General features: G+C 39.8%; 1 protein-coding gene across 1 annotated transcript; it reads left to right on the top strand.

The window, feature by feature from the left end:
* The first annotated feature begins 27,462 nt into the window (after positions 1–27,462).
* pcdh1a (protocadherin 1a) lies at positions 27,463–143,054 on the top strand. Its single transcript, XM_074672610.1, has 5 exons — positions 27,463–28,142; positions 36,486–37,300; positions 38,142–40,328; positions 111,455–111,674; positions 138,818–143,054. The coding sequence occupies exons 2-5, from the start codon at positions 36,506–36,508 to the stop codon at positions 139,189–139,191; spliced, it is 3,576 nt and encodes a 1,191-aa protein (XP_074528711.1). The 5' UTR covers positions 27,463–28,142; positions 36,486–36,505; the 3' UTR covers positions 139,192–143,054.
* Positions 143,055–144,179: the final 1,125 nt, after the last annotated feature.

The following is a 144,179-nucleotide window of genomic DNA, read 5'->3' as shown; positions in this document are numbered from 1 at the left end:
CTGGTAAGCCCAGCTAAGATTAGCATCTGGAAAGCTTTTAAGAGATGTTCTGTCAATTTGACCACTACAAGTAGAGCTCATCGATGCCTAGCACAGCTTGCCAGTAGCCATACAAGATATTTTTTACATGTCACATGTCTTTCGATGTGATTCATAAGAAAGCGTGAGTCACTAAAACATCCATCCATCCATCCATTTTCATAACCACTTACTGTGTGCAGGGTTGCGGGTGGCTGGAGCCTATCCCAGCTGTCATTGGGCGAGAGGCGGGATACACCCTGGACTGGTCGCCAGCCAATTGCAGGGCTGACACATAGAGACAGACAACCATTCACACTCACACCTAGGGACAATGTAGAGTGTTCAATGATGAGCATGTTTTTCTGTGGGAGGAAGCCGGAGTACCCGGAGAGAACCCACGCATGCACAGGTAGAACATGCAGACTCCACACAGAAAGGCCCACCAGCCAAGCTGGGAATCGAACCGATGACCTTCTTGCTGGCTGCAGCGCTACCCGTTGCACCACCATGCAGCCCGCCACTAAAACATTTGTAGAGAAACATTGTGCTCATTGCATTCAGAAAGCAAGTGTTAAGACACTCAGCAGCTTTGTCCACAAACTGAGTTACTCAGATCAACAATCAGAACACACTCCAAAGATATTCTGCTTGATATAAATTTTTGTTTGATTCCTAAAGTTAAGCCTGAAGAAGTAGCCTTTCCTAATCTTCCTCTTGTTTTATTTTTATTTATTCATTTATTTTTAAATTTTACAAGTGCTCCAAACAGCTAACCTCCTTTAAATCAATGAACACATCATGTCAGCTAAAGTCTGAGCCCTATCTTAAGTATTTTGAATTCCTGACCCTGCCGTCACACATTCATGCTGTCACAATGCACTTCTCACTTTTTCCACTTAAGTGATCCTATAGCAGCACAATAGATACCAGAGATCATCTGTTCAGGTCAAAGAGTGCTAAATGATGTTGTAACACATCTGACAAAGACTGCTTGTTGTGTTATACAGTATACAAAGAGTATGTTTGCCACCATTCACATTTGATTTGCTCTCATGAATGACACTAGCCTTGAAAACTTGGTCCCGCTAAAGTGAAAACTTTACACAAAACACTGACACAACTCTGTATCTGCAGCAAGAATTTTCTAAAAGGATTATGCAAAACCTCTGTGAATAAAAGCCCAATAGACACTTACTGAAATGCACCATTGTACCAGTTGTATCAAGGCCTCCACCTCCTCAATTTTACTAAAGTGATGCATAAATACACCACTGCAAAGGGTGCTGACATGATGGACTGGTGCCATCAGCTGGAGCCAGAGTCTGTGCAGTAAAAAGCTACAGTATTTCTGTACATCTCACATACCCACAAAATATCAAACACCTCGCAGGTAGACGTTGTTCATAGCTTAACAGAGCCTTGTATCTGTTAAAATTGAACTCTTGCTGTTGTATGACTCACCATTTGTGTTACATTTTGTGATGCTTTCTCTAAGATTCACCCTTTTCACTTCAAATCCAGGGTCTTATAACGCCACAGGTGCCACATTTGTCAACACAGCTGTCAATCATGGCATTAAACCCATTTAACTGCATTAAATGACTCAATCCATGTCACACCATTGCAAAAACAGTTGGGAAAGCCTCTAAACTTTCGGCTTCACTTTTAAGGAGCTGCCATCCTGTCTGTTCTTTCAAACAATCTTTGAACCCAACCACCAGGAACGCTTCTGGTAAGCCCCGTTTCCACCAAGAGGTTCACCTTGGTGCTTCTTGGTACGGTGCACATTTTGTGGCATTTCCACTGACTAATACCAGGACAGATCCCTAAATAACTGAGATGAGCTGTCCCACTTTTAGGGACCCTTCCTTTGGGGTGTCAGACATACTGACCTGACCCCAGAAGGGGCAGTTTGTTCATTGGTCTAAAGAACCATCACTTACTGTGCCACAGCAGCTGTATTTCTCCGTCTCTGAAACAACGCTTGGGCTTTGTAACAAAGAGCCACATTGCAATCACAAAGAAGGAGAATTGCTGGATGTCTTCCATTGTTGCTCTTTGTTTACCGTGTTGCTTTTTTCTTCTTTGTTGGATTTATTAGCAGGGTACACTGTGTTGTGCTGCTATGGCATTGTGCTATTACAAAACCAAGAGGGGGCACAGTTGGCTGTAGAAACCCAAACAGGATCAGGATTTACTGAACCTGCGCCAAACCAGAATGATCCAAACCGGACTGCTTGGTGAAAACAGGGCTTTATATGCCAAAATGGCTAAAATAACTCACCAAACAACCACACAAGTTCTCTGTGTCTCCCACAAAATGTCAACTCTTAAAGAAATATCCTGCTCTCTTGTTACATCTGGGCTTCTATATGTATGCGTCAGTGTCTGTGTCTGCCTCAAGCCCACTCCCCTGCCTGTGTATTGATCTTTCGGTTGAATAAGAAAGCGTGGTTACCTCAGCCAATCACAGCACGCCCAGTGCACAAGTGACTTTGCATGTTGATTAGCAAGTGGAAGAAGCTATCCCAAGCAGCTACAATTGTGGATGTAGCACGGAGAAGTAAAAACACAGGCTGTGGGTGTGTGCTGCCACTGGCACTGAGCCAAGGAGGAGGAGCCTAGTTTGAATGTTGTGTTTACCAACAAGTAACAAAAACCTACCTTTAAACAAATTTTAAAAAGGTTGGACTCTGTTCACATAAAATCACCCTCTGGTCTCTATAATATGGTACTTTCCCTTGTTCAATGTCTTTTTTGTGACCCACTGACCCAATCTTATCTAATGCCCGTGCTGCAAAAAAAAAAAAAACACATTTACAAAGAATAAGGACTATTTGATGTCAAAAACCCCACAATCTGCATACACTTTGATAATATCATTTTTGTAGAGACTTCTCTTTAGTGGCAAAAGTATGTTCACAGTGACACTATTCACAGCAGTTCATAGTTTTGCTTCAGTTAGTACAGCCAGCTTCCTCCAGATGGACCATGCTGATTGTGGTCTACTTTACATAATACTGTACACATAATAGTAATTTTTAACTGCCTTTTTAAGTTTTATTCTTTACTGAGTAGGCTGGTACAGAGAGATAATGTTTTCTTTTTTTGCTTCATTTCCATACATAATGTATCCAAGAGAGTAAGGCTTACCAGGGACTGTGAATAGTAATATAAAGGTATGCCCTACTTGCACATGCAAAGGCAGGACTGGCCTGTCTTAAAACAAAGTGCACAATGGTGACTGAGTCACTTCTCAAAGAATGCTTGGAGAAAGATTAATGCTTCAAACAAACCCATTTAAAGCAGTGAAGCAGCAGTTTGCTCCCTGTGTGATATAAGCTTACTCTGGGGTATTTTCTATAGATAAGAGTCCATCCTCTGCCTCGGTGCATGATGCACTTCAGTTGAACTAGTCTAATTGAGCGTGTAAAATCTTAAATCAAAAGAAGTGACAAAATAGCTTTGCTTATTTACAGTGTAGCTTCAGACATCAGGATAATGATTGAGTCCAAGTCTGAGTCTGAGGTTTTGAACTTTGATCAAACCCATACAAACTGAGTGCCATGTGTAGACTCCAAGAACTACTGTGCTAGATTTCACTTAGCCAGCAAGTTATTGAAGTTATAAATTAACACACATTACTTGAAAGAAAAAAAAGTCTCCCTCTTTAAATGGATAGTCTATATTTTATTAATTTATTTCACGTCACGTTGGCAAGTATTCCTCTAGGAAAAGCAGAAGCCCAGTACGTAAAATGAAAGAAATCCCAACGGAAAGTCTAATTAAAATTTGGAGGCCAGATGTTTTGCCTTCTCTCTTTTCCCTGAAGTATTCTATTGGCTGCCTCCAGCCTCTGTATTTTTCAAGAAGCTATTTGGATGCACAATAAAGCAAGAAAAATTTCTTTCATTTCCAGCCAGTGGACAGTCTTATATAGATGTCATTTGCTGAATGTTTTTCATTCAAATGCCCTATGGACCACATGGGTACACACTGTTAAAGGCCTTCTCTTGTATTGTTTCTTTTTGCTTTATTACCAGCATCATCAACACAGGAATTGTGTCTCTTCTTTTAAATATCTGCCATATTGGCTCCTTTTGAGGAGAGGAAAACAATAACTTCTTTAAATGCTATAGCTATTAGTGACACAAGATAGCGCACCAAGGCTTTTGTTCATTGAGCTTTGGGATTTAGGGATAGCTGAAGCTATTAAATTTCACCTTTTTGTAATCATAAAGGTGTAATCATGCTTAACACATTAAAGTGGGGGACTTATTGAGCTTTTCTTCCATTTTATAAAGCACAGTGAGACTTAGCAGATGGTAGATTTAATATCACCTAAGGTACACTTATCAGCCTTCTATTAGTCTCCATGGTCCTCAGATGTGTTCATAAAATAGTTCCTGCTTAAGACTCTGAACATTAAGTCAAATGATAATACCTGCACAAAAACACCCACATAACTTCCACGTATTCCTACAAAGAGACGAACTTGCAGATTATTTTTTTGATATAAAAGTTGAAATAAACTGATAGAAAAGACAATGCAGGAATGGGAAAACGACGACCAAAGCCATCACGGGGCAATGTGAAAGGAGTAAGAGCCAAACACGCAAAGATATACACATACATGCGGATGTACATATTTTTGTTATGATAGATAATCATAATGTTCAGTTCAATGTTGGTATAACACAAACTCCAGTTTTGAAATACACTATATTTTTTTCTACCACAGGTTCTGCCCTGAGGTAGAGCTCCACCGTAAAGAAATAACAACAAACACAATAAAATACAATCCCTGACCCTAAAGATATATATTGTGGACAAAAAAAATCAAGATACTTTATAAAAAAAACCACAGAAGCCAATACAGAATCACAATAAACAATAGCCTCAAAAATCCCCACGGCATCTCATCACCGCCTCTTAAACAAGACAATAGCAGAGGCTTTACCAAGATGGTATTTGTTGAAAGGTTATTGTATTGCATTAGATTGTGTTATTGTGTCCAGCCCTTGTAAATAATTTCTCTGTTTTGCTTGAGGTTCATGCCATAAATCAGCCCTGCATGTTTCTACAAAATTATAGCCTGCAACAAGCAGAATAAACGCATTAAGAAAAACACAGTGTAGTTATTATACACCATTAGACTTCAATGGCCTGTTTCTTTCCCTCCAAATTTATCTGAAATTACACAGGAAACAAAACTCAGCACAGTGAGCCTTTACCCAAGACTTGGGAGGTCAAATGGCATCGACAATTACTGCAGATTCGTCTTCCATGGCCTCATAAGACTTGTGTTTTATAGTCTCACCAGGTCGGATGGATGAAAAACTGTAGGCGTACACCTCTTGAACTCTAGTCTATATATTCAGAATAAAGAGCAAATAATGATTACTTACTGAAATCCCTTGCACTGGGCCCTGTCTAGACATACTAGAGCAATACATGCTTAGAATTGAAAAAGACAGCAAATACAACTGATTTTGTATCAGCAAGGACAGGAGTGTTGTGGAATGGGTCAAAGTGGAGAGCCCGGGTGAAATGATAAGAAAAATGCAATGTACCAAGTGTTCTTTAAGTGTTGATATGCTTCTTCAATGAAGATAATAGCTGTAGATATCTTTTCTGTGGGTATGTGGAATATTATGGGGTGTATTCTTCTTGAAATTAGGGTTATCAACCTTAAACAGTTTGACTGGCTGTGACTGGCTGTTCTGGTGTCAGTAGCTGCATTGTGTAGTCAGTTTGTTGCATGTTTAACACACCAGTTTTCCCTCACGTATAACATGATTAGATTTATATTTGTTCTTCCTTTGCCAGAAAACTTACAGAGTCTCTTGATGCTTTGGGAACAGCTTAAGACTCATTCATTTACACTAGCCTTTGACCATCTGTTGTAGTTGTGTACAGCTGTAGGCTTTGAGCTTGTTTGCTTTTTAATGCTTTTCAGTGGAGTTTTACTCTTTCTCTTTCAATACTGTTCATTTACTTTAAGAACAGTTCCCCATCTAATTTATTGAAATTTATACCACTTCTGTTATCTGGTGTTACTTTGTTAATGGAGCAACACCTGCAAACTAGTTCAGACAGGCAACTCGAGCTGCACTACTTTCACATCTAGGCGCTACCCAAGTAGCTGCCTGTTGCAGCAGCTCTCTCGTCTTTGTCCGTTTCTTATAATTTTTTTGTCTCTTTTTCGTCATCTTTGTATTTGGAGTGGATCATCACTTTGTATGGTTCATTGTCGGTCACGGACACCAAACTTTTTGTGGCTTTGGCGATATTTTTTACTACTTTTCTCCTGTGTTTGTCTGGAGATCCTACATGTAACCATGGCTGCATTGTTTACATGCAAAATTAGCTGTTAGCAGCCTGTAGCATGTCAATGCTAACTAGTGTAGGGCTTGATGATTTCCCTCGAGCTGAGGAGGAGGAGGTGAGGACGACGTGCTGGTTCTCGGATGTAAGCTGGGAGGTGACGACGTGGACCTGTCCTTCCATCCATTGTTGTTGGGAACGTGGGATCTAGCCCCAGGGGATGGACGAGCTAGCTGTGCTAACCCAGCAGCATTGTGCTGTTCACAGATGTGGCTGACGGAGCTGACATCGGACGCCGGCGCCACATTGGAGGAGCTTCGCCTGCTGTGAGCAGACAGGATCCAGGAGACAGAGACTGAACAGACTGCTGGGGAGGCTCAGTCCTGGACCTTGTGGAGGTGGTGACTGGCTGGGCTGGAGAGTGGTGGACGAGTGGTGGACGGGATGTCGTCATCTAATTTCTTATGGACTTTTTTGCACTTTCTATACTCTTTCTTACTTTTGTTTTCTTAAATGCTGCGGTGACTCCTGAATTTCCCCTCGGGGATAAATAAAGTATTTTCTATTCTATTCTATTCTATTCTATTCTATTCTATTCTATTCTATTCTATTCTATTCTATTCTATTCTATTTGCCTGCATTATTCTCACAATCCCTGACCAATTAGCTAGCATGCTAAAGCTGTGGGATTTCTGGTCTGCCTCTGCTTTGCCACTGCTGCTGCCCAGCACCAGTACTGAGCTCAAGCTTTTAGCCCCACCGCCTCAATAGCACCTGCAGGCTCCGTCTACTATGATATTAGAGCATCACTCTTTCATTTCAGTCAAAGTAAATCTGTGAGCAGTGATGAGGCTTGGACCAGAGATGTGCTGTTGTTGTGCTGCTGATATACGGTTTTGATAAATACAGAGTGAGTTCACGGGCTGAAATGACTCCAAGCCCTCAATACCCTTACTTCCTCACTGCTTTTTTGTTTCTAACTTCTTTCTCTCTAACTTTCTGACCCACTTACTTTGTTTCTTGCATTATTTTTCACCCACTAGCTCGTATTCATTGTCTTTACATGACGTCACATATGGACCAGCCCCGCCCGAGGGCAAAAAAAGGCATCCTACCGCTACACACCATGGGAAATCACCAGACAGCCGCTGCCAAATAGTGTTTAAAAGCTTAAAAAAATAACCCTGACAGTTGTTGTTCAGTTGGATACACTAGCTGCTGAGGAGACAAGATCTTGTTGCTGACAGGATTCTCTGAGGAAAGAAAATCCTGTGAGGAGGAGATTGTGGATAAATGTCCCAGAGTAGAAGTAAACACTGAGTATTTTAACTGCCGTTTACTTAGTTAAAGCAATACTCCTTCTGAGATGGTTTGGGCCTATGGGCCAAGATAAACAACTTCATGGGTTACTGGTAGCAAACATAATGCTAGCATGGTAATAATGCCACTTTATTTTTTTTTACAATTACACTTTTATTATGGTAATAAAGCAGTCTTGGCTAAAGAGAAGGCAAACAGTTAACTTTTAGGAGCAGTAGAAGGTTTTATCTAACTGAATCAATAGTATCACCCACCTTAATTGTGATGAGAATAATTTCTTTCCCTTCTCAAACAGCAGCATTGTTGACCCAGCCAGTTCAAAAATGCAGACAGCTGTCTGTACTTCTACAGGCTTTCAACCTGGCAGTGGTGTAATGGAAACACTTCATGTTAAAGGTCCCATATTGTGCAAAAAACACTTTATTAAGTCTCAGTGAAATTTGTGGGTCTTTGGCTTTTTCCAGCCCACAAAATGTGATATTTAATGACAAAACCTGTACTTAGTAATGCTTGTGAATAATCCTGACCTAAAATGGGCTTTTGGATTTTGGGGATTTGCGATGTCAGGAATTCCCTTTTTTGACCAATCAGGAGCAAGTCAGACCTGATTGGTACACCGGAGCAGATACCCCTGTACCCCATCCCTGCCCACTTCCCTCCCCACTGCTGGAGAGCCGGAGAGGAGAATGCCAAAGTTGAAAAGCCATCACTGCTCTGTTTTTGGCTGTGAACAGCCACATAGTTCTATGCACAAGCTTCCCATCTCAGAAGAAGACAAGACTGAGTGGCTAAAGTTAATTTATCAAGGAAATGTGCCAACTACACTCAGTAAAACTGTGCATATGTGTCCTAGTCACTTCACAGCCGACGGTTTCCCAACTTTGGATAGTACAACAGAGGGCTAGCGAATAGACTGGTCCTGAATCCAGGCGCATTACCAACCATCCGCCAACAAACCTCAGACCCTGGAAATGTGAGTATTTTAAATGCTGTGTGCTGTGGAGCAGATGTAAGAGCTTTTCCTCAGTGTCCCTCCTGTCTCTGTGTTAGCTTCAGGATGCTAACTTTAGCTGTGGTTAGCCTGTTGTTTTAGTCTGTAATGTTACAGTAAATGAGCTTCGCTGTTTTCTAATCATTGTGCGCTCAGAGCTCGTGGCACCGCTCTCAGTGACGCGGAAGAGCGGGGCGGTATCAGCGGTGGCTCATTTACATATGAAGGTCACGCCCACTAAATCAGAGCGTTCTGAACAGAGGGGCTATGAGAGCCTGGAAACAATGCTGCTGTGCTTGATTTATTGGCTTTTTGGACCAAAACATGTTACTACCATTTCAGACATCAATGATCCATATTAAACAGCAGAACAGGAGCATAATATGGGACCTTTAAGCAATATGGAAACTCTACAAGCATGAAATTCTTTTTATCTTTGTCTCTGTTGTTGTCAGGTAACATCAGTTTGCCTCATTCTGAAGAGATGGAGTCTACTGAGTGGATTGTTCACTGAAGACTTTAGTTTTGCTTTACTTTTGACCCTTCAGGCTTCCACGCTGGTATCATGGGCTATCTATCAACTCACTAACTGACTTACTTTCCTCCAGATATACTTTCCTTCTTCTCGACTCATCCGTCCTTGTATGGGATGTTGACATATGGCCATGTTAATTAGAATCCTGACAGGATGAGCAGTAACACTGAGAGTCAAGGAACTCAAATTTGATAAACCACCTGCTGATTGCACATTGCACTTTCTCGTTCATGGTAAGGTTAGACGGGGTGAACAGGACTTCTGCAGAATGGCTTATTTTGACATTTCTTGTCCTCATTCAGCTCTCCTTCTCCAAGCTCTATAGTGCACACTTTTATACACAAAGAAAGCAAATGCCGGAGCTTTTCACACTTTGCTATTATCACTGCTGTTAAAGGTCCAAATTACCCTGTAGACATGTTCCTACCAGCCTTGCTGCTTTTGCTTTGATTGTGGGAAAATATGGATGAGGCCCAGCAGCCCTTCAGGCTTCTTTTGTATCTGTGCTGGGTAAAAGTGATTATTTCTTGACTCTCAACACCAGAATCTTGCAAAACCTTACATTTTTGCCACAGTGTCAACAGGCAGGGGTAAAATGATCCCTTTTGAGGATTGACTTTATAAAAGAATCACATTGGCTTGAGGCTTTGGCCAGTCAGAATCAAGTATTCTACACAGCGAGGTAACACACTTTTTTAATTCATTACTTTCCTACCAGTTATACTTTTATTTTGTTACTTTGTGTGGTACTGATTTCTTACTTTCTTTAGAGCACATATTGCAGGTTAAATGCAACTGTTAAGAAATTGATAGGAAAATAACTTACAAAGAATATCCCGAAAGAAATTCCTAAACTCATAAACCACATAGTCTTCTGGAGACGTTTTAGTAAAGTTTTTAGTACCTGCATGTTAGAAATGATTTTTGAAAGGAGTCTTGCTGCTCCTACATCTGTTTAATGCCAATAAACATAGATCCAACTGTAACTCCTGTCAATGAAGAGGAAGAAAATCTCTATTCCTACACATATGATGGTCCTCAGGGTTATAATTATGAGCCTGTTAGGAAAGATGGGACCAGTGGAGTTGTGAGGAGAAGTGAGGGAGCGCTGTTAGCTAGTGATATGTAGCCTAAAGCTGTGTTCACATCAACATATTTAAGGTTTGAAATCAGATACACAGACTAAATAAATAAGTAGTATTTGTATTCACTTATTATAAAGCAACGCGCTTTGAGACGTCATAATAAAGCCCATAGAGAGAAAGACAGAGAGGTCTATCAGAGGTCTATCCACTGATCTAGAGTCAGAAAACCAAGACTTAGCTACACTGCTCAGCTTATGTTTCCGTCGGGTTGAATCTCTGGCAATCCTTGTTTACGTCTGCCATCGGGAGCCCGGCTAGGGGCTGCTGCTCCCGGTGAAGCTGATGTTATCTAACGGGACAGCAGGTGCATCAGTCACACCAGGACCTGGCTCTGGTATCCCATCCTGAACTTCATCCATAGACTCTATGAAATAGATTCCATCGTATCAATCTTCCTGTTGAAAAATGGGCACCATGGACGAGTGTTTTTTTTGTGACCGATGCAGAAATAAAGTCCCATCTTGTCAGCTGCGCAAAAGCTAACTCACCGAGTCTGAAAAAGTTAACTTGTTCGGTTAAAGAGTATTTTTGCATCCATCCATCCAAACACATTTCAGTCATCTTAATAAATGGTCAAATTGAATGATACTTTGGCAGAAACACAATAAACACAACCTGAAATGCCTGATTTCACTTATGACAACCTGTTATTCACATTGGCTCAAAGCGGAGTAAAGGAACGCGAGTCCCTTTTGAGATGTCAAATGATGCAATGATGAAAAAAAAGCATTCTAAACAGCTGTACTGCAAACAGCCACTTCTTCCTCCATATTTGTGCCTTTTTTTGTTGAATAACTTACAAAATCAATGATTCACTTATTATACTGTCATTATCAGGCAATGTTAATTGTAAATCTACAAAAAGCATTCCCTGATAATGACAGTTGAATAGTTGCCTCTAATCACTTACCTACCTGGATAACATAAATGTATGAACCTTATCACCTTACCTGCTCATCTATATACTCATTTGTTTATCTATGTACCCACCTGCTAGCCTGAATGGTCTATAGCTGAGACCCGATACGTCATGTATCTTGTTTTATAGTTTGATATGTTACTAAAGAATATCCCTGTATTCTCTCTTGCTTTTTTGTTTTCACTGCAGTCCATGAACCCATTGACAATACCTGTGGGACTGTCATGAAAAAAAGGAGTTCATTCAAATTCAGAGTAAAGAGCTATATAGGTTACCTGCCAGGTCAAGATCAAGTTCTTTTCAGACCTGAAAGAAAAGACGAGTGTGGGTGAGCCTCAGCAAATCCTCATATTCTTTATTCTCACTCCAGACAATATCCGCAGCAAGCAAAGGCAATTAGAGGATGTAGCATTTTTAAAACCAATGAATCGGTGATGAACAGGTCATCTTCATTCACTGGAGGTGCAGGTCTGTTCCTAAAGAAAACACTACATCTATGGCTGTCTCCCTGCATGCCACAGGCTCTGTGTGACAGGCTGACTGACAGTGATTGCAAACAAATAGAAACACAGATGCTGCCATATTTTTTTTGTTCTGCATCCAAATGGGAAACATATTTTTAGCTATTGACTCATATGTTTTGCAAATATGGTGTTCATTTATTCTGCGATAATTTGAAAATGATAAAGAAAATGTGATTTCCTGTTGTAGCTTTCGCCAACATTTTTCAGCCCACAGAATTAGATTTTGATCATTATTAAACTTGTGGAAATGAAGGCCCATTTTAGCAACATGTAATAATGAAAATAACAATACAGATAATACAAAGGCAACTTTTCTATTCACTGGAATTGTTCCTCTTATAGCCATGTCTCTCAGAGTCAAGTTTTACATGGAAAAATACATCATACTACATCTAACTTCAACACGTCATTACATTTAGAATAGAATAGAATAGAATAGAATAGAATAGAATAGAATAGAATAGAACGTTGTCATTGTAACAAGTACAACAAAATTGAAGTCACAGCAGCAATCCAGAAAACAAAAGTAAGAAAGTGTATAGAAAGTGCAAAAGGTCCATAAGAAAATAGATGATGACAGCTTGTCCATCATTCTCCAGTTCAGCCAGCCTCCACCTCCACAGGGTCCAGGACTGAGCTTCTTCAGTCATGCTCCATCTCTGTCTCCTAGATCCTGTCTGCTCACAGCAGGTGAAGTTCTTCCAATGTGCCGTTGGTGTCTGGTGTTAGCTTGCGTTAGCCATGTCTGTGAGTAGCATGATACCACTCTGCCCTCTGGTATTCCCTCTGTTGCTGGGTTAGCATGGCTAGCTTGTCCATCTTATTGGAGACAAATCTTATAATGGATGGAAGGACAGATCCATGTCGTCACTTCTTAGCTCACACCTGAGAACCAGCACGTTGTCCTCACCTCCTTCTTCTCACCTTGTGGGAAGACATCAGGCCTTATACCAGTTAGCATTGACATGCTACAGGCTAATAACAGCTGAGTTCACATGTAAACAATGCAGCCATGGTTACATGTAGGATCTCCAGACAAACACAGGAGAAAAAGTAGTAAAAATATCACTGAAGTCACAAAAAGTTTGGTGTCCATGACCAACAAATGAGCCATATAGAGTAATGATCCACTCCAAATACAAAGATTACGAAAAAGAGACGAAAAAATTACAAGAAACAGACAAAGAAGAGAGAGAGTCGCTACAAAAGGCAGCCATAGCCAACAGGGCGGCGCCTAGCAACCAATTTAAAGCATTGCATTTTATTTCATGTCAGTATGTGCTGAATCCTTTATTATTCAAAGCAAATATCACATCATAAATCCGTCCCCTGAATCTTAAACGTGGAGTATAGACACTTTATTCTAGTAAGAGGGAACAAATTTGCACCAGGTCATGGAAGTGAACTTATTGAGTTCACTCAGTCTTTCGCTGCAAACATCTGAGCCGTTTGAAACTTGAGCTACAGCTGAGTTTTGTAACATACGTGATAAAACTAAATAACAAGAGCACTTCAAGGCTTCATAGCAAATAACACTCAGGTTTTATGATCAACAGAATCATGTAAAGATGAAGCATGAAGTAGAAAGAGTCTTATTTTCTCAAATCTGGCTGAAAACTCTGACCCTTAAGCAGGTTCTAAAAAATCAGATAAAAAAATTCTGGCTATTAATTAAATATTAATAAAAAAGCTCAAAAGATTTCACAGTCTAAAAATAGCTGACTCCCAACCTTTTAACTCTGTTTTGGCTTTACTTTGTGTCTGTTGCCTGGCTCTTGGTCTTATTCCTCATTTTGGCTGCACCAGCATGAGCAAACAACACTTGAAACAACATATCTCTTCTTCATGCCTCCTAAGATATACGTTCTCATTCAATAATTTAAGAACCCTGCAGTATCCTTGTGAAAATCTATAACCAAGTGTATAGCAGAGTAGGCTACTCATGTTAAATCTATGCATGTGGAAAACTGTTATTTTCTTCAAAAAGTGAAGAACTAAATTAAATTGAAACCTTTCTTCTGCAATTAGAGTCAGTCTGTAATCAGCAGAATGGTTTGGCACAATACTCTGCAAATCAAAAAAAATGAGAAAGTTCATAAAATGACAAAAAATAACTTGATCTACAATTCAATTAGTTTGTCCCAGATTCAGGCTGAAAACTAGATGAATGCCACCATTTGCTAATCCTTCCAAATCTATAGAATTTATTTATGACTTTGTACATAATTTAATCTTTTTAAAAAGCAAGACCAAAATGCTAAGTAGCTTAATTTGCTCTCTTTCTCCATCCCTCCCGCTCCTTCCTTCCCTCCTCTCTCCGTCTTTACATGATGCCGGGTTGTGCAGCTGTGCTGTGCGGCAAATGACTGCAGGAGTGTTTAAAGCTCAGTGTTTCAGTATAAGAAATGTTATTGTTCCTGCTACAGCGTGCCTGGCTGTCAGGATCATGTGAATATAATCCCAACCCAGTGGCAAACATAAACAAAAAGAGGGAGAGGAAAAAGAAGGAAATGCAAACTACTGAAGCTCCTGGCATGTTTAAACACACGGCAACACCCCAGCCCTTAAAGCGCAGATGTATTCAATGCCTATGCACAGAGGCAGAAGTAAATGCACTGAATATGATAAGACTGCTTAAGTATGAAACAGTGACATGTTTACATGAAGGTAACAGGATTACTTACCCCGACGGTGCATTACATGTGTCAGAGTGTTGGAATATTTAAACATAAAATGCACTCTACATGGGAAGGTTTTAATGATGTTCAAGGAAGAATTTTCAACAAATGTGTTGACAAACCAGTAAATACTGTGTATTAGAGAATTTGATAAATCCAACTTTGATTTTAAAACAGCTCATGAAAAGATTGGGGGTTTTGAATTATTGATTTCACAAAAAAATAATTAATTTGATCCCTAGAAAATGTAAAAAGCCGTTTTGCTGACTATTTTAGACTAATGAATGATTGAAGGCCTGGGTTGGAGTTGGTAACTGATTTGAAATAGTATCACACATAAAGTGATGCCTCTTGATGATTTACACAGTAAAATGAGATCATCAGCATCAAGTCTGATGACTACTTTACTCTGAACTCTAATGCCTGTGTTTGGATGGGTCTGACTGTCCCAACAGTTTTTTTTTGGTTTGATTGTTTTTTTTTCTTTCTTTCCTCACTCTGAAGTTGATGTAAAGTTGAGAAATCTGTTGCTAGTGCTGCATTGAAAAGTGCGTTAGCAAGCAGGAGGTTTTTTTTTTTTCTTCTACAAATTTCTTTTAGCCTTGCAAACCAGAAAAGTAAAAGCTGTATGGAAAATGGATTAAAGAATGGATTTCTTTTGCACTCACAGCTGATTCTGGGACAAAAACATGTTTTCTGTTTGAGAAACTTTACAACCAGGGCTTTGTTTGGTTAAAGAGCAAAACGGCTATGAACAGGACTTATTATTCATATCAATATGTAACTGCCTCCCAGCTCTGCAAAGATAAATCAGTTTAGACCAGGCAGTAACTTTCACTCCTAAAGTATGAAGCCAAAATTTCTGCAGAAACCCTGTAAACCACATACACACCCATTCAAAAATTCTGATCTTAACAGCAAAAATAAATGTGTTGACAGCCTGCTTCAGTTAACAGTTTTGGTCTGATTGGCTCATTCCTTCATAAACACACTCTGTATTATTGGTGATTGTTTTTTTTTTGTTTTTTTTAATTTATCAAAGACGCGTAAGGCCTGCCTCAATGGGCTTCAAAGTTTGGAGTCTACATCCATGGCCTATGATGTAAACTTGACAATGTTTATGCTATGTGGACGCTAGTTTGGACACTGGAGCTTAAAATGTAAAAACAGGAAAATAAAAAAAATATTGTAGAACCACTCTATCTGATCATGTTTTGTCAGCTACCTGAAGTTATGAAATAAGTTTACCATCAGTAAAACTTACTAATATTTTACCGTCACTAATTTTACAGAGGGCTGCACGGTAGCACAGCGGTTAGCACTGCAGCCTCACGGCAAGGAGGACATCGATTCGATTCCCAGGCCGGTAGGCTCCAGCCACCCACAACCCTGAACAGGATAAGGGAATAATAAAATGAATGAAGGAATAATTTTACAGATCAAAAAAATCAATAGATGACCTCATCACTTCATTCTGACAAAGTTGCTTCGAAAAAATGAAATTGGTGTCAATAAGAAGTTCCATATGTTTTTATTTATTTGCTTCCACCATAAATGTCTTCTTTTGCTATAGATCCACATCTTTACAGCAGTGGGTGATGGTGCTCATGGGAATGCAGTTTTCACCTTGAACAAAAAACACTGACTTAAATCAAAGGGGTCCCCAGAAACAACTAGACCTTTAAGAGGCAAATTAGTCCTGAGGCTACTTGAGAAGCTTTCATCCCAATTTGTTGGCATATTACAATCAAAAAATAATTGTCTGATCTTTGTCTCATAACAATCTGTCACAGCTCCTGTTGCTTGTTTTTAGTTCATTTTTGAAGCGAGGAAAGACTTATTTCCAAATCCTACCAGGTTTTTCTCCCCCCAAATCCAGATATTGCATTCTCTTCAAGAGGGAGGAGTGAAGCACATCCTCCCACCTCTTAATGCTCTCTGCTTGCTGGAAAGCCCATTCTGTTAATTAACCAAACCACATGGGGCCAAACATAAGTCCAAATGCTCTCTGTTGTTTTGATTTCAGTTCACCGTATACTCTCTCAGTGAATAAGAGCCGGGAACAGAGACTGAACATAACGCATGTGTGCACACCTGTAAGTGTGTAAACCATATGGGGAATTAAGGGTCCGACCCTATGGAGGAAGAATAAATGTGGTGCATATAAGTCTAGCTTAACCTCTGACCATAAGCACCCATATCTTCCCACTCATGTTGCCACCTTTACTCACCGTCTCTTTCTTCGTCTTCTCCTTTTTTTTCATGCATCAGTACGTGTCTTACAGCTAAACCCACCACCTGCCTCACGCATGATATCCTTAGAGGTAAAAAAAAAAAAAAAAAGATAAACAAGTGTGCATGAGGTGAAGTGATAACTGAATTGGCAGCTGCTGGTGGAAATATTAGCGGGTAAATTGTTCAGCCTTTGTAACTGCCAATCAGGAACACACACACACACACACACGCACAGCACCACCCACGCTCCCACCTCAGACTCATACACATAAACACATGCACACACACAGAGCTAAATCATGACAGGAATGATGGTGAGTTGCTCATGTGGCGCTGACAGCTTTATAAACACATCGCTTTTAAATCTCCTCAGATGCCAGTGCCATTAGGAAATCAGTTGTCCATTAACACATTTCAGTCGTTACATCATGTCAACCCTCAGAGAGTGATGTTTCTTTTATTTTCTGTTTCTTCTTGACACAAAAAAACTGGTTGAAACTGTTTTTAATATAAGGTTAGGAAAATTTACATCTTAAGGTAGACTGGAATAGGTCCTATTGCAGACATGATGTAATTTATGTTTTGTCTGCAGTGGCACAGAGACTTCTACAATGATATATGAACATGCTCATTAAGAAGATTAACAAAGCTGAGGCTGTTTTTCACACATTATACTGTAAATAACCCCTTACTTTCAGCCCCCCTCACCAAGCAGGAGCTCATGTTGAGTGATAAATTAGTGATTCTAAAATAAAATCCATTTGCAAAGCTGAGAAAAGATTACGCATGATTATGAAGTTGCATAAATTGTGCAGAGTATGGAACTAAAGCTGAAATTAGTCATGTAGCTTACTGAGACTGGGCAGGGTATGAAGACAGTTGTTTTTATGATCAGACTGTTACTGTTGATAAAATCTTGAGGAGTACTAATAAATCATCACGGCAATTAAGTCAAGAAATTAAAATGGGCTTGATAAATGAAATGTATCCCTCTGAATGCAAGAACAGTTTTGCAGAAGTGGTACCTGCTTGATTTTGTCTGAAACACGCCTACAGCCCTGTTGGATCAACTGTACAAAGCCTCTATAGGCCAAGATGAGATTGATTTGAATAAGATTCACAGTTTTTCAGATCTTCACATACACAACTGTGAATAGGCAGGCCAAATGGATCAGTTATCTTTTAGGAGAATTTTATATTTTAAAGGATGCAGTTATATTTTCAATGAGACATGGGACCTCATTCTTAGAAAAGACTCGAGGCATTTATAAAATGAAATATGGTTAAAGAGTAATGCATTTGTCAACGACTTTGGCTTCATTACTACCACATGTCCTTTGGTGAATCCTCTTTTTATACAACTTTAAAATACACATAAAGCTCCCAATGTGCTCTGTCAGTAAGATCTTGTACTGTATGAGTATTCCATTGATTTTAAGTCTTAAAGATTTAAAGATTGATTTAAGGATTTAAAGATATTTAAAGCCCTGAATCTACTGGCATTCAATCCTGCTTCCAGTTTTGGGGCCTTTGCCGGCCTATGCAGTCCCACTTACAACAGTTCAGTCCTTAGAAAGAAAGATCAGTAACTGGGCCTTGACTGAAGAGTTCATGGTGGCATGCACCAGAGGATCCCTAAAGTACACGGACTCAGGGACTGCAAGGTGCCATCAGTCAGTGTTGAGGTGAAGACAGAAAGGAAATGGAGGGCAGAGAAGGCGTTGGAGGTTGCAGAGTCACGTCTGAGGCAAAAGGCATTGGTCAGCAGCCTGGCTACTAGCAGAGCAGGATTGAGTTACTTCCCAAAGACCCAGTTTTGCAAGGAGAGACACCATCTACTCCAGGAAGAGGTTTAGAGCATATGTTGAAGAAGATTGAGTCAGTAGGCCAGCAAGGGGCATTGATGAGGCAGGAGAGTGGTCTAACATCATGCAGGCAGACTTACACTATGTCCAGCTCCTTGTGCAAGCAGTGTTTAATGCCCTGTCCAGCCCAGAAAACCTCAACGTCTGGAGAAAGAGCGAGTCACTTTCATGTCTTCTTTGCTCTGGAAGAAGCTCTTTAGATCATGTCCTCAGTGGCTGCCCAAAAGCTCTGGCAGATGGTTGCTATCATTGGCGCTATGATCACCTGTGCTTAAGGAAGTTGATGAGAGCATTGCCTCTGTCACCTTTTTCAGAGCTGGAGAGATACCCTGGGTGCGGTGAACAACAACAACAGGCCTCCTCCACACAGCCTCAGCCTCTACATCACTCCAGCCAGACATGGTCATTACTTCCGAGGCTTCAAACATCTGATCATACTGGAACTGACAGTGCTTGGGAAGAGTGCACTGAGAAAGCCAACCAACGGTAGCATGCTCAGTAATAGGAGGTGTTGGAGATGTGCAGGAAGAGAGGCTGAATCTGAGCCTTCTTTCAGTGCTCATGTTCATTTTATCTGTACTTCTGCAAGTTTCTGTAAAGCTTGGTGACACAGGCAGAAAAGAGTAGTGCCACCAGAAACCATAGGGGCAGTGTTGCTGTTACTACTTGATATGTAGCTCTATTGAGATACAAAGAAGAAATGATACTTTGAACTTGAACTTTTGCAATAGCCTCACTGATCACCGTCTCACACAATGCTGCCTCCGTTTTCATCTTTTACGCAAGCAGTACATTAGCAATGCCTCCTCCGCAGTTGCCATATTTGTTAACCTATACATCCCGCTGGATGTACAGGTTAACAGCAATACCAACACAAAAGGAAGCATGGAAGTATGTGAGCAGTGACTGTAACATTGTTTGAAAAGGTTTTTTCTGTGTTAAGGGAGTATAAATGGACCTTGAGAAGGGGGCCATTCAATTCTCAACTGAAGCTGCATAGAAAGTCACAAAGTGGCTTTGGCTTAAAATGCCCGATTCATGGGTTGCTACTGGGTCACAAGTTGAGGCCCGACCAACCCTGGCTGGGTCCCCTGGGTGAGGGTGTCTGATGTTGACACATCTGATGTCACCAAGTCACATCAGTGATGATGCCTTGCAGTGCATCCATTGGATGTTTGTAGCGTAGCTTAACTATGAATAGATTCACAAATGCATTGATTCTTATGTTGCCTGATATCAGTGTTGGTTGGAAAGGGTAAATGGTTCTCAGTAGCCAAAATTTCTTTATTTGGAGAATGAAGTTTAACATTTGGAAACAGTTCACCAAATTCACCACATGCACAAGTAAAAAAAAAAGGCAAACAATAATTAGAAAAAGAATACAATGTTTTAGAAATCTAAGACAGCTGCATGTAAGGCAAGTGCTCCCTGAAAACATTATCTATAATTGTAAATTCAAAAACACCCAAATTCTGCAAATGCAGACATGACGACAGGAGATCATTAGATGAGCTCAGTGTCATGAGCTTTTTCTTCAGCAGTAACCTCTGGTCTTAAAATATGAAGCCTTTGAGGAAGTGTTAAAAAACAGCGGTTCATTGAGGGTCCACTGGAGGCTGGCTGCAGAAGCACTAAACCAAGCCAAAAAAAAAAAAAAAAAAAGTTGAGTTGGTGTGTATGACTGTGGTAATATCTAGACCACCATTTCTCTTTTGCATTTATGCTTTAGAGTCAGAAACTTTTAAGACATAATATTCCATATGCAATGATGAAATGTACATTAACATGTATAAATTGTGTCCAAGTATGCTGATCTCTTGCCTTCAATATTCTAGTACAAGCCTCTTTCATTATATATCGTCTGTGAGCGGAAAAGTTCAGAAATCACAAAGTTTCCTTTACGCCTCACTGCTCTTTCTCTCCCCCAGTTGACCCATCTGTAAGTGCTCCTGCTCTACAAGTGGATGTGCTAGAAAATCGGACGCCAACATATTCCTCAACTTTGTGTGTGTGTGTCTGCCAAAGAAAGAGCAAAGACAGGGTACATCAGGTAAAGGATGCTTTCCTCTGTGGCCCTGGGATGAAATATTCAGGACTCTATTTTTATTATGGTGACATTTAAAAAGTAAATCCAAAGAAAATCACACAAGGCAGGGAAATACTGCTGTGCAGGTACACGGCTCACATGTTGTTGCATGTTTAGCCATGTCCGGTGATGTCACATTCAGCCCCTGCTGTGAAATTACTGATGAAGATGCGCTTTAAGGTCCAGCATCCTTGAACATTTGCACCTATAGCAGGTAAGAGAGCTGCAGATTCCTTCCTACTTGTCATTCAGATTGAATTGGCTCTTCAAAGTGTTCAAACTTTTCCTGCAGTTCCCTTTAACTGTTTTCTTCCTCATTTTTCTTCCTTTAGATGTTTCCCCATTTGTGTTATATATGTGTGTATGTGTCTCTGGCTGTCTGATGTAGTATCTGTGTCTCTCTTTTTCTCCATACATCCTCCTGTGGAAGTGTCTGTACGTACAGGGGGGAGTAAAGGTGCTCCAGGTGTGGTATGTGATAAGAGAATAGATGTAAATGTATACAGATCACATTCACAAGCTGTGCTCTTGTGTTGCCGCAATAGCAAATAAACTGTGAGCTCAGAATTATAACATTGTGTCTGCCTGCTGAGTGTTCAAGCAAAGTGAACTTCAAAGTCCCCGGCATCAGTTGGCATAAACGGAGGTGTGTCTCTAAAAACAGGTTGTGTTGAGGAAAAAACTTGCCAAACATTTAATTGATGCATGCAGAGTGTGTTTCTACAAATCTGTCTCATCAGAGCATGAGGCTTAAATGTTCAAGGCTCTGGCCACAGACAGCAGTCTGGACAAATTCTGCATGTTGGGCAGACCCTTTTGGGGAATTTGGGAGAGTTCTCGGGTATTCTCGGCTTTTTGTTCTGATGCACTGATTACCCCTGCCTTGTCTCGGTTTTACCTCCCTCATATTCAAATATAGCCACCAGGAAAGGTGAGAGGGAATCAAACAGACCTGTGCTCTTTATTGAAGACATTAAATAGAGCGGTATTTCAACCCACACTCAGATATTACAGGAAAAGATAAAAACTCTGGGAAATTCTGTTTTTGCCTCTGTTAGGTTTCAGCAGGTAGCTCAGAGAGGCTGCAGAAACTATCACATCCCTTTTCTTGAGGACTACATTTTTTATTACAATACATCTTCTGATTACACTGGGCACTGTTTAAGATCAGCTGTTTGGGCTGGGAAGAATCAAAGCTAGCTCAAACAAAAAATAAATATAATTTGATTGTTTTTATTTTCCGAAGAGGCTACCAGCTTGTGTTGTATGTTGTTCAAAGACAAAAGATAAAATCAATCATACTCACTGTGTTCTGTTTCATGACAATGGCCCCAGAAAGATGTGGCAAGCTGAGCTGCCTATAATGAAAATTCAATGAGCACCACTGGCACAATCCTACATTTAGTGCATTTGCAGGGATTTTTTCCCCCCTTTGTAATGATGCTGTGAAACATTGCCTAATAAGACAGCAAGACCCTGAACAGCACTGTTGTCAGGGAAGTAAAGGCTTACCAAAAAACCTATCCATGTCAGTCTGGGGAGCCTTTACAGTAGCTTTGCATGATTGCAGCTCAAAAAACTTCTACTTCTACCGGCATCCATAAAAAAAATTCCTGATTTCAGCATTTCTCACCCTCAGCCTGAAACACTCATTTTTGGCTGCTTTTTCCAGTGACATAAAGTTTGACACAGCTTGTGGTTGTTACTTCTAACACAGCTTTGTAGTCATGAAAGCGACCAGCCTCAGACCTCATGCCTTCGCAGAAAACGTTGAATTCTAGCTGTTAGCTCCTCACTGCAGCTACGAGCAGTTTGCTATTGTTCCATTACCCACTGTTCTCATGTTACTTTCAGCTTGTGGTTCCAAGTCTTCATAGATGGTCTTTAAAGATGAATCAGCCCCATGTTTCTTACATGGTTGAGATGCAAAACCAGCTCATTCTGGCTTTTGTTTACCAAAAGAGTCATCAGTGAAGTGACAAGAACAACCTGCCATGTTGAGGCTGTTGTCCAGAAAACCGAAGAACTTCCCACTGTTTACTGATGCCTTCATCTTATGGAAAGGGAAATAGCTGTGGTTTTACTTTTCAAACAAAGAGTTCCCACAAGGCCCTTCCTATAGACCAGGAGTAGGCAACCATGACTCATGCCACTTTAAAATACACTCATGCCCAAAGTGCCAATACTTACTTCCGTCATAAAATCTTCAGCAGTCCATTGGAAATTCTCCTTTATTTATTCCCCGTCAGTAAATGCTACACAGTGAGAAAGGGTATACCTTCCCTCTGTTCCCTCTGTTGCCTGGTTTTTAACAGAAATTTTTGATTGTGATGCTCTGTTTAGCATACTATGCTAACCTTGTTTTCGTGTTTGGTCCCCATCATAGCAGCACAATTGATGTCCGACATACCACACTTTCACAGCGAAGGGTGCTTATTGCCCGATCTCTGTCAATCTCTTTCAATAAATCCAAACTCCCTTGTCCAACTATGTTGGAAAGAAAGACTGGAACTGGAACTTGGTTTGCTTGCCATGATAACATCACTAAATGAATGCGATTGGGAGCTAACAGACTGACCTCCCAAGAGATTTGTGGAGACACACTTGCAAGTCACAGTCATGCACTTGTAACTTCATGGTTCCAATTTATTATTTAACGTTATTTGTTAAATTTATACATAAGATAATTTATAATGTGCTCATTTTCTTGAGAAGTGTTAAATAGAACACAATACAATATTTTTTATTATTATTTATTTGTTTATTTTGTCCTCCCCTTCATTGTAATTATTCCCTGCGTGCCAACCATAGACTGTATATGGAGTGGACAGCGTGGCTCCGCCATTTACCATTGTATGGTTTTGAAGCCAAAATGACCCCATCACAGGCGCCGCCATTGGTAGCAGTTTGCAGCCAGAGTCTGCGCAGTAGAGATGATGAGGGATTCTGGGAGAATCTGAGTGGAGCTGGGTGACAAAAATACTAATATTTTTTTTTCTTTTGAGAGTCTAATCACTTCTTGACTCTACCTCCCGACATATTTTACAATCCCCGAAAAAAATACATGAGAGTGGCATCTGTCAATCATCGTTAAATGTTACGTAAAACCTCATTTTTAACCTCTTAAAACTAATGAAAACTAAACTTTTCAGTAAAAGGAGGACTTGAATACAAGGCAATCACATGATATCTTCATATCACCACAACAATAGGACGTGAGAAACATTTCTCCGGGGTGTATTAATTTTTTAAAGTTTGACCACAGCCCATCTGGAACGACTGGAAAGCCGAAATTTTTAACCTATACTGCAGCCACTAGGGGGAGCAGTTTTTGTGGAGACCTCACTTCAAGCCGAGCAAGCAGATGTCCATTTTTTTTACAGTCTATGGTGCCAACAGAAATAGCCTCACGTGCCAGTTATGGCACCGGTGCCCTAGGTTGCCTACCTCTGCTATAGACTGTACTGTAAAATCATCAATGCACACAAATAAGGATCAGCATGAGGCGTTTCTTTTAAGTTATATTCTTATTCACAGAAGTATCCTCTTACCGTCAACATTTACTGCATTTTAACACTCTTGTCATGGACACTTACATTAATCTTTGTCATGGCTTTTTATGATGGTTAACATGAACTGCTGCTGTGACAGTCATGCATGGATAGGACAAACCTCATCCATGGAAACAGGCTTTCTGAAGGATAGTGAAAGCTTTACGATGAATCAAAATGTAGCATACATATGTAGGATGAGATTATTTATTTCATGGCTGTGATAAATACTTCTTATTGGTTCGTGCTCCAAAGAGAAGGATTACTATTTCTCAACAGCACACCACTGCTAAGGATGCAGGACTAACTGTGGCTATAATCTTCTGAAAAATGTCTTGGTAATTTGAAGTTTCGTCTACAGTGGTAAAAAAGAAGGGACTTAAACAAAAACTTTAAAGAAATCTACAAAACTATTCATATATAGATGATGCATGAGGCAAACAATGGAACACAGTTTGATACACAATGGTGTTTAAGGACTGCCAAATGGAAAAGAAAATGTCAGATTTTCTTTCAAGGTAAAAAAAAAAAACTCAACCAGACGTTTCTCTGAGTCATTCAGCTCTGTTCACCTTGCTTTACCTCAACACTGATTGAGTCATTGGGTTTAATGTGATAACAGCTAAGTTCACTCACTATAGAAAGGCTACAGAGTTGACTTTTATGAAGAATGCAGCTGAAACTTCAGTGTTAAAGACTGTTTTCAACGAAAGAACATAACCATGTTTAAATCCATAAAACAGTTTCTAAATTAACATTAGGAGGAACCGTATCGATTCACTGAGTAACTAATTGGTGAATAAGTAGGATAATGTGTCGTTGCACTCTGTTATAGCGAAGAAATCCCTTCAGGTGAAAAAAAAAACCTCCTTTCCACATCAGAGTTCATTACATCAACCTGCTCGTATGATCCATTATGTAAATTACTATTTTATAACACTACAGTTTGCATTTAGTGAGAATAATTTAAATTAGCTTAAGCAACAGAAGCTCCTTTATGTTTTTGGAGAATTTCTTGTTACCATACTTTCTGCTCATTTTGACCACAGTTAGTGAGATAATTTGTCATTTTAAGACAGTTATTTTACATTTTTCATGTGATGAGTTGTACTTCCATCATGCTGTTCATTGCCTGTAGTCCGGACTCACCCACATATTAGGGTTGGTGTATAAACTTTAAAGTTATTAAAAATGTAAAGCTAGTGGTGTTCTGACATTTTCCTTTCCCTTTGAAACACAAATGTAAATTGTGACTGACTGTTTAGTTTAAAAGAACGAAAACGCTATGAAACCAAAGAGGCCCAGATGAAGCTCAGTTTATGTAGTGTAGGATCACGGGGTCTGTGAGTAAAATGTGCCAACCATAGACTGTATTAAACATGGATATAGCCTCCGCGACATCACCCGTCTGTTCCTGACACTTGAAATGAAGCCAATCCGCGGATGCAGAGACATTTGTTATGTGAGTTTCATTTTGAATAGCTACAGGGCGCTCGTCAATCACATGACCTGAGCTGTGTCTCTGATTGGACAATCAAATAATCCTAATGACTTCTAAACCGAGTTAGAAAAAATTAATTCACTGTACAGTGTGTCGATAATGAAATCAGCATTTTAGACCCAAGCTGTTTTTTGAACCAGGCTGTAAATGTGATTTTTAATGCTGTAAAAGTCAGTTTTTATGGCTGGTTGTGTACGTGACTTCTGGTCTTTCTGCAGCCAGCCTCAAGCGGATTCTTGATGAACAGTAACTTTTTGCACTTCTGCATAAGCGTCATTTTTACTAACCAGATGTTGCCCCCCTGGTGCCAACATGATTTGATGTGTGGCTAACATTAGCAGAGCTTGCACTAACTTGTATCAGGATGATACCCATGTCTGTTTCTTAGCTAAAGAGCTAAGAAACAGACAAAAACAAAAACAAAAAATAATTGTTGTCAGGTGGGACAGGCTCCAGCCACCCACGACCCTGAACAGGTTAAGCTGTTCAGAAAATGAATAAATTAATGAATAATTGTTGTCACTCACATCAAAATGAGACTTTAAAAAGTAGGGAAAAGGGCCTCAGCTGGTCTGGTAGGACTCAAACTTCCTCAGGTTCCTGTTTCTGAAGATTTATAATCTTTTTGATATCCATATTAATGTAAACCTCCCCTTCTCTAACGTGTTCTCACTGCTGGCTCTCAACCTATGGGCCACCTGTGAAATACTTAAACGTTATTAGTATGGCTGCCGAAGAGCAGCATCGCGCTACGTGGGCGGGAGCTCTAATATGATTGGCTCAGGGACACTGTGAGCCTGAGTGGCAGCCCTTAATGGGAGCCCTGGAGAGGTAACCCAACAGCTGTGTGTTTGCAGCTAATGAGAGATGGGGGAGGAGTAAAGGATCACTGACTGGAAACACTCTGATAAACTCTCGCCTCAGAATGGCTGGGGAAGATAGCAAATCAAGTTTTCTCCCGAGGACATTGCTTTAGGCTCCCCCCCACCCTCCTTTGTGACAAACCCCGTTTTTGACTCGTTGCTCCTGGTCTATTGCCTGTGTTTTGCAGTTATGATCACTGGCGTCGGTGTTTGGGAAGAAAGGGAGAGAATAAGTGTGGCGTGGGATGGATTTCACTCCCTGCTGAGCTGTGCTGATTTATAGCCCTGAGCAAAAGTGTTGTTTCTTTTAATTACACTGCTGCAGTTTTAACAGATGATGTCAGACAACACTACTTTAATTCCAATGTACACCAACAGCAAAATGCTTTTTTTCTCCCTTGTGCAATTGATAGCCATTGTCTCTACTGGCAAGAAACCAACATTGTAATGTGCTTCTCTCCTACATCAAGCAATGTTAACAGTCAATACTGCTAATTTCCTTAGCAGATGTAGAGGACTGTGTTCCTTTCCGTCCCTTATTATATCCGCCTGAGGGTGGCGCCAAATGAATAAATTGTGGCCAGCCTGCTTCCATTTTAGGCCATTCATTTTGCTACATGGAATGCATATCAACAAGTAAACTGTCAGAGAAGGCTACCTGTTACACCAAATGTAGACATTTCGCGCAATTATTGCTTTTGACACCAGCTGGAGCACCGATTGTTCTGGGAGACGAATGGCAGGAGTGCACCCACGCAGACTCTTTTATTTTGTAAGGTGCATTTCCCCCAGTTGAGGTGACCCACTTTGATGAGATCTCCTTAAACTGTAGGAATAAGTCAATTTCCTGGTAGGCAGCCCGGGCATAATGCGATGCAGAGTGTGAAGTTGCTGTGTGCTGTATGCGGTGGATGGGAGCCCCACCTCCTCCCACGCTCTGATGAGTAGAGAAAGAGAGGGAGAGAGAAGAGGAGAAGAGAGGAGAGGGGAGCAACTAAACCTGCCCACAGTGTCTCACCACTTGCTCTCTGGAAATGCTTCAGATGAGCTCCTTGTTTTAGGACCGCTTCGCTTTCTCGTCTCACCTCACAAAAATGACATTAGTGTTGCTGTTTGTCAGACACCCTGCGCGTCTTTAGAGTACGCTCTCGGCTGCACTTAAACCAAAGGAAAGCGCTCGAGAAACTTGGACCGAAGGGATGCGCCAACGAGTGCACATCTTGGCAGGGATCAGTTATTGAGGATTGGAAATGGCTCAGAGGAGGCTATCCCCACGGCTTGAGACTGTTGTGTCTTAAAATAATCTTGCTCAAACCGCTCCGAACTTCATTTTCCACGGACAAGAAAATCTGTTTCTGTTCTTTAAGATTCCAGGACCACGGTGGACAGAGTATCCTGCATTTGAACGCGGAAAGTTCTCAATATTGTGAATGGATTTTGTGGCTGTTGAAGTTATTTCGATGCGAGCTCTGTGGCGGAGGTTTGAGGGTTAGACACCTGCCTCTGGGATCACCGGTGGACACATCAGCTGCGGACGGATAGGCTACGCGTTAAGCGCGAATTGAGAAGTCTCTGGATCAGGTAATGCAATTATTACAGAAATAACCAAGAAAGTTGATAGAATTGCTCGGCATCTCTGGAATGAACAGACTTTCTTCTGTATTTATCACTCACTTGTATGAAGTGGTGTCGGATAACGCAGGCCGTATTGCAAATAGGCTGTTTATACAACAAGTTGTCTGCGGTGCACTTTCTAATCTCAAAGCCGATAAAGCAGCGCCTCGGTGTTACAGGTTGATCAGACACGGGGGTAACAGTGTAGAGATGTCAGCCGCTGTAATGATCCACTGCATGATTAATAAGACGATGCACTGCAATTAAAGCACATCCGAGCGGACTTGAAATCCACAGCCTCCGCACAGTGAGTGATGGTATTCAGTCATTAAGCCTACATATCATTGCGCTTCACATATAACGCCAGCGCATACGCTTCAATCTGATGTGTACTGTCGATCGGCTAATTGCGTTTTATTACACCATTATGATTCTGTGAAGCAGGGAATGTGATCCATTTGGAGGCTATCATCACTCTCTCGCCATTTCTTCTGTAAGAGCTGCAAACATCGTAATTGCCTCTATAAGTGAAGCTTTATTTGAAGCTGTTTACTCACCAGTAACAGTTTTTTTTATCCCAAATAATCCTGACGTGCAGCCTGATATAATCACAACTAATCGATAGTTTCCCTAAAGAGAGATTCGTACATTTAATTGGAGCCAAGGAAGAGGAAAGGGAAAATGTTTGAAAGGCGCATCCGCACGGGTAATCTCTCCTGCTCTCCAGTGTGAGTCTAGGGTGTTGTTTCTCGCCACTCAAGCGACCACCAGGCACATTTTAATAGTCTGCTCCACATAGTGATGTCGGTCCAAGTTCCCACACATACTGCAGGCCCAGGCCTGGAACTCTAGCTGTACCCCTTATCTGACAGTGTCTGTAAGACACAAAACTGATGAAAGTAATGATTTAAGTAACACCATCAATCAGATATTTTTTTTAAGAAGAGAGTTAAGAAAAAGCAGAATACAATAGTCCTGCATGCGTTTGTTCTAAAAAAGTAGATCAATCCCTTTTACACAGCTGTAAGTTCAGCTACCCTCATGTAAAATGATAAAACAAGTCACAGTTATCAGAGCTGCATCAATTTATCACTAAAAGTGGTTATGGTTCCAGGGTGAACTTTCTTCAAGTCTTTTTATCTCCTCTGCCCGCTGAGCATTGAAATTAAGTAATGTGTAATTTAACATTGATTTAAACCTACAAGAATGAGCCTGGTCTTTTAAAATCAGCAGGAAAAACTCCCTCTCTGTAAGTAAAAGTAACAAAACTTTAGTTTAAGTCGCATGCATACCAACAGGGAATGTAGAATAAATGACCTGTCAGCGTGCTCATCTCTCCCTTTTAACTCCCAGGCAATGTGTGAGTGTGGCCTCTTTGATCTCAGCACATTTAATGGGATTTTGTGTGGCAGAAGTGACCCCTCCGTTAGTGTTTTTGTGTGTAGCAGCATACACGAATAGCCAAATGAAACTCCCATGCCCTTTCCAGCTGTTTCCAACCAAAGGCCAATGCTTTCTCATTACCAGTGGCCAGGGTTTACGGTCACTAGAGAAACATTTGGTGGTGATATCCATCGTGGATCAGCTGTAAGGAGACCTAAGCCGTGATAGTAGCCGTCATAAATCATGCTGGTGAGAGGGTAATGGATTTTACCTGTTATACTAGCCAAAGGCGCACAGTCAGCCAATACATCAAATCACATCGGTTGAGAAAATCATTAAATCACCCGTTATCTTTCTTCACTCTGGCAAAGCAGTGCACTGAACGTCTTCTAGTGGAAATTCATGAGCTTGATTTGTAGCGAGTAACAGGTGGTATTCCAGGTTCTGCTTTCATCTGCATCATAATCTCCTCTTCAGCTACTGCAAAGTAATCATCCAGCTGAAGTCTTGAGGATAAACAGGACTCTGTGTTAAAACCAATTAGTACAGAATAATGTCTTTTATTCTGATTCTGTAATGATTTGTTTTCCCCGACACAGCTCTGACCCTTTGACACACCAGTAATTCACAATTATGCCTCTGTTGATCCCCCCCCTGCTCGAGTCATCTCTGCTGGTCCTGGTGAGCGGCCAACTTAAAGAGCAAGTGTCACCCAGTGTGTTGACTCAGTGGGTCTGTCTCTATGGTAACCAGGACAGCCTTACATGCTTAGAAAAGCAATTATAGTGCCCTTAATTCTTTACATACCTTTACCTAATGTATGATGACAACACTGGTATGCATGCTGCCACACAGGCCTTCATGATTGTCACTTTCTGTGGTAGGAGTCAAATATCTGCTGTGGCTTTTATTGGGATTTTTGAAATATCTTTAAATATCTTTGTAACAAAATTTTACAGTTAAAAATGTCAAACTAGTTACGGTTTACTTCCTTTTTTAAAAAATATAATTAGATATTTCATCTTATTCCTCATCTTTTCCACCTCATCTTTTCCACCTCATCAGTTAAAATATCAGTAATTCATACAATATCAAACCATGTCTTAAACAGTTCACTTGAGATGGATCAAATGTATATATTAAACTCAACTCCTACATTTACATTCCTGAAACAAATTTTACAATTCCTTTGGTGCTTAATATTTATAAGCAATAAGTAATGTAGCAAAAAATGTGAGATAAAGAGTGTGAGGATTTGCTGCACGAGGGCCTGTCTCCAGTGGCAGCACCCATAATCCCAGTTTTAGAGAGCATGTTTCGCTATGAAAATGTTGCTATGCTGCAGTTGTTACACAGCTTTTCATTTTCCTTAATAGTGGCATTATGTCTGTTTTTATATATGTTGTGTGCTTATAAGTTGCCTTTCTTTAACATATTTTTTTATCAAGAACTCATGGTGGAGGAAAGTAATGAAAATTGTGCAGACAGGTTTCCTCTATGCTAGATTTACATGAGGACATTGTGTGCTAAAAAAAAAAAAACAGTGTTACCACTGTTCCTCTAGATTTTTCACTAGTGTTGCTGACAAAGATGATGTTTGAAGCCCCCCCCCCCTCTTTTTTTTGTAAGAGAAATTATGCTGGTCAGTGTGATGATGTGATGGCACAAAAAAGTGTGGCTGTGGAAACAGGCCCTTAGACTTTGTAAAAGTGATGGATCACCATTGTGACTGTTCCCACGGATTGTTTCTGTAGCCTTGAGTTTGTTTTTTGGAGCCCAGAAGGGACTTTAGTTTGACTTAAGATACTTTTTTCTACTACTAAGGTAGCAACTTGTTAATTAGAGGTACCAGCTGCTAAAACATACTGTGCTTTATCTGTGTTTTACTCCAAATTCCTCAGTAGCTACCAAAATTTATTTTATAAGAGATTGCTATAAGAGAATAACCTAAAACTGAAAAAAACTGCAGGGTCCTGTAGGCCATAAAAAGGGCGTTCTGCAGTGGCTCTGCTCTTGAGACCAAAAAAATATGTCCACTTCTAACGTGCAGTCTAGCATTTGGCTGGTTTTTGTACAAGTGTGGTTCCACTTTTACAGAGGTCATTATCATGACTTGGTTCAGCCTGCCCGGCCTCATTAAGACAGGAAGCTGTACTCCTCTTGGGTATGAGACAGACTGGGAACACTTTGCCACAGTGGGGTCAGCAATTGAAGACGTGTAAAAGTTAAAATCTTTTCTTGAAGGTTGGAGCCAGCTGGGTGGTGCACTGTGTGAGGGCTCCAGGTGAGACTCAATCAGAGCTTGCGGTTTGACTGATGTTGAGCTGCCAGTGAAGTCTTTCACCTTCTCCTTAGTGAGAAGCAGCAGCAGCAGCACTGGCACTGAGCCTTTGGGGAGCGGTGGAGGGATAGAGGATTGCAGGCGGTTGCTAGGAGGAATTTGGGATTTTGCTGTCATTCAAAATGGCATTGGAGGAAGTGGGGTAGATCCACAAGGTAAAGGAGAGATCAGAGAGAAGGGGGGAGGGAGCCACAATGGGAAGAAACATCCCCTTATTTCAGCATCCACTGGTGAAGTCTTGTTTCTTTCCCTTTTGAAGTTCTTGCAACTATTCCAATATTCTGATTGTGAATGCAGCTTTTTTTTTTGCTTCGTCCTCTTTAGCATATTTTGCTTCCAAAACAACAAAACACTTCTATTTTTCTTTAATTATTTAAGCAACATGGTTTAAACAAACACAAATTTATCCCTTCACTTCTCACAAGATTTCTACATCTGTTGTGAGGAAGAGCATAGAAGGTGTTTGACAATTCCACAGCCCTGAATGTCAATCACAACACTTCTACATTTCAGTGAAACTTCAACATAAGTGACAGCAGACTCTCAGGTGACACGGTGGGCGGGGGAGAGAATCACTTTGTCTCCTCTCGTCGAGTGGCTCTTATCTATAGAGGTCATTGTAGGGTGACGGGGTATGCTTGGGTGAGCTTCTCCTGCAGGTTGGGGACTCTGCCGACTGATGGCCACACTGAGAATGAGTCATGAAACACTGACCCCTGGGTCTGTTCATGTACTTAGACTTGGGTTCTGTCCAGGCAGTTCTCTGGCCATGCAGACGGCTTTATCCGTGGTGATCCCAGGGTCTTAAAATCCTTTTTTTGGGCTGTGTTCTGCCTTGGCTGCATCATCATTTATTTTTTTTCAAATTTAAACGGCTTCACTAGGGTTTAAACAAATAACAAACCCCAACAGGCAGTTTGAGACTGTCTTTGAAAGTCCACCTCCATACTGTGGTGCAGGCTGCCTTCAGTATTTTTCGATGCTGGAACCATCTGGACCATTGGATGATCACAGCGTGAGGCTACGGGCTGAACGCTGCTTCACCAGTAGAGTTAAAGTTGTCTCCTCACTAAGTCAGCGGATGCCTTGATTGTGTTTGGAAAGATATGTCTTAAGAACATTTGTTGCTTCAGAGCGCCTCCTTAAGTATCTGGCTCAGTGTGTTTGCTGAATTGTGTGTTTGTGCAGCCTGCTTTTTGCAGCATACAGTGCTTAAGGGAATTACAGTGTGAACCCTTCAGGCCTTGCAGAGCCTTAATAGCTCTGCGTAAAGTACAGTTTATACAACACTCATACAAGTAGAAGTGCAGAGGGGGTCAGCCAAACATTAGCCAGTTCTCAGTCTTCATGTGGTGCAGATACCCCAAAGTAGCTCTGTGATATTTTAGTAATGAAGGGTAATCGCTGCACAAATGAGAATAAAAGGCCTGCAGTAATTCTCTTTGTTAAACACGACCGTGCTCCCACAGTTCCTCTGCGTAGACTGGGTTAGCTTTCATAGCCATGAGCAAGGTTCTGACTTTCTCAAAGATTCTGGTGCTTCGATTACTGATAGTTTGTGAATCTTTCCCTCGTGTTGGCATTTTCTGGAATTCAAGAAATCATGCACTGAAAAATTAAAAGCATCTAAATATTTGATAGAAGAGTGGCTGGTCAGAAATGTAGTACAACAGACACATTTTAACACACTTGAAGGACTAACTTCTTGTTCCTCTCTTTGATTTAGTGCTGAGTTATGTATCCCGATCTGCCTGAATCAGCTTGAAGTCTTGTGGGTCTATCACACCATCTGGGATGGCAGATGATGACCAACTTTTTTCAGATAAAAAGTGCTGAGATGGGGGAAATGTCACTCCTATTTGTGATCAGCAGTTCTAATTTGTCCGTTTTGTTGCTCAGGTAGTGAACTTATGTAAGGGATCGAGTAGTCAAGTGGTGAAAAATCTCAGCTCAAGTCCCCCTTTGCCACCACCTACGATTGCTCCAAGATGAGGGAAAAATAGGTCTGTGCCAAGCTTTTGATGAAATATTTGTGGAATAGCTGAGAAATGTGAGATAAAAACACAAAGGCATGGTGTCAATAGTATTCAGCCGATAAGAGATTCTCCCTGACTGATGGCAAAACGCGTATTTCACAAACAACATGAATTTTAATGTAAAAGCAAACAAAGAAAAAAAGAGCACTGATCCGCTGTGGCTGTCAGGCACGGTGCCATCTGGAAGACAGGCATGAGGCCAACTGGAAGACATTAAGTCATGAGTGTCATCAACCATAACAATCATGTCACTATCAAAGCACGCCTATTCATTCTGCGAGTGGCTGTAATGGTAGGGGGACAGTTATAGAGAAAGAAAACACAGTGAAATTAATTATGGTTTTTATTTGTAAAGAAACATCCTCAAACTTGATTTCAACAAAAGATCAAAGAAAGCATGTGCAACTATCCAGGAGGCACGTTGCATTTTGTCATTAAAATCTGGACCTGTTTGTCCTTAAAGATGTCACTTCAAACAAGAGGGCATCATTGATATTAATTGTATTTAAAAAAATCCAGTTTACATAATGACAGAAGTAAATATTTAATTTAACAGTGTTTTTTTTTTTTTTTTACAAGTAGTTTGTAATTCAAGCAGGGACACAATTTGATAAATGCGCCATTAGATTTGGAGCGACCTTTACTTCATAATTACATTTGAAATAACAGCGTTCAGCTGTAGATACATAAAAAGTGTGTTCAGAGTGCAGCTGGTGATTATGTTTTTACTCCTGTCTGCCTCTTTTTTTTCTGTACACATGAACACACAGAGAGCACGCTGGCTGTTCACGCCACATTGACTAAAGGCTTCCCCTGCAAATGTAAAAAGGGACACATCGATAACTGAGCAATTAGTGCATCAATAACCTGCACTTCCAATTTTAATGTATTCAAAAGGAATTGGATTTTTCATTGGATTTCTGTATATTTGTGCTTCCCTGTCTAGTGTAATATACATTTCCTTTGCTCCTCTCTATAACATTGTTCTATGTGAGGAGACGCAGAATCGACTGATGGAGTTTAGAGTAAAACTGTTTGCTCATGCACGTGTATGTTTTAGTCTTTTCCCCAAATAAACAAACTAAGATTGCTGTGATCCATTTTTTAATCCCCTTTGCAAAACTTAAGGGACTGGCCTTCAAAAATCCTTTCTTTCAGATTACACATTACTACCACTACATATGTAGAGCAGAAATGTTATTCAGAGGCTCCTATAATGCATCACGATTCAGGTCCCAATTTTGCTGAGACGTGACTCATTTTTCCTCATTTGGCTGACACCTTATCTGTTAGGAAAAAAAAAGGTAGATTCAGGGCCAGAAGCTATCAGTGTATTGGATTGGTTCATCACTTATACACCTACTTAGCATAATAGGCTCTGTACACAACAGTCATTGAAAGCACTCATTGAAATTAGCACCACATGATTAGTTTGTAGACACACGCACAAAAGTGGCGAAATGTTGCAAAATCACCAAGTTTTCCAGAGCGCTGGACCTTGATACTTAACCTCAATGTCTGCTCCAATTTCAATTACCAACAGATTTCAACACAGACACATGCAGAGGAAATAATTACAGTATAAAGTCATCATAGCGTGAAAAAACTGAGTTCATTTTTTTTTTTGCTAGAGGGAATGCAGATCAAAGAAGACACTAAAATAATGGTTCATAATTACAGAGTTGAAAGGTTCAGAATCAAACATAATGATTACAGTGTTTGAGCTAGCCAGTAGCAATGAAGCGTGGGTAGAAATATTGCATTGTTGCAAGCTGCATGGGATGATAATTGGAGAGTTGCGTAATCTGCATGAGAGGAGAAAGCCTTGTAACCTCATTGGTTCTCTCATTGGAAGCTGTTTGTCTGAAAGGGCCTCTCTCATAACGACTTAATCGACAGATTAAATTTTGTGGGTTAGTAAAGACATCATCTCTGGATGTATCTGATACCTCAGGTCACTTTTAGGCTATGTTGCTGCTTCTTAGTGTCCCCGAGTGTAATACTAAAATAATGAGTCTCTTAGGCTGTGCTGAATCTGATTCTGAATTACATTTTTATTTGATAGCTCAGCCAAAAGAGGGTCATATTTAAGCTTAGAAGACACAATTTCTTTTTCTTATATTAATGTCTACATAGAAGATGTAAAGCTGAGCCATTCATTAAAGCTATCAAAGCTCTAGGACAGAAAAGATACATCTTTGGATTCTGTTACAGTTTATGAAAATGCATTTTTCCCTTTTTCTTTTGTTGTCTAATTGATAGTTTGCTTCTAGGCCTGAAACTTATTGGCAGAAACAGTTTTTTTATTTTTATTTTTTACAAATATTAAGTAATAAAAGAGAAAACCAAATCTCCGTTTTCATCCATTTGACAAAGGGTATCACTATGATTTGAAAGCATATTTGATGCTAGTGATTTCCTTTTATAGCGACAGTTACATAATTCGTGGCTATTTTGGTACAGCTACTGGGCATTTTATAGCTACATCTCTGCATTTGAGTTTCAAAGGAAAACTAGATTTTGACACTGAAATCCTTTGTCATTTTTCAGGCAGACCTTCTGATGACCCAATGGAACAGAGTTTACCTGTAGTGCTGTTTTGGGTCCTGGTGCTGCACTGTGGCTCTGCTGAGGGCAGCATCCTGTATCGGGTCCAGGAGGAGCAGCCTCCAAACACCCTCATTGGGAGCCTGGCAGCAGATCAGGGACTCCCAGATTCTGGTCATCTCTACAAGCTGGAAGTGGGTTCACCTTACCTTCGTGTGGATGGAAAGACTGGAGACATTTTCACCACAGAAGTCCCCATTGACAGGGAGACCCTGAGGGACTGTCGAACCCTGGCTAAGGGTAAGCCCTGCTACCTGGAGTTTGAAGTATCAGTGACAGACCTGATTCAAAACCAGAGCCCTCGACTCATCGAAGGACGAATTGAAGTACAGGACATCAATGACAACACTCCACAGTTCCTCGCTAATGTGCTCACCATCTCTGTCCCTGAAAACACCATCATGGGGGCACTGTTCTCCATCCCTCTTGCCATAGACAGGGACTCAGACAGGAATGGTGTGGCAGATTATGCCCTGACAGCAGGACCAGATGCTGCAACCCTTTTTGGCTTACAGGTGGCTGACGACAGGGGGGGAAAGCTACCGCAGCTCATCGTCCTGGGTAACTTAGATCGTGAGTTAAAGGATTCGTATGATCTCACAATCAAGGTGGTGGATGGAGGAAACCCTCAGCGCTACAGCAGTGCTTTGCTGAGGGTGGTCGTCACTGACGCCAATGACAACGCTCCAAAGTTTGAAAAGTCTACATATGAGGCTGAAGTGTCTGAGAACAGTCCAGTGGGGCACTCTGTGTTACAGGTAAGTTTTGATTTAATTCAAATGTCATGTGGTTTACTTTCTTTTAGAGGTTGTTTAAAATAAAATAGTCACTCAACCTATCGAGATTTTTGAAGCAAATTTTTAAATGCATCGTCTTTTCTAAGTTTTCACAAATCAAAAAAAAAGTTACCATCTGGTACATCAAGTTGATTTAGCAAAAATATTCATGGCATAATGTTTTTATCCCGCGTATTCAGTCTCAGTATGCAAATGAAAGATACATATTTTTAGTCTGATGTTGAGCTTTAAAATATTTACAGACTCTTACAGCTGTGAATGTGAAAAATGTTATTTCTAAAACACAGCTCTCTTGAAACCAAGACCACATTCATTTTTCAGAACAGTAGAAATACAAACAATGCTTGTGCAATTCATTAAGCTGCTTGTTACTTTTGTTTTGTTGTTAGACTTGCACAAACAGAGTCAGATATAGCATTGAAACAGTGCAGGAGCCAGATACATTGTGTAGTATTTTCAGCACATACAGCTGGGAAATAGCTACAACTATCATGAGGGACATATTTTACCATATGTTTTCATGTGAGCCTATTCTGTAGCCCATTTTTCTGCAATGAAAGAGAGGGTAGAAAGAGAAATAAAAAGGCCATTGATACAACCATCAAAAGCAAAGAGAAAGGGCAAAAAAAGCTGTTCTCTTTGCTTTGCTTTGAAGTGATCAGACAGCTGATATGATTCATTTATTCATAAAATGACCAATGGTTATAGGAGAAAATCAAGCCTGTATTGGTTGCCTTTAGTTGAAGCCAAAAATTGTTGCACATAATTGACGCCTTTAACCACAGATTTCTTTTTATTGTAGGTCAGAGCAAATGACTCCGACATGGGTCCCAATGGGGAAATTGAGTACACCCTTCACCAAGCTGTGGACCCAGTACCAAGACTCTTGCGGATCGATCGCTCCACTGGCACCATATATGTCAAAGGATCACTGGACAGGGAGGAAATCAATAGCTTGTCTTTCTATGTGGTGGCAAGGGATAAGGGTCCTCAACCTAAAAGCTCCAAGGCTTTCGTAACCATTGAGGTGACTGACCAAAACGACAATGCACCAGCTGTGGAGATTCGTGGGATTGGCCTCGTGACACACAGCGAAGGAGTTGCTAACATCTCCGAGGACATGCCAGTCGGGACGGCTGTTGCTTTGGTGCAAGTGTCTGATAAGGATGAGGGCGAGAATGCTGTGGTCACTTGCGTAGTCGCGGGCGATGTGCCCTTTCAACTCCGTCCTGCCAGTGACTCGTCCAGTGACAACAAGAGAAAATATTTCCTACAGACCACTACTCCTCTTGACTATGAAAGGGTTAGGGATTACCGGGTGGAGATTGTGGCTGTGGATTCTGGAAATCCAGCTCTCTCTAGTACAAACTCTTTAAAAGTTCAGGTGACTGATGTGAACGATAACTCTCCAGTATTCTCCCCGACGCTATTTGAGGTAGATTTTGCTGAAGAAAACCAACCAGGTGAAAAGGTCTTGGATGTTTTAGCTTCAGATGCTGACAGTGGCACCAATGCAGAACTCCTGTATAATATTGTGGCAGACTCATCAATCAAAGGTCTGTTTGAGATCGACCCAAATACAGGGGAAGTAAGAGCCAGAAGCCCCCTTGACCGTGAGCACAAAGAACGCTATGAGTTTCGTGTCACAGCAGCAGACAAAGGGTCCCCAGTTCATAAAGGAACAGCAACAGTTGTTATAAAAGTCCTTGATCGCAATGACAATGACCCCAAGTTCATGCTCAGTGGCTACAGCTTTTCAGTCCTGGAAAACATGCCTCCCCTCAGTCCAGTTGGTATGGTGACTGTTCTTGACGTCGACAAAGGTGAGAATGCTCGCGTACATCTCTCAGTGGAACCCGACGGCGGCAAGTTTGTTGTTCAAAATGGCACAGGCACCATTCTGTCAAGCATCTCGTTTGATAGGGAGAAAGAAAGCAGCTACACTTTCCGTCTCAAAGCAGTGGATGCAGGAGAGCCTCCTAGGTCATCATATGTTGGCGTAACCATCAATGTGCTTGATGAAAATGACAACGACCCCGTGGTCACCAAGCCCTCCAATTCCTCCTACAAACGTTTGTCACCTCTAGCTTCCCCTGATAGCCATGTTGAGATAGTGGAAGCTGAAGACCTGGACAGTGGGCCCAATGCAGAGCTGGTATTCAGTATTGCTGGTGGGAACCCTTACCAATTATTCCGCATCTCTCCATCCAGTGGGGAGATCACTCTGGCTAAGGAAATGACCCGAAAACACGGTGGACTACATCGCTTAGTAGTAAGGGTCAGTGACAGGGGGAAGCCTGCACGTCATGCCACTGCCCTGGTTCATATTTATGTCAATGAAACCATTTCAAATGTCAGCTTAGTGGAAGCACTAGTTGGACACAGTCTTTACACCCCACTGGACAGGGACATAGCTGGTGATCCAGATAATGGATTTGCTGCACAGCGTAGTAACATTTTGTTTGGGAGCCTTGCAGGAGTGGCAGGTGTTGTCATGTTGATCTTGGTTGTGGTGTTTATTCGACACCGCATCCAGAGAGAAACAAAGAGTGGATACCAAGCTGGCAAGAAAGAAACAAAGGACTTGTATGCGCCCAAACAGGCACCAAAGAATGCCAAAGGCAAAAGAGGGAGAAAAGGGAAACCCCAAAAATCTCCTAAACCGCTCGGAGAAGAGGAAGAGGTCAGTCTTCAAAAGAGCCTTAAGTTCAATCTGGATGGAGTCAACGATAGCCCCAGGATACACCTGCCCTTAACATATTCACCAGGAAGTCCTGATATAGGCAGGCACTATCGCTCCAACTCCCCCTTACCCTCTATCCAGCTGCAGGCTCAGTCTCCCTCAGCCTCTCAGAAGCATCAGGCTGTTCAGGACCTCCCTGCTGCCAACACCTTTGTAGGAACAGGGGGAGACGACAATTCCACCGGCTCAGACCAGTACTCAGATTACAGCTACAAGACCAGCCAACCCAAGTACAACAACAAACAGGTAAGGCCTGTTTTAAAACACCTTTTCTGCCCAGAGGGTCAGACAGGGGAGTGGATGGTTGCTGAGTCTGATTGTTTGAGGTTAGGAAAGTTAGATAATAAGAAGGCACTGTCATGGGTGAACTCTTTTTTTCCATTCAAGATCAGGTCAGAAATGATCAGGATGTAGTCAGTAAAACATTACATTGGATTGTTTTTTGAAACTTTATGGAGGTGCTATGATCTATTTATAGGACTATAGCTTGACGAACTGCTACCACCGAACTTTGGTATCATTGCTCCATCGTCTAGACCAGAAATATCTACTTCAGAAATAACGTGCAGATTTTTCATTACTTTGATTCTCATGGCTTTTTTTAAACCAGATGAAATGCACAGTAAAATTTCAGTTTTCCTAAGTTTTTGACCACATGAAGGACTTCAACTTGGTGTTGGGATAACATACAACATGTAACATAATAACGATTAACTTTTTTCCTACAATTACTGCGTCCTTATTATTTGATTTGCTCTTGTGAAACTTCTCTGGAGGGTGAAATTGGATACACCAAAGCAAGATGTTCAAAAAATGATTAACCCCAAGACTGCATTCAAGTGTTGCAGTCCCAGAAAACTTTGACAGCGCTTCATATTTGTTTATTTTATGTCAGGCCAGCGGGGGAGTTGAGCAGGGAAGGTCCATTTCTCAGTGACTCACTCCTGCTCCTCTGCCTGACCTCTGGTGCACTGATCTCCGCAGGTCACTTGCTCTTATCTCTCTGCTCCTTATGCTCTTATCTCCTCTTATCTGTACAACATTTGGCAAGGCTCGAATCGCCATGGAAACAGAAATATTAATAGACTCAGAAGGGATTATGAATGGAAAAATTGTAGAGTCTGGGGGATAGAAAGCTTGTGTGTCTCTAGGTTTCTGTGTCATCTGCGAGTGTGTCTCGGACTAGACAAGCGTGGAAGCGTATGTATGTGTGTGTGTGTGTGTGTGTGTTCAGAAAGGATCAGGCAATTTGCTATTATCTTCACATGGTGTAACATCCTGTATCATAATAAACGAACAAACAAAAAATATGATTATGATTAAGAATGCATAGTTTATACAAATATATCTTCCTAGATTTTATTCTGCACGTAGAAAAATATTTATATTTGTGACATAAAAACAGTGTCACAGGACAAATATATAGCATATTTTGAGATGGGGGTATTTTTTCCCAAGCAAAAGTGTGTATGTGTGGTTGTCAACTTACCATGGCTGATATTTCTCAATACCTTTGATTTTACTGAGTGATAACTGATGTATTTGTGATTCAAACAAACAATGAAAAGCTTTAACAATGTTGTATTGATGTTACTACGGAGATGTAAAAAAAGAAAAACAATTTATTATTTTTTTAGTGGACATATTTGACATTAATGCATACAATTTATATCATCCATGATGAGCTGACACTGGCTTTAAAGATGTTTCTGCATATCAGATGTGGTGTCAGACATACAAAACAGTCTGCCGCTCTCTCAGGCTTTGCAGTTTGCTACATGGAAAAAAAAAGAACAAAAAATTAGCAAAAATAGAAATGGAAAATATGCCACTGACTTCTGAACATGTGTAGGTGACACATTTTCTGTGGAGATATCATCAGAGCCACTATCACAGTTGGCTGGTTGGTAGTTTCAGCAGATGCTAGTTGACAGCTGAGGTGATCACAAGCCTTTGTGGGTGGAGTCACGTTTGAGAACAGTCACCACTGTCTCCTTGATGGACAACATAAGGGACCGAAATGACTGCAAGCCACAGGGTGTGTCTGGGTAGTCGTGTGTAGTGCCAATCTCTGAGCTTGTGTGCACATTTGCTGCTAAGTGAAAGAGTGTTAATTGTAACTGCAGCACAGATGTAAGCTCTCAGACGTTGACGGTGTTTGCATATCCTCAATATGAAATGCGTATGAGACGTGACTCAAGTGATTGACAGACTGTGTAAAAACATTGACAGGTGTTGAAACTCATGTGACATACCTCAGCAGATGTTGTCTCATGTATGGCATCCCCTCTCACATCAGGAAGAACAGATTGACCAAAATATATAATTAAAGTAAGTGCCAAGTGATGCGACAGATGTAGACTGGTGCCCTGTTTAATTAACTCTACTACACCCAACAATGGCTTTTTATTGAGGACTTGGTCAGGCGTCAAGGTCTGTACTTAGCTTCTTGATATTATGTCTGAAAGTTATTGCTTATATGTGAACAGAATATGAACACAGGATGAGATAATGACTCTGAGTAAGCCTTTTTTGAAAGATTGAACCACAAACAGTTCAGCTCTATATCTAAATGCAGCAGTATGATTCTTTTCCCAGACTCCCTTAGGGTTTAATCAGAAGTCTTTCAATGACGAACAGCCGTATATTAATGGATGAGCAAATTTTCAACAGTGTAAAACATTGACCTGGGTGCTTTTTGAAATATGTCTTCTGTATTATGTTGTATTAGGTCTTTGGCTTTGACAGCACAGAGTGGACATTTAGACATTGATATTGAGATCTTTATAAAACATGAAGATATTTTTTCCCCAGTCCTGACTTTGGTGTTGGACTTATTTCTTGGACCATTGATTCTCAAAGTATTAGCTGGGAGATAGTGCAGATGGGCCATGAGAGGTCCCAAGAGAGTCTAATGTATGGCCTTCCCAGGCTGTTTAGCATTTTATAATGTCCTTGGACTCTGTGTTCAGACCATGTTGACAATCAAAAGAGCTAGAACCAGACGTTTTAGAGCGAGCACTGTGAATTCACACATGCATATTCTGCACAGCTGACGATTAATCCTTCTACAGCTACCACAGAAGTCACCTTTCTACGCCTCTTTAGGATTATAGTTGAAGTTTGGGTATTTTTCCTGTCATTAGTCAAAATAAGGAGAGGAATTTTCTTGCAGCTTTTGTTAAACAAACCTGACAGCCTGTTGGCTTCGATGGCTTCCATGCTTTTTACTGTTGGCTGCTATGCAGGGACATGTCCAGACCTTTAGACTGAGGTGGTACAATTAGGACACTGACATAAGTAGGGGTGGCCAGGGTGTGTCATATACACATTATTAACTGCATTATTAACTGTCTGCCTCTTTAACTTCACCCTCTATTTTGACAGCAGTCATCAAAGTGTTGTATAGATAGTATATTAGGTGTGTGGTTTTGAGAGAAAAATGTGCCATATTTTAAAGTGCACTAGTCAGTCTAATAAACTTGAAGTAAAACATTTTGAAGCCTAAAAACCAGAAAAATAAATGCTTCCGTGTATGGGGGTGTAATAGTATTGTCACAAATGGCCATGACTTCAGATAAACACATAATTGATTGATTGATTGATTGATTGATTGATTGATTGATTGATTGATTGAAAATGTTTATTTTGAAAAATATAAAAGAAAATTATGGGAAAGAAAAAATCATCCAACTGAAGTTAGAACATAGAAACTTTGCAATTTGCAAACAATGTAAGAAGTAAACAAAAACAAATTGTTAAATCACCAATCTAAATTCTTTTACATTTTTATAAAGGAGCGTAATGAAGTAAAACTTGTGTGTGTATATATATGTATGTGAGTGTGTGTGTGTAAACATAAATTAATATATATTAATATAATTTAATATAATATGATATAACATCACTAACAATCAAAATCTCAGACTTTTCTGCCATCACACCATGATTATCAAGTCCCATCTTCAACCCTAAACTTTTTGAGAATTCAATCCTTATTTATACTTTTTTTTTTGAATGGCAAATGTTAAGGCACTGTTTAAGCTCTGCAGACAGGCTGTCCTAAAGTAACATAAATAATATAACCAACACTTTAGCTGCGTGAAATACCGTCACGCCTCCTAAATACATTGACAACATTTATGAGCAAGTATCATTTATATGTTTATGCAAAACAAACTAAACAAGATTGGAAATCACCCATTAAAGAGGCATGATGGGTAAACATGGATTTACATGTTTCCACACACTGACTGTAGGCGGTCTGCAGCCTGCTATAGATATTTATTGAACCCTTTAACATTTAGCCCTTCCCATATGTATGTGCCCTGAGCAGAGAGAGCATGGTCCCCACAGGCTCATCAGAGCAACACACACATACACACACACACATAGAAAGACAGAGATCCGCTCATTAGTCCTCCCTGTACATGTATTGGTTGAGTTGTGACATATCCTCTGTAAAATAGACCTTGTAATGCTGCTGTGTCAAACACTTTTAAGAGCATCTGTTTGTGTTGATGCTGTTTGGTACCATGTTGGTTTTGATCGTTTTGATACACTCTCATTAACGGCAATGCTGCTCTTCACGCTGCTTACTTGCTGCTGTGAGAATAGCAGCACTGATGGGAAATAATTCAAAATGTGTGTTGAGGGTTTGGGACAAATTTATGAAATATACAGCTGATGAAGCCATCATACAGTGCAGAGGGACGTCAAGCTGCTGAGAGCAAAGGTTTTTGTTTGTATGTGCTACAAGGGCAACTGAAGGGAAGCTCTGTGAACTAAAAAACAACTTAGATAAAATGAAGGATAAATATTTTTAGTGGCAAGATAATATAAGCTCCATATTATGGTTATTTTTACACATATTTTGAAAAAAGAATCATCCCCCTGAGTTTGAGTTGGCCCCAGAATATATTTGTCCTTTGAAGTGGAGCAGTATTCCTAAATTTGGAAAGGCTGTTCTGGTCAATTAAACAGAAATTTCACATCAGACTAGCCGACGAGTCTTAAGGTAAGAAAATGCTCAGAGAACAGTAAAGGCAAAGCACAGTTGTGTGAAGCTTTTTTAAGTGCTGTAACAGTTCATCACATTCACAAGATACATTAATATAAGGCCATGAAATGTGGGGAGGCCAGGAAGGACATGAGACAAATCCTGACAGAAGGAGGATTCAATCCTACAACTAGTGTGAAGAAGACTTTAGCTTCTGTACATGGGGAGCCTGCATCCTGAAAGGTGTTGCCTTTTGGGCCATGCCCACAGTCTCCCACAAAATGCAGCTATCTAAGTAAGACTGAACACATTCCAATTAAAAAACTAAACTACCAACCACTGCTTTACAAGATGAACAGCAGAGCCGAGGCTTACATTCAAAGATCGCAGAACAAGGATGTGTTATTGCCTGTTAACGACAACTGCCGATGCTCATTTAGTGGTGCTTTCTCAGGGCAGAAACAGTATCCAAGCAAGTGTTTGTCTTATTTGAGTACAAATTGCTATTAGAATAAATAAAATTCACATTCAACTGACATGTCCAGAAAAAAAACATCTCATTTCATGTTATCAAGACTAAGAATATGCCTAAATTGCTTGCCCGTAAAGAGTAAATCTTCGGTTAAGAAGGTAAGTATTGGTTTCTTAAATTAAGACATTTTTCCCAATTCAAGAAACTTGATGAGTGAATTATTATTATTATCCCACAGTGGCAGATTTTTTAAACTTTTCTTCTTTTAGTGTCTTGCAATGAGACATCTTTCTGGTTCTGTTGTGTGGCTCGTACTGTGTCGCAAAAATACATTTTTAACTCTTTATTTTTATAAGACATAAAAATTTGCTTAGTATTCAGTTTTTGAAGTGTTTTCTTCAGTGAAATTAGGAAGACCTGACATTTGTTCATTATTTAACCTCTTTTAACTTTGTTTTTGCACACTGAGATAGCTTACATTGCATCACCTCACAATAAGGTATCAATGAGTGAGATATGAATTTTCAAGAAGCACCATCCATCAGCTTCCCCCAGTTAGTAATGGGTGGCAGATTTTATTTAATTTTTAACTTCAAAACCATCCCTTCTGCTTAGTGGAGTCTTTAGTGTAGAACAGCTGCTTGGCTTAGTTGCCATGGGTAATTAGCATTTTGGTAAACTTGCCTTGCCAAACAGTAGGAGGAGTTTATTTATCTTCTCAGCACACCCTTGACATTACAAGCACTTTGTATGGAACAACAATCACACACACACAGCTTACCTCAGGCCAGTGTGCCTTCTTGCTGAACAGTTTATTTGTCTAATTGTGTACATCCATAGTCCTGACACATGCAAATGTAAATGCACTTTAAAAGGGTGATTCTTAGCAAGATGGGGCACAAGGATTATTCATTCAGGAATCCACAAGGTCCATGTAGCCCTTATGGACAAATTTGTTTGCACATGTGAACTTGAACTTGAAATAGGAGGCTACTTGAGTACATTTGTACAATGATCCTTAATCTACACTGTTGAACAATAGAGCCAGCCATCCAATGTAGCACACATTAATTACCTCTGCCAAGGACTTTATGTTTTTTGGGAGAGTTTTCCTGTTTGTCTGTATACAACATAACCCAAAAAGTGACAAACAGGTCTAGATGAAATTTTCAGGAAATGTTCAAAATGGGATAAGAAAGAGGAGATTCAATTTTGGAGGTGATCTGGATCACCATCTGGATCCAGGACTTTTTTATAGGATTCTTTATCATTATGAGATAGGGCCGTTTACTCCATACGTGTATATAACTCCACGATAAATGGTCGGATTGCTTTGCAAAACAATACAAGACAAGGTCACCATAATTTCTGACAGATATAAAAGTATGATCCAGATCCTGGCAATATTCTGGATACTAAGATCCAGAATATGAAATATGTACTGGGTCATCATCATTTTCAACCCTGTCAGGTAACAAATTATGGTACAAACCTGCAACTAACACCAAATTGTAGCAGACAGTCTGCTGAAAGGGAGTATAACATTAAAGTAGGACTTAAGTGTTGCATGACAATCACAATATGCTTGGCGGAGGTCTGCGCTCTCTGAGTGCTTTTCTAGTTAATGAATGTACCACTGCCTTAATATCTTATGTTAAAGATGTTAACAACCTCTCAACCCTAAATAATGTATATTGTATACTGCATATACCCATTAAATTATTTTTAATTTATTCATCATATAATATATATTTTTTCTAGTTGTATTTACACCTTTAAATGCTCGCCTAGAGAAACCCCCGAGGCTGTAGAGCACAATGTGAAGAAAGTGTATCCTCAGATAATGGCTTGTTGAGGGTGCCAAAACCCAAACAGATGTTCTCGATGTCCTAATTTGATCACTGCATTATCTGAGCATGTGCCAGCTATATGCACAAAGCAATACTTGTTCCTGCTCTCGACTCAAGTTCTGCTACCGATTCAGAAACATTTTGATCTTCTCCCAAGACTCTGTAGAGAATTTTCCAGCACTCTAATTGATTTAGATTAACCCACTTTGGCTCAGAATTCCTGAAATGCTGTTTCTGGGAAGTAGCATATTGCAACAGACATTTAGCCTCTAAATACAGTTGAAGGCAGTTGGGCAAAAATACTCATTCCCTTCAAGAAATTCCAAGTAAATCCTTTTCTCTGAAATGTGTGTTCCAAAAAGCAACACAAGATGAACCATAAAGTGATAGGAATAGACTCAGACATCCAAAACTCTCAACCACAGTTGTAACCAGAGCTTGTCATGTACTGTATGTGTCTAGAACCAATGAAATTCAGAACCATGGACAGTGCTTTTTTTCTTGCCAACTGCTCCAAAGCCCCTGTGCAGATGGGGTTTGGTTGCAGAACAAGAGGAGGGGAAGATGATAGCTCTGTGTGAGGCTGATAAAGACATGTCCTCTGTCTTTCCGAGAACCACACACCAATTACACATTTAAAATGCCAATTTAAAAGATTGCTGTGATTTACTGTGGGAAGGAAAAGCCCACCCTCATGTCAAAAGTAAGAAAGAGCCATCCTCTGCACAATTTCTCTAAAGAAAAGCTATTTATATTGCAAAACAAAGCCTTAACAAGTACTCATTCAAGTACACTTTACATGTACCATCAACAAGCTCAACATGTTATTACACCAGATCCAAATGACTAGGATGCACTCTGTGCATGACAGGGTGCTGTAGCTTTCCTGTGCTGAACAGAAGTCTTTACGATTGCTTTCATACTGCTTGCACCTGTTTGGGTAATATTTTAATTAAAGGAGGGACTTTGGGAATTTTCCTCAGGGTCTTGGCATGTTACACTGCTCTCAGGTGTATGTCACAGTTTTGTTATTGAGCCTTGGCAAGAATTAACCCAGAGCAAAGAACAGATATTTTTCAACTAAGATGTCAGTGCTAATACTCTGTTAACGTATTATTTGAAGCATGTTGTGCAATGACAGTTATACAACGGGTAATTCAGTAGGGTTTGGGAAAGGCTCTTAATAGTTGTTGACTCATGGTTCTGAACTGTTCTAATGACAATATAACACATTCAGATGAACAAATCATTAGGTCGCTCTCATGCTACCATTTCCTCATTTAAATGACGTGTTACCAAGTGGGGACAGAGAGGCATGTTAGTACGTGTGAGTTATTTGTTCAAATTGCGTTCACATGACAGTCGTGTTAGATCGAGTTTATATTCACAATGCAAGATTAATATTTCACAAGTTGCCACGCTTTATAGTGTAATCTACAAATATCAGGTTATCTGTGTGTTCTAAATAGGAGAGGTGGAGGTTTCTGCACCTCAACAACAGTTTTCTTTGTAGGTTTGAGCCCCCCCCCCATTGTCACCTTTGAATGTGTGATATTGCATGTTGGTTGCTCGAGAAACCAGTGAGTCACATTAGCCATTAAAGCTGATAATTGGCCCTTTTGGGTCCAGGAACTGTCACCCTTTTTCACACCTCGCATAATGAGAATCAGGCACTTTAACCAAGCTATGTGAGTGATATAGCATACTGCAAAATCAGTCTTTTACAGCAATCATGACTACTTGAAAGGCTGTAAATTCATCCTTTAGATGTATTCACGCTATTAAAAAGCTTTATTTATCACAGATGTATGAGTGTTGTTCCCCTGTGGGGTGCTTGTTCATCTCCAGTTCTTTCTGCGGTTACCTAAAGCCGCTCCAGTGGATTGTTAAAGCAGGGAAAGGAGTAGAGTGAGTCACTGCGAGTCTTAATTAACCTGCTTCTTTGTTAAGCAGGGCCCACACTTTGTGAACTTTAGGCATCCCTTTGAGCACAGATTAGCCCAATTTAGCCCAATGCTGCTGTTTGAACTTAGCAGAGGTGTATTACAGACGAAGCCGGAGGCAAAATTTCGATTGTTTTACAAGACCATGACGCATACTTCTCTCTTGCGGCTCCTCAAGACCAGTGAAACTAGGAAATCATTGAAAATATGCCATCTGCATGTCAGTGAATAGAAAGCAAGGGACACAGCTGACTTATTCTTTTCCTATCTTTTCCCATCTCAGTTTCCAATCTTCCTTTCAGTATTATTCAAAACAGCACAGTACACAGACATCCACACGCACACAGACACCCACACACACTCGACTCTTTGTGCATCACATATTTGCCCAGGCTGATTACCCAGAAAAAGAAGGCTTGAAGTAAAATGAGGTAAAAAGCATTGTAGAGGCTGGAATAATTCACTTGAGCCGTACTGCATGTTTTACTTACTGTGTTATAGCTAAAAAGAATGATTCAATACATTGCTCAGTATACTGCAGTGTGTTGCGAAACCCTGCATATTGTGAAGTCACTATTACTGCTGCTATTTCAAATCTTTACTACTTTCCCTAATGCTGACCCATAATAACCTCTGCTTGTCTGATTTCCAGACTTCTAGGAAAAGTGGCCTCGGTCATGAGGCAGTATTGACAGATGCTTAGTACGTTCTCTCAATTAAACTATATTAACCCAAAGAATCGCTGGTAGTACAGTTATAAAACTGAAATTCCTAGAAAACAACTGTTTTCAGTATATGTGATATATATACACACACACACCCACCCACACACTCTTACTTAAATCAGCGGGTGACGCTACAGCCTCTGGTTGTTGCTTTCATTGTGCTCTTTTATCTATTTCTAAAGTTTTTTTCTTCTTCTTCTGCATTTAAACATATTTAAATGGATCTGAAAATTAGCATTTCGTATAATTTCACACCAGGAAAAGTTTATTCACAAGGTGGTTCACAGTCATAGCTACTTTCAAAACACAAACCAGGAAGCCTGTGCGGGAAAAATTGTTATTTTCAGCTTCGATAGAGGGCTTTGCTTCTTGACGTAGGAACAAACACTGAGGGGGCTGTTTTAAGAGCAGAAGCCAGTAATGAATGTATGGCACTTTGATCCAGTCTTGATGGAGCCTAGGCATGGCTGGATCAAACGTAGTCATGAAGATGACAGGAGCAGATTCTCTCTGGAGGAAGCGTTATAGTGGGTTTCACTTCATTTTAATTGGGAATCTTGAACTATTGGTAAAGACATATAACATTAGAAATCACATGGTGGACTTGCTCGTTAGTGACATCTTCTTTTCTCGAGCCATTCATAGCTATTGCAGGGTATGTGATGACAGTCATTGCATGTGACACTAAAGGTTGCATCCAAATGCAGACACCAAGGATAGACCTTTAAGGTTGCTCAATTTCTCATCTTCCTTTTATGGGGTTTTTGGCTTAGCTTGAGCCATAGTTTGGCTTTATCTTAATGTCAACATTTAGGTAACAAACTAAAGAGGCTGAACTCCAGTGCAGATATTATGGACTCAGTAGTTTGAGTGCATGGTGTATTTTCATTTTCTCAAACTAAAAAGATGAATGTTGAGTGTGCATGTGCAGGTGCCAGATCATACCATCACAATCCAACAGATACTTAGAGCTAGACCCAAATGCAGACAGCATGCAATAGCCTTGCAGAGTGCTTTATTAATACCTACTTCTTTACCCTCAGTCCAAGGTTAACAATGGCTCTGTTTGGTTGGACCAGAATGTCAAAATCATGATAACTGAAACTAAATACTGGACCCAAACTCAGGCTGTCCTCTTGCTGCATGTAGTTCCTTTTCCCTATTCCTACAGGGTCTGCCTGTTTCACAATTTTGCAACATCATTTTGTCAGAATGTAGGTAACTGACACAGAGCTGGACCCCAATGCAGACACCAATTTACCCACACTGAAGCTGAGCCTGCGGATAGACACAGTGGATAGACATGGTAAAATTGGCAGACAGGCAGGAAATCAACAACCACTAGTCAGGCATACAGATACTGTAACAGACAAACAGGCAAAATGAGAAACTCCTGGACTGAGGGTAACAATACCTGACAGTCAGCTCCCCTTCTTCAAATAGTGGGACTAATTGCTGATGAGGAGCAGCTCGGTGGACAGGTGATAGTGTTAGCCGATCTACACTGAAGGGAAACAGTAGGCAGGGAAGGAGTGACAGGATCGAGGGGAAATGTTAGATACACTGAGACATGAGAGGTAGTGTCTGAATGTGAACCTGGAGGAGAGGAAAGAGCAGGAGATGAGGCAGGGAGCACAGTGCAGGATGTAAGTCTGTGTGTAGCCAGGCCAGGGTTGCAGACAGAATTTAGAATAAGATACAAGATATGTTCAGCTTAAGGTAAAGAACTATCTTACAGGTCATTTGGCAACATATGCTGGGCTGAATATTTGACAAAGTGTAACTTCAGTGAAACCTCAGAGGAATTGAAAACAAAATGTTTACATGGCTTGTCACAGCAATTATAAAGTTAGAGCCAAGGAGAGGATGTTTAATTCTGTACACACCCGTTATGTTACTCTTTTATGATGTTAGTGTTTGACTTGTTTTCCTTCCCATTAGAACACAAAGCCAAAGACTCCAGAGCATTTGCTGTCTTTTTCTGCTGAAACATTGCCATTAAATATTGTGTGCTTATAATTTCATTTTGTTTAGGTTGGCTGAACACAAAGTCTTAACTGGCAACTTTCCCTCGAGACAATAATTAAGTTAAAGCACAATAAAACATTCTTCATTCTCACTGCAATGATTTGGCTTATCCTAAAACAGAGACATATTCATAGAAAGTTTTACATGAGATGCACACATTCATAAATCACAAAGCGGTATGTAAACAACATTACATACTGATATAATTCATCATGCCAAGTCACTGCTGTTACATGTAGGGATACCGGGCAGACTACAAGCTCTCCTCGTAACAATATCAGACACCAGGTGAATATTCTGCAGGAAAAAAAAAATGGTCTCATGCAAGTGCAGCTTTCAGAATGATGAATGCCTTGTAGTCACCTATCTCAAGTCCAGCTAAACTATGCAGTCTTCGAATACAGTGTTGTTAACATTTCAGATTCAACCCCTGTTTTCTAACAGATAGTGTTTATTTTGTATAAGCGCTGCAGGTTGCTGAATGATAACGACAGGTGTGTATCTGTTACCTACAACAAGACCGTCTAACAACAGACATGAGTAGAAAAAAACAAAACCCTTAAGTATTTTGACTATTTTTTATCATTTGTTATTATTTGAGCTCCAATACCTTTAACTCTGTCTTCCTTCCTTCCTTCTTTTTAGCTTTCTCACATTTTTAAAACAGCCTCATTAATTCAGCTCATATGCCCTGGAGAGGAATTATATATATATATATATATATATATATATATATATATATATATATATATATATATATATATATATATATATATATATATATATATATATATATATATATATATATATATATATATATATATATATTTTTTTTTTTTTTTTTTTTCTGCATCACTGAGTGTGGACTCACAACATCGAGACTGGTGTCTACCCAAAACAAAGAGGACACTGGTATAGTAGGAAATAATTGCACATCCAACTAAATTAAATTTTAGGGATGCTATGTACAACTTTTAAATACAAAAATAAAAATAGGAATACTACAACTTTGTGCCATTTATGATATTTTTACTCTGTTTGTGGCAGTAGTCTTCTGTTGAGACTTTGGATGAAAGTGAAGTTGTCTTCAAAATATCCTTTAATTATCTTGTGCTGTTTCAACAAGCCTGTTATCTACCCTCAACAATCAACAGTAATTTACAGCGCCATTTATTAAGAATAACAAAGACATCTCCGTTGTTAATTTTCAGCTCCTTCAGTTCTGCCTTTAATTTGAAAGGTTTCCCTGACCTGTGTGTTGGAACAGATGCCATAGCTGCAGCAGCCAAACTTGTGCAACTTCATTACCGACAGGCAGGCGTCTTATTAGACATTCAGCTCATCGACAGAAATAGCGAGCCAACATAATAACACCAGGCACAGCAGTGAGAACTAATATCATCCAAAACCTAGATGTTTTATATATTTCTTTTTTGCGAACGCACCACTGCTCTTGGAAGAGGGATTGTCATCTCAAAATAATGAGTAAAAAGGGTAAAAGAATTTTGAATTGTGGAAGCCTAATAGTGTGTGTGTGTGTGTGTGTGTGTGTGTGTGTGTGTGTGTGTGTGTGTGTGTGTGTGTGTGTGTGTGTGTGTGTGTGTGTGTGTGTGTGTGTGTGTGTGTGTGTGCAAAACATTGAAATATTTCCTTCTCTGGTTCTACCTCATATACACAAGAGACACAACGTACGGGGACCAATGTCGAAAGCAATGACGAAATCCAAGCTAATGAAATGAACTCAACGAAAACAGACTTATTTTAACACTTCAATTTTACTGATCTGATAACTTCCCTGCACAGGTATAGCAGGCTACTGCCTCTAATCCTTCAACTCCACCCCTCCATATCGTCTTCGGTTTGTGTGTCTGCTTCTAGCTATTAAAAAACGGAGCTCGGCTGGTAGAGATTGGGGCCAAAAATATTCACATAACATCCCCAGACATCCTTTGAAGTATCTTGCCAGGGTGGAGAGGGTGTGTGTTACCTTGAGTTACAGTAGACAGAGACGGATGTCAGCTGTGCGATCTGGCTCTGCACAGTATAAAAGATGGCATAGCTCAATAATCAAGGCTTATGCGGAAACACTAGGTGCACAGACTGCCTGCTATACTCAGCACATTTACTATTTCTTGGCATCCAGCGTGTTGCCCTCTGATGTTGTCTTGTTTCATGTTGACTTAAAGATAAGAGTGCCTAAATATCAGAATACAGACTGATTATTTCGAGGCCAATCAATGTCCAAACCAGGAAGCCCAGAGTTTTTCTATTTTTTAAACTCTTGTGATAAAATGTCTAATGCTTTTTGATGTAAGTGACGCTCATTAGCATGCAAATGTCTGGTTTAATACCAGCAGACCAATTTAAGTGCCAGACTTACTGGTGGGTTCTGGGTAGTTAAGGAGAGGAGATTAAAATTTGACTTAATATGTAGTCTGAATCCGTGTAGTAGGATTTCTAGCCATCAATTAACATAAGTAGGGGGCTAGTACTTCTAGTAGTTCTAAATATAAAAAAAATTCCCAAAAAGACTGAATATTTTAAAATGTGTTCAAAAATATGCCTTGTCTCGTCTTTTCATATTGTGCTCTGGTAGGATATGCAGTACCTCTTATTTTATTACCTTCACCAGGAGCAAGGCTTGAGGGGATCATGCAAATGGCTCTTTATGTGATCAGTGAGAGTTTCTGTCTTTCCACAGCCAAACCTTCATAGACCAATAACCTCAATTTTCTCAGCGGACAATGGATGCTGTATGGCCTCTTGCAATTACAGTGATTCACTGTTTTTTGAAGCACTCTTTTTACTGGCTGATTAGCTGTCACTAATGTAATCCATGGTCACTGGGGCAACTCTTAATAACTTAACATAGTACAAAACCCTAGATGGTGCAACAGCTTACCTACATGAAGCCAAAACTTTTAGATTGTCCCTGTTGACTGGCTTTAGTAAAGGTCTCAAAGCCTGCTATTCCTAAATCATTATTTCGAACAGAAAATGGAAATAAATATCCACTTAACTTTGTTTTCCATTGTTGTTAGCTGTTATTTCCTTTTCCTTTTTATAATTTTCTTAAAGTAATAAAATGTTGAAAGTAGACACCATGATTATTGACGTCTGTTGTGTGCGGGACCTAGTATTAAAGAACCAGTGATCAAGCTTACAACACTCACACAAGAATCAATTAACTTCCTGTAGCCTATATCAGCCTAAAAATGTACTTGGATGTAGACTGTGCCAGTCAAAGTGATGGTTGCTGTATAATCTGTGAGCTGATTGGTAGAAAGTGTGTGATGTCATGCCTTTACTCCACCTACGTGAAATGTCATTGCCCATTAAGGAGTGTTTTGGTTTCACTTAGATGGAGGCACATTGTCTGTAGTAATAGACAGTCAACAGACTTGAGTGGTTGTTCACTCATTGGCTGTTACCATTACCGGCTCCTTGTCCATTTTGTCTTGTAGTATTTAGCTAAGTAACTATTATCTTGTGTTATTTCCTACAGTCTAGATCCCTGCTTGTGTTATACGTTCTCTCTGCTGTTCCTCTCTTTGGACAAAATCATCATTGGTATCCACCAATCCACCGTTTTTCTCTACACAAGTTAACAACTCTTTACAAATATAAGCAGAATGACCGCCCTTTCCACAAGAGTAAGTGAAAGAGAAAATGTTTTACCAACTACCCTCTTGGTGGAAATTAATCTTTCAAAGGCAAGTGTACTGTACCCTTCCTGAAGGTGTTGGACCAAAGGTTGAAATTAGATTAATTCTATAATGCCTACACTTGAGAAGATAATACACTGTAAGATAATACATACCATTACCCATTGGTTGACATTGTGTCAAAGGCTAGACTTCCATGTAGTGTGTTAGAGGGTTTTAGACACCCATGCTCCATAATGCTTTACTGTTAGTGGCTCTTTACTTCCTTTTCTCTTATGTTGAGAGCAGCTGATGGCGTTAACTGTGATGCATAAAAAGCACGTTGTAGATGTACATTTCTCTAATAGGAAGCAGGAAATGGAGTTCCAGGAGGACCCTCTGTTTGAGTGTGCATAGGTTCCCACACTGGAGATGGTAATCTGGCAAACCAAAAAAACATTAAGTCACATTGAAAAAAGACTGATCTCTTCAGTTTTTACGAGGGGGGTGAAAGGTAAGCAGGGTGCTTGTCCCATATGCCCTGGGACACACCTGGCTGGGAACTGCTCTCCACAGAGTGCACTTTTCTAGTTTTATTAACAAAATCTAATCAATTTTGACTGGAGTTACCAAAGTGGCACAAATTGGAAAAACAGATTTTATTACTAGAAAATAAAAGTTGGAGATGAGGAATAACACGCTTTGGTTAGCAGATAATATTTAGAGATTACCCACTTCTGGATCACAGAGGCTGTATTGATCAAGAATGTAAAAGCCTCTAACTAGAGAAGTGATCAACATGGTGAGGGCAACAGAGACAGCAGGGAGGCAAATGACTGCAATTAGCTGCCTCGCTCTAATGAGAAAACCGTTCTTTGAACCAGGACATGAGGATTGATTTCATTTGCTTCACACTCTCAGATTGACTGATTGGAGTTGTCCCCTTGAGATCAGTCGGCCCATCTTTAATGCTACGGGACCGACAGGTAATGGGCTGAAACCTTCTGCAAGAGGTAGAGAACATTCAGTATGTAGAGCACAATATAAGCATTTTCCCCACCTTTGGTGCATTTTCACTTAGTTTCCTGTTAAAAGCTTAAATCTGCAACTTTCCTCATCTTTTTTTTTCTGCAGGAGCAAGAGTATCAAATCCACTTATCCCATCCAAATCCTTTTGAATTCCAAATCGAATCTCATTAAGTTCCGCTTTCATCTTTTGCAGGTAACTCAAATTATAAATAACTCCAGCTCAAAATTTCACTTTAGACCTGTTATGGCCTGTTATTTGGTGGGAAGTGAGTTTTAAGTGGTAGCTGCTAAATTAATCAACATTAGCATTAATTAAGCTAGCCTGATTAACTCCCACAACCTGTTGCTGCAACCTGAAAATGAAATGAGCAGCGAATGATTGGATAGGTTGATTGGTATTGATTGTAATGATATGCCAGTGGAATAACTAAAAGCCACTGGCTTTAGCACCAGATTTTTAACAAACCACTTGATCAGAGTTAAGGAAATCTTACTTCAGAGCTGTGGGGTTAATGAGCTTGAAGTATTGATTTAAAATACTGTGCCTGTTAGTATTACCTGCATGATTTCAACAGCAGCCTGCACTACCAAAGTATTAAGCAGAGATACAGCATTCAGTAGAAGATAAGATACTATCAGTGTTTGTTGAAAACAAGAGATGAGGTCAAAATATGAGCTCAAAGACATCGTCTTATAAAGATGTGTGGTTTCAGCGGTAGATTTAATTTGCCCCAACACCTCTGGACCAATATTCATAACAGTTAATGGCACTTTTGATTAATACTGCATCATGCGTCATGTCAGCTTTAATGTACTCAATATGCATAAAACATTTTTTATAACGTAATAATGTATTGATTTAAAGGCAGAACAGCCTGTGACGAAAGAGTGTCTCTGATAAATGGCAACTGTAGTTGAACTTTCTGTGCAGCTAGCCGCGGCTGCCAACCATGAGCCCTCTTGATGTCATCAAAATGCCCAGCAGTGCTGACTTGCTCTTTGATGTAGAGGGAAAATAATTAAAGTGATGCTAGTGATCTATATACGTATTAAAAAGTGATGGTCTCTCCCTATCGATCAAGTCTGATGAAACGGCTGATGAAAAGCCAGAGGTTCACAATGATCTGCTCTCATTTTTTTCCCTTCGTCTTGTATGCCGTCTGTGAGGTGGCACACGGTCACATCCTGTCTTTTATGTAAAAAATAAAATAAAATAAAATGAGTAACTCCTTTAGGTAAAGCTGTGTGGAGGCTCAGCTCCCCTGATGGCATTGCCTTTAGCCGAGATATTATATCACCACATATCCCAGCCTCCTTACCTTCTGCCAGGCAGATTAGTGCTTTTATCAATAAGCAGCTTAGCACCAAAGTGTCCCTCAATAATATGCCATGGTATTTTTTTTCCTCTTGCTGCTTTAACTCCTGGGCTTCTTTTCCATGTCTTTTGCTCTAACACATTCACACAACCTCCCATTTTCCTGTTCCCACCCCCGAAATTCTCCTCTTTCTTTAACTCAGGGTGTCAACCTTTGACTTAGGGAAACAGGGATATATGTAAAATGTATTCTTTTCTTCAGGTCACATTAGGAACCTAGACAGGGCCCAGGAGGACCTGAAAGCAGCATCCCCATCAGACACACAACCCCATTAGAAGCCTGCAGAGCACCATAAAATCCATTAAGGTCCATTAGGGAAGTGCTCTGGCCCGGAGACACCTTTAAGGCCAGTCAGCCACAAAGGTGCACAGTTACAGATGGTGTGAAACTTATTTTATTTGTCTTCAAACACTATGTTTCCTTTCAGATATTTATTCAACACTATGTGCATCATTTTACAACCAAGCTGTGCTTCATGAAAGGCCTCTTTGACACATGATTTTGTGATGGTGTCAAAAAAAGTGAACTGCATTGTAGTATCGTATTTCAGAAGTCACTTAAATTTTTTGAGAAATATAGCTCCAGCTGTTTTAGCTCAACACTGGTGACATAATTTTTCTCATTAGCGAACCATTGCACACGATGCAAACGACCACAGTGGATATGAATTAGCATAAGCGTTATTGAGCTAAAACAGATCCCAGCTGAGATTTCTCCCAGGCTTTTGTAACCGCCTGAACACGCTTTGCAGTAAATGGCAGCTCTTTCAACCTCCTTCGATTTCAACAATTGGATACAACTGAGAGGTTTCAGCACTCTGCTTCTCATCTGATCAGAGCTCACATTATTACGTTTGATGAGCCTGACCCAAATCTGGCAGAGGAAGAAGCATTTTTCACAGTGGGTTGGAAAATCCAAATCCTAGACCAAGTCAAAGGTGAAGCCATAATTTTGGCCTTAAATTGCTGTTTCGGATGCGTCACTTTGGGGAAAAAGCAGCCACTTGTTCTTTTTTTTCAGAGATTGTTATGACGTCAGCAGCTTCAACTCTATGGATACACTTTAAAGCGTTACATTGTCTCACAACTTTTGTCCCATTAAATAATCTGATTTTGTAAAACTGCCCAATGACTGGTTTCTTAATTAGCTTCAGGACTTTTCATGTTTGACAAAACTGTTTTGGAGGTTATGATAATTTTTATATCTTTTTTGCTTCTTCTTCTTTTTTTTGTCTGAACAGCAGGTGGTGGGGAACTCATTAATTCATTTTTTCCCTGCAGTCTTACTCACAAGTACATGCTTTTTTGTTGTTGTTTTTATTTTGTAGTCATTGCTGAAGGAGCTGATGATAGATTAAGAGCAGGAAAGTCAATGTGGTCTGACAGTATAACTGGCTATTGTACATTTGAATCTATTCTTTCTTTAGTTTTCTGCTTGACCACAGCAGAAAAAAATATATTACACAGAATAGATTTTTATAATCTGTCTCAATGTTTTCAGTTAAGGGTCTGAGGCAAAGAAACCTTTTAAAATTCTATAATATGAGAAAGTATACCCTGGTATGTAAATGAGCACTTTAATTTAAACGCAGTTGAGAAATGGTAATGGAGCTCCAAAGGAAGGAAACCACTTGAAACGCATCGCCGTAGGAGTTGTATGCTGATCCTTTTTCTGTTATTTAACAAGTGGTATTGCTCTTTTTACTCCACAGCTATTTCTTTCTGTTTATCACATACTTCTTTTCACACCAGTAATGTCTCACAGTGTCATTTCCACATGAACACTCAAAGTCGTGAACACTTAATTGCAAGAATATTATACTTGAAAGAAATTATAGTGATTGAAATGTTACAAATGTGTTACATTTCCGTCATTCACAAGGGCTATATGGTGTGTATTTTGTAACTTGTACTTCACAGCCAGTTGGCCGAGAGCTTGCTGGTGTGAGAGAAAAATCAACAATTATGTGGTCCAAGTCCAAGTGCCTCAGAAGTTGCAGTGAGATATTATAAAAAAGCTCTGTTAAAATAGTGTTGACAGACTTTTACCAAATCTAATCCTAAAATATGAGCCTCAAGAAGATTTCAAAAATGCACTGTTAATGAACAACCATGTGGTGTTTGTAATGCAACCACACTATTTACATTCCTGATTAAAGACCTCACAGCTCTTCTGCTCTTTCCCTGAATGGAGAACAGACAAAGGAAGAAGAGGAAACTGTCGAAGGGAAACAATCTCATTAATTTTGACGTGCGCAACATTTGCAACACGAATCCAAAGGTTACATCAAAATTTCACACAAAGGTTTTACTTTATTAGTGAAGCAGCCAAGAGTTCCATTACCATTCATGACATTGTAAGACAATTAGGATTACTTGAATATTTCATTAAACTGCTGAAGGTTTTGACACATCCAACACTCATGACAGCTATTAGGCAATCAGACCCTGTTCATTTTACACCCAGATACAACTGTAAGCACCTTCAATCTTCTTAAATAAGTTGTTACCATTTTTTAACTTGTAAGACCTGCCTGAGCAGCTGCTGTGAGCATGCTAACAGGCTGCAGCTTGTCACCTGTGAAATCCTCAAAGGAATAAATGGTTATTTTAGGTTGTTTTTATATTTGCAGTTTTCCCAAGAATTAGAAGAAAAGATTAGTGTCAGCTCTGTGCGCCCATAGCAGAGGAAGCTTCATGATGTGTTATGCTAGCTTAGCCCTGGTAGCAGGGGAGACAGCCCATAGCTCCATACAGGCAGTCTTGTTTACACATTGTCACTGTGTGCAAAAATAAAAAAAAAAGATGTGGTTTTTGCAGCACTTAGCTTGGAAAAGATAAAGAGCTCTTTTTTACACAACAACAACAGAGCTTGGTGATCACTACATCAGAATTAGGGCTTCATATTATAGCTGACTTTAAGGTTTAAAGATTTGCTGGCTAGCTAAGAAGATGTAGAAAAAAACCACACATCACTGAGTGCACCACAAAAGATTCATTATAACAAAACTCTGAATGAATTGAATACTGTTTTAACTAATTTAAAAAATCAGTTAATAATAATAATAATAATAATAATAATAATAATAATAATAATAATAATAATAATAATAATAATAATAATAATAACAATAATAATAATAATCAAAACAAGTTTGCATCTGAAATCACATTATTTGAGTCAGAATACAGTCAATGCTTGAGTCTGAGGCTACGTCAAGTCACTTATTTAAAAAATTAGGACAAGAGAATGACTTGAAATGAACATCACACTGTATTGATTCAGACCTTAAGTGATGTGAAACAAGGTAATAAATCACTCAGGAAGTAGCGTTATTTTACCATCTGTATCTATTTGTGTAAATTTCTTCTTTAACCAGTGCAGTCTCCTCCTGCTGGCTGGTAAAAATAATGCATGGTATCGTGCGCTTTCATGTTAGACTGTTTCCTTAAACAACACTAAAAAAACCCCTAAAACTTACCAGGTATATTATTCCAATCTCTCATTCAAAAAGTCTTGTTAGTCTTAATTAATTGAAATAAAATGAAACACAATGCATTAATGCAATAAGAACAAAGTGCATTTTAAGTTTGCTAAATCAGGAAATTTCTACATTAAGAAACACAAGACTTATTTAAAAAAAAACAAAAGTAAATCTCATTATTCCATTGGCAGATTCTTTTTCACTCATTGCAAGCAGTTAGGGCTTTATTTTTGGCTTTCACATTTCAAAGTAAGACATATTTCTGGACTTGTCAGGTTAACGTGGATTGTATTAAATCCGATAAGACACTTTTCACTATAAATAACACTAATACAGTGCATTGAAGAGATTACAACCTCTTTAACTATCTCAAGTCAAATCACAACACCCACAGTGCTGATAATGCAAAGAGAGTACAGTTATGTTGACATCACTAAATCTATATAGATAAACTAGGGATGTGTCTGTTCAATAAACTGAATGTTTAAACCCTTCCAGTGAAGCACCAGGATTACTGGACGTTTATGCAGATAATTAATATTTTAATTCATGTAGGCCGTCTTCCCACTCAAGCAGAGAAGCTAGAGTGGGAACCGGTAGCACTTTCTAAAACCATGCCAGTGGCTGTCTCTACATGCAGTCGATATTAGGGTTAAGGTCAGTGTTCCAGTTTCTGAGACATTCAGAATAACCTGTTTACATGTGTAAGCAAACAGGGTTATTCCTCTTTACATGGTATCCCCCATCAGAACAGTGACGCACGGAGGACACCATGACGCAATGTACGTCATTTCTCCTTCTTTGTACTGTATCCATAGCAACAGCAGCTACAACAACAGCAGCAGAAGCACGGCAGACTTCCTGTATTAGAAAAGCCAAGATTCCTTGTCAACAGAACATGCACAGAACACAAATTAATGTTCCTTTCGTTGGGAATATACCGATAGTCGAATACATGAAAAGGAGTGACTCAGGGATGATTTTCAGGTTTTTATAAACCAGAATATGAGCATATCCCATTTTTTACAAAGGGTTATTGGTGTTTACATGGCTGCAGGCAACCGGGTTATTGCTAATGTTTTGAATATGAAAGGGTTTATGACTGCATATAAACGTAGCCAGTGTCTCGGCTTAACCTTGTTTACTGTGAACTTCCAGCCAAACGGATTTGGGGTTGTGCTAGATGTGGATTTCACTGAATGAAAACATTTCTAAAGTTGATTTACCAGCACACTGTGGGTCACCTAAAGACTTTATTCCCAGATGATAAAAGTTCTCGAAACTGTCAGTTCTTAAGTTTCATTTTCATTAGTTAGTTGCTGTTTAAAACAAGGTTTCACGTCAACAATGGTTGATAGCTGCTGTTCTTTTTTTCGGGAATGGTAAAATAGGTAGGAAGTCCCAAGAAGAGATTAGATTCTCAAAAGAAAAAAACATTATTTCTCTCTCCTTGCTCCACTGAGATTCTATTTAAGTCCCTTGTAGTCTCTACTGCACAGACTCTGGCTACACAATGGCAGTGCCTCTGGCGGTGGTATCTTGTCTTCAAAACTGTACAGTAACAAAGAGGTGCTGTCCTTTCTACTAACAGTCAATGGTCCTAACTAGTTCATGAAAAGTTGCAGGAGTAGGCCTCAAACACCAAGGTCTGCCCATAGCTTCGCCCCTGACAGGCTTTCAGAGGGCTGGCCAATCAGAGGGAAGGGGGTTTGTGGCGCGAGGAGCCTCAAAGAGGAGGCTATTCATTTTGAGCTGTCAATCCTAAAGCTGTAACAGAGGTAGAAAAAAGGGACATAATAAAGCCTAAACGATAGAACAGTACTCCGTCTCTAAATTTGATCCTCTGAATTGCTTTTTGCTTTTTTGTTACGTTGTTCTCCCTTAAGTCATGTCACACATGAAAAAGTGCCACACATTTCAGCTGCAGTGAAAAGGGGATCAACATTTTTTTTATTTTCAATAGCAATTAAAAAGTCTGTTGTTGTTTGTTTTAAAGTGTGTTTAATTTTATATGCTCAATTTTGACTGTGTTCTGAGAGATAATTTACTGTTGACTTGTTGACTAGTTGGTATTTAAATTTCTGTTTTACCACTTTTGAAATGAGTTGCTCAGGAACGTCCCTATTACAAAAAAATAAAAAATAAAAATAGAAAAAATCTAAAAATGATGCATGGCATCAAAAATTCAATCTCCTCTCACAGGCATCAACCACAGAACTGCTATGTACAGCTGTGGTGATTTAAACAGACATTTGGTCTTTTATATTTGGTGAAATATTTATTACACAGATTTTCTTTTTTGGGTGTGAATAAAAGCTAAATAGAGATGAGTCATCCATCATGCTGTGGATCTCAGTGTAACTTTGTGGATGACTGATGAAAAGAAATCAAACAAACAAATAAAGTAAATGAGGAGATGAAAAGGAATTTATCCTCCAGCTGTCATAAGGCAAAAACGGCCGGAAGGAAACAGTTCCAGTCGAAGAGAAATGCACAAAGGGCATGGAGAAAAGGGAATACTGTTCCATATGATTCGGAATCTGAATCGCTTGTCAGATAACTGCATGTGCAGCAGAAGCACCTCGCTGTTATGTGCAGTAATTGCAGACTTACCTACAAACCACAGACAATTCAGGTTAATTACACCTGGTGGAGGAGCGCAGACACATTACCCACCAGGGACTGAACATGCATTATGATTGCCAACTACATGCTGCTTCCTGAGCCAAAGAAAGTCTTTCTTTACCTCCAACTGAGCGATTTTTACTGAGAGAGCAGCACCACAGTACTCATTACGGGGGCTCAGGTTGGGGGAGACACTCACAGCCTATAAAAGTTGTAGAAATTTTGCCTGTGATGCATCCAGGAGTGCTATATCAGCATGTTGCCTGCACTTCATTGCAGGAGGTGCATACAGAGAAGAAAGAGAGGGTCGTGGTCAAACTGAGCTGAAAGCAGCTGTTCTGTATTTGTTAGATATTCTGTTTAAATCAAACATTCATCTTCTATTAAGACTGTGAGCTCCGCAAAAGACTACAATAGCACACAAGCCTCATTACATATTAATCTCGCTTCTGAGTGAAATGCTAATACTCAGACATGCCTTTGGAAAGATGATTTTACTCCAGGCTATAAGTTGCAGCAGTTACCATCAAATACATTGGCTTAAGCTCAGTGAGCATGTCCATGCAGGCAGACATCACTGTGTGTGTATGCAGCAGGCACCCTAGCATGAGGTTGCGTCCTCATCTCCGGCGATTGGAGCGAGGGCAGGTGCTGGCAGAGGTTGGAGGATAGATGGTGATGGGTGGTTGGCTTAAGAACGGGAAGGATTGGGGGGCAGGGTTGTGGGCCAGATCTCGTCCTTGCAGTTATGAAGGAGAAACAAACTGATCTGACAGTGACAAATGAAGCATCTCTCCTCTTTCCAACTGCCAGTTTTCCTCCTTGCAAACTCCTTTTTGCTACCTCAGTTTCTCCTCCTGTTCCCACAGCATTTTCTTTTCAACCCCTATCTTCTTCATTTTCACCTACCAAGCTCTTTTTCAGCCTCTGTTTCCCCTTTCTTACTTTTTTTTGCTTTACTTTTGTTCTCCCCGTGATGCTTCTTCTCTACTCTGCCTCCCACTATTGCCTTCTTCTGTTCTCTTTTTGCTCTGCTGCCTTAGAAGAATTTGAGGTTGTTTTTCTTTCTTTTTTAACCTCTGAAGTGGTCCTGTTGCATTCTATTATGTAGCAGTTTTTGTTAGTTATTTATTATATCCCATAGATTGGCTGATCCCAGCACATAATAATGACTTTCTGTCTCTGATGTCAACCATGTGCCTAACATGGCATTTAAATATTATAAATGGCCTTCTATGTCAGAAAATTGTATCGCTTTAGAGTTGGATTGTCATAGTTGGATGCCATTAAAGCAGGAGACACTGAAGTAGCACCAAGTATGAAGGCATAGCTCAGCAGTGATTATTGTTGAGGTTTAATGACTGCCTTGCCCCTGTAATAGACCTTCTGGGGTGTTGAAATGAGATGCCAAGCAGAGAAGACAATTAATTGCTTGGCTTCCTTTTGTTCCCACCCCCATCCCCCTGTGTATTGGACCAAAACTTGATAAGATAAAGGCTTTGGGGCCACCCTAATACCTTGAGAGACTTGTCTGACTATCTGGCATTTATTGTCTGTGGGAGCACTGTTTGCGTTAACTTTTGTTTGTGTTTGACACACAGCAGGAATCTCTTAATGCTCTGCAGGTGTACTCTTAATCAATAACAAGCAGAGAAATGCAGAAATAAAACACATCGGGTATTGATTGTATACCTCATGTGAAGTTGGGGATTGATTTCTTACATCCCTGACTTATAGATATGTGTATTGAGCCACTGCACAGCTTGCTATCTTTACATAGACAGACTGATGGACAGACTGACAGAAATATTGATTGTAGATATCAGATTTTGTGTGTTTGCTCCAATATAATACGACAGCTTGGTTTGTGAGTCTTTGAGCTTTTTCTCTTCAGCCCCCAACAAAAATTCTGTTCTGATTATTAATGTAGAGAGCAGACGACTCGAGAGTAGAAATGAATGCATTGTGCATGCTCAGTCTTCTTTAATACATGAACTCCAGTGCCAGGTTACTAATGTATGGACGCTTGAATTGCAAGCAGCCTTTTAGGAGATTCTGTCTATATCTAAAAATGCACAAACAAAGTTTTGACTTGCATCGTTTCCCTTGGTTTTGCAGAAATTCAGCAAGTGGTATTCGAGTTCTTTTCCGTTCTGCTTGGAGGGATTGATAAATACTGGAGTTCCCCCCTTGGGCTAATCAGTTTAATCTTAAAAATGCCCAAACTGAGCCATGTCATGCATAATTCCCTCAAGTTTTGTTAAAAGTTGATCAGTATCAAGACATCTTCAAAACCATGAGAACAAACACCATTAATTATGAGTCTCTCTTAAAGGCAAGCTTACATGCACATTACACTGGCTCCACAGCTATGACTGGGATGTTTTTAGTACTGCAGCTCACCTCGAACTCCTGCCTTTTCTTTTTTTTCTTTGTGTTTCAGCTGAGATACGGTTTTCTTTTTCATGATTAGTCTTAACTAAAAGCAATTTTATTCCACAGAGTTGCTGCAAACACCAGGACCATACACACCGTTAAATGGCAGGGTAAACATGTCCTGTGAAAGCAAGAAAAAAAAAGCAGCAACCACAGTACACACTCTTGTTTATGAGCATTAAAAATGCATTGGCGTTCTAAATCATTATAATGCAAATTCTGAGTCTGTTAAGCAGCAGTACACTGCAAGCATTAGATGAGTGCAAATCCATCAGGCAGGGCTAAAAAATACTGCGTGCTGAATGTAATTGGAATAACAAATAGTAGGCTATATTATTCAACATATGGTCAATACCATACAGATTGGAGTGCAGGGGGAAAAAAGCTAAATGTGCATGTTTGCCACACCATTTCCTTTAGGCAGGCACAATATGCTGTGCTTTTAAAAGAACGGCTCACTACAGCTTATGGAAGTGTGAAAATTAATACAATCTGAAATATTCGCTGTCAATCAGTCAGAGGAAAGGATTAATAGCAAATAAGGCAGTTCTTTTTGACAATGCCAATATTTTCTGTACATATTTATCCCCTATTTGCATATTTCACTCCAGAAAAATCCTGCAAACACCATTGATTTAACAATCTGATTCCTGTCTCCTCTCCTTCTCTGCTAAGTGTCAGTACAAACACAGCACTCAGAGTGAGGACTAAAGCATTGCAGTGTGGAATTTCAGCTCTCAACATAATGACTCTCAGAGGCTGCCGCGGCGGCTCATACAGGGAAGGATTGTTTCTGGTTTGCAGTCATATGAAATGTCATCTGGAATTTGACAAGATATGAAGAAGCAATCCCCTCTGAGAGCTCCACTGAACCGCACATTTTCTTATATTGTTCTCTTGTTCTAATCAAGCCCTCACGGCTGACCCATGTCATTGTGTGATAAAACTAATTATTTGCCACAAGAATTATTGTGGGCTCTGCTGTCTGGAGGTCAGAATAACTGGCAGCCTTCTTATACTATTAAACTGATTATACTGTGTCTCCGGCCAACAGTCTGCACACTGTTGTAACAGGGTTGATATCACACAGCCAAGCATATGTCCTGCTTGTTTTTTTTTTTAGTCAGCCTTACATAGCCATTGTAAAATATCAAGACATTTTTTGTGTATCTGTGTCCTCCCTTCTGCTGTGTTTATTATTGTTTACTGGACACAAAGAATTAACAAGATATAATAATAGGCTTGCTACAAAACAGTCAACCCACTTAACCCATAACAGCTTGTGACGTCATTCTGTTTGCTGCTGAGAGCTCAGATTTATCATGTTGTGTATTTAAGAACTCATCATTTTACCTCATATATTTTAAATCTTGCTATTTTTGAACCATGATTTCTACTGCTTTAAACGCTCCTGTCTCAGTTTTCTCTCATTTCAGGGTATATTTGTTAATGATGTCATTACTTCTTGTTGCATGCAGTGTGATGCGTGGGGTGTAGTCACACTTACAGCAGGGGGGACCTGCACAGTCTGGCTGTGGAAAGTTGTTTGCATAATCCTTGCTTTTTGAAAGCAAACACGTTAGACAACAGAATAACTTAAGAAATCTACATATACTTTGACTCTTGCAGATTTTTAAATTGAGTTTTTGAATTTGTGTGTTGTATAAAAGCACTACTTTGCACTCTCCCCTTAAAAATTAGTAGTTCAATTTTAATTTTAGTTAACTTGAATAGTGGTATTTTGTTCCTTTCAAATCAGGGACTGTTTTGGATTATTAGCATTGTTATTATTGTTATTATTTTTTTATTTATTCATTTGGCAAAACAGGATAACAGAAGCCTGAGTCAACACAATTTCAGATTTTTCTTCTTAAAAATGAAAGATTGTGGCTTTTATAGCCTTTTTGTAAGGTTGTATCATTATTATTGTTATAACAATAATAAAATTAATAAAATTAATAATAATAATAATAATAATAATAATAATAATAATAATAATAATACTAATAATAATAATAATAATAATAATTATTATTATTATTATTATTATTATTATTATTATTATTATTAAGATAATACATTTTTATATAGAGCACTTTTCAGAAACTCAAAGACGCTTTACAAGGTAAACAAAGTTAAAAACAGACACAAATATACAAAATAATGAAATAACAGTAAAATACATGTATAGAAAAAGAAAATGAGACAAAAACAGTTAAAAGGTTCCAAGAAAAGGCAAGGTCAGGACTGGGCTTTGTTAGTTTAGGTTAAAAGCTTTGCGGAATAGGTGGGTTTTGTTTCGTTTGAAGCCGGTGAGGTCAGCAGTGTCATGGAGTTGTTGTGGGAGTGAGTTCCAAACGGAGGGGGCAGCGACAGAGAAGGCTCATGTAATAATATAATAATCGACCCATAGGTTACCACAACAATGTCATCAACATGAGTACAGTGAGTATGAGGAAAGTGAATAATTGAATAATATTTATATGTTAAGAGACAATTTAAGAGTCAAATCTGTTTTTTTTTTTAAATTAATTTAATTAATTTGATTAGAATCTGTGAGTAAAGAATATTTTTAATTATGCATCTGTGCATAGTCTTAGCTTTTCTTGCCTGCGTTGTACATAAAGTACATAATTTGAAGCTAAAAGAAATATCAGTAATCAGTGTTCGTGTTGCAGAGTAACAGGGTATTACTGGTCATTGGTATTGGCTTACAAAAATCAATATTGTTCATTCCTTCTTGTTAGTCACGAATAAAAAAAGGGAAACTGTGTGAAGATACATATGCTATCAAAAATTTACACAGGCTCTTTGACCCATTTCAGGCTTTTAAGAGTTGATAAAAACATTGGCATGGTGAAAAAATCTACTCACCTGTAAAATGAAATATAATAAAATACAGTACAATAGAAAAAAAAACAACACAATTTTATTTTTCTTCCAGTTAGCGCAGATTTGCTCACATCTAGCTGGTCTTTTGATGCTGGTCTCTTCTGAGCACTCACTGAGGTCCTGCAGTATGAATATGGCTCTAAAGAATAGACAAAGAATCAAATAAAATTCTCTTTTGTGTACAAATAAATGTATTATAGATAGAGTCTGTTTTTTTAAATTAGATGGTCAGTCTTTGAAAGGAAGGGGTCTGCAGTTTCCATTTTTTTCTCTTTAAAATTTTATCATTCTCTTTGTTCCTTCAAGTTTGCAACAAAAAGCTCAACCCAAGAGATGGCAAGCAACTATAATTATGAAAATGTCTTTAATATGTTCAAGGAAAAGAGCTCTGATCTAGTTGTTGTATCATTAAATTCATGGTTAACTCCCTGTTTAATGGAAGCTCTGGGCAGATTTCATATGTTTGAAGATTTTAGTGCACATCTGTAGTGGAGGAATCTCAGCCTTCTTTTGCCCTGCACATTGATATTTTCATGGCTGCACAAATTAAGCTTGAGGGCATCCTACAGTAGGACAATCGTCCAGCTTCCACTTCAGCTCTAACAATAAGCATCCACTGCAGCTGCGGTCACTGTTGCGCACTGAAAGATATTTTTATGAATCCTTCAGTTATAATCAAAGAAATGTGCCCCTTATGTTGCCGAGTTGATATTCTCCTCACACTTAAAGCTCTTGTTTGTAACCTTCTGTCTGCCTGTGTGAACATGTGCGTCTGTCAAATGGGATGCACAGTAAGCACACTGTTTCTGTTTTTAACATCACAACTCCAGCAGTGTATTCAAATCTGAAGTTAAACGGAGACTCACCAGGAGAAAGAACTTCTAACAAAGAGCAGCCTGCTGCAGCAGCAGTTCTCTGCTCCCTTTATAATGTAGTGCAAAAAAGTGTCTTTAAGCTCAGCATCCAGGACGCAAATGGAGCTGAATCTCTTAGCACAAATCTGGCGAGGTTTTAAAACTGGATAAAGTGTCAACACAATCAGTAAATTAATTGCATTTAATCATTCTTGCTCATTAAATTCTGAATTATTCGGAGAAAAAATGCTGTTAACAAGCTTTGTCGCATAGCAAATGTATTGTACTCAACCATTTCTTTATTTTGAAACTACTTTCAAACTTTGATTTTTTTTTCACAGCTTGAACAACATACTTTCGAGATCATCTCACCCTAAACTCCGCCTGGAGCAGCATTTACGGTCTGTTTTGCATAGGCGAACACAAAGGTGCCTAAGAGCCCTTAAGGAAAGAATAGATATCTGGAGAGATGGAGACTGGAACATAATTGATGGGCTTTTACTTAAATATGCATAATCCTTACACCTCGACAGACCAAACAATTACTGTATATATTCTTAATGGACTGCTGTCCAATAATGAGTCCTCATTGTTAAAAGTGCTTCATCATTCTTGGAGACATTTCCGTGGCATTACACTGGGGTAAGTTCAAGTTACAGTTTAATTAACTGACCCATTAATCAGGAGGAAAAGGCTTCAGCCCCAAAAGGCTATTTCCCCTTTATGTAGGTGTCACATCAGTGTGAAGATGCTAAAGTAGGGTAGACTGAACCCATTACATGATCGTTTTTACACACATATGAGATTTTTAATGAAGTACAACTGAGAAAGGATGATGCACTATGTGTGGGAGCAGATTTAAGATTTACCACCGTTTCAAGCACAAACAGATATCTTTAATTGTCAGACTCAACTTCACATCCTTTTGTAACCATAAATTAATAGTCCTTTGTTAATCAGGAGCCATTGTGCAGGCAAGAATGTAGATGGAGTAGGGACAAAAACATACAGATTTTAGCAGTTTTTGGTGTGCAGCACTAACTTAGATGGATTGGATTAGGATAAATCACTTTAATAATTATTAATTGGGTTTTTGAGAGCTGCTCTGATGTTGCTAAAACTAAGCTCAATAATTTGGGCTCATTTATCCCCTTGAAAGCACTACTCCCTGACTTGACATAATGTTAGTTTGCAGAAGGAGTCACAGTCTGAACCACCTCTGTACGCTGTTTCCTTATAAAACATGCAGTACCAGGAGTGCACAGGGTATACAACAGTCAGAATGTGCTGCCAGGGGCAGATGATGCGTCTTTTTAACTTGAACTCACATTTCTGGACATGCTGAAAGCTGGCAGTCACCTTTCTTTTCATGTGGTGACACACTTGTATGTGGGACGACGGAATCTGAGGAGGTAGAGGAGGTCAGTAACTTGAAAGCAACAGCATTGCATTTTTTGTGTGTGGGTGAATGTAATGTAAAGAAAAGCATTGTGGGTTACTCTCGGGGTAAAGGTGTCGAACACAAAGAAATACAGCCCCTGTGCTGTTTCTTATTTGGGGTTTTCAGTATCTTTGAAATAGCAGAGGGATGCTTGCAAAAATGAATAGCATTTATTTTTGTTTTCTATCTCCACACACTATAAAGACTTCAGCTACTGATGTGAAAACATCAAAAGGATGTTGTATTGTACCCATTTTTTTAATCTTAAAAAGAAACAGAGTAGCAACATTTAGATGTTCCTAATTTGAGTGATCTCAAAGCTGTAAGTCTAAAATGACAATTTAAACTTCTAAAAATTAAAAATCTCATTTAAACACAACAATAACAACAAGTGAGCAGTTGGATCAAAGCACAAAGAATTACTTTTAGCAAGCATAAGTTGTATATGATGGATCATAGGTAAGGATTTTGGATTGGCCAGGCGGATGTCAAGGGGGACTGGGGCTAAATCTGGTGAAGCACCATTTTAAAACATCTTTTTGTGAAGTCTCAAAACTTTTGGGTTAACACTGAAAATTTTATGTAAAAAATTGATCGACATGCTTGGCTACTTTTTCAATATGAATACCATGCATTTCCCATTCATGTTTAAGGTTTAAATGCTTTTTGTTACATAAAACAGTCGTACCGTTAATTTTCAAAACCTTGTTTTTTATTTATTTATATATTTATTTATTTATTTTTTACTTTTTTATCCAACCAGATTGGTCCCATTGAGATAAGAAGAAATCTCTTTTTCAAGGAAGACCAGGCCCAGACAGTAAGCAAAAACACTAAGTTACAGACTGAAAACAGGCAAATAGCCATACACAGTCAACGAAACACAATTTTCAAAATTTCTAATACATCCAGGGAAGTGATGCTTTGGATTTTTTTCTTTTATGAAAAAAAAACAAAAATAAAGAAAATAAGAGAAAATCACTATGTCAAGTAGGAGATGCTTAGGGTACTTCCCACATGCTAAAGACTTGGTCACTGGGGATACCTCTCTTCCTAGATAGTAGCAACGAGGGTACCTAAACATGGTACCTTTTAGTTTTACATGAATTGGTACCCGGTACTTTTGATAGAATTTATGAGTCAGTACCCATAAAAGTACATAATTCTGTACCCATCCCTAGAAGCAACCCACTGGGATAGGAGCCAGTGGGTGCAGTCAAATTTTGGAATAAGCTATTTGTCCATCTCTGAAAATGATACTGTATCAAACAAACCAAAAATCCCTTAAGACTTTTGTTGCTTGTCATTCCCCCTTCTCCCCTTTTCTCCCTTTATGTCTGTCAGATAAAGACAACTGTCAGAGAAACAAATTAAAAATAAATGTGATGCTTCAGGCTCTGGATCAATTGAAACTTGATAGGAAAATTGTGTCTCACCTCTGGATGGCCAGTGACACTTCTCCACTGTGCTGCTCTTCTTGTGCAAACATAGTTAAAACATTTTTCTCTATTGATCCCCGAGCAAAGACAAGTCCCACAGTACTAAAGAAAGTTAGCAGAGAATGAAATAAGAAATGTTCATATGCCATAGAGGAAACAGGCAAAGAAAAGCTTGAAATTAAACACGGTAACATGAGCCCCTGTGTGATTAGTGACAATAGTGCTCTTACTTAAGTTGGATGGTTTTAAAGTGAGCAGTAGTTATACTGAAACTGAAGGTATCACCGTTCAACAGGTGTTGGGTAACACTTCCTCATGAGGTGCAGTTTCACCACCTTGATGATTACAAACAGCTACTGAGAGTTTCCATTACCACTGGGTAAACACAGGCTTTTCTTCTCTTCATGCAGCTTCAATTATTTGCTTTCTGGCTAGTGCTGAAAAAAAAAGATCCGCGATAACTTGTTTTGTATAGGTGATACACTCCATGTCAGGAATACACTCAGCTTGGTATCTGACAGAACCTCTTTCTATCCCCTCTTGGTTGTGTGCTTCCTTTGACTATTCCCACCTTGTTAACTGTGAAGCAGACAGTCTGCAGAGATGGATAAGCTTCAATTCAATATATCACAAACCTGAACATTTCGGGGTCTATTTGAGAAAGCCCCAACTCTGGAATATGTTAGAAGGAGTCTGTGCATTCAGTGGTGTTCCTGTATGTGCTTGATAAGCATATGTCTTAAATCAATGAGCTGTGAGTGTGTGATAAGCCTTTCATTTGACTACAGCCCTCCATAAATCCTGCTTCTTTGATCTGGTGTACTCTCTGTATTTAACACTGTTTTTGATCCTGACTGTGTGTAAATTTCTTTAAGCTTATGGATTTTTGTTTGTAGCAGAGAGCTGAGTTACTCATATATGTGTGGGACCTCGCGTTATAAAGGAAAGGAGTTAGTCTGTGTGAGTTTCATTTGTCTAAAAACAGAGAATTTTAACCTTGTTTATTTTAGGCATTGGACTTTTCTGTTTGTGCTCTGTGAAACACCTATGAGGCATCAGGAGTGATTCATCTTTAATTGAAGAAAATTCCCCACCTTTAGCCTTGCCCTCGGCTCAACATTATAAACTGTGTATTTTATTCTCTCACAGGCAAAAAAAAGAGGTACCATTAGTAATCCCTGCAGTTATTAACTGGAACACTGGTTACAGCGCTATAACACACTGATCAGTGGACATAATCCTCTTTATTACATGCCCACTTACTCAAGAAATCAATATTTGTCACAAAGTTTGTACTTGTAAATGATGGTATTGATCCAATAAGGATTACATTTCTTCTACCAAAGTAAAAGTTCCAGGGACACTATGGATGAAGCTGCTTCCATGTCGTTGTTAACTCTGTTGCTTTCTCAAAATGAGCCAAATTGGCTCTTTTAACTATGATTATATTAAAAGTTTCCGCTGATGATTAATTAAGATAAAGTGAATGGGTGCACATGAGTCAGTGCTGTACCTGATTGAGTTTTCTACCTCACTCTTAAAGCCCTAACTTCTTTTTTTTCAGTCTTTAAACACCTCTGTACCCCACACTGTGTGCTGTTTAGTGACTACAGCATGTGCTTCCTGCAGTTTTGTTAATTCCTACACCTCTTTGTATCTTGTAACCTGTCTGACTTTTGCTCTGCTGTTTTGTCTCTTTTCTTTGTTCTTCCACAGTAAACAGAGTTAAATGCACCAGAGTTCTTACTATAAATTAATATTATATGAGTGTTACTCCTCCTGAACTTGTGATCGGAGCAGCATAACTTGCCCATCATAGAGAAACGTGAATCCTTAAAATCGACCAATCAGAGTAGAGAGTACAGCACTGTCTTGTGATGAGTGTTTTTATCTTGGTGTTTACAGGTGTGCAGGATGTCTAGTTGTGATTTTGAGGTTAGTTAATGAAATTTGGTTTCACAGTTCACATGAAATGTCTGTTAAAAGCCTTGTGATAGCAGGAGCACAGCATGTCTCAAGATGCCATCAGGGTATGTATTTGATTATAGCCATTTGCAATTAGCTTGATTCTGTGAATTTGTGCATACATCTCTCCAGCTGTGAGCTTGTTTGTGCCTTTTAGCTTGTCTGCCTCACTGTCAGAAACAGTCATTGACTCAGAAACAATTACCCTTATGACTTGAATATAATTCAATTAATTTCCTTCATTTCACAAGTAATAACGCATAACAGAGTTCGTTTCCATGTTCCTATGAAAGACATAAGGATTCCACAAGAGAATGAGCGTCGCCGTTGGCTTCAATTTTTCTGCTTTCTTGGAGACACAGTTACCACGAGAGTCCTTAATCTTCTCCACTCATTTGAGATGATTTATGAGTTTGCATAGGGGCCCTCAGTTTGTTTGTCAAAATGTCCAGAGAAGACTAGGATAGCAAAATAAGCCCACTCTGAGTCTTTGTGTTTGTCTGTCTTCTCTCCTTTCGAGTGTTTTTATGCTGCCACTCACAATAGGGATGATTGAATATGTTGGGAAACAGGATGTGAGTCACACATTCGGTTTACATCTGACATGCATTTAATAATATGTCACAGCCCCACTGCAGACAACTTGACACCTCTAATTCTCATCTTGATGACATTTGCTGTTATGTGAAAGATCTCATACCACCAGAGTCTATGAAAATGATTCAAGTCAGGGCTTTGTGACAGTTTTTGATGCAATGCACAAAATCCATCTGCTTAGTTTTCTCTGTCCTTATGTTCCCTGGAATCTGCCTCCTTATCAAAATGGTCCTTTGATACGTCGTTTCCTCTAGGATGAGATAAAAAAAGACTGGTCATGTCAGTTTCATGCCCTCAAGTTTTTACAATTCTCCGTGTTGTAATAAATCCTGCAAGAGATTTTGGTCTTAATTGTCCCCCTGCCTTGAGTATTTTAGGACTTTTCCTTTAATAATTAAAGCTTTCTTTAATGTTTTGAGCAGTTAGGTCAAGGCTAATATGATACCCAGGGCTTACAGAGGTGCAGTTTTTCACAGGAATATTCGGATCAAGACAGAATTAGCTCAAATATGATCACCCATTGTCTTACGGCTACGTGGGTTTGAAATCTGTTTGACATTTTGAGAGATACTTGAGCCAATCAGGGCTCATATGTGACTCCCATTTTTAGATATGGCAATATGCTGTTGCAGCCAGAGTGTCTCCTATAAACTTTGCCTTTGCAGTATTATTTTACAACAGTTAGTTCTGACAGAGTAATTTGGTTGGACAAGGGCTGTCCATGGTTGGTGATAGGGGGTACAACAGCTCTGTGACTTTTAACTGTACGCTTCATTCTGCTTCAGGTGTTCTGTATATAGTTAATTAACTTCATATAATTAACATGACAACAAAATTTGTTCCTCAGAATTGATTAAGCTGAGGCCACCAAAGCTTTACTGGTTGCACAATAAATTGAACACAATGTTACATTTGCATAAAAAAGTAGCTAATCTGCTGCAGCATGTGGTCATAGAGCGAGAGGTCTGGGGAGTGTTTATTTTTCTGATGGCTTCAGGCATTGGTTGTTAGTGTAGGCATGTGGAAGGGCAGAAAACTCCAAGACTAGTGCAATACCACCAAATAGAGGTGTAAAAAAAATACAGGGTGTTCCTGACTAAACCAACATTTTTTTTACATAGTGTCAACAGGCATAGATTTTCGGGCTCTGTATGCCTTTAATTAGAGAGGGCAAGACAGTGGGTAGAGCAAAAAAACAGGGTGAGGGTGGGGACAAGGGATGGGTACCTTTCAGATTTGAAATGATACAGCGCTGGGTGTTTATGTGCAAGTAATATATATTAATTTTAATGAAAACATTCTCAAAGTTTTTTCATTTTCACACAATGCTGTGTTCATGTCCAGCATGGGAAATCGCCATAGACTGTATAAAACATGGACATAACCTCCACAAGGTCACCCGTCTGTTACTGAAATCGTGAAATGAAGCCAATCCACGAATGCAGCCACATGAGCTATGACGCCGGCTGTGAGTTTTTCTCCAAGCAGCTACAGGGCGCCCGCCGGTCACATGACCTGAGCTGTGCCTCTGACTGGAAAATCAAACAATCCTAATAACTTCTAAACTGCAGAGATATATAAAAAAATTCACTCACGGTACAGTGTGTGCCAATACTTAAATCAGCGTTTTTTTTTTAACCAGGCTGTAAATCTGCTTTTTAACACTGTACAAGTCTGATTTTAAAGCTGGGTGTGTACGTGACTTCCGTTTTTTCTGCAGCCAGCCTCAAGTGGAATCTCAACAAACAGCGACTTTTAGCACTTCCGCATAGGCTTCATTTTTTTTACCAACCGCATGTTGTCCCTTGGAAATCGCCTACGCTTCCACTCCTTCACAGTCACAAGGATGCGTTTTGGTGCCTAAACATTGTACATTTACAAGAAACGACACTTGGTACTACTGATGGAATTCACTCAGTACCTACGAAAGTAACTTACTTGGTACCCATACCTCGTGGGGATTGACATGTTTGTAATGTTTGAAAACAAGGCAACCTGCCCAATGACTCATCTCATGGGGCAGGCGACCTCACAACTAGGCCATACTGTGCCCCTCCTCACCCACCTAACAGCCTGTTTTGACAAATCAGAATCCATTATTTAACAAAGCCTTATTACCAACAAAAAACAAGATAACTTAAAATATCATTGCCTATTGCTGTTGCAGCAGCCTCATTCGAAAGCAAGTCGCTGAATCCAATGTAAGCCCGACTCTGTACATTCCTCTCATCACTGGCTAAATCACCACTGATTTGGCCAATACAGAACAACAGGAGCACCTAGGGTTTTATCCAACTCAATAATACATGTGTTGTTTTATTTAAAAGTAAGACATTGTGCTACCTTTTTTTTTTTTCAATCTTAATGAAAGAGTTTTAATGTTTAAATACTAGCTATTGTTTGGGTTGGGGTGGAAAGTCAAGGTAGATGCAGAACAGAAAATTAAAATCACAAACCACTGTAAAAGACTGTTTAATAATAAAACCTGAACAGTTTTGTGCCTTAATTCAATATGCTTTGCAAGAGGTAGGGACACCACGATACTGGTGTTGCTCATTTACCTCAAAAACATGATAAGTTGAAGTGATTAGTTTCTTTAGTTCATGTTATTTGACACTGGCATGTTACTTCCAAACAAACAGGTCAGACTACATTTAGACCTGTAGTTAGCTGTCAGATGTCTTCAGCTGATGACACGCAGTGTTTTTTGAGTCATTAGGACTAACGAGCAAATGTCACAACACATCAGTTTTTGGTCCGTCTCACTCTGACTCAGTTCGGCAGCCTAGTGGGGAAGCGTCTCTTTCTTAGAATTGATGTCAACACTTTCATTTGCTGAGTCCTGAGTGCCTGCTCTATCAACACACTTTGTGGGGACAAAGAGATATAATCTAACTAAGCTTCTCTCTGAGTACAAATTAATTGTATTTGCATGATTGATCAAATCTAAGTGCTTTTTGGATTAAAAGTGCCACGGTTAAATCTGCCACTGGTATTCTTCAACCTTTTTTTTTTAAAGTGAGCTTATGTCTTGAAACTGTTTCATTAAGCACACATCAGTAATATCTGGGATTTATATGTGAAAAGTTTTTATTTTAACTCAAACTTTTGCTTCCTTAAATGACAAGAAGAACTACTTTCTCAAGCTTTTGTCCACACAGATAAGTAATATGCAAAATGAAGTTATATTTTCACCTTATTTATATTCAGACATATCTGTAGACGAAATGTCAAGTAAGTTTCTATAAGTAATAACTTTTATAACCATTAAGGGAAGAGTGGCATTTAAGTACTTCTGCGGGCCATTTAGCCCAGCAGTGAGTGAGAACCTCTTCACACAGCGAGTGGAAGGTGAACAGTATATACTGTAATGTACAGAATGTGTCAAAGAGGGCCCAACATGCAAATGCAGAACAGCAGAGTTCATGTGAAGACTTGTGTATAAGAGGAAAAGGAAAGAAAAGCAGTGGAGCATTGTATCTTGTGTTCATTTCTTCATTTGTGTGTGTCTCTGCAGAAAAAAAAGAGGCGTAACAATGAGTGGGTTGGGGTGAAGGTGAAGAAAAAGTCTAGTAGGAGATTGGAGGTAGTTGCTCACCTGGGGATTGGGTCAGGTGCAGAGAGCAGAGACAGAGGGCAGGCAGAGAGAGGTACGTGGGCTTGCAGAGTGGGTGGATGTGTGCATGCTACTGTACCATTTGAAATGGAAGGGGGGGTTGCTAGGATACCAGGAAAGAGATCAGATGCTTTTGGAGGACGCGCACACAATTTGTCGACCGAGTTTTTCATCAGAAAAATTAGGAGCTGATTATTAAAGTTGGTTGGAAAACTACAGAGCGTTAGCAATTTTTGTGATCGCAGACCCACTGCAGAATCAGCAGTTTGCAAACAATCTTTTATCGAAGAGCCTTGCAAATTTGACCATCATCACACTTTTTCCACTGAAGAAACACCCTTTCAGGTGTTGCCTTCAACTCTAAGGTCACAACACTTTCAGGTTTTGGCTGCAGATGTCTGGTATGATCAAAAATTCCAAGGCTTGAAAGGATGTTTATATTCACAAAGATACTTCTTCTTAGAATTTGTTTAAAGGAGTAAGTCTGACACAGCAGAACGCACTGCAACGTGTCAAAAGGAGAAATCACTACACACAACCTTATCAGCTCTGCGTATGCATAATTTAAAGGGGAGATGTTCAGTAATTGGCAAGGTTTAAATATCTTGAGCTATGGTAATTGAATAGTCTCCCCACTAATGGAAATGTGTCAGACATGCTCTTACACCCTGCAGACCGCAGACAGTGAGTGACGGAGCACCAGGCCAAGCGAGTGAGACGTGGATAGAAGAGGAAAGGAAATTCTGTCTTATTATTTGCTTGGCTGTAGAGAAGAAGATGTCATGATGAGAAAGAGTTGCTGGGTCATGTTGTTCTGCTGCCATCGCTTCTGCCTGGAATTATTCCATCTCTTTCTTCTAATATTTATCTTATGATAAACCCACAGTTAGCTCCAGGGCTATCGGAGTCCTGTTGCTTATGTTCTCATTGTAACCCTCCTGGCTATTTAGCTAGGTCTGACTGCAGACTGAGGAAAGCTGCTCTTATTTCTTCAGTCTACTTCTCCACTGGGAGTTATCTGGAATGAAAAATCATTTTTAAAGACACTTGGCTAATCTTACATTCATTTTAGCAGAGCTGCAGAGTTACATTTCAATCCATGGAGCTGGGGCTGTGATTTGGTGAGGGTGTAACACTGTATAATATACTGTTTTAACCTGGGGCTGGGCCATATAGACAAATATGACAAAGACATGATACAGGCTGTATTACGTGAAATAATCTGACAAAGGTGCCAGGTTGAGGAGTATCCTGATAATGATTGAGGCCTGAGGATGCAGACGGAGCTCTGTTGAGAGGTGGAGGCAGGACAATTTTAAGGCCCATGACTGACAAGGCTCTAAAAATATCAGAACATTCTTTTTACTATTTTTGTGTTTCTGACCTATCGCCATGATAGAATATTTTTACATAAAAATCGCAATTTCTATATCTTTTTTTTTTGTTTGTTCCAATACAGTAACACTACGACAGTCGGAATACAGAAATTGTTTCCTCTCTTCATACAAAATGGTTTGGCCCTGTCTCAGCACTCATGTGAATGTGGAGTGCTGGTGCAGGCTGTAATGTCATATCTGAACCTCTTGAAGGAAAATAAGGAAATAAAGAAATCAAAGAAAAACAAGAAACACAAAAAGAAAAGAAAAGAAAAGAAAAAAAACATGGGTTAAGTCCATAATGATTCAAGAGGTATATTAGATCCACTAGTGGTGTAAAAGATCTGATAGTTAAGTTCACATAGAGGGGCTGGATGGTGGCGCAATCGTTAGCGCTGCAGCCTCACAGCAAGAAGGCCACAGGTTTGATTCCCAGCTTGGCCGGTGGGCCTTTCTGTGTGAAGTTTGCATGTTCTCCCCGTGCGTGTGTGGGTTCTCTGCGAGTACTCTGGCTTCCCCCACAGTCCAAAAACATAATCACCAGGTTAATTGACCACTCTAAGTTGCTGATAAAGGCTGTATTACGTGAAATACTGCGTGCGTGAATGGTTTTCTGTCAGCCCTGTGCTTGACTGGTGACCAGTCCAGGGTGTACCCCGCCTCTCGCCCAATGACAGCTGGGACACCCTGGGTACCTGAACAGGAAAAGCGGTTAAGAAAATGAATGAATGACGTTCACATAGATTGAAAGGCTTCTGACAATATAGTTTGACTTTTTAATCAATGTTTCATAATTGAAAATACTGTTTAAAAAGCAGAGTTGTTTTTGATGCTTCCATTTAATAATGTAACACAACCGGCTTTGCAACACTGCCATTTTAAAATAAAAGCATATTGAATCAAAACTGAGGGTAAAATTACTGAGATGTTAAAGTGTAGAAAATACTGAATAAGACTTTAACAGGACACTGGTTCATGTGGCTCATATTGAGTCTGACAAAATTGTTTTTCTAGAAGACATAAACACTTTTCAGTTTTTGCAGTGTTCCCACTTTTTGTCAATATTTCCTGCATCTATAGAGAAGTCCTTCGGTGTTTACTTTGTTGAGTGGCTGTAGCTTGAATGTGGATTTGGCTGTCTTTTGGTCAGAAGGTCAGGGATTTGGTCCCAGATCCTGGGCCAGATACTTAACCCCAAACTTTCCCCAGTAGCTATGCCATCAGCGTGTAAATATGAGTTTTCATATTGCTGATGAACACTGTACATAGAAGGGTTTTGAACAGTCAATAGACCAGAGAAAATTTTACATAAACAAGGTCTACCTACCTTACAGAAGGCTTCATAGTCTAAAGCAGCAGCTCAAACATGTGCGCACTTAATATAAAAGCAAAAAGAGCAGATTTATTGGCTCTTGCTGTTGCTGCTGTGTGACAGGCAGTTATTTCTCTTCATTTTAAAGCCAGTGAATGTCTAAGGATGGTCAGGATAATGAACATAATTTGTGTACCCAACCCCTATCAATCTGGTTATAACTCCTCGCCCCCGCATTTTCTTTATGTATAGCAAAAATAGATGTTATCATCATATCATAGTGACAGTCTGCTGCATTAAACCAACCAGCCACCAGCCGGGATAATGATACCAAGTTGAAGACTCAGGAAAGCTCATCTTGTATTGTTTTAAGGCTCCAGGCTTCTGCAGGCTAGTAGCTTCTCTTGTAATATTAACAGTGGCAGAAGGGTGTGACAGAAATCTTGAGCAGATCATTTTATAACTGAGTGTCACATTCCAGGGATGTGAAATTATACTTTTTTTTGTTCCCAGGAAATCATTTTCAAAATGTCAGAAATGACAATGTGAAGTAGAGGTGAACAAGTTCCATCTGGTGCAATTTGAGACAGACCGATCATGCTCCTGAGTCAAAATAGCAATATTTGACAAAGACTATTGAACTAAAGGAGAACAGATTATAGCAGGAAATGGGATTAGAATGGAAAGAAATCAGTGCAGATCTGCATCTGTTTTCCTGCAGATCAAAGCTACACTGTGACTCAAAATGGGTTTTTGTGGGTGTGCGCACAGCCTTTCTGCACTCATTTTGTACAAGCCTGAGTAATTGCTAAGTTCAATAAATCTTGTTCTTTATAAATCAAATTAACACATTGATCAGCCAGGAAGCTTTTCTAATAACAACACCGAATGGGGCTGGAGAGAATGGTTCCATCAGTCTTTTAAGGTCTGCAGCACTTTCCCCTGGATTGTTAATGCAAATACGTTTTTGGCCCTTTAGGAGTATTTTGTACCAGTAAATCTCATTTACAAATCTGCATGTGTAACTGTAGCAATACGCGGGGTGGATTTACAAAAGAAACCATTTTGTACAGCAGGGTTGAACAGCCTTACACTTTAACAAATTTGACTACAATTTCCATTATTTTCAGCCGATCTCCTCACAGAAGCCTCGTTCTTCTTCCCTCTGAATATCATAAGTAACCTAAGTATGAGCCGAAGATAAATGAATTCCAGCTAGAGGTCTTTGTTGAACAATTTGTCTTTGTTGAGGTGAAATGCAAAATGGCAGCTATCTCTCCTGTCAGACAGCAGGAGCTGCCTCAGAATCAATGTCGTGAGGACGCTTCAAACTATTTCGCTTGTGATTGACTGGCGTGTCAGCAGCTGAGCAACCATCAACAGCTGCAGAAATAACCCCACATGGGGGTTACGGCTGTTTGTTTTATGGTTTTGATTTTTGTGGGTCAGGATGCAGAAGGAACATTACATAGAAAGGAATATTTAACAATCTGCCAAAAGTGAATATCTGGGGAAACATACTGTTGAAACGGGGACATATTCATCTATTTCAAAGATTCCTCTGGACACCTACTGTGTCACTGAGACTGGAGACACGCGCTACATTTCAAGTTTGCTGTCTAACACTTCCAACTGTGATAAGATGTGGCATCTTTTTTGTCTTTCTGAGCACTGAAATCAGCGGGCATTATACTTTTTTGATCATCTCGATGATTCAGTTTAGTCTGTGAGAAAAAAAAGGCCCAGCTTGTGCTTCTGCTGCGATAAATTGAGTTTAGCTGCATTTGAAGCACCTTTAGATTCTATGTTTCATTCACTCTTTGAACCTTTGATTGCTATAGGAGAACAGGCCCTCTGTTCTCTCTATACCAGCCACGAAGCTCTCTGTGTGCTTTAAAACACGCGCTAGAGTTTGACTCGTGGTGCCTAAATCATTACCACAGCCTCACTATAATATATACTACAGTATATCAGAGGGTTGCTCCATCGTTATACTCAGCCCATTTGTCAGGGAGTGGACAAATAATTGTGCGTCACACTATTAAACTAAGAAATGGGAAAGTCATTGCAGATAGAGAGCATAAGCGAGAGATGGATTTGATGGGGGATGGGAATAACACTCTGACACGAAAGAAATTAATCCTCAATATCCACTGCTCCCAATGCACCTCCACAATTGCAGGCTCAGGCTGTCTGGTCCATTCATGAATCACCGGGTCTAGGAGAGACACGCAGGAGAAAACCACCAGCTCTCATAAATAAAGCAGGAACCTACTACAGTAGTGCCAATGAGTCATCCAGGTCTTCTCTCGTTCAGTTTTAGAAAGGGGGAAAGCATGACAAAACCTCCAACATTTAAAAAAAAAAAAAAAAAAATCTGCCATGTCTGTGTTGAGTCCAAAACTTAACCTTCCTGCCTCTGCTTCCATCAGCCAGGAGCAGTGTTACCAACCCGCACAGCGTGAAAGCACGCTTTAGTTATCAGAGGATCGCCATGAAGATTAGGTAAAGAACACACATTTAATTTCCTCTTATTGATTCAGGGTGGTCATCTGGGTTTTTGGCTGCAGGGATCGATCAGAGATAGACGATATGAGGGGGTTATCAGGAGCAGCAGATTTTTTTATTTGAACGGGTATACGAGATTTCTCACCAACCCACCAGAGACGCTTCACATCAAAATGTCACTAAAATGCCACCAGGGAAATAGAGCTATTTTTTTCTCATATGCCTCTAATGTCTGAGGAAGAAAACAGCTGAATTCCTGGAGTGGCTGTTCATTATCTCCATCAAATAACACGGTTATCAAGCCAGGCCTATCTCAAGATCCAGTGTTTGAATTTCAACGGCTGTAAATCGGTTAGGATTTAAAATAAAGGAAATGCAGGCTTATTGTCTGTATAGCCAGGGCTTATATAAGCTGCTCAGGTATTTTACCATTGGGGCAACTTCTGCAATCCATAGCAGCATTATTTGAAAACTCATATGTCTCATATGTCACATGAGACAACTAGATGTGTTTTGTGCTCTGGGGTTGCTCCTCGGCTGAAGTTTGTTTATGAAATTCACTAAGAAGAGTCATTCTTCTTTGGAAACACGAGGGCATTGCGAGCAGTGATAAAAAAATGTCAGCTTAAATATGATGTAAGTAGAATTTTCTTGCATTTTATTTGGTTTAGAAGTTAATTGCTTTAAACATCTGTGAAGATAATCTAGACTTCCAAGAAAATCCGCATTAAGGACATCTTGTACTATAAAGATTCTCCTTGGCAGGTCGATGAAATCTCATTATTCCAATGTTTACAAGACATTAAGCACGGGGACTTCATTGACTTTCCAATGCTAAACTTGTTGTATTTATAAATGTTTATGTGCTCAGTGACATGGAGGAATCTGCAATGATTTTTTTCTTAACTGCTGTGGAATTTTCTGTTTTTAAGGGTCGAGTATTTTGAAACCCTCACCTGCAGGGAGCATTTTAAAACTCATTTAAACAATTTATTGAGCCTTAGGTATAATTGTTTGCACAATTATTTGTATTGTTTTGTGATATCAAGGTCCGATCTATGAGGGGGCTCAGCCCTAAATGCGACAGTGATAGGAGGGGGATGAAAGTATTCTGTTGTAACACTAAATATCACATAATGCATTTCCTGTGATGATTTCTCTCTCAAGTTTTAAATACCCCTGGCTTCAAATACCATCAGTTAAACAACTGTTTGAAAGCAACAACCTAAATAAAAGACTAAGATATTTCCCAAATAGCTGTCAAGTTAAAAATCTGGCTGGGCACATGCCCCTGTTATATTTGTTTCATATTTATTGAGATGAGAGGAAAGTTTTTTTTTAGAAACCTTTACATATCTAGAAATTCTATTGCACAGAAATATTTTTCCCAGTAACAAGTTTACAGTTATAAATGAATTATTGAGTGAAATTTTTCTTCTTAGTTAACCTTCTCTGCTGCGTGTTTGTCACATACAAAAATACAAAAAACATGAGATGTCAGAACATGTATGAAGCTTCCCCATCCAATTTAATTATTTAATTCCCCTTTGACCAGCTACTGTGGATCTCTGTGATTTCAAGTCATCGAGATGCAGCTGTGCCAAGCTGCACCCTGCATGCATATAACATACTGCACATATACAAAAATTCTAGAATAGAAATTTTTCTGATGGAATTTTTGTTTTGTTGTTTTGGAAAATGTTGCATGCAGTATTTGATATTGTTAGCTTTTGAGTGGGTGGCTTGGTTTTCAATTCAGCCCACAGCCTTTTTTTTTTTTTTTTTTTTTACTGCAAATCACTCCCCACTTTAACCCCCTGTCTCCTGCTTTATCCACCATCTTTTCCTTTCTGAATCAAGCATTATATGCCAGAAAAAAATCCAAAGCAAGATGATATATGTATATATATATATATATATATATATATATATATATATATATATATATATATATATATATATATATATATATATATATATATATATATATATATATATATATATACATACATACACACATATATATATATATATATATATATATATATATATATATATATATATATATATATATATATATATATATATATATATATATATATATAATTCTACCTTGTAGTAGTCCCAACTACTCAAGCTCTATCTTTTCTACCCTGGGAAGCTGGGGGAGAGTGGGGGGGCATGAGAGTAATCATTGGCTGAGAGAGTGCAGTTCAAACAAGAAAATAAAATCAGCATAAAAGCAATTCTGTTTCTGATTCCAATTCTGAGTCAAAAAAATTGCAGTTCCTCAAGTGGCCACCTGAGGTCGGTTGCAAAAGACAAAGAAATCCCACCAACACCCATGTGAAAAGGCCATCCTTTACTAGAAGATAAAACATGTGCAACGCATGTTGAAAATAACTTTTAATGTATTTATTGGTTTGTATTCTTTGTTCTTTAGAACGAGTTTGCATCATCATGAAAATGCTTTCTTCAACTTTACCGCTTACCTCTGTGTAAGTTGAACAAAAGTGAGATTCATTCAGCATTTCCAGGATAGACCCTGTCATAGTTTGGGGCCATGATACAATTTGTGACATCAGAGAAATTACGTCCATGTTTTGGTCCATGCTCTATCAATTAATGTGATAATGAAGAAGAAGGATTTTGTGTTCCTGTTAGAACGAGGAAACCACAACATATATCCAGCCATATTACCTCAGGGATGCCTTTAGAGCATATTGTAGGTTAGAGGTTTCAGCAGTAATAACACAACCACAGCTAGAGGAGCAGGGTCCGTGCTTCTGCTGCAATTGGATTCCTATAATCTTGTGGTGTTAATTCCTTCCAGGTAGAGCTGAAAATGTCTAGCAGATGGTGATCAGTATTGACATTTAAGGTTGTTGTTGGACGTTATGGAGGAACAAATTGTCGTCCAGGCTTTTAGGAAGCTCATCGATCTGTGTGGCATACAACATATTTCCAAAAAGGTTCTTTTTCCTTTTTTTTTCCTATTGCAAAGCAAGTCTGGGAGGCAAATTCAAGGTTTTCTCATTGAATTGATTGTATAAAAGGTCAAATAATGGAGCAAGACTCTGAGAAATCCCCCAGACTTGTTGACTTGACCCTGCGTCTGCTTCGTCTGAAACCAGGCTTTTCTTTATTTTGAGTTATCTAAGCGCTGCCCTCTATCTGTGTGCGACAAACTCCAGGTTGTGACTTCATAGAGCAGCAGCCATAAAGCTTTCAATGTGCTGATGGACAGGGTCAAATACCATGATCTGTATTTATCAGCGGGATACTGCCCCTATGCTGTAAATGTGATTCTAAAGCCTCTTTATCCTCTTTTTGAGGATTTGCAGTATAGTACACCACATGTGAGTCTCTCTGCACTTAAGCTACACCATCAACTGCCCAGTAGGCTATCCATAACACACACATACACACACCCACACAACCTGCTTCCATTTTGTTTTTGTATTTCTTGAGGAGCTATGTTCATTGGACACAATTCAAAATCATGGCGCAATCTGCTAAGTGCCTTAACGTTCCTACTTTGAGCCAGTGAAAGTATTGTGAGAAAATATCAGTGCAGCATCTGTCTTTCTTGCCTAAGAAGCTCCCTCATAAATCACCTGTTCAGTCTACAAAAAGATTACACAAGATAGCACCCTAGTTTACAGATAACAGCCTGGTGTAGTTTGTATTGGAGCAGGGTAAATATTGAGCCTTAAATTGCAGGTATTCTTCACAAACTTTGATGCCTTCTATACTGTTTGAACGAGGACAGACGAAGGCTGCAGGGAGCTGCATGTTTATTCATTTGATCACATCAAAATGACAGCTTGTCAATAGTATTAGAGGGAGATTTGCTGCCAATAGTGTTTACTTTGTGGTTGAGCATCATTATAATAAAAAGATGCCTTATTTATTTATAATGGACTAAAAAACTTGGAAGTATTAAATCATTATCTTGCAATATCCTGGTGAAAAAAGTGTGAAATTAAATGGAGATCGTATGCAGAAATGCATTGTGGGAACACAGACCTCTTATGGTAATTGCAGAGCACTCTATGCTAAAGATATACTAATGAATGTCCATTTTATCAGACTATGATCCAATAGACCACCTGCTCTCTTTATTTGCTGAGCATTCAATGAGAAGCACTTGGCAACGAGCGACAAAAAAAAAAAAAAAAAAAAACATATTTGAATTGTAAAGGTTAGATTTGAATGCATTTGATGGCCTGTTGGTTTTATGCTCATCTGGGACTGTGTTGTATTTCCACGAACCCACTGCACACATGCAACTCTGTATATCTGCGGTTAAAAATACCTCCCGATGTCAGAAGAATATGGAAATAATATGAAATAAGAGTTTGTTGATCAGGGCTCATTCTTCCTCTCTCTTCTTTATTGTGTTGTTGTTGTGTCTCCCGCGCCTCTAAAGCTCCTCAGTGGTGTCATCTCATTGTGGAGATGGCTTTCTAACATGACATTATACAAGCGCACAAAAAGCAAAGGTAATATGTTAGTGAATCTATTTTGGCAGCATGTTCTGTAACCACCCAGGCAGACTTCATAGGGAATAAAGAAAGTGGGGAAGCTGGGGGGGCATGAGAGGAATCATTGGCTGTCAGTACCGTGTCTGTCTAAGCTTCAGGAATCCAGGAAGCTAATGCTGTTTGATGTATTAACCATGATGGAGGGGGCAGTCTGTGTGTTCATGCGCAGTCCTGCAAGGATTTGGGGACATTGTGTTTGTGTGTGAGTGTGAGTGTGAGTGTGAGTGTGGGTTGAGAGGGTTGTCCTTGCACACTGTATGGTTGTGTTTGTGTGTGTGTGTGTGTGTGTGTGTGTGTGTGTGTGAGTGTGTGTGTGTGTGTGTGTGTGTGCCACTGACAAGTGGCAGTGGAAGGAGGATTGATGTTGTTTGATGTATTAATCATGCATATGTGGGATTGAGAGGCTCTGTGATGGGCTGCTTGGGCGCTGATTCTATCTTCAATCAGAGGCTCATTAGGGTCCCTTTGTGTAAATGCTTAACATTGTTTAGCAGAAAATAAGCAGTCTGCTTATGAAACATGTGCATTTATTTGTGACTGTGTGTGTGTGTGTGTGTGTGTGTGTGTGTGTGTGTGTGTGTGTGTGTGTGTGTGTGTGTGTGTGTGTGTGTGTGTGTGTGGCGCCTGAGACAGACAGGAGGGGAGTTGAGGGGATGGTAGCAAGTGTGTTTCCAGATTTCTCATCTGAAGCGTATTAGCGTGATTGTTTGCGATGGTTAAACCTCCCCCTTTGGTTTCATATTCATCAAGCGGCTTTTTTTTTTTTTTTGTGGCCAAATACAAGAAGGAAATGTGTTTTCCAACAGCAGCTCTGCGTCTGACTTAATCAATAATTCAGAGGAAAAAGGTATGACACTGATCTATATGCGATCATGATTTATCAGCCACACGTCCACCCTTGTGATATTTCATAGATTCCAGCTGACGGCGCATGAATAACTGCACCCATTAAGACGGCCCATTTCAAAACTACACAGTTAATTAGTTGTGCTTATTTTGTGCTCATTCAGCCATCCATATTCAGCTACCAGACACATTCTCCAAGTTATTAAGCTGCAGACTTCTATTTAGCCTTTTTTCCTCACTTCACTCTGCCCACCTTAGCTATTGAAATCTTGTCCAAGAGGCCCTCCTTCTGTCTAGAATGTAATCCATGGTACCTTTGGATTACAAATGTATTTCATTTGACACTTAAATTCACTGCAGAGCTCTAGTTCTGTTGCCAGGCAACTCTGTTAAGGTGCACACAAAGGATCATTATAGATTTCTCGGGTGCAACTGTTAACTTGTACTTCTTTTAAAAGGATATTGCTCTCCTCTGTATCCAGATAAGGCTCCTGCTCTGTGTGTTTCCCAGTGAATCCAGTATCTCTGTCCCTCATGCATGCCCCTGAGATTGAAGCTATTTTATAGTCAACTAAACATGCATGCTTGCAAAAACCATCCCTGCAAGTTAAAAACACCAACCCTGAACTCAAGCATGTCTCTTGGAGAACCAAGTGCTTCCTCTTATGTATGTATCAGACATATGTTACTAAGTGGAGATGACAGCATGGCCCACAGTATTTAAATGGTTCATGGTGCATCTACTGTGATGGTTACGATATGACATGATGAGCCATAAATATGTCAGATATGACTCAAATGAGCTCTGAGAGGATATGGCGATGGAGTATTCAGGCTAGATATTCTGCTTTGGGGCCTTGTCGAGAGCTCATTGTGGAACACTCCACCAAAACTCCATCAGTAGATTAATCAAATCTGTCGTCAATATCATACCACATCTGTATCAACTGTGTGGAGTGTAGTCCCTCAATGTATTACCAAAGCTGAACAAAGGCTGAGGCAAACAAAATCTACACACTAAGAAATGGCTTTAGCTCTTTTTTCTTAAGTGGGAAAAAAATGTCATGTTTGTACTTTGCATATCTGAGTCTGAAACTACACACAGACTTATGCCCTGGCAGTAAATTTACTTCATCTAATTGCTTTTCTCTGTCCTGCTAGAACAGGGGTGGCCAACCAGTCTGAGACAAAGAGTTACAAAAATGACTGTGGTACTGCAAAGAGCCACATCACACACGTGGTCTCTCAAACACACAAACTCTCACACATTAACAAAGATATGAAATAAAAATTAATACATTTCCAATTTTTAAAGCTATATTTATTGTGATTGTAAGTGTGTTTAAATTTGTACTTTGAGCCATGTCAAAGACAAATTTCTGTTTTTACTGCGGAGGACACAAAGTTCTATCTATCTATCTATCTATCTATCTATCTATCTATCTATCTATCTATCTATCTATCTATCTAGATAGATAAATAGATAGATAGCTATGAGCACATGAAGATTGAGAGGGGCACATGTAGAGAAGAGAAACTGAAACTTAAGTATCAATCCCATCACCCTAGTATTGATCTCTCTCTCTCTCTTTCTCTCTCTCTCTCTCTCTCTCTCTCTCTCTCTCTCTCTCTCTCTCTCTCTATATATATATATATATATATATATATATATATATATATATATATATATATATATATATATATATATATCTATATATCTATATATATATATATATATTTATGTGTGTATATATATATATATATATTTATGTGTATATATATATATATATATATATATATATATATATATATATATATATATATATATATATATATATATATATATATATATATATATATTTATGTGTATATATATGTATATATATATATATATATATATATATATATATTTATGTGTATATATATATATATATATTTATGTGTATATATATAATGAATGGATCAAAGAGCCACACACTGAAAGGCAAAGAGCCACATGCAGCTCACAAGCAGCACACCCCTGTGCTAGAAATATTACTCTTTTAGCTTTTCTGACATTTGACCTCAAAAATAAATGTTAATATTATTATGAAATGGCAATACACAGGAGTTAGTAACTGAATGTCTGTCTGTAGAATTACATCCGTACGACTGGAAAAACACATTTCCTTCATAAAAAAGTCACCAAGAAGCAGCACATGGGAGGTGAATTTAATGGATATGGTATTATTTACATGCAGGGTTGTTACTTCCAAACATATTCAGTCTGTTTTGGTGTCCTTAAACTTTCTATTTAGTTGTAAACAAGGTGTGAAAACTGTAAAAACTTCCCTGAACTTTGGTGATACTGTAAGCTCTGTCAAGAAAATACATATGATAAATAGTTCCCGTGGAAAGGAAATAGATTCCAATGTTTTGGCCTCATTAGCGAAGCATATATTTTTCTCTGGGTAGAGGTTTTACTGTGTTTTTTATTTCATCCCTGCAGGAAAATCACTGCTCAGTAGCAGACTGCTGTTGCAGAAAGGGGAAAGCAGGACAGTGGGAGGCAAAAGTAAAAGCGATTTGAGGTGGGATCTAGGAACAAGAAATGGGGTAGGATTACATGAGCATGTCTCGCAAATGGGGGATGAGGGGGAGGGCAGGACTCAATACTTGTGTGTGAGTTTGTTTGCACTATGATTGAGATGCAGTAGGTGGATTACAGAGCTCTTTTCACAAAAAACACGCTAACTCCTAAAGGCCTCAACACACAGAGCGGCTCGCTCAAACCGGGTAATCTCTTCATCTGATGATTTTTGATATGTTGTTTTTCTGCCTCGTTTCACTGTGCCGGGGCTCTCCTCAATCCTTCGGGTCTGCAAAAAGATCAATGTTGAGAACACATCCTGCTTCAGCAGTGACTGGGCGCTTGTAGCCAGAGATGAAAAAGGTCACTATGAATCTAATTAAGCGTGATTTTTCACTTTCTTGATAAGATGGAGGAGCATGAGGTCTCCCCGTCCAGTTGCATCGAAAGGATTACTTTGAGCGCAAGAATGAGATGCAGACACACTTCCAAAAAACTCGTCCAGCTTTCGGAATGTATTGCCAATCGGGACATCTCAGATGCAGGGTAACAAATCAAGACAAGCGAGACTGTGAGAGGCTATTAATAGCATTGCATATATGTGCATGCTCATGCACACACACACCCAAACTTGCACATATTAAAAGATGGCCAGGGACAGGGAGAAAAAAAGTTTTAAGTATGGTTGAAGCCTTTTTCATCCCTTTCCTCAATCCAATTATGTCCCAGTTCAAACAAATGGGAGTATATGCATGCTTTGCAGCCAGATGCTGCAGCAATACAGATATTAACTCAGGAGATGGGAAGATGGAGAGGCAATAAGGTACCCAGCAGGGAGTGGATATTGAGGATTAATTTCTTTCATGTCTTGATTCTTTTCTTCCTCTGCTTATCAGCTCATCTTCGTCTCTTGACTATCTTTGCCTTCTGGAGTTATTAACCCCTGATATGACTTTCAGGGACATTTTAGATGTTTATTTTTTCTTGTATCATTTGGTAAAAAAGACTGAAGATAGATGAAAAAGGGCTTATTAACAATCACAATCTGCTATAGGTGTGTGTTATAAGAAGGATCAAACATTAAAGTGGATGCTTGATGTAAACCTTGTTCAATTGAGCGTATCGTTCCATGCTGACATGACTACGCTGACAAAGTGTATACTGGCCCACTGACAGCTATTAAGGTGTGGTGACTGTGCAACTTCTGCCCTGGGCTTAAAAACAATAAATATTGATCGGCTGCACAGAACTTAAAGCAAGGGCTTGCAACTAAAACAAACACAAAATGCACTGTTGACTGCAAACATCAGCCATAATCCATGTCAGACTCGGCCATGAACTGATCCTGAATGGGAAAAGTGCTTCTTTCGGGTGAAAAAATCTGATTTTGATTCCAGCAGCAGACATACAAACAGTCTGAATGAGTTGTTTCCTTGACCTCTTCCTCTTTACAGTTTGCACAGTGGAAAGTCGATCCATTGAGTTCACTCCTTCTCATGTCTTTCAGTTGAAGTATAGCCTTTAAACTCCACTTGCCTTTAATTCAGTTTTGTTTAGGAGAGCAGCTGCAGGAGATTGAATTGGAAACTTGCCCTCGGGACATTATGTAGATAAAAAATATAGTTGCAATTGACCATGAGAGGGCTCTGAACCCATCGGCCAAACACACAGAGATACTGCAATTTGCAAATCTGCCAAAGCGTCTGCTCAGCAACATTATAGAGCATGACCAGATGTGGTCTGACAAACTGCAGGGCTGATTCCAGACATTTCTGTAAAGACTGATTTCTCTTGTTTTTGGCATAGAAAATTAAACACCCTACTTCAAAACCCAGATGCTGGTGTAGACTAGCAGCATTAGAGCACTCCAGTTTAGCCAACTTTTTCCTCCCTTTACATGGAGTACAGTAATAGAGGCCAGATTAGGATAGATCACATATCATAGTCATGGTTGGAGCTGGCTTCTATCAGAGCCAATGATATCAGCTCTGTTCACTCTCCCGTTTAAAGCAGTGAACTCTGCACCAGTGCAGCGCTGACTGTTTCTCAGCACAGGAGCTTCACAAAGGAGGGAAGCGGTGTTCGTGTTTCTAAGGTGCACAGTCGCGCAGTGCAAATATATGCCACCTAAAATATCCTGCTGGGGTCAGAAGATGTCATGTTTTATGTTGAAACTAAATATCTGGAAGAATTACAATCAATGTCACCGTGTTTCCATGTGGGTGGTGAGGTGTGGATCCATAGTTAGGTTGGTAGACAATAATTTTCACAAGTGCATAATACAAAAATAACTACGGCCCTTTTTGTAGTGTTTCCTTTGTGCATGAAGATTAAGAGACGATGAATGCTTCATTTAATATATTTCATTTATAAGTAAAACAAGTAAGCAGTAAAATAATACAGTGAAGCAAAAATAAACAGATTGGTCATACTTTGTGAATGCCGGATTGCATTGCAGCTTCAGTCTCTTGAACATAAGATGGGATAATCCTTTAATTTGTCAACATAGACTGTACAAAGCATGAGCATTGGCACTGTGACATCACCCATTGATCTCTGAGGCAAGTCAACATTCTGCCACTGCTGTCTCTACCCCACTTTTATGATGTGGAGGGATGTCCAATGAATTCTGCTTTCAGAAGAGTCAGCCACACCTCCTTAGCGAGTGGAAGAAGCTACCCCGTGCGGCTAGGATAGTGGACGTCGCACGGAGCAAGAACAACACTACCAAAGTTTTTCTGTAGTACTCTCAATCCAAACTATATGGTTCTATCACTTTCTTTTCCCTTTACCTTCATGTTTTGTCCTCCATTTCTCTTGCCTAATTCTTTCTTTTCCATCTCTGCTCTGAGATGTGGTTACTTTCCAGAGTATCTTCTAGTAAATCCCCAACCTTGAAATCCTGTTGGCTCTATACTTTTTTTATTTTGGCCTGTGAGCTCATTTAGCATATTTAGTCTCCATAGTTTAAGACAATGAGAATGTCGGTAAAGGGAATCATAATCACAATCTAAACCTTGAAACCAATCAAAATTTTAATCCTGGCCACTTACAAGTTTGGTTTCGGCACTGATACCCTCTCTGGATTCGTTTCACAAATTGGAACAAAATGTCAAGCAGATAAAGATGTTTCTGAACAAAGGTGAAGCTCGGCTCAACTTTCACTTGTTTTCAGCATTTAGAGAGCAGCACAGGACGAAGAGCGACACGAGTTGGCTTTATGCTGACCAGGTGTGTGTCAAATGCCTGTGATTAGCTGGTGCTAACATGCCAAGTCAGGTGCACGGCCCCCGAGTCTCCCCCACTTAGAAACATGATGGTGCAGGTGGTTGCTAGGCTGGTTGTATTCACGTAGCTTTAGTTGGAGGCAGTGGGTGTGTGCTGCCGCTGGCACTGAACCAAGGAGAATCAACCAATTTGAATGCAAGTAATATAAATTCCTGAAGACCCCACCTTTAAGATAGATTGGTGATACAAAATTTACCTACTAGTGTTTATACAGAAGTGAGCCGGCAACACCAGTGATGTTTCTTAAACTAGGTTGTTCAAAAGTTTTGTTCTGTAAACATGACTTTTTAACATGGGTGTTAATGGGGCTCTTTGGTTTTTAGATCTAGTCTCAGGAAAAAAACATAAAAACTGCAGATTTTGCACTTCTTTTCTCAAGACAGAAAGTTTCTATTTGGTTTTGAACTGCTTTTTGTACTTGAACTAAAGAACATGCAGTTGTCATGCAAAATGTTGCTATACATAAACCACATTGTGCAACTTCAATTCAAAATGACAATTTTGTTGCCAAAGGATTTAATGCTGAGACAGTAATTAAAGAAAAGGGTCAAAGTTTTCGAGTTGAGACTCTTATGAAATAAATCTTTTGTCTGGGTCAGATTAGATGCTGAGTGTGGGCTACAACCAGAAAAGCTCTTTTTTTGGCCTCCAAAAAGCTTGTTGAAAGACTTAACATGATATCCTGGGTAAGGTTTCGCACATGTCTATTAAGTGCTTTGGGGCTTTGACATATCCTTGCACATGACCAATTTAGTATTTAAGCATTTGACACTTCTGAAGTGTGTAGAAAGTGTCTTGAATTCCCAGGCTCCTCTCAAGCCCTCTTATACGAGACCTTGTACAGTTTAGTATTCAAGTGATGTGTATAAAGGAGATGGTTACCTTTGACCTTCTTCTAAGAATCAAATACCAGCTCTCACCCTATCACAGACAAAGGTAAGTCCGTCTACAGTAAACAGTACAGAATTCCAATAATCTGTCTACTTCCTCTCCTGCGTCTCACTTACCCGACAACCTGCTGGCCACACTCCAAGGCACAATGTAGTCACACTCTAATTCTCAGCATCTCTCTTCTAAATGTTGTTGTTGTGCTTGCTTGAAAATTATTTAGGCCGCAAGTATACTTAGGCCTCAAAGGGAGCATTACTGTTGCCGTAAGGAGCAACTAAAAGGAACAAAACGACTTTTATGGAGCCTAATCACTCAAAGAGCAACTGATGAAATCTGAATGAGTCAACCTAAACTTGAACCCTTTACATGGGGGAAATAAAACAACACGCTTAACTAATAGAGTACATTATACAGTGTATTAAATGATAAAAATGGTGGCAATGAAGGGCATATGTAATAATGTAGATTTGAGGTCACAATCCTGTGTCTCATCAATCACATGGGTGTGATAATTCAAAATTCAACACCAAAGCTTGGTTTGGGTGGATTGGATCCACATAATAAAACTTAACAGTGGTTTGGTGTGAAAACCAGAGCTGATGTGGTTAAATTTATCTGGTGCATTATTAAAGCTCTGATACATGCAAGGGTAAAAAGGTCCTACTTTTCTGCTTTAGCAGACTTGCCGTAAGAGTTGCCGTTATTAAAGCTCCCCCTCTATTGTGTAATCCGATTTTTTTGTGGATTTCCGCTCCCCAGCTGTTTTCCTTTTCTTTTTTTTCCATCTCGGCATCTCTGTGACATCTTTTTTGGCCAAATCGCCTTGAACTTCAGATCAACAGATTTTCTACCAATGCAGCTGTTTCTTTCATTTCCCCGACGTTTCTTTCCATTATGAGAAAAAAAAAAGCTTCTGTACTACTCTCAATCCGAACTGTATGGTTCTTTCACTTTCTTTTCCCTTTCCATATTGTGTCCTCCATTTCTCTTGCCTACTTCTTTCTTTTTCATCTCTGCTCAGAGATGTGGTTCCTTTCCAGAGTATCTTCTTGCACATCACACCCAAACCCCCAACCTTGAAACCCTGTCGGCTCTGTACTTTTTCTTTTGGCCCTGTGAGCTCCTATTAGCATATTTAGTCTCCACAGTTTAAGACAAAGAGGATGTCGGTAGAGGGAATCACAATCTAAACCCTAAACCAATCAAAATTTTAATCCTGCCCCCTTACCAATTAAGTTTCAGCACTGATCCCCTCTCTGGCTTATCCTCTCCCCTCAAAATCCATCTTGACACCAAAGACAATTACATTTGTTTCCCAATTTCATCATCTTATTTAATTAAGCCAGAAAAGATACCAATTAAACCAAATATAATGTGCATTATTAATCAGCTCTGACTCACTGTGTGTATTGACTTTTACATTACTCCCACATAAGCTTAGAGAAATGCTTGTTACCAATGAATCAATATTAATTTGACTGAGGCAACACAAAAGGATCTTTAGATAATGAGGAGAGACTGTATTAAAATAACTGTATGACATGCAGCACTTAACTTAAAATGACAAGCATTTTTAGCACCCCAAGTTTTCTCTGCTCTTATAGTTAAATAAGAATTAGTGCTGCACAGACAAAACTCTAATTTTCATATTTATATGATAGTTCTGGGCAACAAAACCACTTCCATTGGGGATCACAATCAAATTAATACCCAAGAAGATGATAAACTTTGGACATTTTAACTCAATTTGGATGGATCAAACAGCCTGTCACTCTGCAGAAATTGCAGCAACAGCAAAGATGTTCTGCTGTTTTCTTCATGCATATCAAGCACAAGCCCACTTCTCACTTCAAAGCATTGTTTGAGGTAGTGGTTAAGGAAGTGAAAGTCTTCTGTATAAAGAAAAAAAAAAGTTGTGGAACTGAGGGGCACAAAAGCAATCATAGAAGTGAACTCCGGTTATCCTCCAAAGATGAGGAAATTGTTTTGGGAAAAAAAAGGCAACACTGTCAATCAAATGGGTTTCATTGGCAGCTCACCTGACACCCAAGGTCCACAAAAGGGCTATATTAAGATGCAGACTTTTAACATCGAGCTGCTTTTGTGTTCTCTTTATCATTTTTATTTTATTTTTACTTTAAAGTAAAGCTTAAAATAAATAAATAAAAACAGGATGCATTTGGAAGAATGCATAAGAATTGATATTCACAGTTTCCTGTGTGTGTGTGTGTGTGTGTGTATAGAAAATTATACACACACACACACACACACACACACACACACACACACACACACACACACACTATATATATATATATATATATATATATATATATATATATATATATATATATATATATATATATATATATATATATATATATATATATATATATATATATGGCAGTGGCGATTGCTCTAAGACAGCTCAGCTTCCCCTGAAATGTCCCCAAAAAAGTGGTGATATGTACTGCTGTGTGTTCATTTCATTGGCAAAATATGTGCTAGAATTCATTCATCTTGTGTTCAGAATCAGATACCTATCACAGGTAACTGGCTCAACCTCCTTCTCATTCATCCCCACAGCGTCTCAGCGCTTTAACACAGTCGGACGCTGAGCGTCTTCTGACTTTAGCTGGGAAGCATTGGGTTGCAATGGGTTGTTCCACTGTGGAAACTGGGTGGTCATTGGATAAACGCTTGGCTTTGTCCCGCCCATCGAACGGTGAGCATCTCTGGGGGTCTATGAGGCAGTGGGCTGGCCTGGGCACTGGGTTTCTGTATGATGATTGGATGATCTGTCTGAGGCCGAATCCCATTTTGATTGACAGTGAAATGAGCCAGTCAGCGATCTTGATGTATAATCCTCCACCGGAGCATCTTCTCAGTTGTTCTGGACTGATCCGGAGGCTTTATCGATCCCAAGCAAGTTTACCTTTCTTAAAAACGACGAGGGTTGAGAGAACACTGGTAAAATCCCTGGAAGAAACACCTGGTTGGTACGACATGGTCACAGATCATTTTCTTGAAAAGGAACAGAGGGTAGAATTTACGTTTAAATAAACAAACGAATTTATGATGTAGATCGGGAAAAAAATGAGCTTCCCCTCCTTGACTGAGCCACCACTGATATATGGATATGTGATAATTTAACAAAATTTGAATCAAGTCAAGCTCCTTGAGACCATCTGAGGTAATGTTAGCAACACCCCAGCTCAGGGGTCTCCTAATGTCAAAGAGCTTCAGGGACACTTTTAGTAAATTTCCACCAATCAGGCAGAATCCTTGAGCATCACCATATTTTTGATTGACAGCCATTTGCCAAAAGAGCAAAAAGAAATAAACTGAGAGCAAGGCTAAAAAATAGATAGGCCTAGCAATTTAACAGATACCACTTCTGCAGTTGTTAGATTTTAATTCCACCTACCAAAATAGTTTTTAGGTAAGAAACCTCTGAAACTGAGCATATGGTATCACAAAGTCCATGGGCAATGTCAAATTGGTTTGCTGAGACATTAGCAGAGCTGGCACCACCAATCTTAAGTCTTCTTTACAGGTGAATGTCCACTTACCTCTGTTGGTCACTCACTGATCCAGTCCAGTGGTCATCTGTGCTTGATTATATCTGGGTTGTAGAACATCACAGCACTGTGGCAGTAGCATATTAACAGAAGAGTCAGTTCTTCTAGTTGGCTGATGCCTGCACTGCAGCTCAAACACAACATATGACTGTTATTTCATGCCTTTAATAATTTGAATATTTGAAAATTGGTTCACCACTAGTAATTTTGGTGACAGCGACTAAGGGTGATGATGTTCTTTGTTTGGTTGACTGAACACACACATCCCATGCTGGCACAGCAACAAACAGGGATACATACACTGCAAGAAAAACACCAGGTGTTACAGCTGCCTGCTTAGAATGCCAATAGTAGTTTTGGACTATGTTCAACATTAGCAGTAACATTAATTCTACCAATTAAAAAAAGTATGACTGACAATGATTGTAGACAGCTTACCCACTAATTATTAGTTCATTTATTTTTTTCTTGTCTTTCTTTATAATTACTGACAAATTAAATCATTATGAATCATTGCATGTCTCAAAATTGATCAAGGAAAAAAGGATCCTGGTCATACTTTCTGTCCTATCGTTCAGCTCTTTGCAGCAGCATTTGTGAGATTACCAAATGGATACATGCAGGGGAAACACTTTTGTTCACCCAAGAACCAACATTTTCTAGAAGAGTCGTGCAGAGAGAAGAAGATTACTTTTTGGACTTTGATCTGTTTTTGACATTGCCTGCTCAGAGTCTTTTACGTTCTCATCACACACCAAATGAGTCTAATTTAGTTCAAACCGGGTCAGTGGAAGTGGGAGTTTTATGAGCGGTGTAGCTGTGGCAGTGGGACAGATCGGTGCTGGATGATGCCCTGCAGCTGACAGCAGCTGAAGCGACCAGAATCAGTTTCATACACTGAGTTGAAATGTGTTCTATAGTGAGAGGTGTTCTTGTAATGGAAAAAAAAGAGAGACATCCATAGCTCATTGTAGGACAGAGGGGCTGACGGAGAGCTTTTTGTCGATGGGTGATGCATTCACACCAGCACTCCCACATCCTGTCATATGGATGGCGTGAACAGTCAGATTTGTCATTAGATGTGGCAGCTATATTCACACATGGTGGGTCCTGCTGCAGTAATACTTGGTTTTACTGTGACAACATTATGGTATTTCAAGGCCACTGCTCCCATTGAAATGAAATTTTCTGTGTAGGAAGAGAATAAAAAAAACTTGAGAATAGGCGGCGGCACAGACAGTGAAGAATGTGAATTCAGTCTTGCCTATCAAGACCATTAAGGTCTATGTGATTGTTTTTTAATGCATTCACTCCAGCCTTTTTTTCCTCTCCATTTACAGTATGCGAACAAAGGGACTACTGCTCTTTACCCACTCCTCGCCCCCACCCCTCCCCCTGTCTGATCACTTCATCCTCCACCCAAACCCATGCTGACTCCTCTCTCTCCCCCTCTCCCCGCCTCTCGCTTATGTTCCCCCCTCCCTCCCCCCTCTCTCCAGCGTGTCCCCTAGTTTTCTGGTAGCTGTGTCTCTTTGATAATCCAAGACTCTTTGAAGACTCCAATTCCACGCTGCTTGCCTTGGAGCTATTGCACCTACAAAAACAACTGCGTGTGTGGGTGTGTGTGCATGTGCATTTGTGTGTTTGTGTGCATGCATGTGTGTGTGCGCGCGTGCATGTCAGCGCAGGAACAGAGAGCAGAAGAGGGAGCAGTAAGATGGGATGAGAATGGAGGACATAATGGTAGAATGGAAAATAAAAACAGTTCCATATGCATTTCCCTTTTGCAACTGCTTCAGTCTTTATGGTTTTTATGCTTGCTGCATGCACTGAGAGGTGCACTCCTTCATTGTCATATTTGTCGGTGCAGCTCATTTTTTCTGCGCCTTCAGAGGCAGCAGCTCATTGATTCCTGCATAGACGCCCAAAATGCCAGCGCCAGGATGCACTCAAAAACAATGTAACTAAATGGAAAATGTGGGTGCAAGACTTACAGGCGATCAAAGAGTTTACATACACATTTTGTAACTGATGCTACTCTTGGAAAAACAGGAAAATGTACTCTAAAGATTTATCATAAGCTTTTCTTCCACTTCTGCATAAAAATTCCATTTTATCCTGATAGATCGCCTAAAAAATGACTTGTTCTGCTTCTGTCAGATGCTGCAAAGGGGTAATTAGAGAAAATTACTCGGCTTTACTTAAAATGCCAGAATTAATCATTACTAAAACATTTTTCTCCCATCCACTTTGTACGGCTGTCTCCTCCTCTTACCTTCCAGTGAGCCTGGCTGCTTTCCGTGACTCCATCTCCAGTCCTCCATTGTTTCAGTCTCAATCTTTAGTCCCTCTTCTTCCATCTTAGTCCCCTGCCCTCCCTTTTTGTCTCTGTCACTCTGCCTCCTCTCTGGCAGAGGAGCTTGCCATTGGGATTTAGAAGAAATTGAATTGAATTATGAAGGAATTTCTCTGCAGCACGATTGGCATCATTTCCTCCACACAACAGAACATCATTCTCATATCTCTCAGTGTGGGGAAATGAAAATAGGCCGTGCACCATTCTTTCTCTCATCCTTTTAAATTGAATTTTTCATATCACAGGGGCACTGAGACATCAGCCGTTTCCTTTAACATGGGCAGAAAACCCATTTCATAATATCTGAGAGACACATAACTATGATTCAATAGGAAAAGCCTGGCTCCCGGCACCGGAACACATACAACATACCCAAGTTCAAGCTTGATAAACAGGGCCACATAGGTGTCCTGCGGTTTGAAAAGTGGAGGGTGTTCTAGTAGAGTATACCAAAGCTGTTTGCCTCCACAACCAGTCAAGGCACTTTATTGTGAGCTAAATGTGATGCAGAGTCATCCTATAGATTCCTCTTTCTCCACCTGTCTCTGTGTGGAGCATAAAGACTGCATCCTTTCCTCTTGATGCCTCCCATTTCACCACTTTACTTTTATTTGAAGAAAAGCTCCTGCAACCTAACTGTCTTTGCAGAAGCTGTATATTCTGCCAGCAAATTGCACCCAAGTCACTGCACTACGCAGTGATGATTATGTTTAGTTGAGTTTTTTTTTTCTTTTCTCTGATTTATGTGTCTTCTTAAAAGTTAGGGAAACTCAGCTGCTCTCTGGGCTTTGCTCTTCCAAGTGGAATTGTGAATATTCAGCGTGTTTCACTAGCCACAGTCACTCAGCTTTACAATGCCTCTGTGTAATACAAATTTGAATAAAAACCATTTGGCTACAAACTAACTGTGACAAATATATTGTTACCCATTGGGCATGGAAAGTAACAGGATATTCTCTTTAACTGCAATGTTGAGCTGCTCGCTCTGATGTTATATTTCAGCCTTTGGAGGAACAATATTTTGTCTTCATAGAAGTGAAAAATGGGGAAACAAACTCACATTGGTTATACTGCAAATAGTGCATCATCTGTTTTTGTTGTTTTTTTTTCTTTTTGTGCTAATCTACGCAAATCTAGAACATGTCCCCATTTCTCTGGCGGAAAATAAATATCTGATTTGATTAAAAAGGATTAATTCTATGATTAATTCATATGAAATGATGCAATTTTTCACTTTGATCCAGATATGTTTTAGCAAGCAGTGAGAGGAAGACAAACTGAGATTATATCAAATTGGTCTAAATGGGGTGTCAAACATTGTGGAAAAACTTGGAGGTTGAGGCCTCATTGATAAGCAGCTATGCTTTCATTACTGGTTAATTTTAAATAATGTGTTGTTTAAATAAAAAGAAGTAGGGCACTTGCCACCCATATAAAAATACACATATTAAGCTGCTAACAACTCTTTTTTTTTTATCATTTTTTGATGTTCTGTAATATCCTACTCCCACCATGCTATATATCCCTGCTAGACTCGCCATATGTACCATCTAATAGCAACTGCTTGCTGAGAAAAACAGCCCACGGGGGAATTATTTCTACAAGGTAGTTAAGTACAGACAATGCAGTCGCCAGCTTGTTCGCCAAATGCTCACATACACATCAGTCAAAACACAAATGCAAGCTAGGAGGCACTGGACAGAGAATCCAAACACTAAATCTCACTCACCTGCTACTCTGCTGGAACTCTGCTTAGAAAGTGGCAGAGAAGATGGAAAACCTTTCCCATCTGCATAAGTAGCAGCAGCCCTGTGTGCTGGCAGTCACTGAGGCTTGGCTGGATGACAGGGCACCTGACGGCAGAGTGGTGTCGGGTAGCTCCAGGGCATTCAAAATGGACCGGGGAACTCAGTGCTGTGGGAGAACACAACAGCAGTGGGGTCTGCTGTCCCATCAGGGATCACTGGTGCAAATCAGCAATGGCAATTGAGATGCTCCACAGCCACCAAAAAGCTGTCCCTGTTGCTTATTTGCCCCTGGATTCCCTTTGTGTTCTGTCATTCAGGCTGCAGGCAAATACATTATTTTTTATTTCAAACCCAGACTGTCCAGAGTGTTATTTGCGGGTGATTAGATTTAACCATTAACAATAACCCATCTGCGTCCGTTGCTGTGGAAACAACATAGAATTTTGTACAAACTGGGGGTCCTTTTTTTTCCCACAACATAGACACTAAACAGCAAGCTGCAGGCTGGGTGAATAATGGAGATGTATCCTCTCACTCCTCACACCATAGCAATATCTTGTCTGGGTGCAGAAGTCCTCCATCACAGCAGACAACATTAGTGACAGAGGTGGTTGATGTATGTTTTTTTGCAGCAGTTGCAGGCAGATAAAAGTGCTAACAGCTCCCAGGACGTGACGTCACTCTGATATGAAAAATTATAAGGTGATACAAAGGGCAGTCTGAGAGGCAATTTTTACATCAGATAGCAAACCACCCATGAATGTGATTTAGATCTGGTTGGAGAAATGAAATATATTTTTTTGATGTGTCAGTGTGCCAAAAAATCTGATATGAGCTGCCAGTCTCAGGGTAACCTAAAATGCACTCTGAAATTCAAACCAGCAAATTTCAAGAAGCCTCAAGCCCACAGTTAAAGTCACTGAGATCACAACAGCTTATATCTGCTGCATGTTTGGAAGCAAGAGGTACACTCCAGGGTGTGTCGAGCATTTCTGACTGGGGTGGCCTGGCTGAGACAGGGAACTTGTGGGATTTTGTTTGTGAGTTACTTCATTTCCTTTTTGTATCCCTTTTCTTTCTTATTTCTTTTCAGCCTTAAAATCTATATTTCTGAGATTTGGGGTGCATTAAAGGGTGTGGCATTAGTCGGGGGTCATACGTCTAATGCACAATGTTTCACACAGTTTGCGTTGGCGTCTCAAGTTGAGCATATCTACCCATAAGCAAATATTTACTTATAGCCAGGAAGCTTGAAATTTCATTCACATGAACAAGTTCTGCATGGTGACTTTTCAATTACAGCCGCCCTCTGAGAAGGCACAGTACTTACAGTACTTTACATACAGTGTTCAAACTGCTAATCTATTTATCTCTATATCTATATTGGTCATAGGAACAGCATTTCCTTTTGGTAGTCACTCCCTCTTAATGCTTTCAATCTTAACTGTGTCATTGTCTTTCATATGATGGCATTATAGAAGCATGAGCGGTCAACATGAAGCATGAGCATCACATAGATACATGCTCAGACATGCACCAACACGGGCGCTGTTCCCCCCTGCCTGCTCCATCATACCATCTCGCCTCTGTAACACCTCCGATACTCTTTCCAATACTGGCTCAGTAGTGGGCCAACTTGGTCTCCCCATCACCCCCTGTGACATTCATATTGAGGGCCTTTCAGGAGCATTAGTATCATGCTTTGAATGAGTGATACTAAAAGGGCTTTAGTGTATGGTGTGGCAACATGGGTGGCTGATCAATTTTTTGGAAGGGGGCTCTTGTCACCTCAGTCCACTGCTTGAGAGTACCCCTGGCTGAGATACAGATTAACTTGTAAATGGTGCAGTCTTTATATTCAGTGCTTCTATGCTGTATCAGTGTGCTTGTATTTTATGTTACCTCATACAAACCCAGTGGAGGATGTGAGAGGGAAAAGATGTATTGCTTTAGACGTCAGATGTCTGTCTCCTGGACGTTTCCATTTTACATCAATAGTTCTATTAATTAACAATGAGTACCTTCAACTTACATAACCTCAAATACAAGCACATCAAAAGGCTTTTAGCGTACCTTTCCTCTTTGCAGTGCCTAAGAGTCCCCAAAGACTGTTTATTTCCTGTGACAAGTCCTTTTAATGTGACATTTTGTCATCTAAAAATCCAGAAAAAGGCTCATTGGTTGGCAGTATTTGAGCTATTTCACGTTTCGTTGTCCACATAAGTAAGGAAATATCAATCCAAAGCACTGTATTGCATGCTGTTGTAAAGCCAAGTTTCCACAGGTTTCCAGAACTTATTTTTGGAAAAGTGAAATATTTATGAAGATATTTCATGGTCGTGAGACTCAGACAAGTTTTCCTTCCTCTGAGAATCAAATAATCTTTTGTCTACCATCTGTGGATTTCAGTTCCAAGAAGAGAGTGAACTTCTATCAAGGTGATGGTGTGCAAACAGCTCATATAAAAGTGATTCATAAGAGCCGTCTGGTTTGCTCATTCAGAGTTGAATAGCTCAGATACTTAGCCATGTTTTTGATATACCTCCACTGTATAATGTGCTTGTGAGGCTGCAGACGGGATATAAAGGCACAGGCTGTCATCAGTGTAGGTGTACAGTGTGTTGCTTTTTTTTTTTTTTTAATGCAGCAGGCAGTAAAGCCACATAGTCTCTGCTCCCAGGTGGTTCATGGTCCAGGGTTGGTTGGGATGTAAATAAAAAGTGGGATATATGGCACTGAACTACTTAGGTCAAATAGGTGGACATAAAAAGGAGCCATTTTTTGCTCTGCTTTTATCAAGCTAATGCATGAGGGATCACCCAGATTCACGATGTATAAGGGTAAAACATGCAGTACAAATCAAGGACATTTTGTAACGTGTTCTTAGAGATATCGGATATCACTGTAAATATTCAGCTGTTTAAGATACCCTGTGGCAGCTGATGGGATGTGATATTTCTAGCACAAAGATTAAAGGTGCTCCAGAGGTCTCCAGTAGTCCAGACAGGCAGAGGATGATTTCTGTTTATTACTTAAAAATGTGTCTTGCTCCACCTTGTGAAGGCAGCATTTTTGCTGTATCATTTCCATCTCAGGATTGTAATATTATGCGTAAAAATGAGCCAATTTTAGCCCAATCTGAATAGGGGTTATGAATTCCGATGTCATCGTAAATGTCCCCTCTTTTCACTCGCAGCCCCATAGCATCCTACTCCTACCACAATGCCCAAACAATCCCGCTCTTCCCGCCTCCAGTCTCCCAGAATCTAATCCTTCTGCTTGTCCCCTCCAGCCAAAGCGCCGTCCGTGTCTGCCTGACCAACTCCCCACTCCTGCTCAGCCTCCCCTTCCTTCCATCCTTCCGTCTTGCTGCATCCCCTGCAGCCCCCCAAGGCCTGGCAAAGGATTTATGCTCTGACTAAAAAGGAGAATCTATTTCCCATCTTTGCAGTCCTAGCTAGTTATCATACCCAGGAAACATGCTGACTCTCTGGAGTGGTGCCTTTAGGAGGAGTTTAAGCAAGAATCCATATTTAAACAACCAAATGCCCCGCAGAATTTGAAGTCTTGAACCAAGTCAGCTGCCAATCAGCATTTCTCTTGTCAAAAGTGGCACTGTCATAAAAAACAATCACAGAATGAATTAAATTTGTTCAGCAGAGGAGGACTTTTTTCCAGGAAAGTCACTATTTTTAAACTCTGTCCTGTATTTTTTCATAATCTCACCACAACCAATCAATGTAATTTACAAGCTTTGCGCATAATGATAAACAGTCTACTCTCATTTTGAAATTTCAGCCCTGCACCCAGCTTATAAGACACATTTGTACAGTAAGATATTTTGCAGTGTATTCACAGACAACCAAAGAGCATGTATAATGTAGAGAAAACAAATATTTTTATGCCCCAAAACTCCTCATTGTACTCTCGTTTTCATTTGTGCACCGAGCATACAAATCACAATAACAAATAAAAAGCCATTGTTGTGTTCTGTTTCCACGATCATTCAATTTTGTCTGAACATTCAGTTAAAGTCTCATTAAACGTTACAGATTACGGTGACAGGATTCTTTCTGGATACTGTGTGTGATTTATTGATGCTGTTATGTTATAGCACAGCTGGGAGAAAAAACATGATGCACCCCAAAACCCAAATGATCATTATTCAGATGAAAGACCAAAAGATGTCTCTGTGCTGTGAGAGAAGTACGGCTGAAAAGATGGGGGAGATAAACAGGTTTCTGGAAAACATTTTGAAGCCCACTGACGGCATTGAGAACACTGTGTTGATAGCACTTACCTGAGCTCTAAAAGCATGCCTCTGTATCTGGTGTGTATGTACTAAAAAGGCTGATGGTTAGAATGATTTCTAGCATGGATTTGTTTGCCAGAAAAGTGGTTGAATGGTGGAAAGCACAGGACCGTGGTATTGATCTGGGCTGACTCGTGCAGCAGAGGCAGCCCTGTTCTGCTGTATCAGTGCTTTCCTGACTTTTACGAGAGGCGCTCATGTGTGGGGGTGGGGGGCGCAGGAAGGGGGGTGGGAGTACGATTGCATGTGCACTGTAAGGAGTCATCTTTCTGTTGTGGACCGGTGGTAAGTAGCCATTAGTAAACTGATCTTTGGAAGAGGAAATTTAATGGTCTTCTAACTGTATTTACAAGCCATTCAATTTGATAAGGGGTGTGATCTTGAATGATTTATTACATGCAGCTCAGCTGCACTTCAGGCTATCAAATTCAGGATTTCATCAGTATTTTCAATCAATCATTTACTCCACTTTTTTATGAGATCTCATCAGGATATAACAGAAAAAGCAGACCTCATAAAGTATTCTAATACTGGTGAAACAGTGCCTGTAATTCCAAAGCTCTGCCTTATTCAGATCTTCTTGGGATTCCTCTTTAGTTAAACTGCAGAAATATTGTCAGCTTTCCGCCTGGTTAAACATCAAAAGCAGTGCAAAAAAGAAATAATAAAATATGGAGATAAGAAGTAGCTCACTGGGGCCACTGATTAGTGTACCAATCACATTGTCATCAGAATTAATTTGGCAGAGGCAGATTCTGAAAATGAAACTTTTTCTGACTTTTAAAAATACTTTTCATGCTCTGTCTTTGCAGCCTAACAACACACGTTTGTAAGGTTTGTCTACAAATCAGCAAACACCGTATCCAGGAAGAAGAATGTCTTAATACAGGCAGGCCAAAAATGGGCAGGCCAAAACAGGAGGGACAACTGTCTCTTGTCCAAATCCCTTGAGTTTGTGTTTTAGTGTGAAACTTGGGCCCTTTTTTAAAAAAAAAGATAAGAGAAAAAAGTGTTTGAGCTGTTTAAAAAGTGTTTACCTTTCTTTCACAATATTCCTTATTACAGTGATGTAGAAAAGTTTTGCTCTCCCTCATGGAAAAATGTTTTGGCCTATCACACTGAGTTCAAAGCTGTACAGGCTAAAACTTGCCCCCCCCCCCTTTACAACTATTCAGGTCAGTTGTCAAAAACCAGATGGGTAGAATAGACAGCAGAAAAGAAAAAGAAAGAATGAAAAGAAGTGTGAAAGAATTCATGAAGCAGCTCTTTAAAAGATGTGAAGTGAACAAAGAAGTCTTCTGGATAATCTACAGCAAACAGTCGCACACACGGTGCAGACACTGGTGACTGGATGGATTTCAACCAAGCTTTAACGTTCAAGTCTGTTAGCTCGTGTAAAACCACAGGCCCTCTCTGACAGAAGATGACAGCAGAGGAGGCGGTGTGGCCGAGGCTTGTTGCTCAGGAGATGAGCGACAGAGAGGGGGAAGGAGCAGGTGTGTGGATGAGCGTGGAGCGGGAAGGGCTGCAGCCACCAGCACCGATCACAGCAGGAGAGACGGTGACAGTGGGAGGCAGACGTAGCACCCAATTTAAGAGTCAGAGCAGCAGGGACTAATGACTTTGGAAGGTTTAAGTGATCCGGGGTACTTTCTGGGCAACACAACCAATATGTGTTTTACACATTCACTCTTAGCATGACGGAGTGGTTTTTCTACATTTTAACGAGGAATAATTCTTGCTGCTTTATCTGGGTGACGGTAGAGGATTTTGGGGTCAGTGTGTCCTGAGTATGTTAAAACCAGCTGGTCTGTGTTTCATTTCTAAGAAAAGTCCACCCCTTTCTGAGTGAATGCTCTGAAAATAATTGACAATCATGTTCATGGCAGTTACATTGTTATTCTTTCTAACCGTGCAGTGCACCACCTCCATCTGGAACGTGTGATAAGATTGACAACCATTAACATGAATTCGTCACTTTCTCCACACTGGATCTCCACCTACTGTATCATTATCCTCAATGATGGGTACCGAGTTGTCACCACATAAAGGAATGCGTTTCCAGGATTTTTCATCAGAAAAAGAAAATTATTAGGCCAGCGTCTAAACACAAGTCCTTTACATGTAGTACAGTCTCTTCATTTATTATGCTCTGCAAACAAATACATGCATATGAAAGATGGTATCATACAGCATATTTACACACATGCCCCACATTTAGAAGTTCTTACTCTAGTGAGAGATACTTTAACAGAGTGTTTATGTTTTGTCTCAGTTTATCACATTCCTCCTGCTAGTTTGCACGCTCTCATTATTGGAGTCCATAACCTCACCCTGTCCATATATTCCTACCTTATATAATGCTCAGAATAATAATAGTGCTAAAGCCTATTTAATATTTCAGAGAGTTTAATATTTAATACTATTTTCTGACTTTTGAAGAGTGAACTTAATAGGGCTAGAAGAAATTCAGAAAGTGGTCTGAAGTGGTAGTCTGCCCGGCAACTGTTGCCCCTACGATCTGTTGTTTGTCTCCCAGGAAGCATCAAACAACAGAAAAGTGAGGTTGAAGAATCCATTCCTTTTTTGTTTAAGATCTCTCCTCTCATGCTCTGTTTTTCAGCATCCCCACCGACGAGTGACCTTTTCCACCACCAACCCGGTGCAGGACCTGCAGGACGCCTCTCAGCACAGCTACTATGACAGCGGCTTGGAGGAATCGGAGACTCCCAGCAGTAAGTCATCGTCTGGCCCTCGCATCGGACCCCTGACCCTGCCTGAGGACCACTATGAGAGGACCACTCCAGATGGCAGCATTGGAGAGACCGAGCACCCTGAAAATGGTACGATGACAATCCTGTTCTCTTGCTCGTGTTCTCCATGAATATGTATCTGAATGTTAATTTTCTTAATAGGATCTGTTTGTGTGTATGTGTGTGTTTGTGGGAGACTTGTTTGTGCTCTGTGGCTGTTCTCCAGTGGAGATGTTGTGGCACCCGTTGACGTTGACTTGCTGGGTCTGTCGATGACTGTGTGAGACGTTATTGGTTTTTAAGCAGATCTGCCCCCTCCCTGTGTGTTGTGTGTGTGTGTTTCTGTTTTAATGTGTGTTGTGTGTGTGTGTATGTGGTATCCAGGCCAGAGCTAGTAGTGTCTCCATCCTCCTCATCAGCAGGTCCTCTGTCAGACATCCTTAATGACCCTCTCTCACAAGTGTGCTAATTAAAAAGCCCAACTAATGGGGCGTTTGCCCTCTAAATAAATCTGAACCATGACATGTGTGCAGAAAACACTGTGTTTACTCCAAGCATTTCCTCGCCGCTAGCTGGACCGCAGGTTGCACTGCAGCTTAGGCTTGCAGGAGCTGTAATTTCCAGGCACAGCAATCAATCCACGGTCTGAGCACTGATGGCTTCAGCATAGGTCCTTAAAAAAAAAACTCTAAATCTGTCTGCTGTTGCCATACTATGAACTTTATCGTAATAACAATTTTGCTGCCTTAAGCTCCTGTACATAATCCATTACCTGTCTTGTGAAACACTATGATAAGTGATTCTCATGCTGCATTTCTTGTTATTATGGTGTTTTTGCATCGCTGCGCCGTGTGGATTTAACACTTTTACCCAGTGATGCTTTGCTGCTCCCCTTGAGCGTCTCGCCCTTCTTATATTTGTGTAGCATTAGTTTGGTGTACAAATGTGTGGGTTCGTCTTAAAACCATGCCTTTCAAGGGCAGATAATAGGGCTTTTTTACCCTGCTGGTGCTGAGCTGAGCATGTATCAGCAGGGACCTGATAGATTTGTTGATCAGAATTGACAGTTACTTTGTCACAGTGTCACAGAAAAAGACATTGATGTAACTTTTGCCAATGGGACTGTACTCCACAGTGAAGATTTATAGCTTTTTTATGGAGGCAAAAAAAATATTTTTCAGTGCAACTTGGCAAGATCAAAGCAAAAACAAAGAAAAAAGGGCATCGTTAAGTTTTTATTTAGTGTGGTTTCATGCATTGTGATCTACTGTCTCTCCATATGAGGTCTGTATTGAAAGACATGACTTAACTTTTCACCTTAATTAATTCTAAATGTTGGTTGATAATTTGTGAAAACGCATCATAATTCATGGATTTAGCTTCATGGGAAGTGAGACGTCTGCCAGTATTGCACCTCTCTTTCTCCCTATAGAGGGCAGAGATTTCTAAGTATCCTGTTTAGTAGAAAGATTCAGCCACTCTCATATACAGGCAAGCTGTTCATAGCCCAGGAGCAAAGACTCGCCTGTTTTCCATTTGCTCTTTGCTCTTAGCATGTGTTATGTATGCATTTTTCTTCCTTTTTTTTCCATTCCTGTGATTCTTGATTGTGTTTTTCCCATCTGCAGCAAACAGGTTTTGTCAGGCAGGGCGCTCTTTGTTGTCAGCAGCAGGAGAGCAAGATTGTGAGTGGAGATGGAGCGGTTAAAGAATGAAAAGATGGCACAAGATGGGGGAGATGTTAGATTGTGACAGGGAGCGGGGACCGAGAGTGGAAGCAAAGCCCATAGGACGAGCACATAGGACAGGGAGATGCAAGAGATGAACCGCTAACCAAGGATAGACCTAATTAAAATGTGATTCCCTCCTTCAGGGAGATAACAAAGAGCCCACATAAAATGAAGGATCAGACGGAGAAATCAAACGAGACAGAGGAATTCCTCCCCAGCTCTACCTGAATAGTGACGTGAAGTCTTTTCTCCAGCGTTTGAGTGACAGAGTGACAGGTTGTACTGGTGTGCAGCTTTATTCGTTGCAGGAGAGATGACTGACAAGCAAAAAATTGGGAGGTGAGCATGATGTGTCACTCCATTTAAGTTGGATAAAAGGCAATATATGAACCCAGACTGTCAGCCTTTGCATCAGCAGGTCCCTGAAATATCGACATGGATGTGTGTTCTTGTACAAGTTTAACCCCCATGGTACAAAAATGTAAAAAAGACACATTTTGTGCCAGTGTCAGCAGACTAGAGAGGGGACACATGTAGAACATCCATTTAAGATTCAAATGAGGATTCAGAGCTTTTCAAAATCCTAAGGAAGACTTCTGCTTTGGCTGTGTGAAACTGAGTTCTGCTAATATTTTCAAGTACTGCTCAGTTCATACAGGTCAGCAAACAACACAGGTCTAATATCTCAACAGGGGCGTGTCCAGGGACATAGCATTGGGGTGCCCCTCCCCTCCTGCAAAGTTAATTTATTTAATAAATAAGTCAAGAACGAATGAATAAATAAATGAAACATCTGTCATTTTTGTTGGCCATCCTAAAGGCCCCTCTACGAAAAATATGATTGGATATCTGCATGGCTAACAATGGGACGTAGTTCAAAGTATTATCAGACTTGTTAGAACTCAATATGTAGCGATAACAATGAATCTTGACTGTTACTTTGTTGTTGTTGTTGCTGTTGTTGTTATGTTAGGTCCTTCTTATATTTTAGGTCCCTGTTCCACATCGGGCTCTAACCATAGACTGTAAAAAAAATGGACGTCATCTTGCTCAGCTTGAAGTGAGGTCACCACAAAAACTGCTCCCCCTGGTGACTGGTTGCAGTATAGGTCAAAAAATTCGGCTCTCCAGTCATTCTAGATGGGCTGTAGTCAAACTTTAAAAGATTAATACACCTTGTTGAAATGTTTTTCGGATCCGATTGTTGTTGTGATTTGAAGATACCATTTGGCTGCCTTGCATTCAAGTCCTCTGTTTTTCTGAACAGTTTCATTTTCATTAGTTATACGAGGTTAAAACCGAAGTTTTACGTTATGTTATGTTTAACGATGATTGACAGCTGCCATTCTTGTGTAGTTTTTGGGGAGAATGTAAAATATGTCGGGTGGGAGAGCCAAGAAGTGATTAGACTATCGAAAGAAATCAGATTCACTGCGATCAGATTCTCCCAGAATCCCTCACAGTCTCTTCTGCACAGACTCTGGCTGCACTACTGCTACCAATGGCTGCACCTGTGACGGGGGTATTTTGGCTTCAAAACCATACAATGGTAAATGGTGGAACCACGCTGCAATAGCGTGCAGGCCTCTACTGGGTGGGGGGTTAAGACATTATCTCATCACTCTTAATATTTCTGCAAGGAAAACAAATCTATAAGACGTAATGAGGTTGGAGCTCAAAGCTCAAATTTTCAACCTGAATAACCTGAGTTGTCTGACTAAGCTGTATCATAACCTTGTTTTAGTATTCTTAGAAAATGTGGCCAGTAGAGGCAGAAATACTGAATAAAATGCATCAAGACGGGCCTGTAAGCGCTCCTGCTTTTTAGCATCACTAAACTTTTTATAGTGAATGACAGAGGAAAAACTGTGTGCAGTCTGTAACACTCTATCTTGTTCACTTAAGTCTACTTCATATTTCCTGATGGTTTATGCCTCTAAAAAAGAGATTCAGACTACATTAATAAAATTCCTGATAAATGTCATAAATGCTGCCAGATCTGCAGCAATTAATTTCTGGATTTTTTCCCTCGTATGCCTGAGCAGCTGCTTCCCCCTCCCTCCACAACCACACACACACTTTTTTCTAATTCTTGTCTTCGGGCTGTGTTAGAGTGCACTCCATTTCAGTTTCCCCATGTGAATTTTTCCACTCTTATGTACACGCGTGTGGTGTGCACGTCTCTCAACTGTTGGTTAATCTCATTAGAAATGTTTTTCCTTTGGATGCATGGGAACACATACATGTGTGTGTGCGTGTGTGTATGAGAAGAGAGCACCTGCAGGCATGCATGCATTTGTTTGGACTGAAGGGTGTTGCATCACACCCCAATTCTCTAAATCATTTTGATTACAGTGCTATTTTATTTTGAACGACTCTCATCATAATCACTGAGCTCTTTAATTCTTTTTAAATTGATTGCTTCAGACAGCATGGAAACTGCTTATCTTGTATGTCTGGTGGCTGTCAGGATGCATGATTTGTCCTGCTCAGTGAAATCAGTCCATCCACTGTTACTCAGACTCTGCAGATCTGGTTTTGTGGTCAAATCTAAGTGAGTCACGGCATTCATTACTCACTGGCTTGCAGGAAGGGTGCATTTATTTTAGAGAGCAACATTTCAAGTCCTCGTGTATGTAATCAGACTCCAGTTTGCTTTCACTAATTTTATCCATGAGTCTGATGATTATTTGTGTTTCTTATTTCTTAATAACCTTTTAATTTTTTTAATCTTTTTTTTTTTTTTTTTTTTTTTTAACAATGTTTGTCACATTCCCACATAGCCCAGACTAATGTCTTTAACATGCTTTTTTTGTAAAACAAGCATAATAACTTGACAGATCTTAATGTGCTGTCACATTGGGATGTTTAGAGAAGTTGTTCCAAAGCTTGGCATTTCCCTCCTTGGTCTTTGGTCAACTTATTCCCTTCCAAAAAAAAAAAAAACTTACAGAGGTTTATTATTTATACTCCAGTAGGAGCTGAGGTGGTTAGCATGAAAATATCAACAGGCTAACAACACTCAGTGTGTGCTGTTAGAGAAATGAGCCATTAAACAAGTGTATAAGGGGTTTCTTGTACTTCTGGAGCCAGCCTCAAGTGGACACTTGTGGAACTGCAGTTTTTTTTTGTTTTTTTTGCCTTTGTGCATCAGTTTCACTTCTTGAAGCACAAGTTGACGGTTTGGAAAGCACAAATAACTGAAATAAGAGAATCTGAAACCAGCAAATGTTACCATTAAAACAACATAGATTGATCTACTGTTATATAAACTGTTATATTTTCATTTATGTATTTTACCCATAGATGTATTTTAAAGTTGGTGTTGTGAAGTATTTTAGAAGATATATTTCTCTTTTAGTGTAATTATATTTCATAAAATAAGAGGGCTTCTGTCCATCAAGCTTTTTCTTTTAGGTTCTTCACATACCTGTCCTGCAGAAAATAATTGATTTGGTAAAGATCTGAAGACTAGCTTTCCAATTAATGTTCCATCAACAGTTCAGTTTTGGTCATGTTAAAAGATGCTCAACCCAGAGCCAAGAGTGACATCTTTACCTCATCACCTGTGTCAATTCAACAGATCAGGAATGGTCATGAGTTCAAAAATAAAATTGGGGGAACACTATTTCAAAGACTGTGGGAGGAGTATCCAGTATTTAATCAAACTAAGGGTGTATTCTACAGACTTAAACCACATTGTGTCCTGAATTAACTTGGTCTGATTTTTTTTCACAAGTGCTGAATTTAGTCCATTAATTTTGCCCATAAGCACAAAAAACCCTGATGATTTGGTTTATATTTAGTCCAAGCACATTTCTTTTCACTATTTGTTGTGCAAGAACCCAGAGAATCAGTCACCCCCAAACATGTGATGGCCCTCCTCATTTTTCATGAGACAAAAGTTTGACTGTCAATCCCATCACGTCCAGTCCAACCCAGACAGTAATCACTCTTCTGCGGATCACTGGTCAGGCATCTTGGCTGTAACACGAGGGCTACCACTGATAGGACACAGGTGGATTACAGACAGGTACCAGCACGCATGCACGCACACACAAACTCAACTGACCACAGATGGAGGAATTTTGCAGTGGCCGGTTGCCCAGCGTGAGGTCTCCCTGTGTCTTCCTCTTTGCGGACACGCTGCCATATGGGCTATTGAGACGGGTGAGATAAAATGGAATAAAATGACATTTGCATGATAATGAGGTTCTTTAGTGATGCTGTCTGATTTCCCTGCCTTAGATCTCCTCTATGATGCGTGTAGTGCTGTATATTTGTTCATTTTGAACTCCTGTCAAGGATTTTCCTCTGCTTTTACTGCTTGCCATATCAGTATGATACAGGGCAGCACTGCTTTAGCCTGGTTTGTGTGTACAAAGCATAAGCAATATATCAAACAAAGAAAGATGTGGAAGCAGAAGCTGTGCAGAATGTTGGCCTAATGCGACTTGTTTTTTTCCCCTTAGTGCCAGCATTTGAGAGCCTGCCAGGGTGCCAATATACTGTGCTGAAACAGGGGTGTGAGTTTCCTTAGACAGATGTCAATGTGCCTGTGAGGGTGCATCATTCACTACCAAGTCAGTCAAATAAAAACAACCAGAAAAAGTTGCTTGTAGATAATTAACTGGAGTATTTGATCTTTGTCATAGGTTTTATGCCCATCAGCCAGAAGAGACCGCCCGTGCAGTCCGTGACACTCCTTAAGAAAGCTCCTCCATGAAATCCACTTTTAGGAGGCTTTTACATTTTCAGCTTCTGTTTACAGGGCTAGAGAGGCAGTAAATTTACTGAATGTGTCTATTTACCATTAATACCCTCAAGGTAAAAATAATCTGTATTTTATCAATTTGTCTATTTATCTCAGTGAAAAAAACAACCTTACGTTGCCATATGGTCACATACATCTCCAAGGCTTTCTGCTGGATGGCAGCCCTGGTAATGGGAAAACCTTTGTTCCATTTTCTTACACAGCAAAAACTGAAATCAGAGCAAGTATTAAGTTTTCAATTTTAGTATTTGTCCTATTTGGCATAGTTTGAGCCATATTCACCTAGGGATGGGTACTGGATTAGGTACTTTTACCTGTAGTACCTGTAGTACCAAGTACTGATTCACGTAAACAACGGTACCATGTTTCTGTACTTAAACACATCCTTGTGACTGTGAGGGAGCGGGAGAGTATGCAATTTTACATGCTAGACATGAACACAGTGTTACAAGTTTATATGTTGAGAATAATATGTTAAACTGAAAAACTTTAAGATTTTATAATTAAATAAATGAATATTTGTTACCACATAAACACACACAAAAGTCCCTAAAAATGGTACCGTTGAGTACCAGTACCAATTGCCAAGTACCAGGCATCAGTACTGTATCATTTCAAATATGAAAGGTATGCATTTTTACATCCACCTGACAAGTCCAGGAAAGTATAATATATATCAAAAGACAAAATGACGCCTGAATTGCTTGTAAAGAGATAACATAAACAGATTTTTTTTTACCCTTTCAGGCATTTTTTTTTTGCCATTTACTATCTTAAAATAAGAATTTTATTTTGAACTTGTCGGATTAATGTGGCTCTTATTGGGTCCAATAAGACCATTTATCAAAATAAGAAGATATTTTCTTCACTTTATCTCTCCTTTCATTTTCTTGAAAGGACCTCAGGCGTTTTTTCTATGAGCATTTTTAAGACTGCCTTTTTTGCTTGCCATTTTCAGATTTGCCACTTAATGATACCACATCAGTGGACCGCTTCAAGTAGTGTAATGTCTCTGGTGTTTAATAACTATTATCTAAAAATCAGCTTTATAACTCCTCTCTCTTTAATTATTGATAACTTGACCAAGTTTTGGGTCACTTGACATGTCAGCTGGTTTCAATCATGAGCAGTGTGCAACCTGCACCAGTGATTCAAAAGTCTTGACCTCAGATTCAAGACAATCTTCTGATCTTCTTTAATGAAACAAATAACACCCTCTCTCATATTTAGGTCAATATAGTACCTGATATTTTTTTTTTGATGTTGAAGTGAATGTGTATCACAGGAGGGAAATGTTGCATACACTCTTGAATGTAATGTAGGCTTGTCACCTCATATTATACTACAATTATAAGTGGAAAGTACAGTAACTACCACTTTGACCGTGTCAACAAAAACTGAAAATACAGAGGCTTTGTGAAAGGCCAGTTTATGGTTTACAATGGATTGCACAGGTGGTCATATTGTTATAGTTTATCACATGTGACTTTTTATCTTTGTGCGCTTATCATTTCAGAATCCACTGTCAGGTTAGGGATGTCGCTTTGGAACATGTAAACATGGACTACGCTTCTGTCAGGTGTTAAAATGTGGACTGTAACAAGTGGGAAATTGGATGGGTAGGATTTATAAGGAGGTCCCTTTTTTTGTATTTGGTTTCAAACCATCTATATTAAATTATCTTTTGCCTAGAAACTATGTTGTGGGTTGTATTCCATGTTCCCTAAATGTGAGGATTGATTTGACAAGTATTCATACTCGCTTTAATGGTTTTTATGAATTTTGATCAGGGAATACGTAAAGCAGTTTTTGTTCTGTGCATCTGCCTTGGCAGTCAAATTTTGACCATGTTGGTGAGTTTCCCTTTTCTAATAAATGAAGTTATTCAGAGGAATTGATAATAATTACGGGCACAGTAATTCAGGGCTCTACACAAAGTTCCAGGACTTTGTTGTGACACTTGTTTCTCTGGACCTCCCACATCTGCTTGTTCACACCCTTGAAAACAGGGCTTGAAATCTGAACCCTTTCCACGCCTTATCAAATAGCCTTCTTGTAAGTACTGTTGAGTGCAGTGGGAGCATGCCAGTCTGTACCAGCTCAGCGCCCTGTGCTCACCACTGCTGGAACTGCCACCACCCGAGAAGGGACAGGTCACGGGGCTGGCAGTTTTGTGGAAGCTTCTGTAGAAAAATTGTCCTTACAAGTGTTCCCCTGGGGCAACTTGTCATGAGTAATACGCTTATAATCCTGAGCTCATTCTTGCAGATGCATTATGCTGTGCACACATCAGCTGTGGCTGTTTGTTACCCCCAATTGTTTGTAATTTCGCTGCGGTGCAAATAGGTCACTGGAAGAGAGAGTAACTAACTGGAGCAGAATTAAACTCTCTAACCTGGATTATGCTTTGACACCAATGACAATGGTTAACTGCCGCCCTTTTTTAAGAATGACTTTCTGGGACAGTGCGGCTGAGCCCAAAATGAAAGTGATGATCTGTCAAGACGTCACAGTTTTGAATGCGTCTAGATTTCCCTTCGCCCAATTTGAGTCTAAAAATGTGCTCTTGCTTATGTGATCTCTAACAATGAGATCTACACACACACATTACAGCGTTTGTCAGACGACTGCAGACAGGCTAGACCTTTGAACAGGGCTAGAGAAAGGACATGGTATCACAGTCCAGGCCATTAACCGCTGTAAAGAATAGAATTGGCTTATTTTCTTTTCCAGTGAACTGACATATTATGGTGTAGCAGAGATTGCGGCCTCATGTGAAATCTAGACAGTGCGAGAATAGAAGTCCCATTATCCCAATAAATCTCCCCCCTTGCATTCAATTTCACTCCACCTTCTGCTGCACACAAAAGTGATTTCTCTGTAGTTTCATCATTGTGTCCGGCTGACTGGCAGACTCTGGAAACATCAATGATAATAGCATGTTTTTGTCAGACCTTGAACTTGTTTGCGCTGCAGTTCTTACAGCTTGAATTAATGCTTTTCATGTCGTAGGATTCGCCTTTTGCCTCAACTTTAAATCATTTTCACCATTTTTTCCACATCTTAGTATGTGGTAGGTGGTTGGTATGTTCAGAAACACGTAAAAGATAAAAGCTGAAAGAAAGGCAAAACATGTGGTTTAAATAATTTAAAAAAAAGAAGAAGAAAGCTCAAATCCAAAGTGATTTAGCAGAAAATTTGTGGAACATTTTTCTGGGACTGAGTCCCAATGCTCTCCTCATTTTAATTGGGATCTACACAAGCTACTCAGCTCTTATCCACACGTATATAACATGGATAAAAACCCAGATGAGTGTTTTGAATTATGTGTGGAAAGAAAAGTACACGCATATGAGCACACATTAAGATCCATAAATAGTGCTTTTAACACCACACTGCTGCTGAAAAATGTCCGGTTTTAGCACTAAGCTTGTAAAATGAATGAGTGAGCCCATGTGCCTAAGCCAGAATCCCTAAGCTCTAGATGTGCTCGTGTATTACTCTAACAGAAGTGGATGGCTCTCTCTACTTAGGCAAAAAAAAAAAAAAAAATTGGATAGCATGCTGCCTGCTCTTACCCACGCCAGTTAGTCTGGGCAACAGCATGCTGAAGCAGCAGGTTTGGAGGTGGTGATGTGTGTGTGAGTGCGGTCTTGAAAGAACAAGATTACAAAGACACATGGAGGAAGATTGCTTAATTAGCCTGGTGTAGCTTGTGGCTATAAGAGATGTCCCTGAGTGTCCACTGGCAGGTCCCTGGGACTCTTGAGCAGAAACTTTAAGGATTATTACGGAGGCAGAAATAGACTGTACAGTTGTAGAACTTAAACTCTCCCAGTCGTCTCACCTCTGAAGGGATTCACAGAGCAGGTAGAGCAGCGTACGTCAGAAAGGTGGGATGCCGCCTGGCTAGGGGCCATATCCACTTCAACCTTAGTTGGTCTAGCAGCTCAAGCCGGCATCAGAGAAAGGGCCCCGGGGGTCATCTCTCCATCACAGTGTGATGGGGGGGACAGAAAGCTGCTCTGCACCTCCCTCTAACTAGTGTTCTGCCCTTCAATGATGGATGGCACTTGAGGGAGTCGAATTGTACTGTATAGGTCTGACATGCATTTCCTTATTTTCCCCGAGTAACACAGGAACGAAGCTGCTCTCGCTTTAAGGCTTTCTCGCAGTCAGTTGAGGATATTTCACAATTCTCTGCAGTTCAAGGACCTTACAGGCTCAATGAGGACTACATCCAGTGAAACACAAAATGTTCTCTGAGCCCTGACACGGAAAAGCTGCAGTACGCCTTTTTCTTTTTTTTTTTTTTTTTCTGACAAATGGAAATATCCTCCCAGTGACAGGATCAATTCTTAATTTGCAGTTTCGTGTTAACATGGTATATTATGCAGTCAATATCCTGCATGCCTTAAGCTAAAGAGAAATGACTTGAATTAGTCTTGCTTAACCTCATGGCCAACTTTGTCACAGTGTTATGCATTTAAGGTGACATAACTAAATTTTACTGGCCTGTCTACAAAAAAATCATTAAAATGGAGATTGACAGGGTTTTTAATCAATGCCAAATCTCAGTGACAACTCCCTCCGTGTTAGAAATTCCTAGCTTTCAAGACTGTTTTTAGAGTCTTACTTTTTGGCTGATTCTACCCCAAAGGAGTCCTTGTTCTCCAGCCAACGAGTGGAGTAATTCTGAGAGAATTTTGCATGATGAGGTAGCTTATTTCCACTGTGCATTTCTGCTGGAGCTCTGCTCTAATAGAGGAGTGTACTAGTCTTCATAGTATTTTTCTTTTCCTTTTTTTTTTTTTTTGCTAGTTTCAAAACAATGATAAAAAAGTAGACTTTCAAGTAATCCCCCTGTCACCACCAGAGGACCATTCCACTTAAAGCAATTATATGTTTGTTAGTTTGTTTTTTCATTTTTCCTGTGGGTAATTCCCTCTCAGATGGCTATGTTCTAAGCCCTCGACACTTGTCACTCATTTTGATGACCTGTCTGCTATGAAGCAGTATCTAGCCTGGAGATGAGGTACCCATCAAACACAGAGCCCTCACAGGCACTGAAAAAACAGATGGCAAGTGCAGCCACTTTAATAAAATAAAGCGACAGCAATGTTTACTCTTGTTGTGCATAGGCTGCTTTTTTCCATCTCTTGCAGCTTTACTGCCTCATTGTTGTAATTGCTATCTCTCCCTGACACTTGATAGCACCAAGCAATATTCACATGATACACAAGCAAAGTGAATATGCCCCAAACTGTTTTTAGATATCACTAAAATGTCTCAAAGCTCCAGCCAAAACAAGAAGATATAGCCAAGCACACTCAGGGTCACAGACAGGCCCAGACTGCTGCACTGTGTACGTGACCTAATTTTCCCATCAGTTCATTAAATTTTCATTTTATTATCTTGAAATGTACTGGATGTCCTGTCCATTTATCTTATTTTAATGTGATAAAACATTTATATTGCTGCTTTAATGCCCCTTTAATACACAAGACAGCACTAAAGTGCAGGTTCAGTCTTCATTCAATTAACCAAAACACTCTCAGATATCCCTGAGTGTTCCCGCCTTCCCTCCACATTTACCCCCATAACTTAGCAAATATTGGGCTGATGTGTTTTCTGTTTGATGATTTTAAAAACATCAAAAGACATGACTCTTCTTCTACAACCCAAAACCTATGAAATTCAATCAAAGACAACCAGCAGAATACGATAGCTCAGGAAGTAACAACAGGGGAGACTGGACGCATGCTGGCCTTAAAAAGCCGATGTGATAACCCCCTGCTGCCTTCTGTGCTTTGCATTTCCTTGAGGTCCATATTTAATGAGATAAATTACCAGTTTCCTTTAATGATTTTATATTTAATCAGGCTTTTGATTCTATGTGATATAAGATATATCAGGAAAGCTCTCATCTGATGCAGGGCAGAGACGTGTACAGCCGCGTTGGGAGACTGAAGCTGCTCTTTTTGCTGTTGCCTCTCTGCTACACAAAAGGCAATTTTCATATTTCATCACGTCACAAATTTGAATTGTCCTGCTCCTAGCTGTATTGTTGAGAGAATTGTGGGAACAGAGCTTTCCATCTGACTGCGTTAGTGTGCTGACTTTTCCACTGAATTTGTCAGTCATGCAGCAACTCCATCTACAATAAATGGTCAAATAAAGCTTTGGCTCTCCAGAGCCGTTATTTAGCAGCTGGATGGGCCACTTACATGAATCTGAAGATCGGATTCTGTGAGATTATGTTGATGTTTGGCCATACTTGGCATTGAAATGATGCGCCTCTTGTGACTGAATTATTTAAATCTGCTCGTATTAGTGTTGATCACAGTTATCTTTGGGCTGGAATGCAACCAGAATCCTCAGGTTCCTCTGGTTGGAACCTGAACCTGACAGTTTGTGTGTGTCCACTGCTGGGACTGAGGAATAGGGACAAATGCTGCAGTTCCTACAGTGGCCTTTTAAGGCTCACTCAAAAAATGATCAATTCTCATCAGGTTCCTTACGTAAATGCCCACTTACAGCAGATTTAGACAAGTTCACAACCACCTTTATAACCCATTTCTATGTTCAGAGGCGCACTAGCCTAACCTCTTTTAGTGACATGGGAGTATGGACTGCTTGCTTCATGTTAGGTGTTGATTCATCTAAATCAGTCATTGAACTCAACCTCTGTTCTATGCCTATTGTTGGTGCTTTTGTTCCTTCATTCTGACCCACATTTTAAACCAAGACTCTTGCCTGCTGAGCCTAAAAAGATGCAGTGTAGATTTTTTGGCATTGTTTATGTAGCATTATGGTATGCTTAGGGACAGGTACCGAATGAGGTACTTTTGTAGGTACCAACCCAATTGGTTGGACTTTTTAAAAAATATATATTTTTTATATTTCTTTTAAATATGATGTTCTTTTTTTGAATGTGAGTGACACTGTGTTGTTGGTTAAGTTGGATGTTGCAAAATACATTTCGGAGTAATTGGACAATAAAGTATTATCTTGTCTTATCCTAATTCTCTGTCTGCAGTACCGAGTACCAATTCAAGCAAAATCAAACGGTATCTAAATGCATCCCTGTGACTGTGAGGGAGTGGAAGAGTAGGCAATTTTCCATGCTGGACATAAACACAGGGATGCAAGTTTATATATTGAGAAATAATTATGTTCAATTGAAAAACTTTAAGATTTTAATTGTAATCAAATTAATATTCATCACCATATAAAGACACACAAAAGTACCAAAAACTGACTACGTTATGTACTGATGCTGATTGATAGTTACTGGGGGGCGGTATTATTTTTTTTCAAATGTGAAAGGTACCCATCCCTGGGTATGCTCGCTCAAGTCAGCAAATATTGGTGTCTACACTCGATGCACCTTATTTTAAATTGTTTTTTTCTTCATTTTTGGGGGGGAAATAAATAAACTGGCCAGCAAGCTCACAAATTCACTACAGGAGAAGTCTGTAAAACTTGCTGACTTGATTTAAGATAATTCTTTACTTCAGTCTCATGCTTTTTTTATAGATATGATTATTGCAGCCTTGAAAACACAAACAACATAATGATGGTCGAAATGCTAACCTCAGGCTTTAAAATAGCAGCCAGTAAATGCCATCACAGTGGTTACAGACATTATCTAAACAGACTAATGTTTGATGATGCCCTATACAATTGTTAATTACCAGGCTGAAAAAACATGAAAAGATGTTAAGATGTTTTACTCCAGTGTAAATAAACTCAACGCTGTGCTTTTAAAGTTCTGTTCTCCCATCAGACTGTGCATGCACAGGCTAATTAGGAGCTAATGTTAGCACTCTCAAGTTAGCCATGCCTCACACTCCAGACTAAGGAGATCAAAGGCAGAATTAGCAGAGAGATAACATCTTGATCGAAAGGGGAGGAAAAACGACAAATGGATCATGGAAGACATCCGTTCTACATGTCAATAGGATCAATGAGTGAAAGATAGCGAGCATGAAAGTGGTGCATGGGAATTAACTCAGGGGGTGGGAGGGGGATCCTTAGAGGGGAATAATTTCTGCTTTGATAATCAGAGCTCTGGGTCACATAGGGGGAAGACTTTGAATGTGATTTATTGATTGAGAAAAAATACAACAGCAGATGCGTTTTATGCACTTTATGTATAAAGAGAGTGGTTAATAAAGAGAAACAGTAACTTTGAGTCATCATGAGAAAGATTCCACCACTCTCTTTGTCCTCATGCTAAAAGGTCCAGCTTTTTCTGCACTAAAATGAAGAAACTAAATTCTGTAATGGGTTGAGTGGAGGCTTTAAGGAACATGCTTGTGTGTGGGAGACTAACAAAGATAAAAGCACAACAGTAACTTATTACGACCTGGGCAGAAAACCCATTACTGTAAGTGTTTCTGGGAAAATTAAGTTCAAGGAAACAAAAAGAAAGGCTTACATGTGGCATTAACAATAAGCCCTAATTGTTTCACTTTCTTCAAAATAAAACATCTTCTACCTGCTTGTATGAGGCCATGGAGCGCTGCCACCCTGGTAGGAAGGGCCAAAGAGTGCAAGTGTGAAAGCCCGAAGCAGGATGAAAGCTTCAAAGGCAGAGACCAAGAAAGAGACATTCAGACAAGAAGAAGAAAGAACATCGGGGTGTGAGACAGGAATAGACAAGTGACTCTCCAAGTAAATGTCACACAGTAATCAGAGCAGGGTTGGCTGATAAAAACAGTCTGTCTAATTATCATGACAATATTTCCCAAGAAATCAGCCGTGAACTTTATGGCACAAAGAGGTATTTTTGGTGATTGGTTTTGCTGGAACTTTGCTTCCAACCTCGGTGCTGTCACCATCTATTAATGTGTGCCAGAATCTGACTTCAGCTTGACGCCGACATGTGCGTGCACTTGGAATGAGGCAAAGCAGAGCTAAGCAAAGCACAGTCAGTCAAGTTATTCAGCCAGAAGAACAGCCTGTACATTTTCTAATTTTCTAGTTTGTTTTAAACTAATGAATACCCTGTCTTCTTGTCCCCTGACCTGTGCAGAATTTGTAATGGAGTTACGCGCAGTGGCAAAAAAAGTCTGAAAAAATCATCAGCCTATTGAGCGTCCAGTCACAACCCCGGACCATGGGGGATTTAGTCTACATTTCTTTGAGCTTCTCTAATTAAATTACACAGAAAAACTGAATGGGAAATGCAAGGTTTCCTATTTCAGAAGTAAGAGGAGCGGAGAAGAGAAGAAAAAGCAGAGTGAGCCAAAATGTAATTATGCAAGCAGGTTATCACATGGATAGCATAAATATATGATAGGATTATAAAACGCTTAACAAAATCAGCTTCCTGGTATAAGGTCTTTTATGCCTGAGCAGTAATTTGATTACTCCACATTTTTACAGTGTAACTTTTCAAATTAGTAACACATACTCATGTCCAAAGCTAAATGATTAACATTGATTGTGCACATTTCTTTAACCCTTTGAAAGATGTATGTCACATGCAGGGGATTGAGGGGGATTGAGTTTCTCAAAGTCCCATCTAAGAAAATACAAATTAAAGCTTACAGGAAAATGACTTTTTTCAACTTCAAAGCTAAATACATGAAAATATTTTTTTTTATTTTAAAGCTATTTACAGGAAAATGACTTTTTTCTATTTTAAAGCTACTTACAGGAAAATGACTTTTTTTCTATTTTAAAGCTACATACAGGAAAATGACCTTTTTTTTCTATGTTAAAGCTACGTATAGAAAAATGACTTTTTTCTATTTCAAAGCTACGTACAGGAAAATGACTTTTTTTCTATTTTAAAGCTACGTACAGGTAAATGACTTTTTTTCTATTTTAAAGCTACATACAGGAAAATTATTTTTTTTATTTTAAAGTTAGAATTCCTTGCATTTGTCTAAGATATCATTTGGACATGTGACTGGAGGAGAATGGAATGGGATATTGCCACAAAAGGGCTACTGGAGATTGTTTTATGTTACTCTGTTCATACTAAAAATAGTAGAAATGCTTAAGCCCCTGTTATTTTATGTTATTTGTTTGATTATTGCAATAAAAAGCTAAGTTTTCCCCCATTTTGTTGTAGGATTTAACATTTGTTGATGGTAGTATTATGTTACATGATATGAGGTGTAAAAAAGTGGCGAAATAGATGGATGGTTGTGAGTGGCTGGTCCTTAGAACATTTTGCAAAATTATGTTAAGAATGATCTGAAATAATAAAACAAACATTATCAACAGCTTTTTACCCGGCTTCATTGCTTAATTTCAGGGTGTGCAAGATGCTGAATTCCGATTGGTCAAAAATCTTACTGACGGTTATTAGCTTTTACTAATACGAGCAATGCCAGACTGATCATACATCATATCAAATCTTTCAGAGGAAAAGAGTTCCTCAATAGTTAAATTCTACTTATTGTCACCATAATCAGTAGGCTGAGGTTAATACATTAGTTTCTGTTAGTATTATGATAGTAAACAATGCGGCTAAATACATTAGTTAAGGTTAGCATGTTAATTCAGCAGGCTAAACAACATGAATACTTACGTATTGGATCCTGTCCAGCAAACCTTCACTTGTGTCAGGTTATTTGTCTGCAGCCTTTTTACTCTGACATCTGGCTGTTTGTGCATGTTTGAGAGCATTTTGGCCTGTCTGTGTAAAGCATGTTTCAACCCTGTGTAAAAAGTGAATTTCCCCTTGGAGTTTCATAAAGTTTTTCAAGACATGGTGGGAAATGACATTGTAGTAATTGACAAAAGCAACAAATAAGCCCTGACCTTTCTTTTCAAAAAGACAAATATTGTTAGGAATGATAATGAGTGCTTTCTTCACTTTAACTTTCTGAAACTGGTGCATTTTATATGTTCTTTTAGTAAGTACAGTCAGTATATTTTTCCATCAAATTTTAAACACTTGAATCAATTATCATCATGATCTTTAAAAAAATATGGGCTCTGTGGTGTCACCACTGGTTAATAAAGAGATGTCATAGAGCCCTATGATGTTGGTAATGCAGAACCAACCTAACCTTCAGTCAGCTCAGATAGAGGAAAATTAAAAGGATTGATGTGGGCCTCCTGGCAGACAGCTCCAACACACCCAACTGTCAGTCAACGCACAACACCACTAATTTATGAATTTTATGTTGGGCTGCAACTAACGATTATTTTTAATGTTGACTAATCTATTGGTTATTTTTTTGATTAGTCGACTAATCAAAATTATTTTTTGTTTCAACCTAATTTTGCCTTTAAAATGCGCAGACCTTTAAAATTCCACCTGTGTGTTGCATTGTCACTGCATTAGCCCAGTTAGGTTCTCACCTCTGATTAGTCCGTCCTGTGTCATGTTTGTTTGTCTTTATTTTATTCATGTTGACATAAAAATATATGTACAATACAAAAAAAAAAAAAACCTAAAACAAGATAAATCTCAAAATGAATGAAGCAGGTAACAAGAAAATTAAGTTGTTCGCAGTGTAGGCAAGACCGCACATTAGTGACTTTGGGCTTGTTTTCTAATGTTTATTTGCTTATTGGGGCTTTGCTCTCTGTATGATCCCGTCGAACTCTCTCCCACCTCTTTATAACAACGCGATAAGTTTTGTTTCTCTACATGCGCTATTTCCACTTCGATCATGCGCACTCCCCGCTGAGTGTTACCAGTGCAGTGTTAGCTTAGGAGTGAGAGCTCCATCAGATAAATGTCCTCTCTTTTAAAAAGTTAAGGGAGTTTTGACACTAGTTTGTGACTCAGATCATGAAAAACTGACGCAGAGCTAAGGAGACTCTCTAAATCACGTTATCAGACGCTTAACACCGGGAGCTGTCAGGCTGTCCAAACTGGAGATGCAGAACCTCCGTCAGCACACAGCGTCATCGGGGCTCAGAGATTTTTCCTCATTAATATTCCTCATGTATGAACTCAGTGATCTTTTCCCATAAAAGTATCTGTTAACGTAGCACCTCATGCAGTGAACTAAAGTTACAGATAAGCATTACCCTCTGGTATTTGATTTCAACATATGACAACAACAATAAAAACAATAACTAAAAATTACGTAGATGAGTTTTTTTTATAGTCGACGAATTGTTGCAGCCCTAATTTTATGCTTTAAGGCTTTATGAATTTTCTTGGCTTTTTGAAAATTGCCTTTTTTAACATGGGACGTAATCGTTAGAGTCTTCTGCTCTTTCTTTTGTAGCCAGCCTCTGATAAACACTTGAGGAACTGCAGTTTTTTGCATTTCTAAATTGGCCTTATTTTCCCACAGATTCAACAAATCTGGTTATTATTGTTTAATAGCCGACATTAACTTTCTGCTGAGAGTCTTAATATTCTGGGTATAAAGACATTTAAATTTGCTCCAAGAAATGACATCAAAATAAGTAAAATACCAAGGTAGACAATGGTGGATCTATTTCATCTGCAAAGTTCAAGGAGTAAAATATACCTAAATCATAATGAGAACATGAGTTGAGGTGGATGTTTTCTAAACTATAAAAACACAAAATCAAATGATAAAAATGCTTTAACTATGAACAGCTTCCAAAAGTTACAGTGCTACACATTTTATAGAGCTCTGCACAGCTCGTCATTAACATTCCCATGAACAGCATTAATAAAATACCTGCACTGGCCTTGGAGAACATATGCAAATTTCTAAATTTAGACCCTGATGTCGAATTAATGCTTTTCAAACTCAACATGCACATTCTAGTCCGAGTCCCTGAAGCCTCCTCTGCATGAATATGAGATGGAGTACAGTGTATAGAGCTCTGCTGTTTACTTATACAGGCTGACTGCTGATATAAAAGATTTAGGTAAAAAAGATGTTGGCATCCATTGTACCAGAGTCACTCTAGTTACAGTAGAGCTTTGGTCAAGACATACTGTACTGTGCTTCACTGATGCTTGTGTAAGAGAGGAATGCAGAGGGAGCTATTTGACCCTGCTTTGCATTTACTTGGTGTTACCTTGCAGTCCCATTCACTGACTGTAGAAAAAAAGAAACTTGGTATTGTTTGAGTTAAATCAATGGGGGACCAGCCTTGAAAGTGGATTTATATATTATGTATGTATGATAATCATAATCCTGAATCTCTTCTGTTCATGATAAATAATTTGATTAGTCTTTTTGCATTGGCATTCTCTGCAGATCAATATTCTGTTGTCAAGGTTCAGAATGCAATTTCCAGTCTGTAATTGGCCAGCAAGTCTAACATATTGTTGTGGGCAGAGGCATGAAGCTGCTCCCCACACAAGCAAACACTTCTGTGCACCAACGGAGAAATGATTATATTAAAAAAGCAACTATGCCATCACTTAGAACTGTCTCCTCCCAGCCCTCCACCAATGTTTTGAATCTATTTTATCTGCAGATGCCTTGTGTGTGTCACAGTTTGACAAAGCCTTAGTGCTGGTTGACATTTCACACCACATATCAACTTCTCAATTGGAGGAGCTGGTGCATAGCGTGATCTGTCAGCAGGTGCTAAGGCTTTGTCAAACGCGGTGATACAAAAGGCAGTCTTCAAATAAAGGAACTCGGAGACAAAATGGTGGATGGTGAGAGAACTGACAGGAGGTGTAGCATCACCCACTGAACCATCTACAGACGCTTTTTCCTGACGTGCCTCTGGCCGGCGCGTCCACTCATCAGGCTTTGTCAGAGAGAGGCTGGTCTGCTCAGGAAGCCGTGCATTCAGACCTATCTTAAGCTGTGAGGCAGTCTTTGACACTTTAGTCTTAAACTTCCTGTGCAGGTGTTAACCCGGCTTCACTTACTGAGGACAATTTGACAGATAATTAATTACTTTACATAGAGTTATATCCACAGCTTTAGAAAGTGATTCATTCAAGGCTTTCATTAGTTTTTAGGTCAATAAGGAAAAAAAAATCCTGCATCAGGTATTTGAGATTAGGGCACGCATCATGACACTGGAGCACTGACACGTCTGGTCTGATCTGGTACAACAGTCCAGTATATTTTCTCATCACTCTGCATCCTGCTAAAAGCTGTCTGGAACAGAGAAAGGTAGTATCAAGAAGAATATATAAGTATTTTATAAATTTGCTTCCACAACAAATTGAGCAAAGCGTTTAGTCTACGAATCCAATTGTGAAATGGACAGTGATACTTTTTCCTGGATGCCTGCGCTAGTCTGTACCCTGAACGTCTTTGCTGCTGCTCTCCCTGCCTTGGCTTTGAATGCATTTACATTACGTAGAGAAGAAAGGTGTGCTCTCTCCTACCCAGGCTTTTCTATTTCACATTCACACCTGAAAGGAAGAGAAGCCCTCAGATAGAGGAGCCATACCTTTAAATATGAACCATTACAAGGAAATAACTCATTCTTTTTGATGAGAGTGGTCATGACTGAACTGGACACTACACCAAGAACCACATCTTTATGGTAGCGGGTGATGGTTTTCACTAGCAGGGGCTTGTCCAGACTTGCAGAGTCGTATCCAGACACTGACAGAGACAAGGGTTGCCGGGGTGCCCATCCAAATGCACACACATACACACAAACACACAGAGACACAGAGACACACAAACAAATTAGCAATCATCCTGACTGTCTTTGCTATCCACTTAACAACCAACATTAGAGCATCAAACAACTGACATATCGTGTGGATAATTTTTACTGTAAGGAATGTAACAATGTGAAGACAGGTACATCTCTTAGTCTATTTTTGTAATTTTAAAGCTCTTTGCATACCAGACGCGTATTTTTCATGCCAATACATTTTTTTTAACCTACTGTTTTTCAATGAAAGCTTTCACACCAGCAGCGTTTTTTCGCTGAGCAAAACTGTAATTTTTTTCAGACTAAGGTTGATTTTTCCAAGGTTTCGCTTGCGACGAGTACACATCCAACCAATCAAATGCTCATCAGTGGCGAGTCACATACCAAAAGATTTAACATTGATTGTGTTCATGTCGCAGCAACCGGTTCTTTATGACAAAAGCCATAATAACTACACAGACAACAATTACAAAGACATCCTTTGGAGGAGAATAGCTGCGGAGATTGAATATGACATATCCAAATTTTTCAGATTTATTTTTATTTTTTTATTGCACATAAAGAAAGATGAACATACAAAAAGTAACAATACATAATTAATGGAAGAGAAAAAAAAATTTAACTTCAAGGGAAAAAGCACGAGAATGTTATTTAAATATCTACATATACACACATACGCATGCCAATGTGTATATATATATATTTATATATATATATATATATATGTGTGTGTGTGTGTATTCATTATTTATTCAATTATTTATGTATTCAATTTTATTATTATTTAACTACATACATGCATAAATCCATAAAACCTATTCCAGCAGGGGAACTAACAATATAAGGTCAAAAATTTTAGATTTGTGTTGCTGTTGGTGTGCAAAGGCCTTCAAAGGGCTCAAAATCAATCAAAATGTCTGTCCAGCATTAAAATTTAAGGAATTAACAGGAGCAACTGTGCTACATTATAATACAGAAAAAGCTGCCAGCCTGTTACAGCATGGTCCAAGTAGATGATTTGAGTATTGGTTTATTCTTCTGAAGAGGCATAAAGCTAATTATAGCTCATGATTTAAGTATGGCACCTGGGGTGGCTAATCAAGGAGAGGTGAGTGCCTCCCCTGGCTGCCCCTCTGGACACACCCCTGCTCATGGGAAAGCCACCCTTCTAGAAAAAATCAGTACTGATTTGATCAAAAGAGGTCACCAGAGCCCACATTACATGACACCCCTCACCATGCCTCTAATAACACACCATGTGCACTGATTTAGTGGCATGTTTGTCCATGAGTACTTTTTGCACTACTTTTAAATAGAATCACATTAGTTTCTGAGCCAAAAATAAATTGGGAAATAATTAAATTTAGTTTCGAGGGTTGATAAAGGTTGCTTGATTAAAGGTCTGGGTGGGCCTTGGAATATTTTTAGGTTTCTAAATGGGCCATGGCAATCTTAAGTTTGACTACAGCTGCTTTAGAAATAAAGTTTCTGAGCAGGTGATGCTCTGAATATGAACTCTGTCACACAAAAGATGCTTTAGAATAAATGCATAGCAATGATCTGCATAATAACGCCACAGAATAGAAGCTAAATAGTTAACTGCAGCTTTATCTCTGTAAGTTTCTCTGGAAGTAAGTCGACAAAGCCTTCAAGCCTACACATTCTAATTTTGCTTGTAAAATGTGACAGTGTAGTCGGGGGTTACAAACTCCGCCATTGTTCTTTTGTTATTCCATAACAATGAGCAAGGAAAGAAACTGCATGTCAACACTATGTTTGTGTGCTTGTAGCAAGTTTCCTTCTCTTAAAAAATGCTCCCCTCTGGAGAAAAAAAAGACTGTTTTTGGTAGCTTCTGCTTACTGTGAGAAACTGTTCCCAGCACTTGAATAACAAGACCTGACATGTCATAGCTAAAGAAATACAAAACCCTGTTTTCTTGTTGTTTTTCTTCACCGAGTATGACAAGCACAGAATGCATTCACACCCAGTTATTATACTGATAGCCTGCACCAGACACTAATATCAGCTGGGATGTGGGATATTTCTTCCTTTCCCCCTGTTTGTTTCTTGGAACTTTGTAGTCATTTACCACATAAACTGTTTGCAGGGACCACAAATATACCATTAATGTCTCTCACACACTCCCCCACGATAGGAGCTGTTTTTCTACCCGACATCCTTCTATGAGCTGTGGGTCTCTCATATTTGTTCGCCATCGATCACAGCGGTGTGGCGCGCACGCTGCAAAAGCAGCCGGTGGGGAGAGGCAGCATTTGCAATCAAACAGAGAGGAGCGGTGTGAAATCTCAGGAAGAGGCAGCTTCCCCCATGCCCGTGGGCAGGGGATCAGACGATGAGGAAGCCTGCCTCAGACACTCAACACCTCCCACTGGCACCCTGATGCAAGCAGCATGCAAACCCACCCCTCACATGTATCTGTCAGCCGGGGGGGTTAAGCTCTGTGTGTACCCCCACTCTCTAACTGCTATGTGGCGTGCGTGTTATGCTGCAGCAGCAGTGGAGGTGATTTCAGAAGAAGGTTCACTGTGAGTCCTTGATGAGGTGCTGAAGGTGGCAGAAGGTGGAAATGACTGTTTCTTTTTTCTGTTTTTTTTTTTTTTTTCATTATATTTCTTTAAGCAGGCAGATGGTGGTGACCCAATATAAAAGGTGGAGAGCTACAGGTGCAATCTATCTCCAAGTCTCCAAGAGAAGAATTGTGCTGTGCAGAGAGAAAAATGTCACTGAGTCATTGCTCTTCAAAACCAAATCACAAGCCCCCCTAAATCCAGTCGGCCTGTTCCATAACAGCGCTGAGCTTTTTCCCGTCTGTTCCCTATTGTCCACCCTGGCTCTCCAACCATGACATACAAGACTATAAACTCTAAAGGGTTTGTTCCAGACTGAGAGCAGATTTATTTCAGGTGTAGGTGAAGCAGGCCTGAGTGGGTAAGAAAAGTCTCCCAGCGTGCCTTTGGCTGCCCTCATCCCGCTCATTGTTGACTCATTTGCTTCATCCCATCCACCAAATATTAAAAACAATGATCGCTTTCAGCCGGGTGTGGGAGTGTGTTTTGATCTGCAGAGCAGACGGTGCTCTGGTGCACTGTGAGTGGGTACTACAGCTACAGATGGCTAATAGCCACAGCAAAAGGCAGACACAAAAGTATAATTATCAGTATTGATTTTTTTTTTTTTTTTTTCTGGAGAGAGGTAGATTTTAGTGTGACAGGAAGATCAACACAAGCAAATGTGAAATCATGTGCTTTGGCAAATGATACATCCTATCGTAACCTGCTGTCATAACTACAGGATAAGCAAGTTATTATTGCATGTTGGCAAACTTTTCAGAGCTGATCCATGTGACTGAAAATGATTTGTGACTGCATGCAGCAACAATTACTCCAACACGACAGGTTGCAGCTGAGCACAGACCTCTGATTTGTTAAATTGCCTGTTAAGAGGAGACTCTATGTCAGAGCTACTTTAAAAATAAATCCATATAAAATTTAGATGAAACACTAACAGACAAAATAATAGCTTACTAAAATAGCTGGCAATAGAGCATCTACGTTCCATCCTGATGACGCGTGATATGTGCTTTGGCACTGAGGTAAGAAAATGGCAACGCGTTGCCAACCTAATATGTATCTCCCTGTCGTCGCTCATTTTCTGGCGCTTGATGATGATGAGCGTGGATCAGAATGTGCTTTAATTCCTGCATGGTATCATTACACATTCAGTGTTTTCTTTTAGATGGCGTTTCATCACATAAGTCCAAATTATAATTTCTGAAAAACACTGTCGACCTTAAGTCAATTACCCACCCGACGTTCAGTGAGGATGTGGCAATCAGCGCTAACCTCTTTGTCTTTTATCTCTCCTTTTGTGAGAGTTCAAAGAGAAATGATGCATCAAACGGGCAGAAATGGACCATTTCTTCTTTTTTTTTCCTCCCTGGGTGAAGTCATACCCGCATGTGATATCTAATTCATAAAGGAGGAAACCAGTTGTGGCAGGTGAAGTGTTTTAGAAAAACAGTTGTAAATGCACCTTTTTCTGGCTGTACACAGATTTCTTGCTGTGGAGTGACGCTGAATCTGAGGCGAAGCCGCTTGGTGTGGCATAAACCTCCTGGAAGCTGTGGAGAGGTTTTAATCAAGTGTGAAATCCTTTTGGAGTAGATGCCTACACGACTGTGCTTGTGCTCGGAAGCGTACTCCTCAAACCCCTCTCTCGCTGTCTCTCCCCCAACTCTCTTCCCATGAACATCTTTTTTGGAGCGAGAGTCCATTTCGCCGCAGTGATGCATACAGACAACACTCTTAGCCGAGCTGAGAAAATGAAACTCCAATCATCATGCACGAGGCGCCGCGCTCTTGCCTTTGGTTGCTTGTCTGTTTTTTGTTTCAGGGCTCCAAAGTTCAGTTTCTTCTTTTTCTAATCAGGCAGAAAAGTGTGGTTTATTCATTTGAAAGGGGCACAATGACATCAGCCTTGTAGACAGAGAGCTCACCACTTATATATAATGATATGATTAGACATGAATGAGGCAGAGCATTGCTCAATTGTAAAGTAAATGCACTAAATAGTCCTAACATCTAGCTATTTAGGATTATAGGACAATGAGATTAGCAGCAACAATAGATAAAGCTATGTGTTCTTTAATTAACAATAGGACATTTGTACATGGATTAGCCACAAGAAATGCATATTTACAACATAAATAAGACCTTTCTAACAATGCGCTTCACTCATTTTCAAAGCAGCTTAAAATCTTGCCATGCCACCGCACAAGCTGTCTCGCTATGCCATCCGATTGATTGAAGCCTTTGGAGGGCCAGATGCAGTTTTTCCAGCCTCAGAGGTCTGACATTTTGCGGGATAATTATCTCACCACTGGTCATGAGTACAATACTGATGCTATGTCTCAGAGGCTTACTGTCAAGCTGGCATTTTCTCTGTTAGCTGTGAACTCTCTCCACCACCTCCAATACGTCATCTCTTGCGGTTGCATCATTCACATGCAACATCTTTCTGCCCCGTTTAGTGTGCAGCGCCAAGCTCCCTTGTTTTGTTTTTTTTTTCTTCTTCTCCCCACAAATACATTTACACCCTTTCACACACTGTCCCATCTGAGCCACAAAAACAAGACAGCACACCCGTGATGGACGTGCCGTTTCATGGTGTGGACAGCGCTGTGGCATTACAGTAATGCATTTATTACAGCGATCAAAAGTTTGCATTGCAGGCTCACAGATCGCAGCGGTCGGCTCCTCTCCTCACAGACATTGATTTGGCTGTGCTCGTCTGAGTCTGAAGGGATAACAAAGATAAATTGAGTGGTATTTCCATTTAGTCTGGGCTGTATGTTTAGCTTGTCAACAGGTGGGCTGCTTAACAAGTCCATTGGCTGCCAGCTGCACATTTTGGGGAAACAAATGTGCGAGATCTTTAGTGCTGATTTACTTCAGAAAAATCTGCACAGTCCTCTAGAGTGATGGCTGGAGCACAAACTTATTTTGGAGCGTTTGCAGCTTGTACATTAAAATGAGGTCACTAGGTCATGGGCCCATTTATTTAATTAGGAACAGTTGAATAGAAAATGGATGATAATCAAGGGCAGGGAACTCATTTCAGCACTGTCAATCAATAGCTCATTCAACAGTAGTTTTAGCCTGAAGGGATACAGCCATCCCATTAGAATCCAAACACTGTATGTCCGCAGCATGTGCTCACACCTCCAATGTTGCAGCTTTTCTAATTCTAACACAAATCTGGACTTGACAAAGCACACAAATCATAGGTATTAGAAATCAATATATTCATGTTCAAACACTCAGGTGATATTTCACAAACAAACTGCTGTCAGACACTTGTAAATGAAACACACAGCATGCTGTCCCCTGAATGCATCACATCAGCTAGTGGACTACACACACTAGCACTCATTACACAGTGCATAGCAACAGCTACATAGCAACTGCTGCTGCCTGCTTAGCAACAGCTGCAAAGACATCATGGAGGGGGGTGGGTTTCATGGTGTGTTTCAGATGACACCATTTCTGTTCACAAATGCCTTTTTACGACTCTTTTCCTTTTTTTAGGAGTTCTGTTTTTGATGTTTATGTAGTTAAAAGCTCTCTCTCATGGTGCTGATTCCTCCCTCTTCTTCTTTGCCCTGCAGATATTCGCTCCCTCCCTGACGTGGCAATGACTGGGAACTGTACCAACGAGTGCAGCGAATTGGGCCATTCAGACGCCTGCTGGATGCCCGGGCATCCCTCCCCTGTACGCAAGACCAGGAACCCCCCGAAACTCTCCACCTTCGTGCCTTACCAGGAGAGAGGGAGCCTGGGACGCCTGGCCAATGGGAGCGCCAGGCTGGGCGGCGAGGAGCAGCACCGGCCGCGCCTCCCGCCCTCTCGCAGTGCCTATTCCAACAGTGGTCATGAGGCCAGTCAGGACTGCCCGTTAGAGGAGATGCCCCTGAGCGTGGCCTCTGAGTTCCCGCCCACTTCGCCCTCCACCCACACTCCAAAAAGAGAAATCTACCTGTGAGGAATATCATCATCTGATTGGTGCACAAATGAGGAAAAGATACACCCACTTCAGGAGGAGGAACAGGCTGTCCACACGCTAAAGCCAATGCCCGTTTTGTAGGTAACAATAGGCTGTGACTCATCCAATCACTGGCATGAACACTTGTTTTCCTGTCATTTCCTCCTTAAATTATTAATTTATTAGCATATTTATTAAGGATTCCACAAAGTTAATTGATGCACTCGCTCATTTATTTATACTCAATCTCGAAGGGTACAATTCAAACGGATCAAAAGGAAATGCAGATGGCAATTGCTACTTTAGCAGTAACTAATTATCGTTGTAGTTAGCCAAGTCCCATTCTGTGAAGTGATCTCTTGAATTCGAAAGTTGTGATCAGTGCTCTTGTGCCATTATTAGATATATAATTTACTAGACAGCCAGTCGAGCCGTATCAGAAGGCAAATGATCAAATGAAAATGGTCTCTCTTAATGTACAGTGCTGTAAATACATTTGAATGGTGTGTTCTACATATATTTTTGTCCGGCATACGCTGAAAAAGAAAAAAAAAAAAAGAAAAAACTTGCCTCAGAATTTTTAGCATATTTAAGCTTTTCTTTGCTGCTGCTGTTTAGACTTGATTGAAACCATCTCCAGATGTGGAGCTTGATATTGTGGTAGGCATTTATCCACTTCATACAATCACACACACACACACACACACACACACGCACACACACATACAAACACACAAACACAGGCACACCTTCGACCTATAATCATAGCAGAATGGCCTTTACCTCTGCTCCCTGTAGAGCTCTGCCACTGGTGGAGAAAAGCTGTGTGGCAACATTTAAACCGACATTATGTTCCACCGACTCTCAGCACTGTGACCTATCGTTCATCATGAAAACGGTCGACTTGGCCACAGTACCCCGGAGTCACAACGACCAGACGCAGAGTGCTGATTGGCTTTTCCTCTAAAACCTTGTGACTCACACTCGCTGTGAAAACGGTACCAGTGTATCAGTCTGAAAAATCTCTTCCCTATCGTGACAATCAGACAGGCTCACAATCTTTGCTCCCTTAAGCTCAGAGTCCTTTCCCCCCTCACGATCCATAAAAACTCCCATAGATCCAATAAATGCATCAGAACTATTCACATGAAAGGGCACTACAGCATACAGAGCCATTGAAAAGACTTAGTACTTATCCCAGCTAATATCGTTATGATGTAGACTACCTGAAAGACCTACATTAAGAGACACTTATTTGTTTTTTAAGTCCTCGCTTGATGAATGCATCTGCAGAGGTGAAAACAGAGCAGCACAAGTGAGTGAATTACCACAGAGTTCAACTTTCACGTCTAATGTGTAGAAATGGTTGACAAACCCTGGCAGTGGAAGCCGCTGTGACGAAGTTTCGGTTCGTGCCGTGCTGTTTTTCCCATCAGCTGTCAGTCGCCTGATCTGACACCTACCCATCTCACGCTTACAGACATAAAAAAAAAAAAGACACAATTTCAGCCATGTTTCTGAATGTACGGTTTGCTCTTTTAGGCCATAAAAGGGCAGCACCATTAATTTCAATCTGTTAAATAACCTGGTAATAACTCCTCACAGAGGCTTTAAAGATGTAAAATAACATTAAACTTGTCAGTCGTACCCACAGATGAAGAAAACTGTTGATCTGAAACATAGGTTGAGATAAAAAGAGACAGGCTCCTGTGACTGCAGTTAATTATGATTTCTTTGTATTGAGGACAACATGCTTAATAAATTATCAGGCATCTCCCTCCTCTGGCTATTGAACAGAGGGTAAAAAATAGGGCATGCCTGTGGGCTTCATTTATCTTTACAAAGATTTTTCCAAGTGAATCTGAAGGATACGTCTGAAGGACACTCTGTATTAGTCAGTAATTGGATGTTAATGATGACAACACTAGCCTGCCTTACAACATCGCAGCGCTGGCCGCCGCCTTTGATTTAAACATTGATTTGATTAGATCTGCAGATACCTTTCACCTCGGCAGAGCGTTTCCATCGTGAGACTGTGTCTCTGAGTAAGAGTGGAAGAGCCCAGAATGGACATTTCCTAATTAGGGTGAGTAATGAGTCCTGAGCGAGGGCATGTGTGAGCACACCCCCAGGACAAGGCACCCACCAGATAATGCAAATTTACCCTGCAGAGCAACAATCAGTTAAAAGGGGTATTTTTATCAGCACTTACCTCATCATGCTGCTGTTGGAAAGTGCGTTTAGAATAATTAAACTGAAAACATATGGAAATTACTGGACATGGCCGTGATTAAATAAGGTGGGCGATTATCCTGCCTTGAGGGGAAGAGAGCACATTGCGCCGTTTTCAAAGCCATTTAGCGAGTGAAATACAATTTCAAACAACAGCCATGATACACTGTGATGAAACCCCCACGGCTCCCCCCTCCCCACCACACAACCAACAAGCACCCCTCTCACAGAGCTGTGGATAGCCGCTTCACCGACTCAAAGCAGCGGGTAAGATCACTGACCTGGAATTAATGACAAGTGAGAAAGATAGCGATGACTGATAAAACCCAGTGTCACAAAGCCTCAATCACAACTTTATCTACAGAAGCGCTTTGAATCGATTCAGATTCTCTGCTGTTTTGCATCAGGAGTTATCTCTGACTTGATTCCAGCCTAAACACACCTATTGTCTGAGTAAATTTGGAATGTATCTTTAAGGTTTGTCACCAATAAAAGGAACTGAAGGACTGACGTTAAGTGAAACCTCTGCTTCTTCAAAAACAAAAGCAAGCCTGGGCCTATTTCTCTTAATGAGTTGGACTCCAGCCGATAATGACCTCCTGCTACTCACCCCTGGAACAATATATCACCAGGTCTGACCTTTCTTTTGAACTCATGCTGAATGAACTGTGTTTACTTCTCCCTCCAACACAGAGCGCTTTCCCTTGATCAAAGTGCGAGGACATCATGAAGCACCTAGATACACTCAAAAGTATGTTGAATAATGTTTAATTTGTACTTAACATTGATTTAATGTTGAATTCACTTGAGTATCTTTTGCCTCTCTGTAGTGTGTATTGTATGGTGATCATTTCTGTGGACAGATGGACAAACTACTGTACCGAATTGGCAAGGGGATATTTTGTGTTTCTTACTGGTGAAAGACTCTGAGCAAACTGGTTGTGTGAAAAAATAAAGAAATCTTTTGGTGGTGTAGTGTACATAGATCTCCACAACCCTGTCCAAGCAGGCGACGATTTTAGCATGAATTCCAAAGATAATTGGTAGAAACTGTTTACTCTTTTCTTTTCCTTTCTCCTCTCTGAAATGTCAGTGCTGGTTCATATTCAAAAGGCCCTCTACCCAAGCGAACTGAAATTAACTGAACATTTCATCTTTTTCACAGTTCATCTAGAATCAAAGACAATTGCCTTGAAAATACGTCTTTGCAAGAGAGAATCTAGTTGTTATCCTAATTGTTGGTATATTTATATAGGATAAAATGCTTGTGATGCCATGTTTTTGTACAGTTTTATGTACATACAAGTGAAGCTTTCTAAAAGTTCTGAGAAAAGCCGATGGCATATAAAAATTGTAACATGTTTTTTCTTGAGATGTGCACATCTTGCCTTGGTTGGATTGACCTTTGCTGAGTCAGTGTGAATGTGGCCGTTCTATGCCTGCACTGTAGTCATTCACCGGCTCCCACCTCCTGAGGACTTAATCAGTTTTTATGTTTATCGTGAACAGTGGATCGTCTTATCTTACCAGTTTGTTAAACTCCTGTGTTTCGGCTTTGTTCTGTTTTCGCATGTTGACAAATTCTCTTGTAATACTGTAAGTCCTCATGAACTTTGTAATAAAATCACTTCAGGGAAAAAAATGAATGTTGTCTGTGTTTTTTTGTCTTTGTTTTGACTTTATTATGCACCACTTCTTAGTGTTAAACAAGGGTTCCATTGCTGCATTTTTATAAAGCACTTTTGCAGCCTTGGAGCTACACTGTGTAAAATGTTTCTCACTCACTCTAGGACAGAGGCTCATTAAACAGAACCAGTATTCTTGTCGTGTGGGGACCAGAGGCTCGTTTTTAAATCAGGAAGCCCCAGAATGTGGAGAGGGAAGCATTCCAAGGCTTTGAGTCGGAGAGTCCCAGGACCTGTGTACCCACTCCAACTAGAAAACAAAACCCAGGAACTACATGGCCCCCCTCAAGCACTTAGCTCAACACAAACATTTAAAGCATTGATGAGTTGCCCATTGCTCCACATTTAGTGCATGGCTTCAGCGACAGCTGTCCTGTGATGTTAATCTGAGATGGCTATGCCTCCTCTTAAAGTCAGAGAGAATAACATTTCTCAGATGGACAATGAGCTATGGGTGAAGGAATAAAGAGACAGAGGAGCTAATTTCATGTCTGGATGTTCCCACTATAAGTATAAATTATCAGCATACAGCCTGTGAACTTAATTGATTTAATCACAGATACTGTATCATCTAATAATGTGCAAACTGCATTTATATATATAACATGTGATAACAGAGATTGAGCAATTTTACATATTTTTCACAGTTTCTAAGCCTTGAGTCATCCCTTAGTAACCTATTACTACTGTATTTCTGCTCTCACATGAGCAGAGAGAGCACAGCACTAAGTGCCACTCCGCCTTTTACTCTTCGTTGCCTGCAATTTCTGCGCTTAAGGGATTTTAGGGCAGCACTCATTTCAATTCACTCGGGGTACAGAAATGACAAGAAACATCCTGTCCTGTGTTAGCATTAAAATGTCATGTTATGCATATATTTTCCTAACTCGACAAGATGTATCAGTCAAGGTTAAGTCAGGGAGGCCGACAGGACTTTGGGTAACTACATCCCTGCTCACTTCCAAAATCCAGGATGATAATGAAAAGAGGCTGTGTTAAATGAGAGATGAAGAGCAAAGAGTCTTAAGCATGGGTCTGGCTATGTAAGGCTGAAATTAACAATGTAATAAA

This window comes from Halichoeres trimaculatus, unplaced genomic scaffold (genome assembly GCF_033239565.1).
Source record: "Halichoeres trimaculatus isolate MK-OKI-2021-1 unplaced genomic scaffold, fHalTri1.1 fHalTri1_scaffold_6, whole genome shotgun sequence".
NCBI lineage: Eukaryota > Metazoa > Chordata > Actinopteri > Labriformes > Labridae > Halichoeres > Halichoeres trimaculatus.
The sequence above is the reverse complement of the archived record's forward strand: the minus strand, read 5'-3'. Positions and strand labels throughout refer to the sequence as shown.

Excerpts from the sequence above, each read along its gene's own strand:
- pcdh1a (XM_074672610.1), top strand. The coding sequence starts at position 36,506 with ATGGAACAGAGTTTACCTGTAGTGCTGTTTTGGGTCCTGGTGCTGCAC. Across the intron at positions 37,301-38,141 it reads TGGGGCACTCTGTGTTACAG|GTCAGAGCAAATGACTCCGA; the intron begins GTAAGTTTTGAT and ends TTTTTATTGTAG. Across the intron at positions 111,675-138,817 it reads GACCGAGCACCCTGAAAATG|ATATTCGCTCCCTCCCTGAC; the intron begins GTACGATGACAA and ends TTTGCCCTGCAG.